Below are 144,179 nucleotides of genomic sequence, written 5' to 3' on the forward strand. Positions count from 1 at the left end.
TAAATGTATATATATATATATATATATATATATATATATATACACACACACACACACACACACACACTCATTCATTCAATGCATATATAGTCAACATCAGAGTAAAGTAAAGAGACATTTTAAAAGAAACATTTTTAAAGTTTACAGTAAACATTTTTTAACTAAAATTGTCCCTTAATTTCCTTAAAGAAGTTTGTTAAGTGCAGTCACTGTGTAACTTAATGTTCTTAATGGGACCATGTTTGGTATATATGTCTGGGCTGAAGATTAAAAAAAAAGATACTGTACTGAGACTGAGGATGGAAGATGATTACCCGCAATTCTACAGCGCGAGGGAGAAGAGCCATTGGCTCAGTTGTGATCACGTGACACTCGACGTCAAAACAAGAAGCGCATACTTCTCTTGGCATAGTCTTGCCACATGATACTCCACGATATTAGTTACTCGTATATCTAGACTCGCTCATTTATCAAGTCAAAATTTATAAAAAATTTTGCTCGTCTTGTGGAACGCTCACAAACTCACACTGCACAAATAAATAGAATCAAACTGAATTGAAAAGAGATGATGATATGACGCATGACCCAAGGATATTAAAAATAACAGTAAAGGCCACAAGCCCACAAAGACCACGTGGACCCCGAAATGAGACACACCCTCAGTCTCATCCAGGCTTCTGTAGATGTATGCATCATTACCTTCTTTTTCCTGTCACTGTGCTTTTTCTTTTGGGTAACATCTCCTCCACTTGTCTTTGACTCAGTTGCTCATTTTACAGTATATAATATTCGGTGCCTGTGCATTTAATTCCTATTGCCATACACAATACAAGTGGTGTCAGAGCACTTATAATAAGTCACACAATAAGTGGCAAAAGAAATGACGTACCATAATTTGGGCATGTTCGCTTCTTGTCTTTATAAGTCCTAACATTGCAGTCCAAATGTATTTCACGGCGGTCTCCACTCTCTCGAATAGTAAAACATGGGTCATCTTTGTAATAAAATGAGTAAAACAAATGTGGATTGTCGCGACAGTCTTGCACTAAGCACTCTCCATACTTCAACTTGATTAACACATAGTCCCAAAGGAAAAAATCAGTCTCAGTCAGTTTTTGGTGGGGTTCAACTGTGAACTAAACATACACAGAAACAGATATGAATTTTACACACACACACACACACACACACACATGAACAAATAATTATAAAAACAGAATTAAATATCAGTTTCCACATAATATAAATATATAAAATTTGTTCATTTCAATATTTGCATTACTTTTTGATGAGTATTGTAACGGTAACCAGAGATGCAGACGGTCCACTTGTATGGAGTTTGATTATCAACTGTTATAGTAGTCGGTTTTGCTCCCATTTTTAATCTGAAATTAAAAGGTTGAAAACAATAAGTAACATATAAGCCACCTGAAGTAGAGGGTCACTTAGTTTAAATCAGTCATGAACAGTTCTTCCTTCAACTGCTTTTTTGTCCCCTCTTTAACAGGACAAAAAGAGAAAATACACTTTGTCATGTTTCTTATCATTTTTCATGGTTTACTAAGAATAAACTCAACTGTTCTAAAGACTTAAGAACTCAAAACTCTGGCACTGATGACCAGGGACATAGCCATAAGGGTATATACTGTAGGTTAGACTTAATACCCCTATATTATGGTGGCACTTTAGGGTGGTGTGAAATGCATACATGCGTCCACTGAAAAAGACGGCATGTCTCCAGTTAACTGTACATTTCTGTGTTGTAACCTTTATTTTTTATTATTGTGTTCTCTCTCACTGGGCAGCATTACAGCTAGACACCTGAATAAACTTGTTGGCACCTTTCTAATAACGAAATAACGTTGGGCATTTTGAACATCGCGGACACAAACATTACCGTACAGAAGTGCTGACACATAATGATCACATTTCTTCCAGGTTTAATTATGTGATTTACGGTTATTAACTCTATCGTAGTAGTTTCAGCAATCTCTTTAGTTGTTTTGTTTGATGCAAGAAAAAATACTCTTCTGGATCAGAGTAACATCTTTGCTTGAACCACAGAATGTTTTCTGACATGGACTTGTAAGAGATGAGAAGCTCCTTACTGCACCATCAGAAAATGGTTCTGGCCTTGACTGGTGTTGGCAACTGTTTCTCTGGGGACTTGACAGTTCGATAGTTCAGGACTGGAACTTCTTACAAGTCTACCTGGGTCTTCAATAACTACCTGGACTCCATATTAACATCAATTAACATCAGCTATTATAGCTGAACTGCCTCCCACCCTACACACTGTATAAATGCAGATCATTTACTGCTTTCTGTTTCACCCAAATGAGGATGGGTTCCCTGTTGAGTCTGGTTCCTCTCAAGGTTTCTTCCTATTACCATCTCAGGGAGTTTTTCCTTGCCACTGTCGCCCTCGGCTTGCTCACCAGGGACAAACTGACCATTTTGATTCATACAAATTCACATTTCATACAAACTTAAATAATTCTTTTAACTATGTAAAGCTGCTTTGCGGCAATGAAAATTGCTAAAAGCGCTATACAAATAAAATTGAATTGAATTGAATTGAATTGCATGAGTTAGGGTTAAATAACTTATTGTAGCTAAACCATAAAGTTCCTGTCACAAACTCCATTTCCCAGAATCCCCCCAACCATGAACCTCTTGGACCCCATTCCCTACAATACACTACGAAGCACATGATCAGTCAGAGTCAGGGATGTTAACCTGCACACATACAGTAACCCATAATCACTATTTCTTCTGTACATAGAATCTGAATCGAAATAGAAGAATCTCCTATTTATTCTAGTAACTTTTTCATACGCTACCTTTCTGAAATATTCTCTCTATGTTTGTTTGGTACTTTAGACCCTCGTTTTTGTCTACTTTGCTTTGAAGCTCATCACCTGACCCTTTTAATCAAGAAACTATATCACACCCAACATAAGTAGTGATTGGCTCATGGTGTAAATAATTTGTACCAATATCAAATATAGAATCTTTTCTCATTTTTAAGGATTTAATTCTTGAGTAATTTCACATCCAATTTGCAATAAGTCGAACTCCCTTGAATTAAAACGATAAAGTGATTTAAGTGCATTGTGCAGATCACATTGAACTAAAAGTGTAGTAAATAAAAGATATGTTTTGTCTGTACATTGGGTCAGAACTCGCTCTGTCAATGATATATGTATGTTTCAGACATTGGAGGACCAGAAACCAGTTTCAGAAAATGTTCTGCCTGTACAGTAGCTACTCAATTGGAATGGGTTCTACCGCCGTGCTTACCGTCGCGACAAAACGACAGTGGCCAAAATAAATCAGTTGCATTTCAAAGTCATTCGTGAAATGACCGTCAGGTGGGGCAAAGTGACATTTTCACTCACTGCAGTTTTAAAATATAATTAAACTATTCAAAAAAATTTTATCAAAGAAATACAGTAGTGATGGTAATTTTGAGTACTTTATACAACAAACAAAATCTGAAACACAGCTATTAACATTTACTGTACAATAAGAAGTAAAAAAAAACATTGGTTAAATGTTGTTTAGATCAAGTTCACTAGCTGACAATTTGAGTTGTACAGAGTATAAACTGTTATATAGCGTATCTCTGTATCTGTGTATTGTTATTTAAGTTCTGGGTTATTTCGGGTACTTTAAACACATTGTTGTGTCGCTCATGTTGGGTCATATAAGATGTAGTGGGTCATTTACAAATAAACACCTGGTTGGGTTATTTTGACCCAACAACTGGTTACTCCAAATGGCAGCCTGCAAAACTTTCGAAATATTGTATATTGTGGTGTAGTTTTAAGAGTTGTTTAGGCAAGATTGCGTGTGTATACAGATCAAAACCTCCATCAGTTATTAAAGATAGTGCCTATTTAGGAAAAATGCCCCAGCGATTTCTGAGATTTGACCTTGAGGAAATCTCCCGGCGCTCTGCGTATAACACCGGGCCAACTCACAACGTTTTCTCAACGTGGGCTATTGTTTTTTACTTATAATATTTGTTAATTGAATTTAAATGAGATTTGGGCTCAGGATTTTGATTCGGCATCGTGATCCCCCTCTTTAATTTCCTACGTAGTCTAATTAGCGCTCAACCGCACGCATAAAGTTTTCCACAGCGCACCGGCAGAAGTAGACTAATGATTATGAAAGTGTCGGGAAAAACAGCAAGTAGACTGACTCTGACTATTTAAAAAATTTCTTTGATAAAATAGTGATTAAGTTATTGGACTATGGTTTGGAAGGTCTCAGGTTCAAACCCCACAACCACCAAGTTGCCACTGTTGGGCCCTTGAGCGTGGCCCTTAACCCTCAACTGCTCAGATGTGTAATAAGATAAAAATGTAAGTCGCTCTGGATAAGAGCGTCTGCTAAATGTAAATTATGTCTATTATCATTCCCTGAAACTGTACGTATTTTATAATACCATACATACAGTCTGTTCATCATCAACATGCTGAATCTAAAATGAAATAACTTAAGCCTGATATTGTTCATTACTATTATCATAACATTTAATTTATCATTGCTATTCTTATCAACATAAATAAAGTTACTTGCTTCCCTTTGCAGCAGTGGAGGAGAAATATCCTTGACTGGGAAGAGCGTTGGTTTTATTTTTACAGGAGTCTCTCCTCCTGCTCTTTAAAAAGCTTTCAACTCTGTCTTCTTCCGATCATATAAAGAAGAATTAAAGACATAATTTATTTCACCGAAGAGCCCATAACATGCTAAAATAATTCTAACTATATCAATGTTATTTTTAAATTAGGGTCACCTTACCTTCGTCTTCAGCAAACTCCACCAGATTAGTAGACCAAGATCTTGCTTCCTAGAAAAATATTTGTGAATGTTTTTATGTGTGCGCATTAAGGTTTCCACTAGCCTGTATAGACGTTTGTAGAAAATGCAGTCCGAACTCTTAAATACATCCTGGAGGACGGGCATAAAGTGACTCAGTGCTTAGCACTATTGATTTATTGATCCAAACCCATCCAACATTGTTGGGGCTTTCCATCCATTTAATATCTTTCTTTCTCTTTCTCTCTCTCTCTCTCTCTCTCTCTCTCTCTCATGGAATAGTTTTATCTTCTACTGTTAATGTCAGCTACTTTAGCACCAAAACATTAGCTGTATTTCAAATTATAATAGTATTAAAAAAGACTCAAGAATGAGTCAAGTAAATATGATCATACAACCCCAATACAATCATCCCTGCACTGACTACCAGTTCAGTTTAGAAATGATTACAAACTAGCACTACTTAGGTAAAAGGCCTTAAATGGTTTAGCTCCCACATATCTAACTGACACATTACAATCCACCACGTTCTTTAAAATCGCAAAACTCTGGATGTCTGGTAGTTCCCAGAATATCAAAATCTACAAAATGGGGTAAAGCGTTCTCACATTTAGCTCGTAAGCTTTGAAAGAGCCTTCTAGTCAGTTTTCGGGGCTCAGACAGTTTCCTAGTTTAAAAGTAGACTCAAGTAGACATGTAATTCATCACATAACCTCATAGTCCAGTACATCTAAATGCACACTCCTATCTAGTGCTGCTAATATCCTGAACAGAATTTACGCTAATTCTTTTCACCTGTTCTTTATTTTTCTACCCATCCCGAGGCATCTGGAGATTGTGCCAGCTCCAGTAGACAGGGGCCAACCCTATGAGGATCTTGAGGCATTCAGGGAAGGACCAGCTCCAGTTTGACTCTGCTTTATGATGGTTTGGATCTACACATGCTGCTCCTGAGAAAGACTCAGCGGTCAGTTGATCTGGATGAAGTAAACTGGATTTTTTTGCAGCAACATAGCCCAAGAGGGCCACCACAATGCTAGTTAAAGGATAGATAGATAGATAGATAGATAGATAGATAGATAGATAGATAGATAGATAGATAGATAGATAGATAGATAGATACATACATACATACATACATACATACATACATACATATGAATTGATCTTGAAGGAAATTCCATTTCAAATACACACTGCTTATATTCTGTTAACCAAAGAACGATGTTATTCACTGCATTTTGCAGATTAAACTGTATTTTGCATTTGCCATGAGTTTGTGTGGTGTTATCCTCTTTAAAAGATAACAAAGTGATACATAAAACCCCCTTCATGCCCTGCATCTCTATAGCTTCTCACACCACCACGTTTCACCCTGGAAAGCACTCACTGAGTAAGCTGCATTTTTTATCTGGCACAAGACCAATCTCTGCCCAGTGTGTTGCTCACCATGATCTTATGCGAGAAAGCACCTCGCATTCCTTAGCCTTTTATTTCATCTCATATGAGTTTAAATGATAAAATATGTTTAAAATAATGTGACCCAATAACATGCTTACACTCTCTCCCTACATCATTCAAGTTGAGTCACACAATACAAAACACACTTCATTTCATATACAGTAAAATGTACTCCTGAGTTGAATTATACTAATAATATAATATAATATAATATAATATAATATAATATAATATAATATAATATAACACACTGAATGAAAACCTCAAGGATGTAATTAGTAGAAATGATATATTTAATCCCAATTTTGTTGGTTTGTTGGTTTCATCTATCTCTTGCTTGGTTAAAGTGAACTAAAATTCAGTTTATTATATCGCTGGTTGTGCTGACAAAAGGATATGTCACTCTATACTGTACAATCCTGAGGTGTGTGTATATATACACTACCGTTCAAAAGTTTTAGAACACTTTCTAACTCCATGATGGTTCCTGATTTTTATTTCTTTCTACATTGTAAAGGAATGCTGAAGGCATCCAAAAAATGCATTATCTCCTTTGAACAGTTAATGGTGAGATGTTTCTGCTACTTCTGCTCTGTAAAGACTTCATAACGCCTCTAATCTGAGATGCTGTTAATTGGTCATTTTTCAGGCTGATAACTCTAAATGAACTTCTCGTCTGCAGCAGAGGTAGGTTTTGGTCTCCCCCTCCTGGGATGGCCTTCATGAGAGCCAGTTTCATTATGGTGCTTGACGGATTTTGCAAATGCACTTGACAATACTGTTCTTGCAAGAACTATTACAGAAAGACTGACCTCTGTGTCTTAAAATTCAATTCAATTCAATTTTATTTGTATAGTGCTTTTAACAATTACAAATTATAAAATATTTCAGTTTGTATGAAATGTGAATTTGTATGAATCAAAATGGTCAGTTTGTCCCTGGTGAGCAAGCCGAGGGCGACAGTGGCAAGGAAAAACTCCCTAAGATGGTAATAGGAAGAAACCTTGAGAGGAACCAGACTCAACAGGTAACCCATCCTCATTTGGGTGAAACAGAAAGCAGTAAATGATCTGCATTCATACTGTGTGTTAGCTGGCAGGCAGTTCAGCTATAATAGCTGATGTTAATTGATGTTAATATGGAGTCCAGGTAGTTATTGAAGACCCAGTTAGACTTGTAGGAAGTTCCAGTCCTGAACTATCGAACTGTCAAGTCCCCAGAGAAACAGTTGCCAACACCAGTCAAGGCCAGAACCATCTTCTAGGTAGAGAGAATCATCCCCAGACACCAGAAGCATTCCAGAGAGACACACGGGGCATCCATGTGACGAGATCTTCAACCAGAAGCTGGGCACCAGGATGGGTCAGACAGGTCCGGAGGGCAGAGGGAGTCTGAATCACTGGCAGCTCAGGAATGACATGTGTAGCTCGACAGAGAGAGAGAAAGAGTGAAAGGGGGAGACAGGGGGACAGAGGAAAGAAGGAAACACAAACATGGGGGCTTCCTGAGATGTAAAGCAAACAATTACCTTACCGTCAGCAAACCTGAGTGATCAATGAGAGTGAGGATGACAGCATCCAAACATACCAGTTCACCATAATACTCTACGTCCATGAGTCCCCCAGATCTGCTCCTTTACCTAAGGCAAATCTATTTATAAAAATGCTTGGCTAAATAAATAGGTTTTTAGCCTGGACTTAAACACTGAGACTGTGTTTGAGTCCCGAACACTATTTGGAAGACTATTCCATAATTTTGGGGCTTTGTAAGAAAAACCTCTGCCCCCAGCTGTATTTTTCATAATGGAGTGAAGATAAGATAGGGGTGATGTGCTCATATCTTCTGGTTCTGGTGAGGACTCTCGCTGCTGCATTCTGGACTAGCTGAAGCTTATTTATGCATCTAGCTGAACAACCAGACAGTAAGGCATTACAATAGTCCAACCTAGAGGTGATAAAAGCATGAACTAGTTTTTCTGCGTCGTTTAGCGACAATAAATTTCTTATTCTGGCAATATTTCCGAGGTGAAAGAATGCTATCCTGGTAATATTATCTACATGTGCTTCAAATGAAAGGCTGGAATCAATAATCACACCAAGGTCTTTCACTGTTGTATTTGATGGAACAGAAAGGCCATCTAAAGTTACTGTATGATCTAAAATTTTACTCCTGGCTGTATGCGGTCGTATGACTGGAACTTCTGTCTTATCCGGATTAAGCAGAAGGAAGTTAATTAGCATCCAATTTCTTATGTCCTGCACACATTGCTCAACTTTAGTAAGCTGTTTTTTTTTCATTGGGTTTTGCTGAGACATATAACTGTGTGTCGTCAGTATAACAATGAAAACTAATACCATGCTTACGGATTATGTTGCCCAGAGGAAGCATGTAAAGGGAAAAAAGCAGTGGACCTAAAACTGAACCCTGCGGAACGCCAAACTCCACTAGAGACCATGCAGAATAATCACCATTTAAGTCTACATACTGATAACGATGGGTCAGATAGGATCTGAGCCAGGAGAGGGCTGTACCCTTAATTCCTACTACATTTTCTAATCTGTGAAGAAGAATAGCGTGATCAATGGTGTCAAAAGCTACACTGAGGTCGAGTAATACAAGCATAGTTACACAACCCTGATCAGAGGCCAATAGGAGGTCATTTACTACTTTAACGAGTGCTGTCTCTGTACTGTGATGAGGCCTTAATCCTGACTGATACAGTTCATGTATGCCATTTCTATGTAGATATGAGCATAGCTGCTCCGCTACTATCTTTTCCAGAATCTTAGAGATAAAGGGGAGGTTTGAGACATTTTCTTAAACAGATAGTACCAGCAATAATAGAACCCCTGTTGAGAATAATTAATTCTTCACTCAGCATTGGATATGTTCCAAAATCTTTTAAATTAGCAGTTATCAAACCAATAATTAAGAAACCTGACCTCGACCCCTGTCAGCTGTCCAGTTACAGACCAATATCAAACCTCCCCTTTATCTCTAAGATTCTGGAAAAGATAGTAGCGGAGCAGCTATGCTCATATCTACATAGAAATGGCATACATGAACTGTATCAGTCAGGATTTAGGCCTCATCACAGTACAGAGACAGCGCTCGTTAAAGTAGTAAATGAAATTCTATTGGCCTCTGATCAGGGTTGTGTAACTATGCTTGTATTACTTGACCTCAGTGCAGCTTTTGACACTGTTGATCACGCTATTCTTCTTCACAGATTAGAAAATGTAGTGGGAATTAGGGTACAGCCCTCTCCTGGTTCAGATCCTATCTGACCCATCGTTATCAGTATGTAGACTTAAATGGTGATTATTCTGCATGTTCTCTAGTGGAGTTTGGCGTTCCGCAGGGTTCAGTTTTAGGTCCACTGCTTTTTTCCCTTTACATGCTTCCTCTGGGCAACATAATCCGTAAGCATGGTATTAGTTTTCATTGTTATGCTGACGATACACAGTTATATGTCTCAGCAAAACCTGATGAGAAAAAACATCTTACTAAAATTGAGCAATGTGTGCAGGACATAAGAAATTGGATGCTAATTAACTTCCTTCTGCTAAATCCGGATAAGACAGAAGTTCTAGTCATGGGACCGCATACAGCTAGGAGTAAAATTTTAGATCACACAGTAACTTTAGATGGCCTTTCTGTTCCATCAAATGCAACAGTGAAAGACCTTGGTGTGATTATTGATTCCAGCCTTTCATTTGAAGCACATATAGATAATATTACCAGGATAGCATTCTTTCACCTTAGAAATATTGCCAGAATAAGAAATTTATTGTCGCTAAACGACGCAGAAAAACTAGTTCATGCTTTTATCACCTCTAGGTTGGACTATTGTAATGCCTTACTGTCTGGTTGTTCAGCTAGATGCATAAATAAGCTTCAGCTACTCCAGAATGCAGCAGCGAGAGTCCTCACTAGAACCAGAAGATACGAGCACATCACCCCTATCTTATCTTCACTCCATTGGCTCCCTGTGAAATTTCGCATTGATTTTAAAATACTACTCTTGACATATAAAGCATTAAATGGTCTCGCGCCGCAGTACCTGAGCGAACTGCTAGTGTCTTACGATCCGCCACGCCTACTTCGATCAAAGGATGTAGGCTGCTTGTCAGTACCGCGTATTATGAAAAATACAGCTGGGGCAGAGCTTTTTCTTACAAAGCCCCAAAGTTATGGAATAGTCTTCCAAATAGTGTTCGGGACTCAGACACAGTCTCAGTGTTTAAGTCCAGGCTAAAAACCTATTTATTTAGCCAAGCATTTTTATAAATAGATTTGCCATAGGTAAAGGAGCAGATCTGGGGGACTCATGGACGTAGAGTATTATGGTGAACTGGTATGTTTGGATGCTGTCTTCCTCACTCTCATTGATCACTCAGGTTTGCTGACGGTAAGGTGATTGTTTGCTTTACATGTCAGGAAGCCCTCATGTTTGTGTTTCCTTCTGGCTCTCCCTTTTAGTTATGCTGTCATAGTTAGTCCTGCCGGAGTCTCTGCTTGCACTCTACAGTTAATATACATTCACATTATACATTGTGTGACTGTGACCATACCTAACTGCCATCTCTCCTCTTCTTCTCTTTCCCCCCCTCTTTCTTTTTCCTCTCTCCTCCTGTCCCCCCCTTTCACTCTTTCTCTCTCCCTCTGTCGAGCTACACATGTCGTTCCTGAGCTGCCAGTGATCCAGACTCCCTCTGCCCTCCGGACCTGTCTGACCCATCCTGGTGCCCCGCTTCTGGCTGAAGATCTCGTCACATGGATGCCCCGTGTGTCTCTCAGGGATGCGTCTGGTGTCTGGGAATGATTCTCTCTACCTAGAAAATGGTTCTGGCCTTGACTGGTGTTGGCAACTGTTTCTCTGGGGACTTGACAGTCCGATAGTTCATGACTGGAACTTCTTACAAGTCTACCTGGGTCTTCAATAACTACCTGGACTCCATATTAACATCAATTAACATCAGCTATTATAGCTGAACTGCCTTCCACCCTACACACTGTATAAATGCAGATCATTTACTGCTTTCTATTTCACCCAAATGAGGATGGGTTCCCTGTTGAGTCTGGTTCCTCTCAAGGTTTCTTCCTATTACCATCTCAGGGAGTTTTTCCTTGCCACTGTCGCCCTCGGCTTGCTCACCAGGGACAAACTGACCATTTTGATTCATACAAATTCACATTTCATACAAACTTAAATAATTCTTTTGACTATGTAAAGCTGCTTTGCGGCAATGAAAATTGCTAAAAGCGCTATACAAATAAAATTGAATTGAATTGAATTGAATTGATATTGGCCTGAACTGGACAGCTGACAGGGGTCGAGGTCAGGTTACTTAATTATTGGTTTGATAACTGCTAATTTAAAAGATTTTGGAACATAATCAATGCTGAGTGAAGAATTAATTATTCTCAACAGGGGTTCTATTATTACTGGTACTATCTGTTTAAGAAAATGTGTCGGTACAGCATCTAATATACAGGTTGATGAATTTGCAGAAGAGATGAGTGAAATTAGTTCATTCTCTTCAAGGGGAGTAAAGTATTCTAGGTTCTGATCTGACATGGCTAGATTAACATCTGCATCAATTACATTGTTCGGTTTCAAAGCCTCAATTTTATGCCTAATATTTACAATTTTATTATTAAAAAAGTTCATGAAGTCCTCACTATTGCATGATGTTGTTGTGGAGATTTCTGCAGTGGTCTTATTTCTGGTTAATTTGGCTACAGCATTAAATAAGAATCTAGGATTATTTTTATTTTCTATAAGAGTGGAGAGATCTGTTGATCTAGCTACACTAAGAGCTTTTCTATAGTTAAGTTCTATAGTTTCTATAGTTACTGCACTAGTTAAGATTGCAAACGACTTGTTTTTAGCTTCAGACCAAGGCTGCATCTCAATACTAGTCTTACTTGATCTAAGTGCTGCATTCGACACCATAGATCATAATATTCTCATAGACCGCCTACAAAATCATATAGGTATTCAGGGGCAGGCATTAAAATGGTTTAGATCATACCTGTCTGATCGATACCATTTTGTAGATCTAAATGGAGTACCCTCTGATGTAATGCCAGTGAAATATGGGGTCCCACAAGGGTCAGTTTTAGGACCTCTCCTGTTCTCAATTTACATGCTTCCCCTGGGAAACATCATTAGAAGGCATGGGATTAGTTTCCATTGTTATGCTGATGATACCCAATTATACATCTCAACAAAACCAGATGAAATACCCAAGTTGTCTAGATTAACAGAGTGTGTCCAGGACATAAAAGATTGGATGACCAATAACTTTCTTTTACTAAATTCAGATAAGACAGAGATATTGCTCATCGGCCCAAAAACCAGCACACAACAGCTTTCACAATTCAGCCTGCGTTTAGAAGGATGTACTGTTACTACTAGCTCAACAGTAAAAGACCTGGGCGTGATATTAGACAGTAACTTGTCTTTTGAAAATCATATTTCCAATATCACAAAAACAGCCTTTTTCCATCTTAGAAATATTGCCAAACTTAGGAGTATCCTATCCGTATCTGATGCAGAAAAGCTAGTTCATGCATTCATGACCTCCAGACTGGACTATTGTAATGCATTCTAGGTGGTTGTCCTGCATCCTCAATAAACAAGCTACAGTTAGTCCAAAATGCAGCCGCCAGGGTTCTCACTAGATCCAGAAAATATGATCATATAACACCTATATTATCATCCCTGCACTGGCTACCTGTTCAATTTAGAATTAATTACAAAATAGTACTACTTACATACAAGGCTTTAAATGGTTTAGCTCCCTCATACCTAACCAGTCTTTTGATACGCTATAATCCACCACGTCCCTTAAGATCACAAAACTCCGGACTTCTGGTAATTCCCAGAATTTTAAAATCTACAAAAGGGGGCAGGGCATTTTCATATTTGGCTCCAAAGCTTTGGAATAGCCTTCCAGACACTGTTCGGGGAGCAGACACGGTTTCCCAATTCAAAAGTAGACTCAAGACGCATCTCTTTAATCTGGCATACGCGTAACTCATCCCATAACCTCATACTCCAGTACACCTATCCTGAATGGCAACTACGCTAATTCTCTCCATCTTTTCTGTATTTTTCTACCCATCCTGAGACATCTGGAGATTGTGCCAGCTTCAGTAGACAAAGGCCAACCCTGCAAGGTTTCTAAGGCATCTTGAGAAGGACCTGCTCCAGCTAGATTCTGCTTTATGATGGCTGGAGCTACACATCCTGCTCCTGTGCTTCCAGTGATCTGACCCCATCTGCCCTCTGCACCTACTGCTGAACTGAATCTACACAACTTCTGATATATTGAACTTTCACCTGCACAACACACTTGATGTTATTTCTATCTGTTATCACCCAGATGAGGATGGGTTCCCTGTTGAGTCTGGTTCCTCTCAAGGTTTCTTCCTATTGCCATCTCAGGGAGTTTTTCCTTGCCACTGTCGCCGTCACCCTTGGCTTGCTCATCAGAGACATTTCATTCATCATTCATTCATTTAATTATTATCTAGACACATTTTTCTCACACATACACACTTCCAAATATTTTCTTTTCTTAAAAAAAAAAAAAATCTTTAATTTTTTTTTGTGAAGCTGCTTTGGGACAATGACCATTGTTAAAAGCGCTATATAAATAAAATTGAATTGAATTGAATATAGTTTAGGATGCTCTCCTTCCATGCTATTTGAAATACTAGTAATTTAGTTTGACGCCATTTACGTTCTAATTTCCGAGCGGTCTGTTTTAAAGTGTGCGTGTGATCGTTATACCAGGGAGTGAGTTTCTTATCTCTAATAATTTTTCTTTTAACTGGAGCTACATTATCTAAGGTATAATGGAACGTCGACTCTAAATATTCAGTCGCCTGATCGAGTTCTGTGGGGTCAGACGGTGATCTAATCGAAGTTGGGAACTCTGGGAGATTACTGATAAAACTCTGTTTGGTAGTTGATGTGAATGTACGTTTCATACGGTAGCGTGGCGCTGTGTGTACATTATTATTGTGACACACTTGAATTGAGACAAGATAGTGATCTGAGATAACTTCAGATAGTGGAATTGTGAATAAATTTCTTATACTTAATCCGAATAATATTATTAAATCTAAAGTGTGACCTGCTTTATGAGTGGGTCCTACTACACACTGATTTACTCCTACCGAGTCCAGTATGGACATAAATGCTGCTCTCAGAGGGTCTTCTGGATTTTCAAAATGAATATTAAAATCTCCAGCAATTAACACTTTGTCTACAGAAACGGCTAGGTTTGAGAGGAAATCTGCAAATTCACTAAGAAATTCAGAGTACGGCCCTGGAGGTCTGTAAATGACAATTAGCGGGATCGACTGAGCTGACTTAATATAGTTAAATACACTTATGTTACTATAAAGAATTTTAAATGAATTAAATTTGTGTCCGTGTTTTTGTACAGTAGTCAGATTATCATGTTGAAGAAGAATGATCAGCAGATCTTACAGTCTGGGAGCGACAATGATAAAGGGAAGAAATTTTACAAAAATGACTGATTAAATATATAAAAACAATCAGAGGCATAATTTAAAATAAAACCCTCCACCTTTCCTTAAAAAGTTTAAAATGGTCGCTGCCTTACTAAAATTTTGTGAAGCAAATCACCTCTGCTTTAACGATGATATTAGTACAAGCTCAAATTCAAATCAAATTCAAATTTTATTTGTCACATACACAGTCATACACAGTACTATATGCAGTGAAATGCTTATGACCGTCTGTGACCTTAAAAATTTAAAACAATTAACAAGAAATAAAAAAGAGAAATAAATAGCTAAAACTATATATATATATATATATATATATATATATATATATATAAGAAATATACAACTTATCTGTAGAAAAGACAAAAATAGCACATTTAAATGGAAAAAAAATGGAAATGAATGCAAACGTCCATGATTGTCCGGTCTACAGTGTACTGGGGTATGTGTGCATCTGTGCATATGAGTGAACAGATGAGTGATGAACAGTATGAAGATTAATGCTCATCTACATACACAATGTTTAGCATTAATGCATGTTTAGCAGTATAATCTGCACTTTATCACAGTTCTAATTGAATCCTAACATTACTTAATCACTTTAAACACTTCTAAATATTTGTGTTTATTTTAATGGATTTAATGCAGGGAAAAAAACGAGATTTTTCGGTGCATTGTGGGAGCTGTACTAGTCAGAGAATTAATGTCAATATAAGAAGGAAATTAAAAGTGTTTATAATGAATAAAAATATTATATTATTGTAAAAGTCTAATATTCTGGCTGAAGATCTAATATAAAATCCAATATTTTAAATAAATAATCAATAACAAACGGAGAAGTAAAACTTCTAACTGAATGCTGTGGTGTGGAAACATGATAACAGAGTGTAACAGCTACTGTTCATTCAGCCCTGAAATGTCATTTAGAGTGAATGTAAAAGATTATGTTGAATAAAAAGAATAAAGTTTGGAGATACATGACCCTCTGTAAGTAATGTTCAGTGTATCATTACTGTGACTGTAAAGTATGTAAAATTCTAAACTAATGTAGATAACTTCCTCTCCTGCCTGTCTTATACTTTAATCCACATCACTAAATCCCAGGTTTAGGAGATATTTGAGTAAAAACAGCATATAACATTCACGCTGGTTACTCTGCTTATACTCATGTGCATTAGGTTTACATTTAAATAAAATAAACATTTAAATAAATGTCCTAGTAGTGAATAATGTGTGTGAAAGAGGGAAGAAAACACATGTATATTTCAACACTATCATATATGTTTTGTGTGTTCAATGAATTTTAGCCAAAGTTAGCAGCTGATAAAAATATGATTAACCTACAGCTGTCTACTGTTGAATAAGTATCAAAAACACATTTAGATAATTACCTCAGTATTTCACCACACCAGTGAGAACACATGTGATGCGTGACCATAATAAAGTTGAGGACACATGGACACAACCTGAGAAACCCGTAAATTGTTGGTACTTGAAATCTGTGCACAACCACATGGAATTTGAAATGAAACACTCAAGATGTGAGTAAAGTCAAGACTTTCAGCTTTAATTTAAGGTGTTTGACAAAAGTCTGGCAATAACCATTCAGAAAGTACATGAACCTTCATGTAGGCCAATGTGGTAACACTTCTGTAAAATATGTCTAATAGCCTTTAACCCAACCAATAAACAATTATTTCCCTTCATTTTAATTTTATTTAACTTCTCTGACATTTTAAAACCAAGATTTTAAAAAATGATTCTAAGTTGTATTATGTAACGATATTCATAAGGTTGTGGAGAATTTTCATCTCATGAGCAAATTATGTTGTGTTTCTTGAATTAAAGATGAAATAATTCCACCAGTTTTATGTTAAACATCAGACACAGTATTCAATGTGTCTCATAGCACTTATTTATGAGTTATATATTTATGTTTTATTTCTTACTAGAAAGATGTTTTTGCATTTTATTATCACGAGAGTATAAAATGTTCACAAAGATTGTTTTATGTATACAGTACATATTATTAATGTATGTGCAAACACGATATGAATAAGGGTAAATAAATGTATTACAGACCAATAGGTACCAGTGTATGTGGAGGAGTTTACACAGTGCTGATGACTGATAACAGGGGTTATGACTAAACATGTTTGATCATGTCATATACAGTATTTAATGTATAGGTGTACATGTACAGTAAATATCACAAATATTACATGGTCTTTTATACTTAACGCAAAATGTCTTTAGAAACATTTATCATTCCAGAACATTTCTATATTAATGTATACATGTTCAGTGAACACAGAATTATACTTATTATTTATACTTAATACACAGAAACTTAGCTTAGTTACAGTAAGGATACATGTAATGTTTATCCATTATTAATATATAAGTTGTGTTGCATTCCTGGGTAAGTACATAAAAATAAGAATAACAATATGAATAAGAATTTAAAGAAAAGGAGCAGACAGAAGTTTAGGAATTAATCAGACAGAGCAGGGATATTAACAACACAGACATATTTTACATGTAAAGCGTTTTTTAATTTTCTTCGTCTGGTCTTGGCTGCTCTTCATATTTTTTACGATTGACTCCGTCTGGTCTTGGCTGCTCTTCATATTGTCTGCGATTGACTCCGTCTGGTATGGCTGCTCTCCATATTGTCTGCGATTTTCCTCTTCCTCTTTTTCATCACTTTCATTATTTTCTGTAATTCCATTTCCTGTAAAAATAAATTTTTACTCACCTCAATTAAATGCATGCATAAGAATACTTACTCACTCACTCATTTATTATCTATACCTCGTTATGCGGTATACGGGGTAATGGTGGCCTTAAGCCTAACCACTATGTTGCTACCAAGCTTCTGCATACAAGAATATGATTGCAAAAAATATATTTTACACTAATAACACATCAGACTGACTAAATAATTATTTTATAACATTTCCACAAGGCAACTATCAAGTGATACCGCAGTTTTCTGCCAGTTTTTTTGGTTTTATAAAACCAGCCAAAGCTTTAAAATGCATATATAGTCAACATCAGAGTAGTAAAGAGGCATTTTAAAAGAAACATTTTTAACATTTACAATGACCATTTTTTAAATAAAAATTGTTCCTTAATTTCCTTAATGAAGTTTGTTAAGTGTGTTAAGTCACTGAGTAATGTAATGCTCTCAATAGGGCCATGTTTTTTATATATGTCTGGGCAAAAGAAGAAAAAAAAAGATTAATAAATATCAGTGAAAGAAGCAAAAAAGTGTACTTTAGTTTAACCTGCTTGAATTAGTATTACTAGATTAGATATTCCATTTGTGTGTTCGTACATGAGTGTCATTAGATAGTGTGTGCCTTCTCCCACGGAATCTTTCTGAGAAATAGAAGGAAACTGGAAAAAATATTTTTTGCGCACACACATGTGGCCACAGTGTTGTAATAAACAGTTCACGTGCGCACGGATGTTAACTACTGTATAGGACTGTCTCAGTGTACTGAGACTGAGGATGGGAGACGAATTCCCACAATTCCACAGCACGAGAGAGAAGAACCATTGGCTCAGTTGTGATCACATGACACTCGGCGTCAAAACAAGAAGCACATGCATGCCATATTCCACAATATTTGGTACTCGTATATCACGACTCGCTCATTTATCAAGCCCAAAATTATATAAAAAATTTTGCTTGTCTTGCAGAACGCTCACAAACCAGGTTACTCGCAATCCGAGGTTTCACTGCACAAATAAATTTAATTGAACTGAATTGAAAAGAGACAATGGTGGACGCATGACCCAAGGTTATTAAAATTAACAGTAAGGACCACAAGCCCACAAAGACCACATAGACCCCAAAATGAGACACACCGTTGGTCTCACCCAGGCTTCTGTAGATGTATGCATCATTACCTGCTTTTCTTCTCAACTTTTCTTTAACTCTGACTCAGTTGCTAATTTTATATAATATTCTGTGCCTGTACATTTAATTCCTATTGCCATACACAATACAAGTGGTGTCAGAGCAATTATATTAAGTCACACAATAAGTGGCAAAAGAAATGACATACCATAATTTGGGCATTTTCGCTTCCTGTCTTTATAAGTCGTGACATTGCAGTCCAAATGTATTTCACGGCGGTCTCCACTCTCTTGAATAGTGAAACATGGGTCATCTTTGTAATAAAATGAGTAAAACAAATGTGGATTGTCGCGACAGTCTGACTCTAAGCACTCTCCATACTTCAACTTGATTAACACATAGTCCCAAAGGAATAAATCAGTGTCAGTCAGTTTTTGGTTGGGTTCAACTGTGAACTAAACATACACAGAAACAGATATGAATTTCATACACACACACACACACACACACACACATGAACAAATAATTATAAAAACAGAATTAAATATCAGTTTCCACATAATATAAATATATAAAATTTGGTCATTTCAATATTTGCATTACTTTTTGATGAGTATTGTAACGGTAACCAGAGATGCAGACGGTCCACTTGTATGGAGTTTGATTATCAACTGTTATAGTAGTCTGATGAGCTCCCATTCTTAATCTGAAATAAAAAGGTTGAAAACAATAAGTAACATGTAAGCCTGAAGTAACCTAAAAAAACCTAAAGTAGAGGGTCACTTAGTTTATATGAGTCATGAACTTCCTTCAACTGCCTTTTGTCCCCTCTTTAACAGGACAAAAAGAGAAAATACACTTTGTCGTGTTTCTTGAATTAGCTAGACCTTTAGGGGCGCCAGCGGCAGTGGTTAGGTGTATCCTGGGAGCCAGAGCACCGGACATAGCAGGTAATCTTAGGGCTCTAGGACAGAATAGGTTCTCAAAGATAGTGGTACATGCTGGAGCTAATGATATACAGCTTTGTCAGTCAGAGGTTAGTAAGGGTAACTTTACAGAGGTGTTTAAACTAGCAAAGGCATGTCCGATGAAGTAGTATGCTCTGGTCCCATCCCAATGCGACTTGGCGAAATAACTTATAGCAGGTTATGGTCGCTGAACCGCTGGATGTCCAGGTGGTGCTCCGAAAATAATGTGGGCTTCATAGATATTTGAAAGACCTTTGAGGGCAAGACTGGCCTGTTAGGGCAGGACGGTGTCCATCCCACTCGGGAAGGTGCTGCTCTCATTTTCTGGTGACAATCCAGAGCCCAGGCCAGGAAGCAGAAAGACAGGCTAAACCAACCGTCTGCTAGCTGCATAGAGTCGTCACTTAGGGTTCATCATATTGAGACTGTGTCTGTTCCCCGAGTTAAGCTAAAATGTAGAAAGACTCAGAAAGTCTGTTTTAGTAATTTAATTAACATAGATACCACAAACTCGGATCATACTGATTACATAGTCGGCATCTAAAGCAGTTAAAGTTAATGAAATTATCACAGATAATGATATACTCTGTTTAACTGAAACCTGTATTAAACAGGATGAGTATGTAGCTCTAAATGAAGCTAGTCCTCCTGGATACAGCTACTGTACATACAACTGTAAAGGAGGAGGCGTTGCAGTTATTTACAACAATAATCTGGCAAAAATCATACAAAAACACGGACACAAATTTAATTCATTTGAAGTTCTCTATAGTAACATAACAAGTGTAGCTACAAATATGAAGTCAGCTCAGTTGATTCCACTAATTGTCATTTACAGACCTCCAGGGCAGTACTCTGTAGACAAAGTAATAATTGCAGGAGATTTTAATATTCAATTTGAGAATCCAGAAGACCCTCTGAGAACAGCATTTATGTCCATACTGGACTCGGTAGGAGTAAATCAGTGTGTAGTAGGACTCACTCATAAAGCAGGTCACACTTTAGATTTAATAATGTTCTTCGGACTAAGTATAAGACATTTATTCTCAATTCCACTGTCTGAAGGTATTTCAGATCACTACCTTGTCTCAGTTAAAATGTGCTTTCAAAGGTAAAAAGGTGGTTTCAGGGGGCCCCCGGCCCTGCTATAGGAACTTTAGAGGGAAATGGGTGCATGGGAGCCTACTTTTAGAAGGCCCTCTTAGGCCATCCTATTATGGTCCTGGCTTCTGGCTACCAGGGGGTCCTAGGGTAGGGTGGGGTCTTTGGGGGCTTTTAGAGGGCCCTCTGATTATGAGGGCCCTATTAGGAGGCCCTAGGGAGGAGGTTGTAGTATACCTTTAGAGGTCCATCTGATTACAAGGGCCTGTACCATGGGGCCCCTGGCTTCTGGGGGGAAGGGAAGGAGGGGCATGTTAACAGCCTTACAGAAGGCCCACTGACCAGGGAGCGGTAGCATGGTGGGATGCGCAACATGTTTTCTTTTTGTTTCAATCTGTATTATAGTATGCCTGCCCTCCTAAATCTATATGGCATAAAGTAAAAGAACGAAAAGTAATGTAATAAAAGTAGATTAACAATCGCAAATTTAAACTGATAAAGACTTCCATGAGCCGGCAAGAAGACAAAAGAATCACACAGCTAATGACAACATTAACTGTAGCTGCGAAGTTTTAAGGTAGGACAATAGGTTTCATTTATCATTTGCCCGCCGTGGTCTAGTTGGTAAGAAATTCACAGCATATATTATTTTGACCGCATCATATTTCTTGTTGAGTCTATTTGTTGCACCTTATACCATCGTCAGATTTATACATGTCAACTTGCATCTGGCAAGCTAACGCCCGCCCACCTCTCAACTACATGAGCGTACTTCTCCACAACATTCTCACAACCCCTCTGTAAATCTGCTGTTTATCTAATTTATTGGTTTATTAAATATGACACGGGTGGGTAGTATTTGTGATTTCGCTTACTTTACCATTTCATTCTGTTGGTGTCCTTGAATTTATTTGTTCCTGGCCCTGCGCATGATATGACTGCCCCCTAGCTACGAGGATGTAATTGTCTTCTTTGGGAAAGCTGCAAAGCAACAATTGCAGATTATAACAGGTACATGGCATTTTGGTTCACTTTTATAGACATTTCCATTTCTATTTCGAACTAGCACATTCTGGATAATTCAAACAAATAATGTTTGTTATGGTACGATCTGGTTGTGCTACGCTGCTACCTGTCCCTATAAACAGAAATGGGTAACCTGGTGCTAACATTTACGTGAGGTAATGGCATTAGGCTCTACTGATTATAATTTGAGATCCAACTTACTGTATCAACTTAAGCCACCTTCTTTTCACTTTTTCCAAGGTAAAAAGCGGCAAAAGATAGTTTGTCAACATCATTCTGCTTTTACAACACGGTACGCATACGCCGCACTAGTGACGTACTAGGCATGATGACGTAGCAACTAGCCATCCCAGATCCCAGACAATGCTGGCATTTTTTTTTTTTTTAGGGGTGGGGGCCTTGCGAATGTTTTGCCCAGGGTCCCACACAACCCATAATCCGTTCCTGTCGATCAGGCGACTGAATATTTAGAGTCAACGTTTCATTATACCTTGGATAATGTAGCTCCAGTTAAAAGAAAAATTATTAGAGATAAGAAACTTGCTCCCTGATATTACGACCACACATGCACTTTAAAACAGACAGCTCGGAAATTAGATTGTAAATGGCATTAAACTAAATTGTTAGTATTTCAAATAGCATAGAAGGAGAGCATCCTGAACTATAGAAAAGCACTTAGTGTAGCTAGATCAATGTATCTCTCCACTCTTATAGAAAATAACACAACAAAAAAATTATTTAATACCATAGCCAAATTAACTAGAAATAAGACCACTTTAGAAATCTCCATAACAACTTTATGCAATAGTGAGGACTTTATGAACTTTTTTAATAATAAAATTGTAAATATCAGGCATAAAATATGGGGCTTTGAAACCGGACAATGCAATTGATAAGGATGTTGAACTATGTCAGATCGGAACCTAATAAAGAATACTTTACTCCCCTTAAAGAGAATGAACTAATTTCACTCATCTCTTCTGCAAATTCATCAACCTGTATATTAGATTCTAAACCAACACATTTTCTTAAACAGATAGTACCATCAATAACAGAACCCCTGTTGAGAATAATTAATTCCTCACTTAGCATTGGGTATGTTCCAAAATCTTTTATATTAGCAGTTATTAAACCGATTATAAAAAAAACCTGACCTCGACCCCTGCCAGCTGTCCAATTACAGGCCAATATCAAACCTCCCCTTTATCTCTAAGATTCTGGAAAAGATAGTAGCGGAGCAGCTATACTCATATCTGCATAGAAATAGCTTACATGAACTGTATCAGTCAGGAATTAGGCCTCATCACAGCACAGAAACAGCACTCGTTAAAGTAGTAAATGACCTCCTACTGGCCTCTGATCAGGGTTGTGTAACTATGCTTGTATTACTGGACCTCAGTGCAGCTTTTGACACTATTAATCACGCTATTCTCCTTCACAGATTAGAAAACGTGGTAGGAATTAAGGGTACAGCCCTCTCCTGGCTCAGATCCTATTTGATCGATCATTATCAGTATGTAGACATAAATGGTGATTATTCTGCATGCTCTCTAGTGGAGTTTGGTGTTCCACAAGGTTCAGTTTTAGGCCCAGTGTTTTTTTCCTTTTACATGTGTAAGGGCCATATTTTATTCTTGTGATTTGTTGTTGTGTTTATTTTATTTCAGTCTTTTAGTTACGCATTAAGTATCATACTCATAGTTTGTATTGTGACATCATTTCATGAGTTGTTCTGTGACATCATCTCAGAGTTATGTAGCTGCATGTCTATCACGCACGTTAGTTGTTCAGTTGTTGTTAAGACACGGAAGGATACAGAAAGGTGTGGAGAACACAAGCCTTTGACCATGAGACAGTAAGCTAAAAGGATACAGTAAAATGAGTTGTTGTAACTGTAATCTATCGAAGCTACAGAACACAGCAAATGACTTGTCGTGACTACAGTGGATTTATGCAAGAAACTGTAACAACCGTTGTACTTTAATGTTGAAAATAAAGCAAGAGACAAAGAAATCAACGAAACGTCTGGAGTCGTGAGTGACACTGTGTAACAAAAAGACGCATCAGAACTTGTAAATAACATGCACGTACAACATGCTTCCTCTGGACAACATAGTCCGTAAACATGGTATTAGTTTTTATTGTTATGCTGACGACACACAGTTATATGTCTCAGCAAAACCTGATGAGATAAACCAGGTTACTAAAGTTGAGCAATGTGTGCAGGACATAAGAGATTGGATGCTAATTAACTTCCTTCTGCTTAATCCCGATAAGACAGAAGTTCTAGTCATAGGACCGCATACAGCTAGAAGTAAAATTTAAGATCACACTGTAACTTTAAATGGCATTTCTGTTCCATTAAGTGAAACAGTAAAAGACCTCAGTGTGATTATAGATTCCAGCCTTTCATTTGAAGCTCATGTAGATAATATTACCAGGATAGCATTCTTTCACCTCAGAAATATTGCCAAGATAAGAAATATATTGTGGCTAAATGATGTAGAAAAACTAGTTAATGCTTTTATCACCTCTAGGTTGGACTATTGTAATGCCTTACTGTCTGGTTGTTCAACTAGGTGCATAAACAGAATGCAGTAGCAAGAGTCCTCACTAGAACCAGAAGATACAAGCACATCACCCCTATCTTATCTTCACTCCATTGGCTCCCTGTGAAATTTCGCATTGATTTTAAAAAACTACTCTTGACATATAAAGCATTAAATGGTCTCGCGCCGCAATATCTGAGTGAACTGCTAGTGTCTTACAATCCGCCACGCCTACTTCGATCAAAGGATGCAGGCTGCTTGTCAGTACCACGTATTATGAAAACTACAGCTGGGGGCAGAGCTTTTTCTTACAGAGCCCCAAAATTATGGAATAGTTTTCCAAATAGTGTTCAGGACTCAGACACAGTCTCAGTGTTTAGGTCCAGGCTAAAAACCTATTTATTTAATCAAACATTTTTATGAATAGATTTTATAAATAGTCTTGGGTAAAGGAGCAGATCTGGGGGACTCATGGACATAAAGTATTGGGTGAACTGGTATGTTTAGATGCTGTCTTCCCCACTCTTATTTATCACTCAGGTCTGCTGATGGTGAGGTGATTGGTTGCTTTACATCTCAGGGAGTCCTCATGTCTGTGTTTCCTTCTGGCTCTCCCTTTTGTTTATGCTGTTATAGTTATTCCTGCCAGGGTCCCTGCTTGCACTCTACACTAAATATACATTCATATTATACATTATGTGACTGCGACCATGCCTAACTCTTATCTCTCCTCTTCTGCTCTCCCCTCTCCTCTTCTCTCTCTTCTCCTTTTTCTCTTCCCTCTCTTCCCCTCTCCCTCTTCCCTCTCTCTGTTGAGCTACACATGTCGTTCCTGAGCTGCCAAGGATTCTGGTCGGAGATCTCATCGCGTGGATGCCCCATGTGTCTCTTTAGGATGCGTCTGTTGTCTGGGGATGGTTTTACTCTACCATGAAGACGGTTCTAGCCTCGGCTGCTGTTGACAGCTGTTTCTCTGAGAGCTTGACTTGGCTGCAGTTGCTCGATAGTTCAGGACTGGAATTTCCTACAAGTCTACCTGAGCCTCCAATAACTACATGGACTCCATATTAACATTAATTAACATCAACTGTTATAGCTGAACTGGCTGCCACCTAACACACAGTATGAATGCAGATCAATTTCTGTTTTATGTTTTACCCAGATGAGGATGGGTTCCCTGTTGAGTCTGGTTCCCCTCAAGGTTTCTTTCTATTACCATCTCAGGGAGTTTTTCCTTGCCACTGTCATGCTCGGCTTGCTCACCAGGGACTATCTGACCATTTTGATTCATACACATTCACATTCCATACAAACTTAAATAATTCTTTTGATTGTGTAAAGCTGCTTTGGGACAATGACAATTGTTAAAAGCGCTATACAAATAAAATTGAATTGAATTTCTTATAATTTTTCATGGTTTACAAAGAATAAACTCAACTGTTCTGAAGATTTTAGAGAACTCAAAACTCTGACACTGATGACCAGGGACATAGCCATAAGGGTATATACTGTAGGTTAGACTTAATACCCCTATATTGTGGTGGCACTTTAGGATGGTGTAAAATACATACATGCGTCCACTGAAAAGGACAGCATGTCTCCAGTTAAGTGACCTCAATATGATCCTAACTGTACATAAAAGGGGCACAGCTGAGCAACATTTCTGTGTTGTAACCTTTATTCTTTATTCTTGTGTTTTCTCTCGCTGAGCATCATTACAGATACACACATGAATAAATTTGTTGGCACACTTCCATTAAAGAAAGAACATTGGGCATTTTAAACATCGTGGACATATACATTACCATACAGAATTGCTGACACATGATGAAGCTCTATGTGATACTGAAGTGTAGATTTTCTTAATTATTATGATTTGATTTGATAAAGTGTTTAAGTGATCTCCTATCATATTAATTTAGGGTGTTTTTCCTACCACATTTTTTCCTTGAAAATGATGGATCACATTTCTTCCAGGTTTAATTGTGTGTTTTACGGTTCTTAACTCTATCGTAGTAGTTTCAGCAATCTCTTAACAATAGTTGTTTTGTTTGATGCAGGACGAAAATACTCTTCTGAATCAGAGTAACATCTTTGCCAGAACCACACAATGTTTTCTGACATGGACTTGTAAGAGATGAGAAGCTCCTCACTGCATCAGTTGGGGTTAAATAACTTATTGTAGCTTAACCATAAAGTTCCTGTCACAAACTCCATTTACCAAATATATGTTTTGTCTGTACATTGGGTCAGAACTCGCTCTGTCAATGACATATGTATGTTTCAGACATTGGAGGACCAGAAACCAGTCTCAGAAAATGTTCTGCCTGTATGTCTGTATGTTTGTCCAGCAGATTTCATCACAGCAAAACTAGCTGGACAGAATTTAATGAAAGTTAAATCTGCACCAAAAATTAAATCAAAATGTTGAGTAGAATGGATATTTTGAGCAATTTTGTGCCAGATGACCTCACAGCAGCAAGTGCTTTTTTTTATATATATAAATACAGCGCTTTTGCCCTCAAAGTGGGCGTGGCTATACATGTAACTCAACAGAGCCGATGCTATATCCAATAGTTTATAGCAAATACATGGAGAATGCAGAACACACAGAAATGCCCCTACAAAGTGCCCAAATTCTCATGAAACACAAACAAATGCACCTTTTGTTTGTCTGAATGTGATGCGCCTCTATGAGATAAAACATGGATTGTTAGAGAAAACATACTGTATCCGCAGCAGTCTGAAGGTGAGGGCGTGTAGAATACCTGAACTGAGAGTGTTATACACTCGAATCAAAATGTTGAATAAAGGCGATGTTATGAAGAGTCATGTGATGTATTTAATAATCTACTTTAAACAGGGACGACTGTTTATTTGGCTGATGACAAAAGTAGTACAACTTAGTGTAAACAAGATATTCAACCTTAGAGAATGTGATTTCTTTGTATTAATAAGTTAGACAGAGATTTCTGTCGTACAGAAAGACAGACATGAGGATGGGCTTCAAACTGAAATAATAATAATATCACTGATCACATTAAAGTTGGTCGGATTATTATTTCTAAAACCTCTTTACACATCAATGACAAGTACTAACACAAATTTTTAAATAAAAATGCAATTAATCAAGATAAGGGGCCAGAGTCCTTGTGTAAATGAAATAAAATATTAAATAATTCATTTTCTTAACAGCAGCAACAACAATTATGCTTTACCACTTTGTTGAATTGATATTGCTTAAACATTTTGCTGCTCTGTCTTATGTGCATTTTGTGGGTACAGTATTTACTTCCTGCTCACATTGCATCTACAAATTCACTCTACATTCGACACCATCAAATGATCTAACATCAAATCAAACACCTCTCTATCAAAAGTTAAGAACTAGCTCGTATGCCAAAAATGCTTCGCGCGGCAACGAAAATTACTTGCAAAATTTCAGTTCTTGAGGCGGGGCATTCGTATGCCGAAGTACCACTATATGTAAATTAAATAAGACAGTCAGTTATGACCACTGGGATGTTTAACTATATGTATCACGAGTGAGTGCAGGAGCGGCATTTTGCCTTAATAAAATCTTGTTTGTGGTGACGCCTGTGGTTGAACACCGTTACAATATACCGTACATACTGTATTCACATTTTATCTACTGTACTGTAGCAAACTAGAAAAATATTGCAGCAACAACAATCTATTTTCACATTACAATATTTAGTATGGATAAGTTACGAGGCATTGTAAAAATGGCATTTGAAATTATTATAAAACTAACAACAAGACCATAATATTAAAAGTTAAAAAGAAAGGAAGGAATTATAGATAATTGATAATATTGACAGAAATATTATTCACAGAAACATTGGGAGATAAGAGATCTGGTTCTTTATGTCTATTATCGTTCCCTGTTACTGTATGTATTTTAAAATACTGTACATACAGTCTGTTCATCATCAACATGCTGAATCTAAAATGAAAATAACTTTAGCCTGATATTGTTCATTACTATTATCATAACATTTAATTTATCATTGCTATTCTTATCAACATAAATAAAGTTACTTACTTCCCTTTGCAGCAGTGGAGGAGAAATATCCTTGACTGGGAAGAGCGTTGGTTCTATTTTTACAGGAGTCTCTCCTCCTGCACTTCAAAAAGCTTTCAAGTCTTCTTCCGATCATATAAAGAAAAATTAAAGACATAATTTATTTCACCGAAGAGCCCATAACATGCTAAAAAATTCAAACTATTTCAATGTTATTTTTAAAATTAGGGTCACCTTACCTTCGTCTTCAGCAAACTCCACCAGATTAATAGACCAAGATCTTTCTTCCTAGAAAAATATTTGTGAATGTTTTTATGTGTGCGCATTAAGGTTTCCACTAGCCTGTATGGACGTTTGTAGAAAATGCAGTCCGAACTCTTAAATACATCCTGGAGGACGGGCATAGTGTGACTCAGTGCTTAGCACTATTGATTTATTGATCCAAACCCATCCAACATTGTTGGGGCTTTCCATCCATTTAATATCTTTCTTTCTCTTTCTCTCTCTTATGGGATAGTTTTATCTTCTACTGTTAATGTCAGCTACTTTAGCACCAAAACATTAGCTGTATTTCAAATTATAATAATATTAAAAAAAGACTCAAGAATGAGTCAAGTAAATATGATCATATAACCCCAATACAATCATCCCTGCACTGACTACCAGTTCAGTTTAGAAATGATTACAAACTAGCACTACTTACGTACAAGGCCTTAAATGGTTTAGCTCCCACATATCTAACTGACACATTACAATCCATCACGCTCCTTAAAATCGCAAAACTACGGACTTCTGGTAGTTCCCAGAATATCAAAGTCTACAAAAGGGGTAGAGCGTTTTCATATTTAACTCCTAAGCTTTGAAAGACCCTTCTAGTCAGTGTTCAGGGCTCAGACACAGTTTCCCAGTTTAAAAGTAGACTCAAGATGCATCTCTTTAATCTGGCATGGACGTAATTCATCCCATAACCTCGTACTGCAGTATATCAAAATGCACACTCCTATCTTGTGCATCTGGAGATTGTGTCAGCTCCAGTAGACAGAGGCCAACCCTGTGAGGATCTTGAGGCATCCAGGGAAGGACCAGCTCCAGCTTGACCCTGCTTCATGATGGTTTGGATCTACACATGCTGCTCCTGAGAAAGACTCAGCGGTCAGTTGATCTGGATGAAGTAAGCTGGATTTTATTGCAGCAACAAAGCCCAAGAGAGCCACCACAATGCTAGTTGATAGATAGATAGATTCAGATACATACATACATTTGGGCATTTGGCAGACGCTCTTATCCAGAGCGACTTACATTCTTATCTCATTACACATCTGAGCAGTTGAGGGTTAAGGGCCGTGCTCAAGGGCCCAACAGTGGCAACTTGGTGGTTGTGGGGTTTGAACCTGGGATCTTCCGAACCGTAGTCCAATGCCTTAACCACTGAGCTACCCCTGACCCATGTATGTACTGTATGTACATACGTAAATTGATCCTAAAGGAAATTCCAGAACAAAGTGTAGACTGAAATTAATTCCAATATACACTGCTTATATTCTGGTAACCAAAGAACGATGTTATTCACTGCATTTTGCAGATTAAACTGTATTTTGCATTTGCCATGAGTTTGTGTAGCGTTATCCTCTTTATAATAAAATATTACAAAGTGCTACATGAAACCCCCTTCATGCCCTGCATCTCTATCCTCTCACACCACCACATTTCACCCTGGAAAGCACTCACTGAGTAAGCTGCATTTTTAATCTGGCACAAGACCAATCTCTGCCCAGTGTGTTGCTCACCATGATCTCATGCGAGAAAGCACCTCACATTCCTTAGCCTTTCATTTCATCTTATATAAGTTAAAAAATTTTAATAGCAAACCTTAATTTATAGGTTTAAGCAATGTGAGTATATTTGTTATATACGATGAAATATGTTTAAAATAATGTGACCCAATAACATGCTTACACTCTCTCCTTACGTCATTCAAGTTGAGTAACACAATACAAAACACACTTCATTTCATATACAGTAAAATGTACTCCTGAGTTGAATTCTAATAATAATATAATATAATATAATATAATATAATATAATATAATATAATATAATATAATATAACAAGGTAAGTAACAAAAGGTTAAAAAATAAACAAACTGAATAAAAATCTCAAGGATGTAATTAGTAGAAATAATATATTTAATTATGGTGCAATTGGTTTAATCCCTATTTGGTTGGTTTATTGGTTTGGTCTATCTGTTGCTTGGTTAAAGTGAACTAAAATTCAGTTTATTATATCGCTGGTTGTGCTGACAAAAGGATATGTCACTCTATACTGTACAATCCTGAGGTGTATATATACTGTACAGCCTGTACTTGTATTACGGTAATTCCAACTATATGAGAGCTGTAAGTGACCCAATCACCTTTCTCAGTGGACTTTCCATTTAATATCTCTCTCTCTCGCTCTCTCTCCATCAATCCAAATGAGTCAGCTTAATGAATAAGTTATAAACACTCACATATACAGCAAAAATGTTCTTCTGCGTATAATAGCAGGGAATATAATGGCAGTTTTGTTCATTGCATGTTTTTATTGCCCATGGTGTGCTTAAAAGTCATGCTAATGGGAATTTAACTCTCAATTGTTCCTTAGTGTTTAATAGCGAACATTAAATGGACTAGTTGGCTAGCTGTCAATAAGTGGTGCTGGGGCGACGCCCCCTTAAACTTAGTCATTTAGTCACAATATTCGCTGTATTTCTTAATATAATTTATTTACAATAAAATAAAATTTATTGCGGGGCGCCAGACAAATAAGTGTCTATGTAGACACATACATTTTTGAAAAACATGTGATTTGAGGCTGAGCTCTAATTGAATTTTTACAAATCATTCTTGGGGTGGAGCTCTGTGCAGCCCTGAACCCTCCCACTTTTGTTCTTAGCGAATCAATATTGTTTTTAAATATTTGGGCTCATGCGATTGGACCATTTTCAACGAGTCTTATTAATACTCAGCAGATTGTTAGTTAACGTATTGAATAGTGATTGACATGGAAGCAGCTAAATATGAGAGGAAATTCTGTAATTTCTTTACTAAAATACCCCTTCGCAAGGCGATCGGACGAAGAAAGAAAAAATGGTCAAGATCGATCTGATCTTCTAATTAAGCAGCAGTCACGTGATCGCGGCGGAGCTTACACTCTCTCCTTCAGCACTTCTAATGGCTATTTACAGGCGTTTATTAAAAGTTTAATTTTAATTTTGTTTGCGCCCCCCAAAAGAAATTGCACCAGTCGTCACTGGCTACTAGTCTGTATTGAGGCCCTGTGTGATGTCATCAGATTTCCTGTATTCCTGGTTGAAGTTCTATCAGAATATACAGGGTATGTGGTATGTATACCCTGTACCCCATAAGTTAAAAGATAAGTCAAATTACATAACAACCTACGACACAACATGACTTATGGCTGGTCCTGGCCTACCTCCGTCCCCTGGTTAGAACAGCACTTGACCCTTTGCAGTTTGCATATCCCGACCATATAGGAGTGAATGATGCTGTGATTTACCTGTTACATACTAGGACAAACAGAGCAACATGGTAATGATCATATTGCTTTTAACACCATTCAACCAAGCCTGCTGGGGGACAGTATGCACAATATTTGCCTTTGCCTTCTCTAAACATACTACCTCCCCACATTTAGAAACCCAGTGTTATAAAAGTGACAAGTAAGGCTATTCTTGCATAAAGTTCACATTAAAAAGGGCCGGTAGTATCACACACTGTCAATTCTGCTGCTTGTCTTCAGGAAGTTAGGATCATTATTAATTTAACATGAACCACAGAAATACAGATTCTGAAGAACAAGAGGTCCTTCACGGTTACATTTAGGCATTTGGCAGACACTCTTATCCAGAGCGACTTACAAAAAGTGCTTTGGCGTTTCTATGGGATAGATACTTACACTGGGTTACTAGGTTACCATCAGTCAAATACAGTTGGTAAGGGCATTAGTCCACACACTGTGACAAAATACAGCTGATGCCATAGTGACCCTAATAGTAAATTTGTTTATACGATTATTATCCAGGTTTGATTGTTCTGGTGACAATAACAAATCAAATTAGACATTAAATACATGATCAGACATGGATTAGACAGCAGCAGGCAGGATGCCAAATTAAAGATCAACCAGTTCAGATAGGATTTTGGTCTGAAAAGCAGGAAAGGGGAGAATGTGAGTTAGAGAGAGAGACAGAATGAGAAAGATAGATACAGATAAAAATACATGAAATAATAAAGGGAAATATAGTTGCATTTAATGATGTTCAGACTATACACATTTATATTAAATATATTTATAATTTCTGGATATGTTTAAATTATATTAAAAGAAGAAGGGGAGATACCTTCATCTAGTGGACATGGTTTAGTACTGCAGGAGTCTGGCCAAAACCAGGTCTAACCAATGGGCTGATAAATGTAAAAATTTGTTGTGAGCCGTTTAAGCTTCACAAAATCAAAAAAGCAAACTGACTCACAACTAGTTGTTCTCACTCACTCATCTTCTATACGGCTTTATCCTGTATTCAGGGTCGCGGGGACCTGGAGCCTATCCCAGGAGGCTTAGGGCAAGAGGCAGGGTACAACCTGGACAGGGTGCCAATCCATTGCAGGGCACACACACACTCACACACCCATTCACACACTCCGGGCAATTTGGGAACGCCAATTAGCCTAACCTACATATCTTTGGACTGTGGGAGGAAACCCACCAAGCACGGGGAGAACATACAAACTCCATGCACACAGAGACGGGAATCGAACCCGGACCCTGCAGGTGCAAGACGACAGTGCTAACCGCTACACCACCATCCAGTTGTTCTTTTTATTTAAAACGTTTTGAAACAGTAGGCCTTTCCACTCTTAAGATATAAAACATTAATGTTCTTTTCTTATGTCCTTAATTTAAATCCTCACCAAATCAACACAATTCAACACATTAAAAACCCTGAAGTTCCATGTACATGACTTAATGCACACAGATTCTTGTTCCTTTTTTATTCTGCATGATTTTATGCATCACCATGGCTGAATCATTTGAGATATCAAAAATCCTTTCGCAATTCTGCATCGTCAATGTGTGCACACAATCGAACATGTTGTTGCAGTTAAGTTGGTATGTATTTTTATTGGGAAAACTCACTCTTCTCTGTCAATCACTCTTCTCACACACACACACACACACACACACACACACAGGAAGTCCAGAGTCTGTGTAGGTGATAAAGATACTGTTTATTGACACACATCCATCAGTGCGGCCTCCAAACCTAATTAAACATGCAGTTTTTTATCCAAGTAGATAACCACCATAGTTCCAGTGCTTCATTTAACTGAACACATTTAACCTAAAAGACGCAGCGAATAACTCCGGAGGTATTCATGATCTCTGCTTTGTTGGGCGACGAGTGAGGGACAAAATAAAACACAAACAAAAAAACAAAAACAAAATGAGGCTTTGTCCAGGTAAAGCGGGGGAGGGATTACAAGTTTACTGAGATGACGGAGATCGAACGAGTTTGTCTCTCTTTACACTGTTCAGAGGCATCCCGAGGTAAACGCGATCAACCAATCAGAAACAGGATCGTGTGACATCATCACAAACACTTTTCTGCTTTGCTGGTTTTGACATTACGTTAGTATCAATGCAATAGCTGAGAAATTTACCTTGCAGCTTAAGAGCAACGTTAACATTTATGGTAACCTTAGCTAACTACCGCAGTTAAGCATTAAGTTAGCTAGCTAGCTATGCATTTATATATATTTACATATATGCGTTGTACCTGTTCATTTTATTCTATGCACTAGATTGCGCTTAGGAAGTGAATACGGAGGAACAAAAGTATAGTGGTGATGTCATACGATGTGTATGACTGGGATTGACTTAAGCTCCGCCTCTGTGAACTCATGTCAATCTCTCAATGAACTGCTAGCAAAGGAAAATGCTAATCTGTGTACAACATCAGGTTCTTTAAATTGGAAAATAAAAACTGTGGTCCCAGTTTGAGCCTCTGTAAGGAGAGGGGGAAAAAAAACAAACACAAAACAGTGCCTTTGTAGCAACCGCAGGAACGTGACAGTAAATCGGTTATATGTTACATATACATGTTTATATTGCTAGTATTTAAGCTTTGGAGTCGTCAATATAATACTTGGAGTCAACGAAGCTCTCTGCAGGTGGGATGAATGTCCTAAGAGTAATGAATAAATACCAATATTAAGTTTATAAAAGATTAATATCGGCACAAGTGTACTCCCGACGTCGCCTCCACCCAAGAGCGCAGCCTCGAAAACCGCTAAACCTGGAGCTTCTACTGAACAGCGCATTCGATATGCGACAGCCCATCCTGATAAAACCACAAGGTGGATGATATACACGTCTTATATTTCTCCTTAAAAAAAAAAAACAACGGTTAGGATTTCCATGTGGAAGCAGAACACAAACAGATATGGCAGTAAAAATGGGTCTGGAAAGTCGCTAAGGCACTCGGTGGGCTGAACGTTACACCTGTTTTAGTCTTCTACAAATAACTTACAATTCAAACAGTGCAGTTTTACATTTGTTAACTTAATGTTTTTATCTCTTTTTTTTTCCTTTTTTTTTTTGTTGGTGCCCAACCATTCATCTAGGAATCAAATGTAAGGCAATACATTACCAAAAAAAAATATAAAACATTACAGAGAAAACATTTCAGAAATAAATGTACCCAAAAAACAAATAAACAAGGTCGATGGAAACGCTTAAAACGCTTCATCCTTCAGCCATCCCGCTGGAATTCCTGCGGCGCCAAGGACTTGATAACAACCAGAATGATAATTATTAGAATAGTAATAATAACAATATGCATAGATTGTTGATGATCTTGCATGCTCCTCAAAAAAAAAAAGAAAAAAAAAAAGACTAATACTCAGTACCCAGTACTCCGTCTAGATTATTGCCCCATGTTAATTTATTGCCGTTCCTGGCAGGAACAGTAAGGCCACAAAAGTCCACCAGGCCAAGGTTTCAATCATCGCCAATTTACAGTCGACTCTTCTTCCCGCCCCCCCCAACCCCCTACACATAAAGAACCTTTTATTACGGATCCTGTTTAAAGTTCCTCAAAGCTGTGAAGATGAGCTCCATCAGGATCCTGGTGGACGAGCCATTTCTCCCACCAGCTTCTCCATCCCGGTGTGAAACGCTGATTTAGATGGAATTCCTTTATTTAGCTTTAAATGCTCTTGTTTAAAGTTTTACTTATTCATTAATCAATTTATTTGTTAATCGGTGATCTACAAAGTCCCAATTGAGGAGTCCCAATGTTTCAGAGAGAAGATTCAGGTGGTTAGCTGGAGAGGAGAGAAAAAGAAAAGCAGAAGAGAAGGATTTGCAGTTTTGTTGAAGAAAGGATCACATTCTTTAGTAATTGTTTCAGTAAGGCAGGTGACGATAATCGATAAGATTGTGATATTTAGATATCATTACATAAAAACATTGAACCCTGCGTTCACACCAGCCAGCATGTTAAACGTTGTAGCTTGTCTCTTGTCCGTATCGAAGTATGATAAATGTATCACTGGCTCATTTACACGTGTTCAATAGGGCGGGATCACCAAGGGCTTACCCAATAAAACATTATCTCGATCCTAAAGTCACGATTCAATTTATATTGCAATTCTCTTTGATATATTGACAAATAATTCGCTTCCTATCAAACAGGATGCTGTGCCGTTTGTCAGTATGTAACAGTTTAGAGCAGGCCACTTGTAGGATTATAATGGAACTGCAACATATTACCATCTCAAATGCAAATATAGTTGCAAGCAACGATGAGCGCGCCCAAGCACCCTGCACCTTTGCCACCTGGGTGCACCAGAAAGACAGTGGGCACATGCATTTTAAGGGGAAAATACCATTATGACAGTTTTATAATAGGAGGAATTTATGTTTAGATCTCCAAAAAAGCCCCAGAGTCTAAAAAAGCATCACTCGATATAATTTCAGGCAGAAGGTTATTAACCACTTTTCAGCACAAGTTTAAGGTGTCGTCATGGCTGACCTGTTTAAGATATCAAAAATCCCTCCGCAATTTTGTATCTTCAATGTCTTTAGATCACATCGGCCCAGTTTGTTGGCGATCGTATGAATCCCCTAGGAGGAGTATATCAAAATCCATTGGGTGCGTTTTGGCAAATGACCCCAAATAACTGACTCCCTGTTGGGCCTATGACATGCAATGCGAAAGTTGTTCAGCTTAACGAGCTCTAAATGTGTGGATGAGCTATTCAGCAAAATCTTGTGTGAGATCCCCGGGCGTGGCTCTCAGGTGTCCTAATGGCAGCAGATGTCAACCTGTCTGCCAATTTTCATGACTTTTTGAGCATGTTAAGGCACCCAAAAAGCCTCATATGCTGAAAAAAAAAGCCTTAAAAGAAGTAGAGGGCCCACACACACTAAGGCTGATGTCATAGTGCTTGGGCCATAAGTTTTTGCCACCAAAGAAGGGACAACTAACTAACATGTTTTGGGGCAACTACTTTTTCACATAGGGGCAGGCAGGTTTGGACAATTTATTTCCCTTTGTAAATGAAATAATTATTTAAAACTGCAATACCTATTTGTTTGGTGATCTCAAATCATTTAATATGACAAATATGCAAAAAAAAAAGGCAGGACTACCTTCCTCCTTCTGATTTCCTTTATAACAGGATATGATGAAACCACCGAGGTTTTTCATTCAATCCAATAATTTTAATGTGTCGTGTTATCATGTGATTCCTAATCGTACAAAATTATTACTGTCTCTTCTCTGGTTCTGCTGCCCCTTAATATCTATACAAGAATGCTGGCTAGATACTAACCCTAGTGTGAACGCAGGATAAATGTCTCTTGCTTAGACCAAAGAAAAAGTGGTCAGTTCATCATGACATGATATTTTGATATCGTCACTTGCCTACATCGCTTATTACTTTATTGTATAATAACAACAATTGACTATTTTCTCTTTTTCATATAAAACATGTGAAACATAAGCAAGCAAACACATATTGGTGTTAGAATGAGCCTTTGTGCTTAGTGAAGTGAAGGCGACACACCACGTACGATCCCCGCTCCTTCTGACGGACCTGACGGACACCTTGGTTCCTCAACACCCTTATAGACGTTCCCACTGAGCCATAACACATAAGCCCTCTCTCCTCAACAGTTCCTCAAAAGGTTTTTAAGGCAGCTGCAGTTAATCAGCTCTCAATTTAAGTGAACAATGTGCTCATCATCACTAGGTGGCGATAGAGGATTTTCCTATGACACAGTTAGTTAGGATGACTTACAAGTTTTGGGGCAAATTTGCCATGCAGCCTTAAAAAACTTTTGTTTTTGTGCTGGGATTTTTCTGTAAAGCATTAGGAAGGCTTTAAAAAAAAAAAAAAAAAAAAGGTCACAACTAAAACCCCAGGGTGAACCCAAAGAGGAATGGGGCAGTAAGGAGTGGTAAATACAGAGGGTAACTGACGAATGATAGGCTACGCTGAGCTCTCCTGGCGGTGTTGATGTCAGCAGGAGCTGGACGATGTGTCCGCAGCGTGGAGGTTGGATTGTGCCCTGCTATGACACAAACAGCCAGTCATGAACTTTAGCTGCCCCTACTGCAACCTGGTATTCAATAACTTGCCGTTTTGCTGTAAGTATTCTAAATTCCAAATGCAAAAGCAAACATTTTCCCACATTCGTAGTACCGGTACCATTCTAGTTAGTCTGCTTAAAAACAAATCTCCTAATCCCTTCTCCACGACACCCTGAGAACTCACCTGTAATCATACTAATGGCGAGTGCACTCTTTAACACTCCTGTTTACTGGTACCGTCACTATTTCTAGCCCCACCGTTTTCAATATCCGTTCATTTACCAACAATCCATCATTATGACTGAAACCAAGACTGCCTATGATCCCATTCCTGATACCTCCTAAACTATAAACCCCGCATACAGTGCTCTTAAACCCATCTCCCACTGTTGTTACCCAGACATTAACCATTTTCCAACAAACCCTTCACTGGAACCTTAAAAAACCATCCTGTAATACTGGTACCCCCTTATGGCCTTAATACCCTCAACAAAACCAACACCTTCCCAATGATGCTTCCTCTACAACCCATCCTATTATCACTGATCCAGGTGTTCTTACCACAAAAAACAACCTGTTATCCCAATCCCTCTCCCTAAAACCAACCAACCCTTAAGTCCCAAACCACTACTACCATCCCTAAAACCATCCCATCACCGATAATTCAAAATCCATTGCTCCTCACAAGGCTCTAAAAAGCGAAACCAGAAATTCTAACTCTTATTATTGCTAACCTAACAATTATAATTTATCCCCCTTATTCCACCACTAGCACCAGTTACATCCATCCTTCACATCAATCCAGCACTAGTACCCCTAAAACCAACGTTTTTACCCCCTCACTCCTAACCCTACTACTTTTCCCTTTAGAACCAATCTGTTGTCTTTGATTCCAACCATAGTACTTGGAATTAAGTTGGAATTAAACCTGTTGCCAGTACTCTTGGAACCAACCTGTTAGCTTAGCACCCTGATCTATTCTGATCTCATTACTACTGCCCTAAATCTTGTTAAACTTATTCCAAAAACTAGATTAGCTCCAAACCTCCAATCTCTTTTCCTGAGACCTCTTGACCCCTAAACCACTTCTAACCCTCCTACCATACGACCCAACAAACCCCTCGTCCTACACTCTCTCCCTCCCCCCATGTCCAGCCTTTACTAAATCACCCCAAACTTTCAACATGAAAAGAACTCGAGGACATTTGTTTTTTACCTGGGCTTTCCAGTGTTTTTAGGGTTTCTGCGGAACGACTGATTAACCCCTGAGCGAGTGCTCACGTTGCGAGGGGAAGCCCGAGAGAAGGTAGAAGGAGGTGTTTTGGGAATCTTCTTGCCAAGATGGCCGATCCATTTCTTCTGCTCATCCTGGGTAAGCGCTAGCAGGAGCATGTCGCGTGCCGATGTCACATCGTAGTTCACTGTGGGATGGGGCGGGGAAGGAGTTTATCACGATGAAACTTGCATTTAAAAGTAGCAGTGCATCATCTACCAGACTAGATAAGCGTCGAATAGATACCTTTGCATGGCGCGATGACGTCCTCCTTTCTGTCCAGGTGGTCTTTGTGGCATTTGACGTGGCATCTACGGCACTCGAGTGCAGGCGGTGGTTTGAAAACGTGCCACAGTGGCTTGGAGCAGGCCTCGCAGTTTGAGGGGAAGTGGTAGAGTGTTGGGATGAACTCGTGCCCTTTGTGAGGCAGGCAGTTTGCTTTTTCGCCTTGAGGAATGGCCTCCATGTCCACTTCTTTCCGGCATTCGCCCTCGTTAGCGTACAGTATCTGTGAGACAAACACATTCAGTCTTTGTTTGAAAGGGAAACGTTATTAACGTTGTACTATAATTACTGTAACATCTAGTGTTAATGCTGTTTAACTAAAATACACAATAACTATTTCCATGGGACTTTCTAATATTAATAGGGTGATTCTTTTTTAATTTTTTTATTATATTTATTATGGTTTAGTGACCTGAAATATTCTGGGGATTTCTTCTGACTCCGCACGATAAACATCACCCTGGGTTACCGGGCGCACATGGAAGAGTTTGCTAAAGAAAAAAAAAAATATGTTTGATGTAATATACACAAGAAATATAAAGCATTTCTATAATTGAACTTAATACAAACATGAATTCATTTAAAACAACAGATACATATTTCATATTCCTTTGGAAAATGAGACTTACTCGATGTCTAGCACCATGGAGGGATTGGACTGCTCTTTATCCAACTCGTCATTATAGAACAGGATCTTCTTACTGCTCACTACAACATACTAAGAGAGAAAACACAAAATTTTAATCACATAAAAAAATGCCCGAGCAGTTTTGTAGTCCTTTAAAGTATGAAATCTTTACCTGCTTCTTCCACCCGTATCGTTTGATATTGGCTCTGTTTGGAATGGAGAGCCACCCTTCCAATCTTGATTCTGCAGATATAGCAAGAAAGAAACGTCAATTAAATCCCAGCACACAGGCACTTCCTTTTGCTACGTCGGTGAACATGCAGTGAATGCAAATTTCTCACAGGTCATAAATCAAGCCTCAAATAACAAAATAACAAAACAACAAATCACAATCATCATCACTCCCAACAGCTACATGCCCTCAAGAAGTCTAAAGATTCTGAGTGTTATAGTGCAAAACTAAACAATCAAGTGCAATCATGTTAGAAGCCACCAAACAAGTAGATTAGATAAATATAAATGTGGCATTCCAGGTGAGCCAATATGATGGTCAACCACTTTAATGAAGTCGTATCTATTGTGTTAGTTGGTGTTACTGAAATGATGATAGGTTAAACAAAGACAGACAATCGACACATTTTACACTTTTCTCAGACCCAACCAACATAACACATTACCCCGCAAACACCTAGATTTTTAGTTTAGCGGCTCAACTAACTCTTGGCCAAACCACTGGTATTTTGTTTAAATTATATTATATTGTTGTTCTTAGGCTGCCCCCATAAAGGGGTCACCACAGCACACCATCCAATGTGGCATAGATGCCCTACGTAATGCACCCTCCCATTCAATCTGGACTGGCATTAAGTGGTTGGGTTTTGCTATTCTGGCAAACCTACCACTGACACATATACCACTGAGATATTGATCAAACCAGACTATAACCCGCTGAGCCATTGATCAAACCCAACTATAACCCGCTAAGTCATTGGTCAAACCCAACTATAACCCGCTGAGCCATTGATCAAACCCAACTATAACCCGCTAAGTCATTGATCAAACCCAACTATAACCCGCTGAGCCATTGATCAAACCCAACAATGCCCCGCTGATACTCTGTCCAAACCTGACCATATCCCACTACTTATCCGTCCAAACTCGACTATATCCCAATGATATTCTGTTCAAACACGTGTATACCCCAATGATATTCTGTTCAAACCAAACTACATTCAAACTGGACTATACCTTCGTAGAACTCTGCGCAAACTAAACCATAGCCCAGTGTAATTATGTCCAAAATGCACTCCACTCCACTGTCATTCTGTTCCAGTAAACTTCTGTACAGAAAGAACTACTGTATGTCCCCTTGAAACATTATCCAAACCGGACTTCACACATGGAGAATTCTGTCACAACAAGACTATAATCCAGTGGAAATCAGTTCAAATGGGACTTTAAAAAATCGCCAAAATATCAACTATACTCCAGTTAAATTCTGTCCAAACGCCATTCTATCACCTTAAAATCCATTAAAACCGAATAATATCCCAGTGGAATTTTGTCCAAACTCTATTAGACCACCTTACACATCTGTCCAAAATTAACTATTCCCCGGTGGAATTCTGTCTAATTACTCTATCCATCAGCCCACCTGAAAATTTGAATTGAATTGAAAAGTCTGTTCAAACCTATTTCTCAGTAGAATTCTATCCAAACTCCAATAGACCGCCTTAAAATCTTCTCAAACCTGACCACATCACAGTGGAATTCTGTTCGAACCAGATTAAAGCCCAGTGGAATTTTGTCCAAACTCGGGTATACTCCAGTGGAATTATGGACCTGTTTAGTCCAAAAATTCAGTAGAAAAATAAATAAAGTCCCATCCTAAGCGTTGAATAGGGTGATCCGTACGCTCTGGTCTGTACAGCAGTTGGGAGGATGTCATAATGCGTAACAAATAAAACATGCAAGTGACACATTTTTGTGTGGTGAAGTGAGTGCTGCTTTTCCACTAGTGTCGTATTTTTTTATTTCACGCTGACTTTTTCTGATCTGTTCAAACCATCAACACATCGTAAAGTTTTTTTTCCCCTCCCCATGATTATGGCTTGCCATGATTGCAACCCGGCTAGTGGAAAAAAGAGCACCAAAATAATCAGATGTGAGATTAAAAACAGGTGCTGTAAACAGGATTAGGAGGCTGCAAGACAGGGTGCTTCATCGAAATAAATAATCCTGCTACTAACTACAGGATAAAACCGAGAAGATCTCACAGTCTTTTTAACAGGGATTCTTTCAGCGATGTTTCAAGATGCTTTTCTCACACAAGCCAAAAAAATTTAACAAAAACTTGAGAAAAAGCGCATAACTTCAGCAAAGAAATACAAAAGGGATTCCCAGAGCATGATGCTGTAAGGTTACTCACAGAGGAAAAACGACAGAGGACATAAAGAGGAGGAGGAGGAGAGAGCAGACTGGACACACAGAGGGGGAGAAAATATGAGAAATAACTTTTTTTTTTTTTTTAAGAAACTACCACCACCATCATCACACACACAGTTTAAGACGACGTCACAACACTTTTAAATGAAAGCCATACTATGCAGTATATCGTCACTTTCTTAGCGACAAAAATGACCCATAACGCATTGCAGATGTAACATACGAGACGTTTATCTGTTCCGACTCCGCGGAAACCAGAACGTGGACTATGGTAAGAACACACGTTATTACTCTTACCGAATGTGAAATGACACAAGATCAGTGACTTACCTGAGCCCTGAGGTAGGTGTGTGTGTGTGTGTGTGTCTGCGCATGTACCTGCAGTGTTGCTGTCGGTCTCGTCCGTCTGCAGACTCGTCACGCTGGTGTTCTCCATGCGCAGCTGCAGGTCGTTCAGTTTCTCTCGGAGCTGCTCGATGTCGCTTTCTTTACTGTCCAGCTGCATCTGCAGCTCGTTGCGGTACGTGCTCTCCTCCACTAGTTGCTACACACACACACACACAAAAATCATCACCCGTTACAAGCATATAACATGCGGCGACGCCTCACACCGTGACCTCGACATAAGAAATTTAATCCATTCCAGAGGCGGGAAAAGTGAAATTTTGTATTGTGAAACACATTGTCCCATAGGAAATAATGTAAATAGAGATAATCCATTACAGACACCTGAAAATATTACCAATATTACCGATTTCTAACACTATAATCAAATTTTTGAATATAAAAAAATAAAAAATAGAAAAAGTATTTTGGGTTGAATGTCCCCAGTAAGACTCAAGGGCCACTAGTGTCACTAGGTGGCAGTAGAGCGTTCACCTACTAAGAATCACCTTAAACTGACCACTTGTATTCAAACGTGTTGAAGTTGAACTGACCTATATCACATCTCGAGTTATTTCCAAACTTTATTTCACCTTACAATCGATCAAACAGCACCACCTAGTGGCTAGTCAAGACCTGTCAGCTTGACCAGCTACTTTTTCTTTATTCATTTAGACCACTATAATCTGTCTCACACACTTACTGCCTAAGACGTCTACGTCAAGCATAATTGCATAATACACAAAAATAATAACTTTTCCTCAACATATTTCACACTTTCCCTGCGATCGCGCCTCGCATTAGCCTCGAGCGACTTTCCCGTTTCATCGCTTCGTGCTAACACCCACCGCCTGCATCTCGCTGAGCTCCTTCTGGTATTTGATGGCCATGCTGTTGAACTTCTCCTTCTCCTGGTTGAGCTCCAGCTGCAGTTTGCGGTTCTCCTTCTCCTTCTTGCGCAGGTCCGTGGTGCTGCCGCGCTTCTTCTGGTCCAGCTTCATGTCCTTGCGGTTCATGATCTCCGCCAGTTTGTTTACCGCCTGCGGAGACACACGGGCATCACTCGTATCTGCGCGTGTGTGTGTGTGTGTGTGTGTGCGTCCGTGGATTTGTGTTACAGCTCTATTTACTCTCTCACACACTCACCTGCGTCTTGAGTGTCCGTTCCGTGTAGAGGATCTTCTCGTAGTTGGCCTTGATGGCGTTTGAAATTTCTTCTCTCTGGGATTCAAACACTACAACACACACACACACACACACATTCCGTTAACGATACTCGATTGCAGCTAATGACATTGCGTGTGTGTGTGTGTGTGTGTGTGTGTGTGTCTGTGAGACGAACCATCCTGCTGAGATTGGAGCTTATCGCCAAGCTCGGATTTTTCCCTGCTGAGGTTCTCCACATCTTTGGTCAGAGTTTTGTTGGATTCCTCAAGCTGAGTTTTAAAAAAACAAAAACAAAGGTTTATTAGAAGGCCTTGAGAGAGAGAGTGTGTGTGTGTGTGTGTGTGTGTGTGTGTTACAGACCCGCGCTATAGTCGATTCCCTCTCCATCAGCTCCTGTTTGTGTTGTGTTAACCTCTTCTTGCTCTCCTGGCTCAGCTCAAAGTACTGCTCCTCCTGCAGCACTCTCGCCAGCTGCTCCGACTCAGCCTTCGTCACCGTCAGGTCCAGCTGAGCCATCAGAGATTCCCTACACACACACACACACACACACACACGTTGTTGACGTGCTGCCTTTGAAACAGAAGTTCAGGACTGAAGTCATCCGGCTCACGCCTCACCTTTCACTGTGCATCTCCTGCACCTTTCTCTGGACCTCCTGGACCAGCCGGTTCCTCTCCTCCAGTTCCTCCTTCAGCTCCTTCACCTGAGTCTTATAGAGTGTCTAAACACACACACACACGTACACACACACACAGATTAATCGTGCACATTCGTTCAGTCACACTAACCCATGAGAGCTGTGATCCTTACAGAGAAGTACTGCTCGGCCTCCAGCTGGTCCTGCAGCTCCCTCATCTGACCCTCATTCCCTCTATACTGCCTGCAAACACATGACATATAACTGTTAATACATAAAAAGAACAGAAAATTGGGTGCATGTTGTCACGGTAAAGTGATCAACATCAGGGTGGTTACAGTAACTGGTCACAGCCCCAGGGTGGTCACAGCCCCAACCACCGTCTCTCGGTATTTAACTGCAACAGAACATCTCACACACAGGCTCATTCCAACACACACGCAGTCAACGTCGTCCAAATCCCGACCGCATCCCAGGGGAATTCCATCCATTCTCAACTAAACCTTCTGGGAATTCTGTTAAATCCTGACAATAATCCAATGGAATTCTGTTGAGTTGTGATTACACCATAATGGATTTCTGTCTAATCCTGACTACACTGTAATGGAATTCATTCCAATTTCAACTATACGCGAGTGGAATTCTGTCCAGTCCCAACTATGCCTGAGTGGAATTCTGTCCAGTCCCAACTATATCCGAGTGGAATTCTGTCTAATCTCGACTATACCTCAGTAGAATTTTGTCCAGTCCCAACTAGACCTGAGTCCAGTCCCCACTATATCTCAGTGGAATTCTGTCAAATCTCGACTATACCTCAGTAGAATTTTGTCCAGTCCCAACTAGACCTGAGTCCAGTCCCCACTATATCTCAGTGGAATTCTGTCAAATCTCGACTATACCTCAGTAGAATTTTGTCCAGTCCCAACTAGACCTGAGTCCAGTCCCCACTATATCTGAGTGGAATTCTGTCTAATCTCGACTATACCTCAGTAGAATTTTGTCCAGTCCCAACTAGACCTGAGTCCAGTCCCCACTATATCTTAGTGGAATTCTGTCCAATGCCGACTATACCTCAGTGGAATTCTGTCCAATCTCGACTATATCCGAGCGGAATTCTGTCCAGTCCCAACTAGACCCGAGTCCAGTCCCCACTATATCTAAGTGAAATTTTGTCCAATGCCGACTATACCTCAGTGGAATTCTGTTTAATCTCGACTATAACTCAGTAAAATTCTGTCCAAACTCGACTATACCTCTCATTTGTACATTTATGTATCCACTACGTCAAAAAGTGAGTGCTGAGGAGAGTCATACTTGCTGAGTTGAGCAAGCTGGAACTCGAGGGAGCGTTTGGTCTCCAACGCTGCATTGATCTCCTGCTTCAGCTGCTTCTCCGTTCCTCTCAGCCTTTCAGCTTCACCGCTCCAATTCTTCAACTCGTTCTGAACCATCGCCCGCTTTCCACATTCCTGCTCCAGCTGAACACGCAGAGACTTCACCTGTCGTACACAAACATACACACACACACACACATCACAGCATGAAGTGTTGGGACATGAAGTTGAATGGATAAACAAAATAATGTTATAGTGTCCACACCTCATCCTCCAGCCTGTCCTTTTGCTTCATGAGCTGCTCCATCTTCTGGACGGACTGCTTGAGGTCAAACTCCAGCATGGAGCACTGCTTCTCCACCTCCACCACTCGACTCTCTGCCCGCAGGCGGAGCACGCCCTCCTCCGACATCTTCTGCTCCATCGCTGCAGAGAACAAACCTCGTTTAATACACGATTGCTTTCGTTTTAGTTTAGAGCAATAAGCACACACACACAGATACACTCGTACCGTGCATGCCGGCAGATTTGGCCTCCTCAATGGACTCATATTTATCAGCGAGCTGAGCTCGGGTGCTTCTGTGCTCAGTTATCTCCTGATCCAAGCGCTGCTGCAGGATCTTCAGCTTATAGTTTAGGTCGATTTCCATACTGTTTCTCTCCTACACACACAAACAAACACATATATACACACCAGAGTTAACTCACTGATATGTGAATATGCATAAACAGTGCTGGTTCCGGGCTTACCTTTTCCAAAACGTTGTTTCTCTCCTGTGCCTGCTTTCTTTCCGTCTCCATCTTGGAAATACTCTGCTTCAGGTTCTTGTTGTCCTCCTGAAGCCCCATAATGCGAGCTAAAAAAGCAGAAGATTAGAAGATTCACCGCATGCACTACCTTTCCAGTACCTTCATTCCCCTTGACTTTGCACTTGCCATCATCTAACGTTGCCCTTATGCCTTGAATATTAAGTACTTCTTGCAATATAATAACTTCAGTTGATATTTCACTTTAAGTACCTTTAGACTTTTTGTATGTATGGTATACTGAAGCAGATCTGCCTAGACCCCAACCCCTCCCCCCCCCCCCACACACACACACACGTCCTCCCCGGTACATACCCTCTAGTTGACGGATCTCCTCAGATCCCTGGCTGCACGTCCGTCTCTCAGTGTCCAGCTTGTTCTGCAGCTGCAGCAGTTCTCTCTCTAGCTGTCTCCTGCCGTCGTCAGCCGCCCTGCACTTCTCCTGCAACTCTCCGTTCTGGGACTCCAGCTGACTCATGGCCTTCGCAATCTCCGTCTGACTTTTCCTTAGTCGAGCCGCCGTGTCCGACTCAGCCCGCAGCAGGTCGTTGGCCTCTTCGAGCTGTCAATCAAACCCAATAACCAATCAGACCTGATGGCTAATAAGAACCAGTCGAAGATTAACAAGAAAACCCAGTGGCTAATCAGACCTGATAGTCATTGAGGCCAAATTGATGTGAAATTTAATGACACGTAACCAATTCATCCTGCTGGCCAAAAAGACTCAAGAACCAAGTAGACCCAGTGGTCAATAGGACAAAGAGACAAATTCTGACCTGATAGACAATTAGATCCTGTGACAAATCAGAACCCATAAAAAGACTCAAGAGCCAATGGGAGCCAAGAATCAATGAATCCGAAGGGCCAAATGGAACCCAAAAGGCAGTTTGAGCCAAAGATCAGTGAGACCCAAAGGCCAAATTGGGAACCAAAGCTCAATAGACTGAAAAACCAACAAGATCCGAATGGCAAAGCAAAACAAAGGCCAATGATAAGGCCAATGGAAACTGAGGGCTGAGACACAGAGACCACTGAGACCCAGCTCACAAAAACCAATTCAGCCGATATCCAATCAGACCTTGTGACAAATCAAAGCTAAAGGCCTAATAAACTAAAAAGGCTTAATAGAGACAAAGATCAAAGAGATCCAATATCTTGGGCAGTGGTGTCTCAGTCGGTTAAGGCTGTGGGTTACTGGGTTACTGATCGGAAGGTCGGGGGTTCGAACCTAAGCATCGCCAAGCTGCCACTGTTGAGCCCTTGAGCAAGGCCCTTAACCCTATCTGCTCCAGGGGCGCTGCAAGCTGGCCGATCCTGCCCTCTGACCCCAGCTTCCTAATATGTGGAAAATAAGCAATTTCCCTCTGGGGTTAATAGAGTTCTAAAAAAAATAATAAATAAATAAAAATGTCTCAACAGAAAATGTTGAATAAAACAAAATGGTGATTAAGACCTAATAATTCAATTCAATTTTATTTGTATATTGCTTTTAACAATTGCCAGTGTCGCAAAGCTGTGAACGTGTATGAATCAAAATGCTCAGATTGTCCCAATGAGCAAGCTGAGAACGACAGTGGCAAGGAAAAACTCCCTGAGATGGTAATAGGAAGAAAGCTTGAGAGGAACCAGACTCAACAGGGAACCCATCCTCATCTGGGTGATATAAAATAATGAAAAACAAACAGACTTAAATGGCCAATGAGTGGTTAATCCAATCTTATATCTCTGATTATTCCAATAAAAATGCATTCAACCAAATAAATGCAAAGTAAATTAGTAAGAAAATAGGAACTCTCTATATAAATACATTAAGCAATCACACTTGCTTTAACCTGGTATCAAAAAGACCAGAACATACTGATTATGACAATATAACTGAACCAAATGTGTGAGATCAGTACCTGGTGTTGCAGCTGGGTGATCTTATCACTGGAAGCCTGTGTGTTCTGGCTGAGCTTCTTCATGTTCTCCAGTTGCTCTTTTAAAGAGGAAACTGAACAAGATAAATAAAAGGAATACTGTTACAACAGCACAAGTTACTGCTTCATTACTATCAGTGTTCGAGTATTGTAGAATATGAAAGAGAAGAAGAAAAGAGTGGAAGATGAAAAAAATAAGAAGATGATGAGGAGCAGGGAGGGAGAGGAGTGAATGTCGAAGGAAGTGAATGGAGGACAACCAAGAAGATAGAGATAAAAGTAGCAAGAATAGAAAAAGAAGAATACGATAAATAAACAATAAAAAGAGAACCAAAAATACAAGAGGGAGACGAGGATGAACAAACCCTCGTTCTCGAGATTGCGTCTCTTCTCTCCCTCCTGTTCTGCTTTCCTCTGGTACTCGGTGTTTCTGTGCTGCATCATCAGCTTGTCCTTCTCCAGCAGGGACACACTGGCCTCTGCACTTTTCCTCCCAGTACGCTGAGCACAGGAGGAGGGCAAAAAGAAATCTCATTACAAACTCGAAAATAAAAAAAAAAATAAGGCTTAAAATTGTTTAAAAACAAAACAAAAAAAAAAACACCTCACCTCTTCTTCTAGCTCTTTTGTGATTTTGTCTAGTCTGGTGTTGGAGGTCCTGCAGTAAACATACAGAGTGAACACTTTATTCATGTTAAAAAATTCTTTATGTTTTTTTGTGCAGTGACTTCGTTCGTGCTCAAGAAGGATGGTCACCCGCATGTGAGCGTGGACTACAGCCACCGTACCTGCACTTCTGCTCGATCTCGTCCTTGAGCTGCATCTCTGCATGAAGCTGCTCCTCCAGCTGGTGGATTTTCTTCATCAGATTCTCCAGCTGGACAAGAAAGCAGGATTAGCATTAGCAGATACGGAGATGATTCACCACTACGCTCTGCTCTAGAGTTCTGCAGGTTCTTACCTGGCTCTTGTCCTCTTTAGCATTGCTTTCGCACTTGTTGCTGGTTTTTGTGCTCATTCCTTGAGAGAACCTGATCAAAAGAACGTCCATTAACACCAGATGACACATTTATACAATTATGTGTCGCACAGAGGAAGTTGAGTGAGTGAGAAACTGAAGAAACCACAGACCACAGGATCGGTCCAAGAATTGTTCGAGCCAATCGGATTAGATTTATAGCTTTGGCACTTTGACTTCCACTGCTGTTGGAGTCGTGGCGCAATCTGTGAGCGCCACTGTCTCCCTACAGAAAGTCACATGACTTTTTGGGAGCTCGGGTATCCTGTTGCACATGATGGTTTGGTTACCAAGTAACCACACGGGCGTGTTCTGCTAACAGACTTGCCGCAAACTTCCTGCGGAAATTAACTACTGGGATGAAGACCAAATTTTGTTGGTTCAAGTGTAAAGCAGTGCATTATGGGTACAATCGTGTGTGTGTACTTACTTGCGACCGCTGTAGTAGGTGAAGCCCACAAATGGAAGCTGATTCCCTACAAAGGCTTTGGGAATGGGGAAGGTCTCCTCGTCTCCCCGGTCCTCCTCGATGTCGTCAAAATTACTCGTATCAATATCGCTGCTTAACTCCGGCACCACCGGGGCAGCCGCTACACGCGCAAAAAAACAGAGCGAGAGAGAGGGAGAGAGAGAGAGAGACGGAAATTAATCAAGTGTAACGATGATAGCAACGATTCAGGTTCACGTCCAGGGCTTCACTCACTGTCGCGGATGCTGTCGAAGGTCCACTGGTCGTTCTTGAAGAAAGCATGCCGCTTGATCTCGTCCACTCCGTTGCGCCCTAACCGCACGTCCCTAGAGAGGGAACAACGAGATCGAGCCAAGGTTAGACAGAACCCAGAATCAGATTTAGAACAGTATGTGTTGGATTATGAGATAATTAAAAAAAGAAACAGGAAGTCCAGACAGAATAAACAAACACACACCTGTCTGTGAGGAAGGCGCAGATGAGGCTTTTGGCGTCTTTAGAGATGTCACTGTCGTCAGGGAACGTCAGGGCATTCTTATGGTTCATGATTTTGCTGTAGGTTCCCACCAGAGAGTCGGCGTAAAATGGCGTGTCCCCTGAACATCAAGGTTTGAACCGTTACAACTTTTAAAGAAAAAATTATTTATATGTTTTTAGTACTTAGCAGCCCGTCTTTCATTTTCCAGCTCTCGCTGTCCTTATGTCCATCTAATTTCCTGTCTTTGCTAAGCATCTTTTAACCTGCGTGTCTTGAGATATTTTTGTCTTTATGTCTATCCACTCATCTATAAGGACATTTTAGGACATGCCTTTATTATTATTTTTTGTTATTTTTTTGGGCGGATTGGATTTGCAGGTTATTACCATCATTCACGTTCATAATTGCATGAGACATTTATCTGACTCTTACGCGGATACGCCTGTCCTCTGAAACAGCACGCTTGCCTGCATCGATATTACTTTGCCAAGTCGCATGAGCGTTCTCACTCAGGTCACATGATCACGCATCGGATATATACATCCGATCAGTAGTACATATGTTTCACTGTTCTCCAGTTGGTAAGTGACTCGGATCTGACCTGTCATTAAATCAGTTATAAAAAAAAATGAGATAAGGGTTAAAAATAAATAAAGTCTCTTCAAGCTGGTGATGTAAACGTAGCCTTATTGTCTGTCTGCCTATCTATTTGTCCCTCACTATAAGTTAAACATCCACCAACGCTGATAACTCGTGTGGCTCGCTCTCGCCACCTGCTGATATAAAACCCACAGACAGGTATAAATCGGACCTCTGGTTCATGGAGACGCTTTACTCACCAACGAGCATCTCGTAGAGGAAAACCCCCACAGACCACCAGTCACACTCTCGGCCGTAGTAGCCGTCTCCACCCTGAGACTTCAGTACCTCTGGAGAAATGTAGTCTGGAGTTCCCACCGCCGTGTCACATCGTACCATGCCGTCCTTAAGAAAACAAAAGAAGGTAATTAGGATTCAACTTTAAACACATGATACACCTTAGTGTTTCTAGCCATAACCACAGGTATGAAATAAATAATGAAAAATTTAGAGAATTAAACTCTCGAATAAACCTTGTTCATTTTCATGCAGGTGCCAAAATCTGCCAGCTTTAAGTGGCCCGTTTTGTCCAGCAACATGTTGTCAGGCTTTACGTCCCTGTAAAGAAAAAAACACCCACGTCAATCAGGATCAAACCAAAAAAAAAAATATGCAGCAAATAAATCAATAAAATCTCCAGATTAATTTATGTGGGAGTGTGTGTTGCCAATTTTTTAACATTCAACTTCTTTTACTGAGAATTTTGGATCGTTCTGCTAGTCACCAATCTAGTTGTTTTATTATTATTATTATTATTATTATTATTATTATTATATTTTTTTATTATTATTCACCATTAAAGATAAATAACATTTTAGCTTTCACTAGAAATTTAAAATTTAAATTATAATATTTATATCAATATTTATAATATTCATATCTTAAACTTTAGTGTAAAGTAATGTTTACATATAATCCTAACATAGAAATCATAATCACATTTTAAACTTTTAAAAAATATTTAAAATTACTTTTCTGCAAAATTTACAAATCTTTTAAAAGTACAATAAACAAGTGGAAATTTTAGATTTACATTTTCTAAAAAAGTCCAAGTTCTCAGTTTGAAAAATATAAATAAGTAAATTGATATTATAATTGTTAAGCAGTATAAATATACAGTACAAAATTAGAAAGTTAGGTTAGACAATTACAAATATGCAACTTTTTTTTTACCTACAAAAACAAAATATATGTACTTTTTAAAACTTTATTAAATCTACAAATAAATAATCAAAGGTTAATGGTTACACACTAAAAACTCTCGTTAAAGTTCAGATTTTTAAACTTCAATATACAAGTTTAAAAACCTGTACAATATAAATTCACAAAACGCTAAAATTAGAAACTAGAAACATAAAAGTTTAGGGTTTTAAACTAATTTAAAAGTTACAATTCACTAGAAATAAAAATGGTATGATTTTTTAAGTAATAATACAAAAGCTAAGAGTAATGCAATAAAAATACACAAGTTGTTAGTATGTGTACAGTAATAATGTACTGTAGAAGCTAGGCGATATAAACTAGAAATATACAAGTTAAGATCAATTAAAATGAATTAAAAATACTAAAGCTAAGAATTAAAAATAGTCTGCAGGTTATATAGTTAAAATACACAAGATGTCTAGGCTAGAAATAACAATGCCAAAAAAAAAAAAAACGCTATAAATAAAAAACAGTTGTACATTTTTACTATAGATATGTACTAAGAGTAACAAGAGATTTTAAGATTTTTAAACAGAAAATATATCAGAAAACTAATCCTAAAAGTTATGCTAAAAGTTATATTAAACAAGAAATATAAAGGTTCTGAGTTAGACACTAAAAATACTAAAAAAAATCTTTTTTATTTTTAACCAGACATATGAAAGTCAAAACTGCCGATTGCCCGCCAACATTCTGTGAAGTTCTGCAAGGTCCTGCAAGGTAAAAGTTCTATAGCGGAAGAAGCTAAGATTTTTAACTAGAAATATAGTAGCTCCGAGTTGTACACTAGCAATATAGTGAAGATTTTTTTTTTTAACTAGCTGTATTGGTTCTTCTTTATAGCGATACTGTACAATCATTATAATTCTTTTTTTTTTTTAACATTTTTAAAAATACAAATATAAAAGTACAAGTAAGGGATTTTTCAAACTATGGTTAATGGCCAAAGGGAGGTATTTCAGGTTGTAGTAATACAGTACATGTTTAAAAAAAGAAATCAATGTAAAAACAGAGAAATTCTAGCAGGAGAAAGCACATGAGATGGATTTCACTTATAAATGCTGAAACTGTTTAATAAACAGAGATTACTGTGACAGGTCATTATGGAAAAGTACAATCCGTCACGCTGGTCTTCTCCTGCCGCCCGGTTCCTTCAGAGTTTATTCTGTGGAGCTGAACACTTTCGCCACGTTTAACTTACTGTCACTGACGCAGAAACATTCGTGCTTTTAAGGCGCTCCGTTTACTTAAGCTATTTCAGTTGAATCATATCTAAAACCGCTCCACTTTTATATAAGAGAGAGAGAGAAAGGAAGTGGACGTGACCTGTGGATGAAGCCCATGGAGTGGATGCCGTCGAGCGCCAGCACCACCTCGGCGGTGTAGAAGCGAGCCCACTTCTCGGGGACGTCGTAATTGCTCATCAGGTTGACCAGGTCTCCTCCAGGCATGTACTCCATCACCATGTAGAGGTACCGGTCGTCTTGGAAGGCGTAGAACAGCTGCAGAGCCGAAAGAAGAGGGGAAGGGGGGTAGAACGGGTCGGAACGGGTCAGAACACGCTCCTCTAACATCAGCAGGTTGTGAATAAATGATGGGAAGCAGGTAAAGTGTGTGCATACATGTGTGTGTGTGAGAGTGTTATGTTTACGCCATACCTGTACAACCCAGTTGCTGTTGGCGAAGGCCATGATGTCTCTCTCCTCCCAGAAAAACGCAGAGTCAGAGCGCTTTATCATCTCAAACTTACTGAGAAGCTTCATAGCGTACACTTTACTGCTGGCCTTGTGTCTCACCTGCACACACACACACGCACTAGTCAGTGTTGTCCAAGCACTCCCTAGTCCATTATTTTCTCTAATCCTCTACTACCTAGGTTTGTGTAGTCCTGTAGTTATCCTAATGACCTGTTGTCCCAGTACTTCTAGTCCCCTAGCTCATCCTAGTTCCCCATCATGAAAACTTCCCTACACCCCTATTGTCTAAAGGTTCCTTGACCGTTAGCTGTCACAGGTTTGAAGCTTTCTGAGATTGCAAATTTTCAAGTTTTCCCTGGTACCTTATTTTTCACATATACTTAAAATGAAATGAATGACATGCCTTAGATGTCCAAGTTCCATATTGTCTCAACTTCCATAGTCCCCTACCTGTCCTGGTTAAATATTGTCGAAGTTCCCCAAATAGTTCATAGTTCCCTAATGTCATAGTACCTCACTATGCTTTTACCTGTAATAGTTCCAAATTGTCCAAGTATCCATAGTCTCGTATCTCCCTTTGATCGGAATTGTTCAAGCATACCTAGTCCCGTAGCTGTCCATGTTGTTTATTGGTTCAGTTTCCCCATTTCCCTATTGACCAAGCTTGCCTAGTCCCATATTTATTAAAAAAGTTTAAAAAATACATCCAATCTTCCCTAGTGCCCCTTGATGTCCTGGTTCCAGTCTCTCTAACCTTCCCCTGTCCCCTAGCTGTCCTAGTTATCTATTCCTGAAGCATCCCTGGGTCTCTACTGTCCATAGATTCAAACTGTCCAACCTTCCATAGTCCCCTAGCTGCACATTGTCCAAGTTTCTCTAGTCAATACTTCCATATTGTCCAATTATTCCCTTTGCTGTCCTAGTTCTATACTGACCAATCTAGACTAGTCCTTAGCTGTACTAGTTTCATACTATTTAATCTTCCCTAGTTCTTAGCTGTCCTACTTCCATACAGTCCAATCTTCCCTAGTCCTCAGCTGTTCTACTTCCATACTGTCCAATCTTCCCTAGTCCTTAGCCGTCCTAGTTCCATACTGTCCAATCTCCCCCAGTGCCCTAGCTGTCCTAGTTTCATACTATTCAATCTTTCCTAGATCCACACTGTCCAATCTTAAATAGTCCACTAGCTCTCCTAGTTCCCAAATGTCCAATCATACATAGTCCCTTAGATGTCCATATTCTGTAGTCCCCTATCGTCCATATCAACATTCTGTACTTCGAAGCAAAAAAGTGTAACAGGTGGAGGTGATGAAGAAATTAGAACAAAGATCTTACGAGCTGCACTTCTCCAAACGCTCCTCTGCCGATCACCTTCACCACCTCGTAGTCATCAGCTTTCATCCGCAGATCCCGGATCTTACTGATCGTGTCCTTATCTACACACACACACACACACACACACACACACACACACACACACACACACACACACACACACAGAGAGACAGAGAGAGACAGGGAGATGGGGAGCAGTAAGTCCATGTAAAGGTCTGTTTTATATTCTGCAATACGAGGACGTAACTGACTAATAATCTGACAGGTGAATCGCGCACATTCCGTTATCATGGCAACACAGATCCTAAACGGCATACACACACACACAGTTTTTTGGCTAGTTTCTGTTTTCTAGGAGAGTTAGCATTAAAATGTGACTTTTTCACAGAGAATATAAAATGCCCGTAGTTTTGTTTCTTCTAACCACTGGAGCAGACGAGTAACAAAGCCAAACCCCCAGCACAGGTCTGACTCTCCTCACGTAACGAGTGGCAGAAGAATTATCAGGAAGTAAGCGGTGGAGAAGGCAAACAGACTCCAGAGCTCAGCAGATCTAAAAATAAACACCCCATTAAAGCCCATTATACAGTTACAATGAGGAGGAGAGTCAATTCCAGCTGTTCTGTAGAGCCGCGGCACGGAGGAAACACCTGGACGCATACCGCGTTCACTTTAAAACCTCTATCAGTGAGTGACCTTTAAACTTTATCGTCTGTAACGTCAGTCTGCGGTTTATCTGGTTATCAGCAACAACAATGGCGATGTTGTGTTAAACACATTACTCACATCTGCTTAAGAAGTTGTCGATGCTCTTGTTCTTCCTTAGGGCAGGAAAATCAAGGTCGTAGACCAGCGCGTCCAAACCGTCCTACAAAAAACATAACAACAAACACACACATACGTTAAACCAGGTTACGTAATAAAAAAATTATTTCAGTCAAAATGAACATTTATTATTATTATTAAGTCTTGCCCACTGCGCACATGGTTCGGTTCCAGCTTACAATGTTCCTGTAGCCAATCAAATCACAGTTCAGTTCCCGCCCACAGTGTCCCTGTAGCTAACGAGACCTCGGTTCACTTCCCACCCACGATGTCCACAGTGTAGTTCCACACTGTCCAATCTTCCCTAGTCCCCTATCTTTCCTAGTTCCACACCATCCAACCTTCCCTAGTCCCCTAGCTGTCCTAGTTCCACACTGTCCAACCTTCCCTAGTCCCCTAGCTGTCCAAGTTCTACACTGGTCAGTCTTCCCTAGTCCCCTAGCTGTCCTAGTTCCACACTGTCCAACCTTCCCTAGTCCCCTAGCTGTTCTAGTTCCACACTGTCCAACCTTCCCTAGTCCCCTAGCTGTCCTAGTTCCACACTGTCCAACCTTCCCTAGTCCCCTAGCTGTCCTAGTTCCACACTGTCCAACCTTCCCTAGTCCCCTAGCTGTCCAAGTTTCACACTGGTCAGTCTTCCCTAGTCCCCTAGCTGTCCTAGTTCTACAGTGTCCAACCTTCCCTAGTCTCCTAGCTGTCCAAGTTCCACAATCTCCAATCTTCCTTAGTCCCCTCGCTATCTAAATTCCACACTGTCCAACCTTCTCTAATCCAGTAAGTGACCTTTAAGCGTTATCTCTGAAATTACAGCTACATTTTTGGAGAGATTAAAAAAAAAATAATAATTTTTTATAAAAGTTTATTTACAGATTGTTGGTGTCATAAGAAATCATGGTGGCTACAAGTATGTGATAAAGAATTGGCACCCACGTCCATATAAACACACAACCATCTGTCCTGCACTGAGCAACGTGTTTTTGACTGATAACCTACTGTAATACTGCAGCTGTCTTACTGACATAATACTCGGTTGGTGGGGCAGCAGGAAACCACACACACACACACACACACACACACACACACAGAGTGTTATTGCAATCAATGTTCTCAATATGAATATTCAATACCAAATCTCAGACAGACACGTTATTATACAGACAGACAAGAAACATAAATATTTAGACTGGCAGATCAGTAGACAGGCTGACAGACAGACAGGGTAATAAACAGAAAGACAGACTGGAAGACGAAAAGGGCAACATACAGACAGACAGCTGACAGACAGACAGACCAATACATAGACAAATGTGTAAATAGAGGGCTGAGAGACAAAGACAGACCCATCAAAATATAGATCGTCTGATAGATAAACAGAATGAGACAAACAGGGAACTATTTAGATTGTCAGATTAATAGACAAACAGACAGACAAGTCAATACACAGGCAAATCGGTAAGTCATTAATACCAGACTGACAGACAGACTGACAGATGGGTCGATATAAAGCGAGCCAGAGATAGCCAGACAAGTCCACATACAGGTCAGATCCATATAACAGAGACAGAGACACAGAGTTAGAGAGACAGGCAAGTAAATAGTGAGACAGGGACAAATTGGCAGAAATTTGGGTAGATAAAAAGAGAGAGACAGACAGTTCACTAAACTGACAGCCTGGCAAGTACATAGACAGACAGGTCAATATACACGGACAGACAGGCAGACAGAGGCCAGAGACAGACAGGCAGACAGACAGGTCAATATACAGAGAGCCAGACACGGACACACAGACAGTTAGTTCAACATACAGAGAGCCAGAGACAGACAGGGAGACAGACAGGTCAATATACGGAGAACCAGAGACAGACAGGCAGACAGGCAGACAGACAGGTCAATATGCCCAGAGCCTGATAGAGAGAGAGAGGTCACACAGATAAGTAGAGAGACGTATAAGTAGTTAAAGAGACACAGACAGACTGACGGACACGCAGACAGAATATAATTATTCATCCTCACAGACAGACGAACAAATAAACTAAACCACAGACTGTAACAAGGTTTATGTATTAGTCAGTTTAACTGTCCAACAAACTGTTTGTCTGTAGTGTGAGAGAGACCCTAGTTCAGCACTTTGACATGTGTGTGTGTGTGTGTGTGTAGCCTCGACGAATCAGGCGAACCGTTGTTGGCCTGACATCCTGTCTCTTCACATTCCAGTGCAGGACACTGCACGTCAGAGAGATATTTTAAGAATGTGGCTGAACGCGCTCGTGTGTTTGTGTGTGTGTGTGTGTGAGTGCAGCAGGGAGGAAGAAAATGAGGGGAGAGGACCAGGACACTTATTCCCAAAATCGAGCCTCAACACTCACAAGCTTGCGTCTCTTTCAACTCGCTCTTCTTTACTTTACCTTTACCTCAGTCTTTATTACCTCACTCACCCTCACCTCTCATTTACCTCACCTCTACCTCGCTCTCCTTTACCTCATTCTCGCTCCCCTTCATCTCAATATCAATCAGCTCCCGTTTACCTCACTCTGCTTCAACCCCTTCTTTACCTCGCTCTCGTGCTCCGTCACATCTCTATTTCCTCACTCTCCTGTGCCTGGCTCTTCATCACCTCACTCTCCTTCTCTTCTGTTTATCCTTACTCCCCTTCAGCTCTACTTTACATCACGCCCCTTTAGCTCTCCATTACCTCACTCCCCTTCAGCTCAACCTTTACCTCACTCTCCATCAGATCTCCTTTACCTCATGCCCTTCTTTATCTCTGACACATTGATCATCAGAACAACAGAGAGGAAGAAAGAAAAACTCTTTTCGGTTAAGGCCCACTCTGGGTCTGTATTAAGACACAAACACAGGTCTAGCCCTATTCTATATAAGAATGAAGAGGGGAAGGTGGAGGAGGTGGAGAAGATAAACAAAGGGGGGGACATGCAGGAGGAGACTGATGTTGAGAAGAAGGTGGTGGAGATGAAGGAGGGGTGGAAGGCTATAGTAAGAAAGTGCAGAAGGAAGAGATGAGATGAGGGATGAGAAGAAGGGAGATGAGATGGGATGAAGAGGTGAGAAGTAAAAAAGAGAAAGTAGAAGAGGAGGAGAAGAGACAAGAAGAAAGATGAGAGAGCAACTGGAGGATAGGGAGGAAAACGTGGTGGCGACAGAGGAGGAGAAGGAAATGAGGGAGATGTGGGATACAGAGAAGAAGAATGACTATGAGGGGCGAAGAGTATGAGGAAGAGGAGAAGGTAGAGAAGATGAAATAAAAAAAAGGGTGTGGAGAAGAAGAAGAAGAAGTTAAGCTTAAAGATGATGGGAGGAGGAAGAGGCAGTGGAGACGAGGAATGAGAAGTCGGTTGAAAATACAAAGGTGAAGGATGAGGGAGGAAAAGGTGATGGAGGAAGAGGAGGAGGCTGTGGAAAAGATGAATGTGAAGGTTGAGGGGGTGATGGAGAAAAAGGAGGCTGTGAAGATGGAGGATGAAGAGTTGGGGGAGAAGAACAGGAATGGGGAAAATGTGGAATTAAAGGAGATAGGTAGAGCGTAAGGAGGAGGAGGTGGAGGAGAAATCCACACGAGCAGTTTTCCAGTGAGTGTTTAATTTTCCGTGTGCTACTCGACCGCAGAGCCGCGCTCCAGCGCAGACCGAACCTAACCGCTAGTGTGGCTGAGTCATGTGCTGAGGCCTCGAACCGTCCCTGCTGGCACAAAGGAGCTCATTCTTCCCTCTATGTGTGTGTGTGTGTGTGTGTGTGTGTGTGTGTGTGTGTGTGTGTGTGTGTGTGTGTGAGAGAGAGAGAGAGAGAGAGAGAGAGAGAGAGAGAGAGAAAGAGCAAGAGATACATGACCAAAATGCTTCCCTTTAACACACACGCACACATAGACGCACAAGCACACACTGACGTCTGAAGACAGCACTGTTCACTACACATCCACGAGAACACACACACAATATTAAAAATTATTACAAATATATTTTTAAAGAGAATCAAATAAGTGGAAAAAAACGAATGCAAAAGGAATTTGCAGAAAAGCAATAGAAAGAAATAAACAAATAAAAAAAGTTCATCTAGAGAGTAATAGTAAGGGGGGAAAAAAGACACACACACACACACACACACACACACGCCTGGAGGAGCCACAACAGTGCAAATACAAATCAGTGCTGCAGCTTTTTTTGTTGTGTGCGTGTGTGTGTGAGACAGGTAGACAGAGAAGCCTGTGTGTGATCGAACAAGATGTAAGCAAAGTGAACTTAAATGCGCTCAAGTATAAACATTACAGGTATCGTTATTCAACTCTGCCGCCATTCAACCCGCCAACTGCTGCTGATGACATCATCAAAACACGCCACGCGGTCCACACTCATTCATTTCGCCTCTCCTCTTTCCAACCACAGTTTTCTCGTTTGCGCCTCAGGTCAGAGAGGTGTGATGTCTAACCGTCGGCTGTTTCGGTCGCAGGTTTTAATCAGAGAAGTGAGACTGCGGACTAAAACGTCTCACTCGGCTGTGGACAACGTGTTCAGCCTGTTATGGCCAAAAACAAAAGAGAGTAACCTTCTTCACTTTGTCTCTGGTCAGGAACGACGTTCCTGATAGCCATGACTTGATCATGAACCGAAATATACAACACATATTCAACAGCTACCTTATTCATTCAAATCATCTGGAGTTACCCACAATGCAGCTAACTGAACACAAGACTGTCTATACATGGATTCTAAAGAATCGTACACGTACACACGTACACACACACACACACATATACACACCCATCAGACAAGAGCCTGTTTGATTTGTGTGGAATTAAGCGGTGGGTGGGGTGGCAAAAAAAAAAAATGGCCTCCATTCATGCGGACTTCTGAGAAGAAAACAGTGTGTGTGTGTGTGTGTGTGTGTGTGTGTGTGTGTGTATGTGTGAGGTTAGAGCTATTTCCCAGCTGCTTCCAGCTGATGTTCTGGATTGGTCAGTAAGCGCTAATTAATTTTCTATTATGTAGTTCAGCTACAAATCACAGGGTTATATTAACACACCTGTATAAGGGCAGGGAATTACAGAATTCTATTCTGTATGTATGCATCACTTTTATAAATATCCTGCTTTCATATAACTTTTTTTTCAGAACGCAGGATTAAATGCTCAAATGCAAATGTATAAATTAAGAATTCATATTTTAAAAAATTATAATTTTGGAGACAGTGTGACAGTACATGAATTGCCCCCACGCTTAACTAATATAAATATTTCTAAACCAACAGTTGCATTTAGGAAGTATCAGCTTCATCTTAATATAACCTTACTGACATCAGCCACAGCTCAAGTTTACCTCGGTAACATCAGCCAAAGTCCAATTTTACCTTAGCATCATTAGCCATGGCTTAATTTTACTTTAGTTACATCAAAAACAGGTCTAATTTACCTCAGTAACATCAGCAACAGCTTAGTTCTACCTCAGTAGCATCAGCCAAAGGTCAGATTTACCTCAATACCAGCTTATATTTAAGTTAGTAACATCATTAACATCAGTAACATCTCAATTTTACCCCAGTCACATCAGTAGCAGTTTAACGTTACCTCAGTAAACATCAACCACAGCCAAATTTTATTTTAGCAACATCAGCCAAAGCTTTTACCTCAGTAACAGTGATGATATCAGCAATGGGGTCAATTTCACCAAAGCAATATCAAATACATGTCAAATTTATTTTACTATCATCAGCCAGTTTTTGTTTATTCAAGGGGTTATGATCCATGTTTAGTATAAACAACTCTTATCTTCACTTATTTACAATCTAAGTAAGGCTATTATCACTGTTAGACAAAGGTGTATCTTTGTTAACAAAAAAAGAAAAAAGCTGGGCTAAACAGTTCCGCTTCAAAAAGCTTTACCTCTCATAGCATTTGTAATGGATGGATATGTTATTGTTACTGTTATAATTTTTATTATCGTTATTGTTATTATAATAGTAAAAATTATATAATCTGATTTTGGCAATATTCTCTTGTCATAATTTATTTCTGATGCAAGATTTGTACATTAGCATGAATGTACATGGAAACAGTGTTATGTTTTGATGAAAGTTTGAAAATTTTGTAACATTGTAACAAATTTTGTTACCTCAGTAACATCAGGGCCGACTCAATTTTACCTCAGTAACATCAGGCATAGCTCAATTTTACCTCAGTAACATCAGGCATAGCTCAATTTTACCCAGTACCATAATCCCAGCTCAATTTTACCCAAGGACTCTTAATAACAGCTCAATTTTACCTCAGTACCATCAGCCCCAGCTTAAATTAACCTCAGAAACATCACCCACAGCTCAAGTTTACCTCAGTACCATCATCCACAGCTCAAGTTTACCTCAGTACCATTATCCCAGCTCAATTTTACCCAAGGACTCTTAATAACAGCTCAATTTTACCTCAGTACCATCAGCCCCAGCTTAAATTTACCTCAACAACATCAGGCCTGACTCAATTTACCTCAGTAACATCAGGCCCGACTTAAATTTACCTCAGTAACATCAGGCATAGCTCAATTTTACCTCAGTAACATCAGGAATAGCTCAATTTTACCTCAGTACCATCAGCCCCAGCTCAATTCTACCCAAGTACTGTCAATAATAGCTCAATTTTACCTCAGTAACATCAGGGCCGACTCAATTATACCCCAGTTACATTAGGAATAGCTCAGTTTTACCTCAGTAACATCAGGCATAGCTTAATTTTACCTCAGTAACATCAGGGCCGACTCAATTTTACCTTAGTAACATCAGGCATAGCTCAATTTTACCTCAGTAACATCAGGGCCGACTCAATTTTACCTCAGTAACATTAGGCATAGCTCAATTTTACCTCAGTAACATCAGGCATAGCTCAATTTTACCCAGTACCATAATCCCAGCTCAATTTTACCCAAGGACTCTCAATAACAGCTCAATTTTACCTCAGTACCATCAGCCCCAGCTTAAATTTACCTCAGAAACATCACCCACAGCTCAAGTTTACCTCAGTACCATCATCCACAGCTCAAGTTTACCTCAGTACCATTATCCCAGCTCAATTTTACCCAAGGACTCTTAATAACAGCTCAATTTTACCTCAGTACCATCAGCCCCAGCTTAAATTTACCTCAGTAACATCAGGCCCGACTTAAATTTACCTCAGTAACATCAGGCATAGCTCAATTTTACCTCAGTAACATCAGGAATAGCTCAATTTTACCTCAGTACCATCAGCCCCAGCTCAATTCTACCCCAGGACTGTCAATAATAGCTCAATTTTACCTCAGTAACATCAGGGCCGACTCAATTATACCCCAGTTACATTAGGAATAGCTCAGTTTTACCTCAGTAACATCAGGCATAGCTTAATTTTACCTCAGTACCATCAGCCCCAGCTTAAATTTACCTCAGCAACATCAGGCCTGGCTTAATTTACCTCAGTAACATCAGGCCCAACTTAAATTTACCTCAGTAACATCAGGCATAGCTCACTTTTACCTCAGTAACATCAGGCATAGCTCAATTTTACCTCAGTAACATCAGCCCCAGCTTAATTTTACCTTAGTAACATCAGGCAAAGCTCAAATTTACCTCAGTAAAATCAGGCAAAGCTCAATTTTACCATAGCCACATCAGGCCTGGCTCAATTTACCTCAGTAACATCAGGCATAGCTCAATTTTACCTCAGTATTATCAGGCATAGCTCAATTTTACCTCAGTACCATCAGCCCTAGCTTAAATTTACCTCAGCAACATCAGGCCTGGCTCAATTTACCTCAGTAACATCAGGCCCAACTTAAATTTACCTCAGTAACATCAGGCATAGCTCAATTTTACCTCAGTAACATCAGGCATAGCTCAATTTTACCTCAGTAACATCAGCCCCAGCTTAAGTTTACCTCAGTACCATTATCCCCAGCTCAATTTTACGCAAGTACTCTCAATAACAGCTCAATTTTACCGAAGTATCATCAGCCGCAGCTCAATTTTACCTCAGTAAAATCAGGCATAGCTCAATTTTACCTTAGCTACATCAGACCTGACTCAAATTTACCTCAGTAACATCACCCTCAGTAACATCACCCACAGCTCAATTTTACTTGTACCATCAGCCCCAGCTCAAATTTACCTCAGTAACATCAGGCCTGACTCAAATTTACCTCAGTAACATCAGGCATAGCTCAATTTTACCATAGCCACATCAGGCCTGGCTCAATTTACCTCAGTAACATCAGGCATAGGTCAATTTTATCTTAGCAACATCAGGCACGACTCAAGTTTACCTCTGTAACATTTCGCAACAGCTCAAGTTTACCTCATTATCATCACTCACATCAGCCAGAGCTCAATTTCAAGAGCTCCCTGGCTATATTTTACTTCAGTAACATCAGCCACAGGTCAATTATACCTCAACGACCTTAGTTACATGTATCCAGAACATCCGATTGCCTTGGTGAACTCAATTTGATCTGCCTAAGGTGATGCAGATTTACTGGCAGGTGCGAGTAAGGCAGGCCATAACAAGACCCAGAGAAACGAGCAACATCAGATGAACAAACCCAAATCTGACTCCACTTCCCCCGCACACATGACCAAACACACACCTTATTCACCAGGCTGCCAGGAGAGATGACGCTCTGTGAATTATAATTCTGCTCTGCACCCTGACATCAGCAGACAGAGAACTTGCTTAAGAAAAATACAAAAGCAAGACTTGGCCACTTCCTTATTCATGCCAAGAGACAACATGCAGCACAGGAACAAAATAAAAACCATGTGACCTTTTCATACTTAATAAAAAAAAAAAAAAGTGGCCGGATAAGTGACTTTATAGATCTAGACAAATTCAGGTTTCTCAGTTTTCTCGGCACAATGCTGAGGTAGATTCTCATTGAGGTGTTTTCTAGAAACTTAAAACAGAAAAAAAGGGGAAGTGAGCTAGGAAAAGGAAACAGAAAAGCGTGTGACCATCAGAATACCACAAATGCATGGTAAAAAAAACACCCAAATACAAGTATATTACCTGTCATAACACACACTCCAACAAGGTATACCTGCGTCTACAATCCCAGTACAACTTTTCTTATGTAGTTTAACGTAGCCATGATATGTACGCAGCTCTTATACGCCACTATACTACAATTTGCATAATAGTATAGCTGTACATACAGTATGATCTGCTTACATATGAGGTTATGACTTTATTAAGTCTGACATATATTAAGTCTTAATCTAACATTTATTGCTATAGCCTTTAACAGCAACTTTATAAACCTATATAATATAATGTAATTTAATTCAATTTAATTTTATTTAAAATAGCACTTTTAACAATTGTCATTGTCGCAAAGCAGCTTTACACAATCAAAAGAATAATTAAAGTTTGGTAAATGTAGCAAAATCAAATGTGTAAAACAACACCTGCAAACTTGTTAAATCAAACCTGATATGACTTGAATGGTGTGCGCCGTATTAGCCCAATGTCCAGAGAAGGATTTGGCCCAAACACGAGACCTAATAGTTTTGTAGGAACTCCTTCTTGCTGCTAACCTTAGGAGCTAGTAGGATACTATGCTAGTGTATTGTCTCATGAATATATCCTGTACCTTTGATTAATTGAACAATAAAATGCTTGATGCTCACTGATCACCCACTGAAAAATGCTGACCAGATGTTCCTAGGTGTGGGGTAAGAGTGACGGATTCTGAAGGGTGACAATGAAAGAGGGTGGAAACATCACAAACGAGTTTAAACCAACAACATAAAAGCGTTCTCTCAATAGCCTGGAGCCTGCGAGTTCGACGCCTGCTACATCCACCTGTAGCCAGGGGTCCAGGGAGCACAAGAGCCGTCCTCAGGGGGAGTGAAGACAGGCGTACTTGGACTCTCAAATCAAATGACACAAGTGACACTGCTAACCCAGACAGTGCCTTCCACCTGTGCCGCTTTGTTTGTTTCGAGATTTGTTTAGGTGACAAAAAGTCCCGTACCGTTGTGCGGTTTGGGAAAAAATGTAAATGCAATGTAAAAGCATAAGAGTGACTTTTCCCTTAAAACCGCACAAGTCATAAGAATCATACAAATAGGCATCATTCAAATCAAGGCCGAGATATAGTCTAAAAAAATAAATTAAAAAAGTATAAATATGAAGCATACTTATGGTGTATGTAATATGTAAAGTGTGGGACTATAGTCTAATAATATATAGTATATACTGTTAAATACTGTGAAAAACAGGTTTATCATAACTGTATATACCAGAGTCTGACTCCCATCCATAATAAGTCTTAAAACTATCCTGTTAAATATTGTATCTTTGCAGGTTTTTGGTTAAAACATGTGACATGTACACAAAATTAAACACCACCACATACTTCAGTCGCTCTCTAGCAAGTGCACAGTTAGCATAAAGTGATCTGTTTATGTTTATAACACAGAGATTAAAAACAATGTTGAAGCATGCGATACAGGAAATGAAATCAGGCTCCTCGACAACAGCCTGAAAACAACACCACGGTTTCCATGGCACCCAGGACAGAGAAATGATGCTGCAGTTAACACATAAGCTTTCAAAGTTATAAACCTGTATAAAGACTTAATTAATGCATAATATGACAAGCATTACAAACCTATAAACACACACTGCTACACTACGGAACTCGTTAAAAGCAAACATTACACAAGTACAACTTTAACAAACATTACAGGTATAACTAAGTTTTAGTCAGCCTTATAACAGCTAAAACATTAACCCGTCTTATATCTTTATAATGAAAGATTAGCTGCATACGAATTGTCATAAAGGTTACATAACCTCGTAATGCCAATATAACATATGTAACACCTGTTGTACCCATTAAACCACTAATGGAACAGTCATAAAGGTTAGGATAACTATATATTTTCGTGATGATGTTATTCTAACTGCTATAAATCATGTACCAATAGCTGTTATCAATTTATAAGCTACTTTTCTGAAATAGGTGAACTTTATAAGAGCTCACAAAGAAAACTTGTATAAATATATGGTAAAATGCTATAAACTGTGCTAAAACAAAACAAAGTAGCTTAGGATTAATGAAATGCCATGAAGGTCTAGAGTGCAGTTATAAAGTTTAAGTAGCTTAAGTTAAGTATTTAAACACTATTTAGCTGTAAGCAGCTAAAAAGATTAGGTAATTGTATAAAGTAGCTTAACGGTTAATGAGATCTTATGAACGTGTAAAGAGCGGTTATAAAGCTTGAGAACCTGTATAAAAAGGTTTAAAGATTTTAAAAATGCAATGAAACTGTAAAGAGTGGTTATAAAGCTAGGGAGTCATTATCAAGTGGTTTAAGACTAATTTAAACACTGTTAGGACCAGTTATAAAGAGAACTTTAAGGCTTATGAAAAGTGAAGGTGAAAGTGTAAGGACAGGTTATAAAGCCTGGGTATTTAAATAAAGTGGTTTTAAGCTTATTAAAAGCGTTTTAATGAAGGTGTAAAGTAAAGTTATAAAGATTGGGTATTGGTAAGTATATAAGTGTGGGCACCTGCATAAAGTGGCTTAAAGCTAATGAAAACACTACCAAGCTTTTAAGACGAGTAATATAAAAAAACTCAAAGTCTTATGAAAAACGCTATAAAGGTGCAAAGAGCAATTATAAATTTTGGGTATTAATAAAAAAGTAATTTAAAGCTTATTAAAATTCTATAGAACCGCTATAAAGAATAAAAATACCATGAAGGCATAAAGTGCAGTTATAAAGCTTAGGCATTTGTATATAGCAGTTTAAAGCTTATGGAAAAATGCTATGAAGGTTAAAAAAGCAGTTATGAAGTGTCGGTGTCTGTATAAAGTGGCTTAAGGCTAATTAAAACACTACAGAACTAAAGAACTTTAAGGCTTAAAAAACGTGTCTGTCTAAAGTAGTTTAAAGTTTATTAAATTCAGTAACGGTCTAATTTAAGGTTATAATGCTATGGGATCTATATAAAGCAATTTAAAGCTCATCGAAATGATATAAAGGTATAATGTATGGTGGTTTAAAGTGTGGGGATCTCTATAAAGTAGTTTAAAACTTGTGAAAATGCTATAAAGTTGTCAAGAGCAGTTATAAAGCTTGGGGATCTGTATAAAGTAGTTCAAAGTTATTAAAACACTAGGAAGGTGTAAAGAGCAGTTTTAAAGTGTGGGTACCTGGATAACGTGGCTTATTAAAACAATATAAAACAATATTAATTAAGGCACTATAGAACTGTCAAGAAGACTTATAAAAAAAGCTATAAAGGTGTGAAGAGTGGTTATGAGGTTTAGGCATCTGTAAAAAGTAGATTAAGGCTTATGAAAAATGCTATGAGGGTGACAAGAGAAGCTATGGAGCTTGTGTGTTTGTATAAATTTGTTAAAATGACGAGAAAGTGTAAAGAAAGGTTATAATGCTTTAGTGCCTCTATAAAGTAGTATAAAGCTTACTGAAACGCTACAAATGTGCACAGCGCTTATTAAAGTTTATTTAAACGCTATGAATATGTAAAGAGCGGTTTAAATGCTTGGCTATCTGTATAAAGTAGCTTAGGAAAACGCTATGAAGGTGTACAGAGCGGTGATAAAGTGTGGGCACCGGTCTAAAGAGGCTTAAGGCAAATTAAAGTACTACAGAGCTGCCAAGGCCAGTTTTAAAAACTCTAAAGGTTATTAAAGCACTATGAAGGTATAAAGAGTGGCTATAAAGCTTAGATACCTGTATAAAGTAGTTCAAAGCTTAAGAAAACACTTTGACAATGTAAAGAGCGGTTATAAAGTGTGGGTATCCGTATAAAATGGCTTAAGGCTAATTATTACACTACAGAAATGTCTGGACAAGATATAAAGAACTTTAAGGGTTATAGAAATGGTTTGAACAATGGTTTATATGGTTAGCTTGGGTCCATGTACAGTATAAAAGTAGTATAAATCTTATTAAAACACTATGAAGGTGTAACAAGTGGTTATAAACTTAGGTGTTTGTATAAAGTAGTTTAAAGCTTACTGAAATGTTTATAAGGTTCAAAGAGCGGTTATAAAGTGTGGGTACCCGTATAAGGTGGTTTAAGGCTAATTATGACACTATAGAACTGTCAAGACAAGTTGTGAAGAACTTTAAAGCTTATTAAAACCCTATAAAGTTCTTAGGAGTGGTTATAGAGCTTAAGTGTCAATATAACGTAGTTTAAAACTTATTCAAACACTATGAAGGTGTTAAGAGCAGTTATAAGGCCTAAGTGTCTGTATAAAGTAGTTTAAGACATAATTAATGCACTATGAAGGTGTACAGAGCGGTTATAAAGCTTGGTTGTCTTTATAAAGTTGTTTAAGATTTATTAAAGGACTACAAACTTGTTAAGAGCGGTAATAAATTTTAAGTGTCTGTATAAAGTAGAGATGGGCCCGATCCGATATGATATCGGTATCGGGTCCGATATAGCCGTAAGTCCGTCATCGGGTATCGGTCGGACAGGCCCGATCTATATATTCCAGTTCTCAGCTTGCACTGGACCTTAAACTCGACGCAATGCACCGCTCCTTATTCCATACCATGAACCTGCAGCAACTTCGATCTGAGCAAGCGAATAACATTAGCCAATGTTGTGAACAAAATGTCGCTCGTTTGGAGATACTTTAGTTTGGAAATGCGGAAAAGCAAGACGGCTACTTGCAATGTGTGTAAAGCCAGCGTGCCGAGGGGTGGAAGTACGGTTGCGTCGTACAATACAACTAATTTAATCGAGCACCTGCAGAGATTTCACGCGAAAAAGTAACAGGAGTTTATGCTAGCAAACAGGGCAAACCAGGCAGCATATTTTTTGCTTTTCTAACAAGTGCTTAATAGTTTATTTATTCTGTGATGTAACCTTGCAAACAGCACAATTTTAAGAAAAATAATGCTAATATTAACATAAAAAGATGTATTATATCGGAATCTGTATCGGTATCGACAGTCGTGTATCGGAATCGGATCGGAACTGAAAAATCGTGGATTGGCCTATCACTAGTATAAAGTAGTTTAAAAGCTTATTGAAGCACTATGAAGGTGTACAGAGCAGTTATAAAGCTTGGTCTGTATAAAGTAGTTTAAAAGCTTGTTGAAGCACTATGAAGGTGTACAGAGCGGTTATAAAGCTTGGCTGTCTGTATAAAGTAGTTTAAAAGCTTATTGAAGCACTATGAAGGTGTACAGAGCGGTTATAAAGCTTGGTCTGTATAAAGTAGTTTAAAAGCTTATTGAAGCACTGAGAAGGTGTACAGAGCGGTTATAAAGCTTGGTCTGTATAAAGTAGTTTAAAGGCTTATTGAAGCACTGTGAAGGTGTACAGAGCGGTTATAAAGCTTGGCTGTCTGAATAAAGTTGTTTAAACGCTTATTGAAGCACTATAAAAGTGTACAGAGCGGTTATAAAGCTTGGTCTGTATAAAGTAGTTTAAAAGCTTATTGAAGCACTATGAAGGTGTACAGAGCGGTTATAAAGCTTGGTCTGTGTAAAGTAGTTTAAAAGCTTATTGAAGCACTATGAAGGTGTACAGAGCGGTTATAAAGCTTGGCTGTCTGGATAAAGTAGTTTAAAAGCTTATTGAAGCACTATGAAGGTGTACAGAGCGGTTATAAAGCTTGGTCTGTCTGTATAAAGTAGTTTAAAAGCTTATTGAAGCACTATGAAGGTGTACAGAGCGGTTATAAAGCTTGGCTGTCTGTATAAAGTAGTTTAAAAGCTTATTGAAGCACTATAAAGGTGTACGGAGCGGTTATAAGGCTTGGCTGTCTGGATAAAGTAGTTTAAAAGCTTACTGAAGCACTATGAAGGTGTACAGAGCGGTTATAAAGCTTGGTCTGTCTGTATAAAGTAGTTTAAAAGCTTATTGAAGCACTATGAAGGTGTACAGAGCGGTTATAAAGCTTGGCTGTCTGTATAAAGTAGTTTAAAAGCTTATTGAAGCACTTTGAAGGTGTACAGAGCAGTTATAAAGCTTGGCTGTCTGTATAAAGTAGTTTAAAAGCTTATTGAAGCACTATGAAGGTGTACAGAGCGGTTATAAAGCTTGGCTGTCTGTATAAAGTAGTTTAAAAGCTTATTGAAGCACTATGAAGGTGTACAGAGCGGTTATAAAGCTTGGTCTGTGTAAAGTAGTTTAAAAGCTTATTGAAGCACTATGAAGGTGTACAGAGCGGTTATAAAGCTTGGCTGTCTGGATAAAGTAGTTTAAAAGCTTATTGAAGCACTGTGAAGGTGTACAGAGCAGTTATAAAGCTTGGTCTGTGTAAAGTAGTTTAAAAGCTTATTGAAGCACTATGAAGGTGTACAGAGCGGTTATAAAGCTTGGCTGTCTGTATAAAGTAGTTTAAAAGCTTATTGAAGCACTATGAAGGTGTACAGAGCGGTTATAAAGCTTGGTCTGTCTGTATAAAGTAGTTTAAAAGCTTATTGAAGCACTATGAAGGTGTACAGAGCGGTTATAAAGCTTGGTCTGTCTGTATAAAGTAGTTTAAAAGCTTATTGAAGCACTGTGAAGGTGTACAGAGCAGTTATAAAGCTTGGCTGTCTGTATAAAGTAGTTTAAAAGCTTATTGGAGCACTATGAAGGTGTACAGAGCGGTTATAAAGCTTGGTCTGTCTGTATAAAGTAGTTTAAAAGCTTATTGAAGCACTATGAAGGTGTACAGAGCGGTTATAAAGCTTGGTCTGTATAAAGTAGTTTAAAAGCTTATTGAAGCACTGTGAAGGTGTACAGAGCGGTTATAAAGCTTGGCTGTCTGGATAAAGTTGTTTAAACGCTTATTGAAGCACTGTGAAGGTGTACAGAGCGGTTATAAAGCTTGGCTGTCTGGATAAAGTAGTTTAAAAGCTTATTGAAGCACTATGAAGGTGTACAGAGCGGTTATAAAGCTTGGCTGTCTGTATAAAGTAGTTTAAAAGCTTATTGAAGCACTGTGAAGGTGTACAGAGCAGTTATAAAGCTTGGTCTGTGTAAAGTAGTTTAAAAGCTTATTGAAGCACTATGAAGGTGTACAGAGCGGTTATAAAGCTTGGCTGTCTGGATAAAGTAGTTTAAAAGCTCATTGAAGCACTATGAAGGTGTACAGAGCGGTTATAAAGCTTGGTCTGTCTGTATAAAGTAGTTTAAAAGCTTACTGAAGCACTATGAAGGTGTACAGAGCGGTTATAAAGCTTGGCTGTCTGTATAAAGTAGTTTAAAAGCTTATTGAAGCACTGTGAAGGTGTACAGAGCAGTTATAAAGCTTGGCTGTCTGTATAAAGTAGTTTAAAAGCTTATTGAAGCACTATGAAGGTGTACAGAGCGGTTATAAAGCTTGGTCTGTCTGTATAAAGTAGTTTAAAAGCTTATTGAAGCACTATGAAGGTGTACAGAGCGGTTATAAAGTTGGCTGTCTGTATAAAGTAGTTTAAAAGCTTATTGAAGCACTATGAAGGTGTACAGAGCGGTTATAAAGCTTGGTCTGTCTGTATAAAGTAGTTTAAAAGCTTATTGAAGCACTATGAAGGTGTACAGAGCGGTTATAAAGCTTGGCTGTCTGTATAAAGTAGTTTAAAAGCTTATTGAAGCACTGAGAAGGTGTACAGAGCGGTTATAAAGCTTGGCTGTCTGGATAAAGTAGTTTAAAAGCTTATTGAAGCACTGTGAAGGTGTACAGAGCAGTTACAAAGCTTGGTCTGTGTAAAGTAGTTTAAAAGCTTATTGAAGCACTATGAAGGTGTACAGAGCGGTTATAAAGCTTGGTCTGTATAAAGTAGTTTAAAAGCTTATTGAAGCACTATGAAGGTGTACAGAGCGGTTATAAAGCTTGGCTGTCTGGATAAAGTAGTTTAAAAGCTTATTGAAGCACTGTGAAGGTGTACAGAGCAGTTACAAAGCTTGGTCTGTGTAAAGTAGTTTAAAAGCTTATTGAAGCACTATGAAGGTGTACAGAGCGGTTATAAAGCTTGGCTGTCTGGATAAAGTTGTTTAAACGCTTATTGAAGCACTATAAAGGTGTACAGAGCGGTTATAAAGCTTGGTCTGTATAAAGTAGTTTAAAAGCTTATTGAAGCACTATGAAGGTGTACAGAGCGGTTGTAAAGCTTGGCTGTCTGGATAAAGTAGTTTAAAAGCTTATTGAAGCACTGTGAAGGTGTACAGAGCAGTTACAAAGCTTGGTCTGTGTAAAGTAGTTTAAAAGCTTATTGAAGCACTATGAAGGTGTACAGAGCGGTTATAAAGCTTGGCTGTCTGGATAAAGTAGTTTAAAAGCTTATTGAAGCACTATGAAGGTGTACAGAGCGGTTATAAAGCTTGGTCTGTGTAAAGTAGTTTAAAAGCTTATTGAAGCACTATGAAGGTGTACAGAGCGGTTATAAAGCTTGGTCTGTCTGTATAAAGTAGTTTAAAAGCTTATTGAAGCACTGTGAAGGTGTACAGAGCAGTTATAAAGCTTGGCTGTCTGTATAAAGTAGTTTAAAAGCTTATTGAAGCACTATGAAGGTGTACAGAGCGGTTATAAAGCTTGGTCTGTCTGTATAAATTAGTTTAAAAGCTTATTGAAGCACTGTGAAGGTGTACAGAGCGGTTATAAAGCTTGGCTGTCTGTATAAAGTAGTTTAAAAGCTTATTGAAGCACTATGAAGGTGTACAGAGCGGTTATAAAGCTTGGTCTGTCTGTATAAAGTAGTTTAAAAGCTTATTGAAGCACTGTGAAGGTGTACAGAGCAGTTATAAAGCTTGGTCTGTCTGTATAAAGTAGTTTAAAAGCTTATTGAAGCACTATGAAGGTGTACAGAGCGGTTATAAAGCTTGGCTGTCTGTATAAAGTAGTTTAAAAGCTTATTGAAGCACTATGAAGGTGTACAGAGCGGTTATAAAGCTTGGTCTGTCTGTATAAAGTAGTTTAAAAGCTTATTGAAGCACTGTGAAAGTGTACAGAGCAGTTATAAAGCTTGGCTGTCTGTATAAAGTAGTTTAAAAGCTTATTGAAGCACTATGAAGGTGTACAGAGCGGTTATAAAGCTTGGTCTGTATAAAGTAGTTTAAAAGCTTATTGAAGCACTATGAAGGTGTACAGAGCGGTTATAAAGCTTGGTCTGTATAAAGTAGTTTAAAAGCTTATTGAAGCACTATGAAGGTGTACAGAGCGGTTATAAAGCTTGGTCTGTCTGTATAAAGTAGTTTAAAAGCTTATTCAAGCACTATGAATGTGTACAGAGCGGTTATAAAGCTTGGTCTGTCTGTATAAAGTAGTTTAAAGGCTTTTTGAAGCACTATGAAGGTGTACAGAGCGGTTATAAAGCTTGGTTGTCTGTATAAAGTAGTTTAAAAGCTTATTGAAGCACTATGAAGGTGTACAGAGCGGTTATAAAGCTTGGTTGTCTGTATAAAGTAGTTTAAAAGCTTATTCAAGCACTATGAAGGTGTACAGAGCGGTTATAAAGCTTGGTCTGTCTATAAAGTAGTTTAAAGGCTTTTTGAAGCACTATGAAGGTGTACAGAGCGGTTATAAAGCTTGGTTGTCTGTATAAAGTAGTTTAAAAGCTTATTGAAGCACTGTGAAGGTGTACAGAGCAGTTATAAAGCTTGGTCTGTGTAAAGTAGTTTAAAAGCTTATTGAAGCACTATGAAGGTGTACAGAGCGGTTACAAAGCTTGGTCTGTCTGTATAAAGTAGTTTAAAAGCTTATTGAAGCACTATGAAGGTGTACAGAGCGGTTATAAAGCTTGGCTGTCTGTATAAAGTAGTTTAAAGGCTTTTTGAAGCACTATGAAGGTGTACAGAGCGGTTATAAAGCTTGGCTGTCTGTATAATGTAGTTTAAAAGCTTATTGAAGCACTATGAAGGTGTACAGAGCAGTTATAAAGCTTGGTTGTCTGTATAAAGTAGTTTAAAAGCTTATTGAAGCACTATGAAGGTGTACAGAGCGGTTATAAAGCTTGGTTGTCTGTATAAAGTAGTTTAAAAGCTTATTGAAGCACTATGAAGGTGTACAGAGCGGTTATAAAGCTTGGTTGTCTGTATAAAGTAGTTTAAAAGCTTATTGAAGCACTATGAAGGTGTACAGAGCGGTTATAAAGCTTGGTTGTCTGTATAAAGTAGTTTCAAAGCTTATTGAAGCACTATGAAGGTGTACAGAGCGGTTATAAAGCTTGGTCTGTCTGTATAAAGTAGTTTAAAAGCTTATTGAAGCACTATGAAGGTGTACAGAGCGGTTATAAAGCTTGGTTGTCTGTATAAAGTAGTTTAAAAGCTTATTCAAGCACTATGAAGGTGTACAGAGCGGTTATAAAGCTTGGTCTGTCTATAAAGTAGTTTAAAGGCTTTTTGAAGCACTATGAAGGTGTACAGAGCGGTTATAAAGCTTGGTTGTCTGTATAAAGTAGTTTAAAAGCTTATTGAAGCACTATGAAGGTGTACAGAGCGGTTATAAAGCTTGGCTGTCTGTATAAAGTAGTTTAAAAGCTTATTGAAGCACTGTGAAGGTGTACAGAGCAGTTATAAAGCTTGGTCTGTGTAAAGTAGTTTAAAAGCTTATTGAAGCACTATGAAGGTGTACAGAGCGGTTACAAAGCTTGGTCTGTCTGTATAAAGTAGTTTAAAAGCTTATTGAAGCACTATGAAGGTGTACAGAGCGGTTATAAAGCTTGGTCTGTCTGTATAAAGTAGTTTAAAAGCTTATTGAAGCACTATGAAGGTGTACAGAGCGGTTATAAAGCTTGGTCTGTCTGTATAAAGTAGTTTAAAAGCTTATTGAAGCACTATGAAGGTGTACAGAGCGGTTATAAAGCTTGGTTGTCTGTATAAAGTAGTTTAAAAGCTTATTGAAGCACTATGAAGGTGTACAGAGCGGTTATAAAGCTTGGCTACTATAAAGTAGTTTAAAAGCTTATTGAAGCACTATGAAGGTGTACAGAGCGGTTATAAAGCTTGGCTGTCTGTGTAAAGTAGTTTAAAAGCTTATTGAAGCACTATGAAGGTGTACAGAGCGGTTATAAAGCTTGGCTGTCTGTATAATGTAGTTTAAAAGCTTATTGAAGCACTATGAAGGTGTACAGAGCAGTTATAAAGCTTGGTTGTCTGTATAAAGTAGTTTAAAAGCTTATTGAAGCACTATGAAGGTGTACAGAGCGGTTATAAAGCTTGGTTGTCTGTATAAAGTAGTTTAAAAGCTTATTGAAGCACTATGAAGGTGTACAGAGCGGTTATAAAGCTTGGTCTGTCTGTATAAAGTAGTTTAAAAGCTTATTGAAGCACTATGAAGGTGTACAGAGCGGTTATAAAGCTTGGTCTGTCTGTATAAAGTAGTTTAAAAGCTTATTGAAGCACTATGAAGGTGTACAGAGCGGTTATAAAGCTTGGTCTGTCTGTATAAAGTAGTTTAAAAGCTTATTGAAGCACTATGAAGGTGTACAGAGCGGTTATAAAGCTTGGTTGTCTGTATAAAGTAGTTTAAAAGCTTATTGAAGCACTATGAAGGTGTACAGAGCGGTTATAAAGCTCACCCCCCCTCACCGTTACAGAGTGTCCCGATGCTAACAGACTTAAAGGGCTACGCGCGCGTGCTAACTCACCAGCAGACAGTCGGTGTTGATCTCGGACTTGGGGTCCCTCAGCATGGCGTCGATCTTGTCGAACCGCGCCGATAGTTTCTCCCCGGCAGACATGTTTGTCCCTCTAGGTAAAGTCGAGTCCAGAGACAGATTGGAATGACAGACAGCGGGTGATTTAATCCGTTGCTAATGAGTTTAGCCTGCTAGCGCGGCGGTCGGCGCTAGCTCACTTCCTCCAGGGTGAGATCAGAGGAGCGGAGTGTCCTGTCTCTCCGGCGTCTCAGTCTCAGCGCTGCGTGGAACCGACACGAACACGGCACAAACCCGCATCTTCAGCAAACACACACCGCTTTAAACTCCCGGGGTAGAGTCTGTGACAGGCGGGAGAAGAAAACAAACTAACTAATAAACAAATAAACAGGAGGAGAAAAGTTCCAGCCTCGCTCCAGGCTCAGATCAGCGCCCTGGACTACAACTCTCTACTTATAATTCTTTAAAATCTCTCTCACACACACACACACACAGAGAGACAGATGGCGGAGAGGTGAGTATAATAAGAATCCCGTGTAGAGTTTTAAACTCGTGCTGATCCCAGGCCTGGTCACTCTGACAGCTGCACACAAGCGGCGGAAAAAGAAAAAAAAAAAACTTCGCCTTTACAAATTCAAACAGTTTAAAAATATCACCGATCCCGTGTTGTTGTTTTTTTTTTTTAAAGAACAAAGTGTCCCCCGTGGGTGTGTCCCCGGTGCTGGGTGTCCCCGAGGGGTGCAGTGGTCCGCTGATCCGCGCTCGCGCTGATATATAAACTCAGACTTTGATCGACGCTGTTTGTTTCAGAGACGAGAGATTCTCCCGGAGCGCGAGAGCAACATGTCCGCCTTCCTGTTCAAACCGCTCGCAGGCTCGCTGCGCACCGCGCATGCGCGGCAGCGGCGGCGGCGATCCAGCCACGGGGGACGCAGCAGAATGCGCATGCGCAAAGATTGAAAATCTTTTTTTAAAATATATATATAAAATAAAAAAGGAGCTTCGCCGATGAGAACATGCAGATGCGTACTGCACATGCGTCAGGGAAGGGGTTCTCGAGCTGATAATACTGCTATTAGTAATAGTAAGGATAATAATAATAATAATAATAAGTCACGGACTTAACGAACTTAAAAAATAACAATCATTTACGTTTATTATTATTATTATTACAGTAGTGGTAGTGGTAGTATTTTATTTTTATTGTCTTCAAAAGTTTTAAATTTTTAAATTTCAGAATGTCAGGAACAGAATTTAATAATATCTTATACTATTTAAAGCTATATACTACTACTACTACTACTACTACTGCAATTAATAATAACAACAAATTAACAATGCATGGAAATGTAAAAAATAAAAATAATTTGAAATTCATTTGTTATATATTTTATGTTATACTTTTTTAATATCACACTACAAAAACATAAAATATGTTTCATAAAGTTAGGCAAAAAAATCAGAAATTATAAAAGAATGAACTTTTCTAAGAAATCTGTCTGTTTTAGTACATAATATTGTATTTAAATAAGGGAAAGAGAAAAAAAAAGTTTTTGTACTTCATTCTTGCATACGCCTCATTTCCGCCCCCTAGTGACGTAAATGTTAATTACAAATTAAACAGGAACTAGGCGTCGGTTTGGCAGACCGTTGGTGTACAGAGCGCATGCGCGGATTGGTTCGGCGGTGACCTGCACACGTCACTGAGCGCGCTCCTCATCCAACTGAAATACCTCAGTGACGAAATACCTCAGTTAAACTGTCGGGTCTCAGTCCAGACCTCATGAAATATTTAAATTAAACATGGCTTTGATGTATGAATGTGTTTTAGGGACAAGGCAACAAACCTCCTGATTATTTTATTTTATATATATTGTTTTATATTCCTTCTGTCTTTCTACAGAGGGGGGGGCATCTGGCTGTCTACACTTCTGCCTAACTTTCTACCTGTCTGTCTTACATCTGTCTACCTATCCGTAAATTTTTTTTCTCCCTATATCTGTCTACCCTGTCTGTCTGTCTGTTTACCTTCTATTTGGCTGTCTTGGTACTCTTCTGTCTGCCTTTCTGCCTGTCTGTCCTTTTGTCTACATTCCAACATTCTATCAAATGTAATTGTATTAAAATTTGCCTCTATATCTGTCTGTCTCTCTGTTAGGCTGTCTTTCTCCATATATGCCCTTCTTTCGGTCTGTCTACTCCTCTGTCCACTTGTCTATCTGTCTGCCTGCCTCTCTGCCTGTTTGTCTCTGGTGGCCTAATAACACTTCCACTACAAATAACTACAGCTGAGGGTCTGAATCAGAGAATCTCCTGCTTCCTTAACTGGAGTGGAAATAAAAAATGAATCATGAATACCAAAAATGGAGTTCAAGGATTGTTTGTTTACTTTAGGGCTTAATTTAATATATTAAAGTAAACAAAATGTTTTTTTTCTTTCTTTATTTCTTTATTTCTTTCTTTGTGTTTAATCTATCTGTTGATCATTACTTTCTTTTTGTCTAATCTGTTACTATGATTTCTTTCTTCTTTCTTTACATCTAATCTATCTCTTTTCTTTTTGTTACAGCTGTCCACTCTTTTATCATTGTCTAATCTATCTGCCAATCCTTTTGTTCTTTCAGTCTAATCTATTATTACCTTCTGTCTAATCTATCTCTTTTCTGTTTCTGATTAAACTGTCTATCATTTTTTGTCTAATTTCTCTGCTTATTGTTTCTTTATTTATTTATTTATTTTGTCAGTTAAACATATATATATATATTCTTTTCTTTCTGCCTATCCATTCTTTCTGTCTAATCTATCTTAATAATTTTTTCTGTTTGTCTTTGAAGTTCAAGTTCAATTTATTTGTATAGCACATTTACAACAGCCTCCAGGCTGACCAAAGTGCTTCACAGAAAGCATGATCGTAAAACATACCCCAAAAACAATAAACATAAAAGTAACACAACCTGTTAACACAACTATATAACAAAATTAATACACTACAGAAAAAAAATAGGTTTTGAGCAAGGACTTAAAAGAAGACAGAGAAGGTGCCATTCTAATCTCTAAAGGCAAAGTATTCCAAAGTTGAGGCCCTGATACCGCAAATACCCGTGCCCCTCTACGCTTGAGCCTCACATGTGGGACTACTAATAGAGCCTGATCACAAGATCTTAGTGTTCTAGAAGGAGAGTAAAGATGAAGAAGTTCAGAGAGGTAAACTGGTGCTAGGTTATGTAGAGATTTATACACAAAGAGGAGAATTTTAAAATTAATTCTCTGAGAGACTTGAAACCAGTGCAGATCTTTCAGAATCGGAGTGATGTGTTCATGTTTATGACATTTATGAAGAAATCTTGCTGCTGCATTTTGTACAAGCTGTAGGCGAGCAATTTGAGATTTGGAAATACTGCAGTATAATGAATTGCAGTAATCTAGACGAGACGTAACGAATGCATGAACCGCTGTTTCTAGAGTTTTGGGGGTGAGAAAGTGTTTTACTTTAGCGAGTAGTCGAAGCTGATAGAAGCTGGATCCAATAACGGAGGCGATATGTTTATCAAATTTTAAATGCTGGTCAATGAGAACACCAAGGTTACGCACCTGCGATGACCTGAAGACAGATAAACTGTCCAGATCAGGGCTAAAATGCTGAGAGTTCTCATTAGGACCAAAAACAATTACCTCTGTCTTTTAGAAAGAGAAAGTTTTAAGCTAGCCATGATTTAACCTCCTCTAGACACTGCGAAAGATTAGTGGTAGCAGTAGCGTTGTTTCTTTTGATGGGAAGATAAATTTGATTATCATCTGCATAGAAATGAAAAGATACACCATGTTTCCGTAAAATAGAACCCAGAGGTAGCATATAGAGAGAGAACAGAGATGGAGCTAAAATAGAGCCTTGTGGAAGGCCACAGGTCAGAGGTGCCAGGGAAGAAGTGAAATTACCCATCTTTAGTAAGAACTTTCTGTCAGACAAATATGACTGAAACCATTTCAGAACATTCGCTTTTAGACCCACCCAAGACTCTAATCTAGATAGTAGTATAGAGTGATCGACAGTATCAAAGGCCGCCGATAGATCCAGGAGAAGAAGAATCACAGAATCTCCTGAGACATAAATATCATTTAACACACTCAAAAGGGCGGACTCTGTGCTGTGAGCAGACCTAAAACCAGATTGAAAAACCTCGTGAATACCCATATTAGTCACAAACCATTGAAGTTGGTCCAGCACAATTTTCTCCAAAACCTTAGAAACGAAAGGTAAGACAGAAATTGGCCGAAAATTCTTTAGGACAGAGGAATCCAATGAAGGCTTCTTGAGCAAAGGAGTGACAGTAGCCACCTTAAGATTGGCCGGAACACAGCCCGTTTGGAGACACTTATCAATGAAAGATACCAAGCCTGGCCCAATCGAATCCAGAATTAAACTTAGGAATCTTGGATGGATGATATCATTTGAGCAAGAAGAGGGTTTAAGCTTGTCAATCACCTGCTTCAAAAACTGGACATTGATAGGTTCAAAAACCTCCCAAAAAGTAAAGACAGAAGGCATGGTAGGTGAGTCATTTAATGTTAAGGTGGGGCAAATGCCAAGTCTTAGGGTAGTAATTTTATCACTGAAGAATCTCAAGAAGCCTTCACAGACAGCATCAGAAGCGACCGGCAAAGTGTTAACAAAAGGATTTACAACAGACTGAATAATTGAAAACAAAACCTTAGGTTTAGAGTGATTAGTTCCAATTATATAAGAAAAATATACAGCTTTTGCAGACTTAGCAGCAGACTGGTAAGATGTAAGAGAATCTTTAAATAATTGAAAGGAAATATGCAACCTGTCCTTTTTCCATTTTCGACTTTCCACCTGTCCTTTTTTTCTTTCAGTTTAATTTATTTTCCTTTCTTTGTGTTCAACCTATCTATCTATCTGTCTATCTTTTTTTTTGTTTGTTTATGCTTTCTTCCTTAGTGCTGCCACTAAGTGATGCGTAGTGAGTTTTATTATTATTAAATATATATATATATATATATATATATATATATATATATACAGCCACTCACAAAATGAGTACACCCCTCTAATTTAGGCAAACATTTTATTATATCTTCTCAAAGGACAATACTATGGAAATGAAACTTGGATATATTTTGGAGTAGTCCGTGTGCAGCTTGTATAACAGTGTACACTTACTGTAGAAATAAATCAACATACAGCCATTATTGTCAAAATAGTTGGCAACAAAAGTGAGTACACCCTTAGTGATATCAGCTGTAAATGTTTAACCATGCAAAGTCACATGACCATGTTCATGTGTTTGTCAGTGGCAGAGTATGTCTCCAGACCTAAACCCTATTGAGCACCTTGTAGGCGTCCTCAAGCGGAAGGTGGTGAAACACCGTGTGTCTAACATCCAGCAGCTCCATGATATCATTATGGAGAAGTGGAAGAGGATCCCAGCAACAACTCCAGGCCCAGGAGGATTAAGGCTGTGCTAGATAACAATGGTCAAACAAAACATTGACACTTTGGACACAGTTTTGGCGGCACGATGGTGTAGTGGTTAGCACTGTTGCCTTTCACCTCCTGGATCTGGGTTCGATTTCCGGCCAGGTTCGATTCCCATCTCTGTGTACATGGAGTTTGCTTGTTCCTCATGTGCTTGGTGGGTTTCCTCCAGGTATTCTGGTTCACTCCCACGGTCCAAAGACATGCAAATTAGACTAATTGGCATTCCCAAATTGTCTGTGTGTATGTGTGCCCAGCGATGGATGGAATGGCACCATGTCCAGGGTGTACCCCCCTTGTGCCCTAACTCTTCTGAGATAGGCTCCAGGCCCCCCGTGACCCTGAATACAGGATAAAGTGAGTGGACACAATTTTGACATGTTCACTTAGGGTGTACTCATTTTTGTGATATACATATACTGTATATGTTTTCTTTTTTAGTAATGTTCACAAGTCACTTAATTTTTGTCTTTAACTGTCTTAACACAGCTAATGTGAAGGGAACGCTACACAGATTCAACCCACATAAAGCTGCTGGACCAGACAACATCCATTGCAGAGTGCTGAGAATGTGCTGAACAGCTGGTAGATGTTCTCAATGACATCTTCAACATCTTCTGAGCAGCACCATTATTCCCAAGTGCTTTAAGATCACCACCATTTTCCCCGAGCCAAGAAAGTCTTCTGTGTTCTGTCTCAATGACTACTGACCTGTTCGAGCGGCTTGTCATGAGACACATCAAGACCCTGCTGTCCCCTCACTGGACCCACTGCAGTTTGCGTATCGTCCTAAATTATCTCCACAACATTTCTCACAGGACATTTATATTTAAATGCATTTCATAGATTTCAGCTCAACATTTAATACTTATTAATCATTCCCCAACACCTGACCAAAAAGCTGACCCAGTTAGGCCTGAACACCTTCCCCTGTAACTGGATTCTGGACTTTCTGAACGGAAGGCCTCAGTCAGTGCAGATCGGGGACAGCACCTCCAGCACCACCACACTGAGTACTGCGGCCCCCAGGGGTGTGTGCTCAGTCCCCTGTTGTTTACATTGCTGACTCACGACTGTGTAGCGACACACAGATCAAACACCATTCTTTGCTGAACATCAACAGCTCCTCTGTGGAGATTGTCAACAGCACCAAATTCCTGGGTGTCCACCTAGAGAAGAACCTCACTAGGTCCCTCAACACCCGTTTCTTGCACAAGAAAGCCCAACAATGTCTTTTCTTTCTAAGAAGGCTGAGGATTGAGCATTGTGGCTGATTAGATACACCCCTCTCACTCACTCTTCACCCTCCTGCCATCTGGAAAAATGTACCAAAGCATTCGGGCACTCACATCCAGACTGTGTAACAGCTTCTTCCCACACGATATCCTTCTCCTTAACAAGAAAGGACTGGACTGATACACACAAACACACCACACACAATATTTTGGCACAATATTTATATTGTTAGCTGCTATTTGCACAAGATCTCTTTCGTGTTTTTGCTGCTACTTACAAAAAACGTTTACCGTTTTTTAATCCATCATGTCATTTACTTGCACTACCTCAACTCCCTATTACTGTATATTACATTGTGACGTGTTGTGTTTCTGCTCTTTTTGTTTTCTTTTGTATAGTAGTTAGAACAGTAAATTTTTAGGTTAATAGTTGGTAATTTATGGTGTAAATTAAGTGTCTTAGTTAGCTACTGTGGTAAGTTAGTGTTTGTTTATGTTGTTTGGTTTGTATGTAGCACCTCGGTCTTGGAGGAACGCTGTTTAATTTCACTGTGTACTGAACTGTATATGGTTAAAATGATATTAAAAGCCGACTTCACTTAACTTGTGACTTGGTTTTAAGCTTTGGCGATACGAATGTAAATATTTGTCATGCCAATAAAGCACTTCTGAATCTTGAATGAGAGAATACGAGAATAATTTCGTTCTGCCTCATGAATTCATCTTGATCTATATGATGTTTATGCTCTTTTATGCCGATTAATTGAATTATTTCATTTTCCTTCCTGTTTTGTAAGACTTTTAGATATATTCTAGGTAATATGAGATACTATAATATGTGATAATCATATATAATATAATAATATAAGTTAAAATGGATGTAGAACTGGTTTATTGATAACTTTAATTAACTTTAACGCGTTTCCATTGAGCCCACCCTAACCCTGAGGTAATCCTGGATCAGACATCACTAGTCGCTGGGTGATCGTGTGTAGGAGAGAGAGAGAGAGAGAGTGTGTGCTCAGGCTGTGTAGTCGATCCCCGCTCGGCTCGATGCGCTCGGCAGCGCGTGCAGATGCAGCGTCATTCCGCTCTGATGTTTGAATGAGAGTCGGTGCTTAACGGTCCGAGCGCGCGCTGCTTCACTCCGGGAATTATCTGGGTCTCTGCTCACGCGGACACGGGCACGCGCCATGCCGCTCTACACCGGTACACGCGGGTTTGGGTTTATACACACTAATGCAGAACCGAGGGGACTTTCTCTCTCTCTCTGTGTGTGTGTGTGTGTGTGTGTGTGAGAGAGAGAGAGACCGGAAGTTAGCATTAGAGCTAACCGCTCTAACTGTCTTTTAGCCTAGCTCTGTGAGAAGTGTTTGATGTTACAGGTTTAACTGTGTGTTATAGTGTTTCTCACGGTGTGTACAAAGCTCACACACACACACACACACACACACACACACTTCTCTCTCTCTCTCACACACACACCGAGACGCGGAAGTCACCCGCTGCTGCAGGAGCGCGCGCCCCCGAGCTCGTGCATGACTCAGGATGCTAGCTAGCTGTGCTAAGCTAACTGTAGTTAGAAAGCTGTACAGATGTACTTTGTTTGTTAATCCTACACGGTTGGTTTGTGTTCATCCTGAGGTGTTGATGGTGATAAGTCTATTAACAGTGTGTTTAATAAAGTAACCCGAGCGGTTTGGGTTCACGCCGAGCTAACTGAACTAGCCTGTTAGCTTCCCCCTTAGCCTCGGGTTTACACACACACATACACACAGAGGAGAGAGAGAAAGTGTAAATACAATGAGTGAGAGTGTGTTTTATGTAACACACACAGTGCAGTGTTTGAGAGTTAGCTAGCTGTGCTACATTAGCATCAGATGGAAATCTGACACTGTAGAGAATATTAATTGAATCAATTGGTGTGTGTGTGTGTGTGTGAGAGAGAGAGAGAGACCAGTTGAGTTCAGGATCAAATCTACATTTGTGTTCTTTCTTTACATCCCTCTGTTTCACATCTGTGTCTCATCAGGTCTCTCTCTCTCTTTGTCCTCTATAGGTGCCTCCTTTCTGTCTAATCTGTACCTCTGTACCTTCTTTCTTTTGGTCTACACTGTTTTTCTTTCTGTCTAATCTGTATCGTTTCTTACCGTCTAATCTATCTGTCTATTCAGTCAATCTCTTGATTCTTTCCATGTAATCTTTCTATCCTTTGCTAATTCTACGCTACCTTTCTTTCTCATCTCTCCACTAGTTTTTTCCCCTTTGTTGTCTGTCTTTCTATCTGTCTTTGTTCCCCTTTCTATCCTGTTATTTTTCTTTTTCACCTGTCTATTCTTTCTTGTTGTCTGTTTCTTATTCATTCTTTGTTTATATGCATCTTTTTGGTATTTTGTTCTGTCTATATATTGTTTTAGATATTTATTAGTTTTTCCTCTTTTGTCATCTTTTCCTGTGTTTGTGTTTAGATTGTTTATGTTTAATGAAGTTTAAGCACCAGCTCTGTGTGTGTGTGTATACAGTGAATGTGAAGTGGGGTAAGGAGAAGTTTGAGGCGGTGGAGCTGAACACCGAGGAGCCGCCGATGGTGTTTAAAGCCCAGCTGTTCGCTCTGACTGGAGTTCAGCCTGATCGGCAGAAGGTCATGATCAAGGGTGGAACGCTGAAGGTACTGCCCAAACAGACTCAAACACTCTCTCTCTAACACCTTCATGAAGCTGTCACACTGCTGTTTTAACACCTCTTTCTCTCTCTCTGTCCCAGGATGAGGAGTGGGGGAACATCAAGATAAAAAATGTGAGTACGGCTGCAGCACACCTCTGAGGAGAGAGTTCAGAGACTCACAGTGAAAAACGAACTCAACTCTGTGTGTGTGTGTGTAGGGAATGACGTTCCTGATGATGGGTTCAGCGGAAGCGCTGCCCGAGGAACCATCTGTTCGTCCGATGTTCGTAGAGGACATGACAGAGGAGCAACTCGCTTCAGCCGTGAGACACTTTATCTTTATTTGTAATTATATTATTCATCTATTATTGTTCTTTCAGATATTTCCCAACGTACTCTATAATATACCACTATTGTGTGTGTAGATGGAGTTACCATGTGGACTGACGAATTTGGGGAACACGTGCTACATGAACGCCACGGTGCAGTGTCTCCGCTCAGTGCCTGAACTCAGAGCTTCTCTCAAAAAGTGTGTGCTGAAGAACGCCTACACAACCCTGATACTGTAGTGTGTGTGTGTGTGTGTGTGTGGAGGATCCTGAGATGCTTATTTACCTGTGTGTGTCTGCAGGTATTCTGGTGCGTTGAGATCCTCTGGAGCAAACGCCCCGTCTGAGTACATCACAGCAGGTCAGTGTGGTGTTCATCATGGTGGGAAATGTGGGTGGAGCCACATGCAGTGCTGATCACTGATTGGTCAAGAAGAGTGGTGACCTGATGGAGCATCCTTTTTGTGTGTGTGTGTAGCTCTGCGTGACCTGTACGAGTCCATGGATAAAACTTCCTCCAGTATTCCTCCCATCATCCTGCTGCAGTTCCTGCACATGGCCTTCCCCCAGTTTGCCGAGAAAGGAGAGCAGGGACAGTACCTGCAGCAGGTGAGTACACTACGCCCTGACCCCTTATGCCCTGACCCCTTACCCCTTATCCCTGCTCGGTGATCCCTGACACTTTACGCCCTGCTCCATGATCCCTGACCCCTTACTGCATGACCCCTACTCCTTACGCCGTGATCCATTCTCTATGATCCCTACCTTTTACGTTCCTAATCCCTAACGGTAATCCCTCCACCCTAACCCCTATGTCCTAATTCCCACCTGTTACACCCCTATCCTTAGATTCTGGTCCCTTCCCTTTTACATCTCGAAGCCTATTGCCTATACTTTAATCTCCACACCTTAATGTTTACTCCCTCCCTGAGCCCTACATATGTAACACACTTATCTTTAGATGTTAAACCTACATTCCCGACACCATCATACCTATCCTTTAGACCCTGATACTTACACCCCAAATTTAAACCTACCTTTCACACCATAATTCCTGCGCCGGTGTCCTGAATAACCCTCAGCATATCTGTGTGTGCGCGTATTCAGGATGCCAACGAGTGCTGGGTCCAGATGATGCGAGTCCTCCAGCAGAAATTAGAACCTGAAGAGACCGAAACCCCCATGGAGGTGGGACACATCATTCACACACCGAAGTGATTTTACACATGAAGTTAGACTGAAAAAGTAACGGGCTTAAAATAAGTAAATTAATAAATAAATCGATGTTCCTGGTGTTCAGACAGGTGACGGCATCGGAGGAGCCGCAGCATCCCCCAAAAAGAAGAACTTCATCGACCAGTTTTTCGGCGTGGAGTTTAACACTACGTATCCTTTTACGGTCTTTAATTGAGATCGGCAGCGGTGGTGAGGTTCAGTTATCTGTTTCACATACTCTACACAGGGTGCACGCGTGTTTGGCTCTTTAACTCCTCCTCGCGCAGAATGAAGTGCACCGAGTCGGAGGATGAGGAACCCGTTAAAGGGACCGAGAGCCAGCTGCAGCTTAGCTGCTTCATCAACCAGGAGGTCAAATATCTGGCAACCGGCATCCGATTGGTAAGTGAGATAAGGGGATTGTGGTTGATTAGTTTCCTGTAACAGCAGCTCGGACAGTAATGCGGGTTGTTGTTTCCGTGGTAACGGCTCATGAACAGGGTCTTAGGGGGGTTTGTCCAAGTCTTCATGTCTTTGTTTCCTGTTTTAAACCAGAGACTACAAGAGGAGCTGACGAAACATTCTCCGTCACTAGGGAGAGACGCACTCTATACGAAAACGGTACGACACGACATAACGCGACTTGGTTTGTTTGTTTGTTTATTTGTTTGTGCAGGGCATCTTGCAATAAATATTTGTCTATTTCAGTCTAAAATCAGTCGCCTCCCAGCGTACCTCACGGTTCAGATGGTGCGCTTTTTCTACAAGGAGAAGGAATCTGTTAACGCCAAAGTCCTCAAGGTAATCCTCATTTGTGTACGGTACATAACCTCAGGTAGGCTGACCAAACATCCAGGCGCGGTGGGGTAGTCCAACCTGTTTCTGTTTTTTCTATGAACTAGTAAAACCCCTGGGTGTGTTTGTGTTGTGTGGAACCTCCTGTGTTGGGTTTAGACCTACAGGGGATGTTTGATGAGGTCTGGCACCACCCTCAGTACTTTCAGTGGAGTGTGTGTGTGTGTGTGTGTGTGTGTGTGTGTGTGTGTGTGTGTGTGTAGGACGTGAAATTCCCCCTCATGCTAGACGTTTACGAGCTGTGCACTCCTGAGCTGCAGGAAAAAATGGTGTCCATCAGGTCCAAGTTCAAGGACATGGAGGACAGGAAGCTAGAGCAGCAGCAGCAGAAAGTAAGATTTCTCACGCACACACTTAAACCTCACCAAACACTTGTGTTAATGATGTCACACCAGTTAACTGACACGGTCGCTCATTTCTGCTTGACAGACCAATAAGAAGCTCGAGGCTCCAAGAGAAGTGAAACGCGAGCCCTTCTCGTTTCCTGACGGTGTGTATACGTGCACTTTTCTTTGAGAGTTTCTGAGAACATGCTAAATGTTGAGATAACCGAGATTAATTGCAATTGCTGCGCAGATCTGGGCTCCAACAATAGTGGTTATTACGACCTGCAGGCTGTCCTGACGCACCAGGGACGCTCCAGTTCCTCTGGTCATTACGTCGGCTGGGTCAAGAGAAAAGAAGGTGAGGAGGGTGTTTACACTGTTAATACATCTCTACAGAAATAAAAATACAAATGCTTTTAGTGGCTTTTAACTTACCACAGACAGTTCCTTGTAACCCAGACTGCAGTTCCTCCCCAAAATGTCCTCCCAGCCAACCAGACCGCAGTTACCCCTCCCAAAAATGCCTCAGTAACCAATCAGATCACATTTCTCGTTCAAAATAAGACCCTTTGCAGAGTGTATTTGGGTAGAAAAAACACGACTGCAGTTTCCACTAAAAATTTCCTCCCAACAGACCACAGTTCCCGCCCAAAATGTCCTCACAATCAACTAGAACGCAGATCCCACCAAACATGTTCTCCCAACCAATAAGATGGTAGTTCCCGCCCAAAATGTCCTTACAACCAATTAGACTATAGTTCCCGCCCAAAAATGTCCTCACTACCTGGGCTCAATTAGACCACAGTCCCTGCCCAAAATGTCCTTTCAACCAACCAGAACATAGTTTCCACTCTAAATGTTCTCACAATTAACTAGAACACAGTTTTCGCCCAAATTGTCCACCCCACCAACCTGACTGCAGTTCTGAAAATTTGACACGATTCACCCCCAATTTCATGCATATTTGTGACGCATCAGTAGTAATTTTTTTCTGTCTAGTAGAACAAAAAATTGAGGCTTATTATAAAATAAACTTAATTTTTAAGTATTTCGAGTTATTCAGTTTCATAGAGAGAATGAAAGAACAGGCCACGCCCACTAAACTCACCACTCTTAATCTGTACCTTTGCATGTTCCTGCAGACGAGTGGGTGAAGTTTGATGATGATAAGGTGAGCCTGGTCACGCCAGAGGACATCCTGAAGCTGTCGGGGGGAGGAGACTGGCACATCGCCTACGTGCTGGTTTACGGGCCGCGACGTCTTGAAGTCATGGAAGAACAGAAACAATAACTCGCGTACACACACGCACGCGTATAGAAGATCACGCGTTCTTTACCGCCGTCTCAGCACTGTCTGCGCAAGATGTGCAATAAACCCTGGTGTCTTTCAAACCCCACCTCACATTTACGTCAGCGTGGTCTCTGTGCAGGCTCCGCCTCCAACTACCGGGGCAGCCGTCATGCGTATACGTGTTATTGATTTTGGATTTTTTGTTTGTTTGTTTTTTCAACGTGTCCATCTTATTCGGATTTAAGCGGAATTCTGGTCTTATGGAAAGAAGAGTTGAGATTAAAAAAGGGAAAAGGTTATGTTTTATACGCATGTTTTATTTTATATATAAAAAAAGATGTGAATAAAACAGTCATCAAATAGAGTGAAAAATGGATTGAATGGTGGCAAAACGTACCTAGCGCAAGTGACAAGCTAGCAAACCACAGATGAAACTCGACTCTGGTCGAATGCCGTGTGTTTGCTAGCTCACCAAAGTAAAACTAGCTACGGAGTTATATTTGTGCCACATTAATCAGTTTGTAATTAAAGTATTCGTCTAGATTTGCATTCTGTCAAACCTTTAAACAATCCTATTCAACTCATTGTCGCAGTGTGTCACGCCATGGAAATCGGATACAATTTTACAAACGCTAGTGGCACAAACGTCACATTCCATGCTAGCTCACGTGACAGGATTAAGAACGCATAAAAAAATGCTGCTTTAAAAATATATAATTACAATCTGTAGAGATGCCTTCTGACTGAAACGTTATTCTACCCGACAGGTAAGGTGACGTCATGTCCGGGTATTTGCACAGGATTAAACACATCCATCTCATAGCCCAGGTGTACTCTGGAGCAGGTATGAGGTGATCACTCTTAAAAATATATAGTACGGTTTACATTTTCATATAAATAAAAAAAGACGCAGACTTGTTTTTCCAGATGTACTCAAATTTGTCCAAAATCGCGGACATAAGTTGCTAAGTGGGGACTGGTTATAAATCACCACAGTTTTTTTTTTCTCTGCGATTGTAACAGCAAATTTTTCAGATTATTTAGCAGCTCTTTCATAGACATGAAAAGTGCAAACAATTTCATCTGACAAAAAAATAAATAAAAAGGTTTCGGCCGGCTTTAAAAGATTGCTTTTTTTCACGCAAGTATTTTCTACGTTCTAAACTCGGGGAGTTCCATTTACTAAATCTCAGATTTCGACTAACCTGTCCTCCATGTAGAGGGTGCCATTACTTTTGCTATAATTGTTAAAATGTATGGAGTTTTTGGAAACACTTTGAGGTTTCTGGATTTTTACCAACTGCCAGAAAAAATAAACAAAAACAAACATGCTTCTCACACACACACGTACTTCAGCCTGAATGGATTCCTTGCTCATGATCTCCAGATCATTCGTTTGTACGCCTTAAAGAATCATTTCAACCAAAAGTAACCGTGCTCTTGGACTACATTTCAGGGAATCCCGTACGAGACAAACTCAAGCATCCCAGACTGATTTAAGAGTACAGGGTGTGCTATTACTTTGTGCTTGATTTTAACACATCTCTGTTTAAATTATTGACTGCTGGCTTTTTTCATGATAAAAAAAAATTAATAACCCATCATCTCTGTATGACCTGAACACAATAAAGTGACGCCGATGGTATTGAACCGTGCGAATGCAACACGACTGATGTTTATTTGCAAATACACCACATATGTACAGACTTTAAAACAACGGGGTTGTACAGGATGACTTCGACTGCAGTCCTTCATCATCAGTGAGCAGCGCAGTCGCCTCTGATCCAGGACTAATCACCCCCCACCCCTTGAGAACACACTCTGCTACGATAAACGCTCAAGTTTCACTAAAGGCCTGCGCGATGCTTGCGAAGCCGGCGGTGTTAAGGGCGCTGACCAGGCTCTCCATGGTGGCCTGTGTATCTTCACGGTCCTGCCACGACACCAGCATCATCTTGGCCTGCAGTTCCACGTCGTCGCTGTCCGCTTCGATTTCGCGAATCTCGGCCTCCTTCACGTCCAGGTGAGGGGCGAGCGTCTTCCACTGCGCCCCGAGCTTCTTGGCGATTTCGTCCATCTGACTGTTCGTCACCTGTTTGCTCTGAATGCTCGGACCTGACGCAGAAAAAGAAAACGGCAGAGTCAGTGTTATACATTTAAATAGGCAGAAAAAAAATTACACATAACTTTGCCTGGGAAAAGATAAAATAGTAAAAAAAATATATATATATATATATATATATATATATATATATATATATATATATATATATATATATATATAAACTAATTTAAATAATTTGTTAATAAAAAAAGGTTTTTAAGAAAATAAGTTTGGTCAAAAATCGCCTGTTTATTTTAAACAATGTTTTATAAATATTTACAAGCAATTACTTTTTTCATTTTATTTTGACCAAAAAGCAATATTTATTTCAGAATTTCTGAATTAGAATTTTTAAGCCAGAATTAAACAGTAAAAATAAATTAATAAATATCACAAATTTGACAAAACACTTTCATAAATGTCTATTTTTACATTTTATAAAGAATAGTAAAAAAAAGATGTATCCACAACTAATATAGAATTTTATTTAAAAAAATAATATAGTTTCAAGCAGCAATGAGCGGGCCCAAGCACCCTACGGCATCGCCACCTGGGCACACGGATTTAAAAGGAAAAATACCAATACCATTATGACATCATTTCATTCTTATTATAGAAAATTTTATGTCTAGACCGCCAAAAAACCCGGATGCTGGGGGGTTGACGTCAATTTTCTGACGTTGTCACGGCTGACCAGTTTGAACTGTAGCAAGTGTATATTAAAATCCATTGCAAACTGACTTTGTTATGACCTCGTCTTTCCTGACTTCAAAAGTTATCCGGCACAGTAAGCTCTAAATGTGGACCAGGTTTCGTGTGTAAGTGTGCAAGTCAGCAAAATCTCATGCCCGTGGCCCAGACTCTCAGGTGCCTGATGACTTTCATGCGTTTCTAAGCATGTTAAAACCCCAAAAAGGTGGGGAAAAAATCCTTAATCACACACTATGATCACACATGTCATAGTGCTTGAGACACCACCAGTTGTATTCTGTACAACTGTGCTGTGGAGAAGTGGGCAGGGCCATCAGGGACAAGACCACGCCCATCCAAGAATAAAGAGGGCGGGGCAGGAGATGTTTTCAGTGGGATGAGTGGATGCGTTTTCCTTCGTCACACAACTAATATTTATTTAGATTTCCGTAAGGGCTAGGTGAAGCTTAAACTGTGTGTGTGTGTATGCTTACTGTCATTGCTCTCTTTAAGCAGATTATCTCCATTCTCATCCTCGTCCTCTCCTGTCTTTATCTCCTCAGACGGTATGTCCTTCTGTTATTATTAAAAACAACAAAATACAGAAACTGAGAAAAGGAAAAACATAAAGAGTAGATTAAATTGCGTGTGTTTGAGTGAGAGACACAGACGGGCAGCTCCTTGGCCAGTTTGATGACCATGTTCTCCAGATATTCCTCCAGACTCTTAAACTGCTGGTTGGTCGGCTGGAAGAAGTGCGGACTTCGGCGGGAGAGGAGGCGGAGAGCTCGCCATCCATAATTCGAGTTCCTCACCACCCTGAACACACAGGAGTATGTTAACAGAATGATGACATCACCTTCTGTGAGAAACTCACCTGATCTAAAAATAGACAGGGCAAAGGCAGGTAGGGGGAAGGAAAGAGAGATGAACGAGTGTGTGTACTTGTACTGATCCTCCACCATGTTGGCCGGGTCGGCCTGTTCGATGGCCTCCTCAAAGAAATCCTCCAGCGACGGCATGAACTCCCTTCAGTCACACACACACACAAATGTATTTATGAGCAGCAGATTATAGGCAGTTACTGGACACTAAGCATGAACACACAGACTCACCTGCTATCGGACTTGCAGGCCTCCATGTTGTCAGGGTTGAGGTTCCACAGTCGTGTGAGCTCATCACTGAGACGGAAAGAACAGGTAGGTAAAAACAACAAGCTTTTAATTAAAAAACCTGAGCACAACCAGGAAGTGTTTATTATCTCAGAAAAGATTAAAGAGAAAGGTTAAATCTCTAAATAAAGAAAAGACCAGCGGGATGGATCAGAAGCGTTATTCTTACTTTCCCATGAAGATTTTGCGCTCTGGCCCTTTACCCAGAAAGTCCTCGGGCGCCGCTCGCTTCCTGCTGGGCCGCTGAGGTTTGGTCTCTGTGGGTCTGAGAGAGACGAAGATGCGTTACCTACACACATGCATCCTGATCATGAACAGCACCTAACATCATCTCCCTCCTTTCTGATACCTTTCTTTGACGAAGCTCGGACATCCCTCGTTCTTCCAGGCGTTCCAGTTCTCCTCAGTGTTCAGGATGTGCTGCAGGTCGATTCGTTACAACGTTCAGTCAGTGCTCAACTCCGGAGAGTGTGAGAGTGTGTGTGTATATTACAGAGTGTGAGAGTGTGTGTGTATATTACAGAGTGTGAGCGGCGTGAGATCTTACCTCCACCATGGTAGCGAACTTCTCACCATGGGGTGGGGTTTCTCTGAGCAGCTGAGCAACACGACAAATAAAACACGTTAGGACCGAGTACCAGGACCTGGAGCTGTGACACCAACTATAACACGGGGGGGGTGGGGGTGGGGGGGGGCCTAAAAATCAGTTAAACTAAAAGAGAGAAGGGGAGAGAGAAATGAAGAAACTGGCAGGAACAGGGGGAGAAAGATGATTTGAAAGAGGGAAAGAGAGACAATAAGAAAAATAGAGACAGACAGGATCTGGGAGAGAGACTGACAAAAAGGGGGAGACAGAGAGAATGGAGAATAGAGAGACAGGAAAATGGGACACAGGAAGGTAAAAAGGTGAGAGACATAAAAAGAGAGACAGGAACAGGGAGAGAAAGAGCGTCAGATAGGGAGAGAGTGAGGAAGAGGACGAGAGTGAGATGGAGCAAAAAGAGAAACTGGAAGGGAGAGTGGGAGTGAGGGAGGAAGGGGTGGGAAGGTGGTCCCTACAGTGGGTAATGAACTGTTACAGTGGTGACTGTAGGACTCTCACCTGATACACAAGTTTGGTCGTCTCCTCCATCCAGGACGTCTGGTCATCATTGAGGACACAGTTAGAGCTGAGAGACAGAGGGAGAGAGTGTGTATTAGCCAAGTTTAGCCCGAACACTCTGGGTCAGTGAGCGTGGCGCCCGTTAGCGCACTCTCCTCTTCTCACCTCTTGAACTTAACCTGACCCTTGAGGTACTGGAAGAGGATGAGGTACTGCAGCAGGATGTGACGTCTGAAGTTACTGTCACTGAGCTGCAGGTCCATTAGCTGCGCACACACACACACACACACACACACACACACACACACACTTAATCATCGTTACTACCTGTTAATAATCCCCACTCTGTATAAAACCACACACACCTTCTCGCTGGTAAGGAACTTTGCGAAATAAACGTGCTCCCCTCCGGCTGTGTGCATCTCCTCCCGCTTCCTCCTGGAGGCCTGGGTGTCGTCCAGTTTAAAGCTCTTGAACACCGCCAGCGTCTCGTCCGAGTACTTAATGAAGGTGATCCAGGAAAACTTGTCGTAGCACTGCACCGGGTTCCTGAAGTAGTCCTGCAGCGTCCAGAACTTCCTGTACAGGTTGTAGTCTATAGGAATGGCACTAAATACAAACACACACACACACACACACACACACACACACACGATTTAGTCAGGATGAACTCTAGGACGAGGTGGACACCATACTGTTGAGATGCTGTCATGATTTCTCACCACGGAGCAGGCGTCTCTTCGTCTCCCATCTCTCCTTCCTCCATGCCATCCTCTTTAACTTCTGAGCTCTGGGAGAAGATCAACAGAAGCTCTCAATCTCTATCCTCCTCATCTAGAACTTTCAAAGTAGAACACTAAAGCTGCACGGTTTTAAAAATCGAGCGTGTACCTGCTGTCCGAGCGTACTCTCCTGTTCATTCTTGTTAAACACGGTGATGTTCTCCAGGTTAAACTGACTCTGAAGATTCAGACCTGAAGACATGAAGAGCCAGGTGCAAAGTGTAAATAAAAGCAGTAGGAGATTTATTTCTGTTTCTATGCTAACACTGGTGCTAATGCCAGGAGAAATGGAAAAAGCCAAGCCAGTCTGGAAGGAGAAGGTTGAAGAGGAGCGAGACGTTCTCAGCAGCGTTTTTGTTGGCAGATGAAGCTCTGTGTAGATTAATTGATCATTAATCGATTGACTGCCATTAACACTTTAACTAAATTAAAAAAAAAAAAAATGTATTAAGCATTAATGTTTGTTTTGGATAATAATACTCTGTAGCTCATATATCTATTAACTTGTACACAGATCAAAATTGAAAGCAAGAAGGTTCTGGAAAAGAAACAGTTTAACTTGTAAGGCGTCATAAGGCAAAGTGGGCATTGTTGCCAGATTGAGCATTTTTATGATATTTGATCTTTTTATCATTTTCGGTTGGGAAACTCCCCATGCAACTTTCACTCCCTGAAACTATTTTCCCCGAACTCTGAACAATCTGTCTCCGGGATGGACTGTTCCTGTGAATGACTTTGCTCCGTACATTTTTTTGTCTCAATGACTCCCATCTCCAACTTCTCATTTACTTTACTTCTGACTAACCCGACTCCCCTCGCATTAAGTGTTTAAAAAACGCAGATGCTTCTATGAGAAAGTGGTCAGGTCTGATACTGATAAAGTATTTTCAAAATAACAAACCGTTTGGTGTTATATCGGGTCCCACACCCTGGTCCGAGATTGTGGGTGAATACTTATGCACAACACAGCAACATCGAAGTGAGAAGGAAAGAAGACGGTACGTTTCGTCTCTGCGCTGGAACCCGAGGCGTTACCTGATTTCTCAGACAGGGGGAAGAGCCGAGCGAGGAAAAGCTGAATCCTCCCACAGAAGACCGTGTTCTGGGATTTGGACAGTCTGCGCAGGAGATCTGTACACACACGCGCAAACACACACACAGAGAAAGAGAGAGAGCTCAGACCGAGAGCCCTGACAATCAGACGGCACATCAGAGTCAGAGTCTAGCGGTTTGTTCTGTGCTCAGCTCTTACCGTTACACATCCTCAACAAGTAGTTCTTCCCGGCTGAGTAGAAGGAGCTCTGCACACAAAGCACACGTTAAGGATGAGATATCACACGTTACACACACATGGATCAGTGGGAGGACAGACTCACGGATTTCCACGTGGAGACATTCTCCTCGACGAACGAGAAGATCTGGTCACACTGGTCCAGAGGGAGGCAGTCGAGAACGTCGCCGAGCAACAGGAATGGAGTGCTGGCCGAGCAGATCCCTACACATGCGTATATGATAAGTCATCATAACAAACTTGCTGTTTCTCCATTTCTATACATAGTGTGCAAAAGTTTGTACACCCCTAGTCTTTTTAAACAATCATTTTATTGCTTTACACCCCCTCAGTTTCAGTCTGTTCTAACCGCTCTGTGATGCTCGTGTTAAACCTCGGGCTTGCTCTTTAACTTTAATCAAGTCATTAAGACATTGTATGTTTTTTCTGAAGCTGCTCTAGTCACGGCTAAAACTCGAGACTCCTTCCTTACTGAAAGATCAGCTAGTGAGGTTTAGATTTATGGCATCCGCAGTCTCTATATGAATCAGACACCTCCTGGCCAGGACTAGAGTAATTCGGTGTTCTTTCTTACCCTCGGTAACGGTGCTGATGCTGATGGAAATGAGACCGAGGTGATCGTCCACGTCTGCATGTTTCACCTGAAGAAGAAGAAGAAGTGGATAAAGTACTCAACCAGATAACGGTTTCGTCCCATGCCCTGCTGCATCGATAAAAATAAATCAAATGACATTATACGGAACGTACGATTTGTTCCTCCAGGACGCAGCGCAGCGACTGGTCCAGGGTGCTCTTCTTTTCCGCCTCACTGCAGGGCGGCAGGGAAAAAACATAAAGAAATATGTATCCATAGTTCATATCCAAAGCATAAAAAATACTGTGAAACCTCAACATACAAATGTCCACCTTTACGAATTTTCACCTCAGATTAAATTTTGAAAGAATTTTGCATCGGCATACACATGAACGAACCGAACATCACTAGTGAACACTAGTTTGTGTCAATGGAAAGCCAAGCGAAGAGTTTATGGAGTGCTAGGTGCTTTTCCGTGACTTTTTTTTTTTTTTTGTAGTAATATCTGTAATATTTTAGGTGGCTGGAACAGATTATGTTGGCGTCAATGGAATCCGTCCCCAAGGTGAGTTCTTAAGGTGAAATGTCCTACTGTGAAACACATTGTCCCAAAGAAAATAATGTAAATGCAGATAATCAGCTCCAGCCACACAAAAATATTCTGATATAAAAACAAACGTACACGTACGCGGGACTTTCAGTTCTTAAGGTAACAAATTCATGAGGCGGGGAGTTTGTATACAGAGATTTATTTATTTCTCTCGTTCCTAAACAAACCGCAGGTTGTTGTTTTTTAAGGTGTAAAGTTTTGACATTTATGATGACGTACTTTCCAGGGAAATGGTTAAACACACTGAGGAGCGGCTTGCAGCTCCGCGTCTCCAGAGCATTCCTCGTGGACTCCTGCAGACAGACAGAGAGACAGAAAGAGGACAATTACAAGAAATATATACTTATTTATTCATTTAGTTATTTACCTGATCAGAGCAGACTAGACATTTGCAAGATAACTGAATCAGCTCAAATTGTGCATATTAGATATTAATAACAGGTGTGTGTGTGTGTGTGTGTGTGTGTGTGTGTGTGAAAACTACAGAAACAATTCTACTAAATGTTAAATGCATGAGGATTAGAAAGATTCAATCAAACCTAATAAACATTAACTGTCTATAAGGTAAAGCTAACTCTTTTCCGTTTGTTTAACTCATCAACACTTTCGAAGCAAACACAATATTTAATGAAATCACTTAAAACAATAATAATGACTCCGTTACCGTAAATTTATCCCTCGCGTCTATTAAATTAAACACAACCGACGCCATCTTTCTTTTCTCTCCCTCTCCGCCAAAGCGCCTCCCGCTGTTTAACATCCGGGTGCGTACATTCCACTTCCGGGTCGTTTTCGCCACGGGGTATAAATAGACGGTGGAAAAGAAAATGGCGCCGAGAGTCCAGCAGAGGCTGATGTGGAGCCGCGTGAACGTCGCCCGCGTGAACCTCCCCGCGTGACTTCGCTAAACACTTCCAGTCATTAAAATGTGTAGATTAGATGAGTGGAATAGACAGAAAATTATAATCTCACATTCATAAATCCATGCTTTCTTAATGTCTTATTTTATTTATATTTTAATGGTGCTTTGAGTGTTATTCCTGATGTATATTTTATTTCGTATTGTTGGTCGCTTACTGTGGTGTTTTTGTCTTGTGTTCTCTTGTTTAGTCAAATAATAAAAGGAAACCTCACCATCACTTTCCAACACATTTAAATCTTAATTTCTGTTTTTACATCTATAAAGATATCTTATATAACTAGGGTAAGTACCCATGGTTTACGGTAGACTGGACACTTATGGACACATTCATGCACACTTACACTTTACATATTTATATTTTCATTTCTGGACCCTTAAATAAGACACTTTTTATGCATATTTTAAAAAATAATGTCATTTTTACTTAATTTCTTTCTTTATTTACACTAAATTTTAATTTTTTTCTATCATTTTCTATATTTTGTTTTATTGTCTAATGTCCTTATTTGTACAGAATATTATGATATCTAGTTAAATTTATTTTCTATTGTATTTCTTTTAATTCATATTTATTTCTTATATACACTTACCTAAAGGATTATTAGGAACACCATACTAATACTGTGTTTGACCCCCTTTCACCTTCAGAACTGCCTTAATTCTACGTGGCATTGATTCAACAAGGTGCTGAAAGCATTCTTTAGAAATGTTGGCCCATATTGATAGGATAGCATCTTGCAGTTGATGGAGATTTGTGGGATGCACATCCAGGGCACGAAGCTCCCGTTCCACCACATCCCAAAGATGCTCTATTGGGTTGAGATCTGGTGGCTGTGGGGGCCATTTTAGTACAGTGAACTCATTGTCATGTTCAAGAAACCAATTTGAAATGATTGGAGCTTTGTGACATGGTGCATTATCCTGCTGGAAGTAGCCATCAGAGGATGGGTACATGGTGGTCATAAAGGGATGGACATGGTCAGAAACAATGTTCAGGTAGCCCGTGGCATTTAAACGATGCCCAATTGGCACTAAGGGGCCTAAAGTGTACCAAGAAAACATCCCCCACACCATTACACCACCACCAGCAGCCTGCACAGTGGTAACAAGGCATGATGGATCCATGTTCTCATTCTGTTTACGCCAAATTCTGACTCTACCATTTGAACGTCTCAACAGAAATCGAGACTCATCAGACCAGGCAACATTTTTTCAGTCTTCAACTGTCCAATTTTGGTGAGCTCGTGCAAATTGTAGCCTCTTTTTCCTATTTGTAGTGGAGATGAGTGGTGACAAATAAAATTTAAATTTGAAATTTGAATTTGTGTTTGTGAAACGTGTTTGTAGAAATAGTTTAAAGATTAAATCTAATAATAATCTGATCTGATCTTTAATGTAATAAGTGATATTATTATTATTATTATTATTATTATTATTATTTGAGGTTGAAGCCCACGTCCATGTCTGTGTGTCTCTCTGTACAGCAGAACTCTCTGTCTAACTTATTAATACAAAGAAATCCCATTCTGTAAGGTTGAGTATCTTACGCCTTGTTTACACTAAGTTGTCCTTCTTTGGTGCTCAGACAAATACACTCCCTGTTCGGTAATCGGAGAGTGAATCACAGATGAGTCCAGCGGTCAAGTTAAGACACACCCACAGGTTAACACTACTTGAACTTGAACTTGAATACATACTTAGTACACGCGGATAGGACTGCTAAAGGTTTATTAATTTTTTTTCAGGAGGTTTTACGTTATGCTGTGACAAAATCTGGGTGGACAGACACATACAGACAGATGGACAGATTTCTTTCTGAGACTGGGGTTGTCCAATGTATGATACCCAAATAAATCATTGAAAAATGGGTTCTGACCAATGTACAGACAAAACATTTATTTTATTTATATAGATCGTTAAATTATTAAAACAGTTTTAATGTTTCTACTTTAATTCTACTGTAATTTGAAACTTTATGTGTATGTTTGTTTTTGGTTTCATCTTTTAAAGCCTGAGAAATTGCATAAAAAATTAAAACAAATAATGAAAAAGAAACAAACTCTGAGCATCTTTTCAGATCTATACTATTTTACATCTTTGACCTCATAAAAACAGAGGAACAGATACTTGATACTTTAAAAGTGTCTATTAAAATGTAATAAAGCATAAAAGATTTCTCTCTCTCTCTCGCTGTCTGTCTCTCTCTCTATGAAACACACACAAAGAAATGTCCAAGATGTTTTTAGGTTTCTGATCAATACAGAGCTTGACTCTCATAGCATGAGTCATTTAAGGATGTTAAGGTTTAAGGTTTCTTTCAATAAACCTACCACTGGAAATTAGTGGCTCAGTTTCTTGCCAACTATACAGAAGGCCCAGGTTCAATTCCCACTCAATACCCAAACAACAATGGACGCAATGCCATCCCATCCCAAGCCCGGATCAAATAGGAGGGTTATATCAAGGGCATCCAGCATAAACATGTGTCAAGTTGTGGCGCGATCAGAGATCGTTCTATCTCACTATACATCCGCATCAACTGCACTGAGCCAACCCTTTTATTAATGTGGTACAGCGGAACCGTGGCATACGAGTGTGTATTGCGATACAAATGAGAAATAGCGTAAATGCAGAGAATCAGTTCCAGCCACCCAAAAATATAAACAAATATAATGATAAAACACACGGAAAAAAAATCACAGAGCTTTTAAACGCATGCTGAAGGCAATGTTGGTGTCGTGGGTTGACTCTTTAGAAAACAGCTTTCGCTGACTCAAAAAATCACAAAATTAATAACTACCTTTGCTTGGCTTTCCACTAATGCAAACACGTTTTGAAAGGAGTTCATATGCTGAAAATGCTTACAAGTTTCTTATAAATAATTTTTACATTATTTTTAAATTATTTCAAATTCAAATTCAAATTTTATTTGTCACATACACAGTCATACACAGTACGATATGCAGTGAAATGCTTATACGACCACCTGTGACCTTAAAAAGAAAATAAAAACTATATATAAGGAATAAATGTTAATGAAAAGAAATACGAAAGAAAATAAATTTAACTAGTAAAATAAACAAACTGTACAAATAAGGGCATAATAAAAATATTACTAAATATAGAAATATAGGAATATGAGGTATTTTTGACCTACAACATTATTTCTAAATACGATATTTATTCTCCTGATGAATTCTGTTGTGTTTCGTGTAATTTCTCTGTTTCTGTTTACCTGATAGCTCTTGAACTTGGCACGAAACAGACAACATTTGGCAAAGGAGTAATACAACTGCTTTATTGTTGGATTTAATTGTCCTGCTGGGTTATGCTGGATCTGGACTTGTGCTTGGTTTGTCAATTAGGTCAAACATTCAAGATGATTTTGAACATGTTTAAAAAAAACTCTAACACTGACAGGGGCTGTAAATAAGCTTGTAGCCATAGACGCCCCATTTGAGGAACTCTGAGTACTTCTGTGTGTGTGTGTGTGTGTGTGTGTGTGTGTGTGTGTGTGTTAATGATTTAATGGCTGATACTCCATGTTTAAAAACAGGATGGTAAGATTGTACCAAACCTATAGTCAGAAAGTGTTAATGTACACCCTATCTAGTGCACTTCTGTAAGTGTAATAATCCAGGGCTCCTCAGATTAGACATTTAGGGCACGAGCTCAGTGTTTCAGGATCCAGATCGAGGGTTTTATTCATTCATTCATTATTACTTTATTTAGATTTTTTTTAAATTTATTTATGAGCAAAGAGAAAACGAGAAACACAAAGACGCACACGCACACACACACACACACACACACACACACACACACACACACACACACACACACAAAAGCATGTGATGATGAGTTGCCAAATTTCCATTTAGAAAGGGAGAGAACACAGTGTGTGTGTGTGTGTGTGTGTGTGTGTGGGTGTGTGTGTGTGTGTGTGTGTGTGTGAAGGCTAAGCAGGAATCTGTCCTCGTTTCTCCACTTCAGTGCACTGCACACTAATAAACTTTGACACACACACATTATTCACCAGTGTGTGCAGTGTGTCATCCAGTAATTCACAGTACACACGCACGCACACACACACACACACACACACACACACACAGTCAGAGACTTTCAATGAGACACAAACTGAAGTCTGATCTTTGTCATTCCTATAAAGAAAAAAATCAACCCTGAACATATTGAATATTATCTTCATAAATTAAAATATAATCTTTATTTAACAATGTACAGGCCTTACTTTATAACAAAAAGTGTCACACTTTAAAGTTTCCTACATTACCCACAATGCCATTCGCCGGCCTTCTGATCGCGATGCGGGAGGATTTTGCTCGGGATACAATGACTGATGCAGCGGTGCTTTTTTAAATTACTTCCGCCTAACGTTTGAGGTTAATTGGACGTTATTTTGAATTAAAGAATGAATAAAGAGTTTCTGTCGAAAGCTGAACCGTTTACTGTGTGTTTATTAAAAACATTGTTCCAGTCTCTTAGGCACATAAGCAAGAGATAGACTATCCTTTCAACTCACACTCACACACACACACACACACACACACACACTTCGGTTAGACACTTATTCTGCAAAACTGCGGTCAGGGAGAGCTGAAACAGCATTGCAAACCTACAAGAGCACACCACCATGACCGTCTCTACTACAACTACTACTACTAATTATTGTTATTATTATTATTATTATTATTATTGTTGTTGTTGTAAATTATGAATATAATATGCAATATTATTATGCAATTCCATTATAAGTAATTAGAGCAGTAAGCTTCATGTTGTCTTGGCACAAGCTTTACGCAAACAACAACAACAACAACAACAACAACAACAGAGTCGTAAGCTTCATCAGGGGTTAGTTTCATATACTGTACCTTCTGTGGGTGGGGCCTTAGGAATAAAAAATGGGTGGGGCCTAGCATATGACATCACCTTCCACTGACTTCACCTTTAAATACAATTATGTCTTTACAATTTCTGTCTTGACTTTTAAAACATTTCTACTAAATTAAGGCATACAAGTGACTGCACACACACAAACACACACGGTAATGAAACTCTTCGTCGCAGTAAAACATGTGAATGGTGCAAAAATTTTTAAAGAATGCTGTACGTCCGTGAATGACCATCGGAATCGAAATGGTGACGAACCTTCAGCGAGTGGAACGCCTGATCCTTAAAAAAACGACATCGCCGACTCGCAGAAGAGACGGATCTGTCTGTGTGAACTGTACACAAGTATTCACCAGCATCGATTGTATGTTACGGGAACTCGGCTGGGGGTTATTGCCACATGCCCTGTACAGTCCTGACCTCGCTCCAAGACATTTCTATCAAGGGAGTTCCTGGAGGCCAGTGTTGAATGAATCACGGCTCCTGTGTACTGAGAAAACTTTCGTCCCTTGATGGTGTCCAAGCACTAGTGAGACACTGGGATAAGTGCATTAGTGTATCAGGGGATTATATAGAGACATAAAGGGAGTGATTCTGTTATTCTGTACTATTATCAAAAGTCACTGTTTTGATTTAAATGCATATAAAATATCCACTTAAACAACCTACTGAGTCAGAGTTGTTAATCCTAAGGTGATGTCACTAATTTTGTAACTCTCACATCACTTCTTAATAGCATGTACTACTCAGTAATTGACGTTACATTATTACGAAACGTTATAGAGCACAGAAGTGTCGTGTGGAGCGGTCCGAACCACTTCGTTTTGTTTCGTTTAAACAGGGAAGCTGACAGTAAATACGTCTATCCTCAGTGTCTATGACATGTCTACATGTGTGTGTGTGTGTGTGTGTGTGTGTGTGTGTGTGTGTGTGTGTGTTATGCAGCATCAGCATGAATCCGAGGAAAGTGAGCGTTTTGGGTGTTGCTGAGTGTGACGCTTACACAAGCAGAATCGTGTGACATGCTTCTTACATCCTTCCTCATGCAACATGACAGAAAGTCAGACAGACAGACAGACAGACAGACAAGTATAAACATATAAAGACTGACAGAAAGAGAGAGACAGAGAGGCAGACTGGGAGACCGACAGACAGAGAGAGAGAGAGAGAGAGAGAGAAAGACAGAGACAGACAGACAGACAGACAGGCAGAGAGACAGACAGGCAGGCAGAGAGACAGTTATTGCAGTTAACAGTAAGACATATCTCTCGACCCTGGGTTTGCTCTCTCCACACACACACACTATGCACCACACACTTATCCACACGCACCCCCCCATAAACTGTTTTCTTCTCAGGGAACAGGAAGGTGGACAATAGGACACTCCACACACACACACACACACACACACACACACACACACACACACACACACACACAGTTAATGTAATGAAGTTAAAAGAAAAATTATTAGATATAAGAAACCCGCTTTCTGGTATAACGACCACACATGTACTTTTAAACAGACCGCTCGGAAATTAGAACGTAAATGGCGTCAAACTAAATTGTTAGTATTTCAAATAGCATGAAAGGCATAAATATTAGGCAAAAAAAATAGGCTTTGAAACCTTGAAAGATGTTAATCTAGCCATGTCAGATCGGAACCTAGAATACTTTACTCCCCTTGAAGAGAATGAACTAATTTCACTCATCTCTTCTGCAAATTCATCAACCTGTATATTAGATCCTGTACCAACACATTTTCTTAAACAGATAGAACCAGTAATAACAGAACCCCTGTTGAGAATAATTAATTCTTCACTCAGCATTGGATATGTTCCAAAATCTTTTAAATTAGCAGTTATCAAACCAATAATTAAGAAACCTGACCTCGACCCCTGTCAGCTGTCCAGTTACAGGCCAATATCAAACTTCCCCTTTATCTCTAAGATTCTGGAAAAGATAGTAGCGGAGCAGCTATGCTCATATCTACATAGAAATGGCATACATGAACTGTATCAGTCAGGACTTAGGCCTCATCACAGTACAGAGACAGCACTCATTAAAGTAGTAAATGACCTCCTAGTGGCCTCTGATCAGGGTTGTGTAACTATGCTTTTATTACTTGACCTCAGTGCAGCTTTTGACACCATTGATCACGCTATTCTTCTTCACAGATTAGAAAATGTAGTAGGAATTAAGGGTACAGCCCTCTCCTGGCTCAGATCCTATCTGACCCATTGTTATCAGTATGTAGACTTAAATGGTGATTATTCTGCATGTTCTCTAGTGGAGTTTGGTGTTCCACAAGGTTCGGTTTTAGGCCCACTGCTTTTTTCCCTATACATGCTTCCTTTAGGCAACATAATCCGTAAACATGGTATTAGTATTCATTGTTATGCTGACGACACACAGTTATATGTCTCAGCAAAACCTGATGAGAAAAAACAGCTTACTAAAGTTGAGCAATGTGTGCAGGACATAAGAAATTGGATGTTAATTAACTTCCTTCTGCTTAACCCTGATAAGACAGAAGTTCTAGTCATAGGACCACATTCAGCTAGAAGTAAGATTTTAGGTCACACTGTAACTTTAGATGGCCTTTCTGTTGCATCAAGTGCAACAGTAAAAGACCTTGGTGTGATTATAGATTCCAGCTTTTCATTTGAAGCTCATGTAGATAATATTACCAGGATAGCATTCTTTCACCTTGGAAATATTGCCAAGATAAGAAATACACTGTCGCTAAACGATGCAGAAAAACTAGTTGATGCTTTTATCACCTCTAGGTTGGACTATTGTAATGCCCTACTGTCTGGTTGTTCAACTAGGTGCATAAACAAGCTTCAGCTAGTCCAGAATGCAGCAGCGAGAATCCTTACTAGAACCAGAAGATACGAGCACATCACCCCTATCTTATCTTCACTCCATTGGCTCCCTGTGAAATTTCACATCAATTTTAAAATACTACTTTTGACATATAAAGCATTACATGGGCTTGCGCCGCAGTATCTAAGCGAACTGCTAGTGTCATACGATCCGCCACGCCTACTTCGATCAAAGGATGCAGGCTGCTTGTCAGTACCGCGTATTATGAAAACTACATCTGGGGGCAGAGCTTTTTTTTACAAAGCCCCAAAATTAAGGAATTGTCTTTCAAATAGTGTTCGGGACTCAGACACAGTCTCAGTGTTTAAGTCCAGGCTAAAAACCTATTTATTTAGCCAAGCATTTTTATAAATAGATTAGCCTTAGGTAAAGAAGCAGATCTGGGGGACTCATGGACGTAGAGTATTATGGTGAACTGGTATGTTTAGATGCTGTCCTCCTCACTCTCTTTGATCACTCAGGTTTGTTGACGGTAAGGTGATTGTTTGCTTTACATCTCAGTTCCCCCTCATGTCTGTGTTTCCTTCTTGCTCTCCCTTTTAGTTATGCTGTCATAGTTAGTCCTACTGGAGTCTCTGCTTGCACTCTACAGTAAATATACATTCACATTACACATTATGTGACTGCAACCAGACCTAACTGTTATCTCTCCTCTTCTGTTCTAATGATCAGATTGTCCCTGATAGGCAAGCCGAGGGCGACGGTGCTGAGGAAAAAATACCCTAAGATGGTAATAAGAAGAAACCTTGAACGGAACCAGACTCAACAGGGAACCCATCCTCATCTGTGTGATAACTTTACACACTTGACACTTAGCTCAACTCTCCTCTTCCTCCCCCAGTTAGTGTGTATATTTGAGGTTTATTTTCTTGGCCAAGTATGAGCGCCTCTTCAAAAGCATTCAGGTTTTTGTTTTATTTATTTATTCATTCATTCATTTTAATTTAAACAAGTGTTAATGTCTGTGGGTGGGTCATTTGATATGAAGGCTAAAATACACAAAATACACAGATGGTAAAAAAATGTGTGGAGTCTTTAATATAAGAAATTACCCTTGTAACCCATGTTCTTTGGTTGCCGGTGTTAGGTGGTGAATGTTACTGTTTAATGTTTTTTGTGGTAAATGTTAAAGTTTGATGGTGTTTGGTGGCGAGTGTTGATGTTTGTTGGAGAATATTAGTGTCTGATGATGCTTTGGTATGGAATATTGATGTTTGATAGATAATATTAATGCTAATAGAATTTGGTGATGACTGTTGATGTTTTAAAAGAATATCTTGGTTTGATGGTGTTTGGTGGCGAATGTTGATGTTAAGAAGACAATGGTAGGGTTTTCATGTCAAGTCAAAGTGGACTTATTGTCATTTCAACCATCTACAGTAGTACAACACTCTTCCAGGACTATAGAGTGGTACTTTTGTGCTCTTCTCAAGTCAACAACCATCACTTTATTTTTATTCACATTAAGTGATCAGTTGTTTTATCTGTACCAGTATGTTTGTCCACCACACCTTCTCTGTGTATGCTAAGATCCACCATGGTCGTGTCACTAGAGACTGTCTGTCACTGCACAGTTGTGAGTCAGCAGAGTGAACGACAGTGGACTAAGCACACGCCCTGTGGTGCTCCATGCTCAGTGTGGTGGTGCTGGAGGTCTGGACTGTTGCCTAGATCCAGCAGGCTCAGCCGCTTAAACAGCCGCTGAGGGATTATTGTGTTAAATGCTAGACTTAAGTCTATGAACACCATTCATACATAGATGTCAAGAATGTTTATGTGCAATGATGTTTGATGAAAAATGTCAGTGTTTGATGGTGTTTGGCATGAATGCTGGTGATTTGTTGATGGTTAAAAGTGTTCTAAAAGCTTTGTAGACAGACAAATCCCAAACCTGATGCCTGTTTTGTCCTTGATTTGTTCCACCAGAGAATTTCTTAAGCAGTCTGCCACCACATCAGATAACATGGAATATATTAAAGCTCCAGAAAAAAAAATCTAACCCACACTAAATTTCTGACTTTATCACATTCAGGAACAGCATGCTAGACCATCCCGATCCTGATTATAAACCGAGCACATGGGCGTGAGACGCTTTTAGTGATTAAAAATGCGGAAATCAGGCTCTAGCCATACATTATACCTGACCTCAGATCATTTGTCATATATGATTAATTTCTCATCCCCTGATATAACCATCCTGATGATTTCCTGGGTATGTTGTTTTGTACTGCTCGTAAAGAACAGTGCGTACGGGTGTGTATGGATCCGATGCTGAAAAACAGGATATAAAATCCTTCCTGGACACCATTTTGTTTTTCAAAGGGGTTTGATATCTTTTGCAGAAGCGCTTGTATCTTAAAGCTGGATACCGACCATCTTTGTTAAACGGGGTGTGACCGCACCATGAGGCTTTGTGGCCTTGAAGTGACAAACGAGCGAGCAATCAGCACGAAGAAGCAAAACAAAATGAGGAAGACGCCTCGGCTGTGTGAAAGCTAAAAGCTCAAACTAGCATGTTTTTTTTTTTTTTTTTACTTGCCAACACTGAAATGTCTGTTAAGTTAAACAATGAACTTGAACCTTGGGTGAACTGGAGAGACTGTAAGGATAAGGTGAGGAGACAAGACTGTAAAGAAAGGAGTTAAAAAAAAGTTTAGCTTTAAAAAAAACATTTTAATAATAGCAATTTTTTACGTAAAAAAATGGTGTTAATAGGATATTTATTTGTGACAAATATGATGAGATATGACATAAATGCATAATGTAAATGCATATGGTCTTAAACTAAAATTAAGCTCAACAGAAAAAAATAACTCTTTTCTTTTATCTCTTATATATAAATAATGGCCCCTGTCTCTACAAACAAATAAATAAACTACACTAAATTAAAGAAAACATGGGAAAGATTTAGATTGTTTCTTGAAATTTAGTAAAAAAGAATGAATATAAATTTCAATTATGAATTTTCAGATACATAAGCACACAGTTAACACACAGTGCTAACAGCACAAGGCTATTACACATGTTCGAAACCTGGACCTATATTATTTTTTTGTTTAAACGAATAAATTATTTCAGTCTCTAATGTGTGTAATGGGCTGCTTTTCTAGCAAGAGAAAATAAACAGCAAAATGAACAGAAAAAACATTTTTCTTTTTTTCTTATTAAGATCTTTAGAAAATAATAATAACGCAAGTTCCCGTTCGACACCTAATTTGTGTTTTATGTTCACAGTAATATGGTTTCAAGTGAAAAGACCTAAAATTTTCTTTAATATCATCCTAATGGGCAACTTGAGTAGCTGAAATACTTTATTCATTAACATTTGAAGTTATTTATCTGAAACATATACAATCAATGTAAAAGGAACAACACATCAACTGTGGCGTCACCTGAAAACCTCACACACACACAAACACACACACACACACACACACACACACACACACACACAGTATGACATATTGGTAGAACAAACGCTTTGTTAAGGTGTTAGCGTATTTCCGTGACATTACAGTTGCAGTGTTTAGCGTCTGGGCCACAGTGGCTCGCCCTCGCCACTGCCGGATGCCACGGCTGTTTCTGCCTCCGATCCTCCTCGAACAGCTTTAAGGCGTTTGGTGAAGGGCTCGCTGTGAGGCTGCAGTATGAAATCATAGAGGAGAGCAGCTGATACTCCAGCCAACATTGGCGCCACCCAATACACCTGCAGACAGACAGACAGATGGACAGATGGACAGATGAATAGACCATGAAGATTTGTTTCTGGGACATTTCATAACATCAATGAGAATGCTGATGTTTTTATGTGTCTGTTAGGGAATGCTGCTGCTTGCTGGATTCCGATGGAGAATGCTGATGTTTGATGGTTTTTGATCGAGAATGCCAATGTTTAATGGAATCTAGTGAAGAAGGCTGATGTTTGATGGTGTGGTTAACTAAAAATGCTTAGATTTGATGGAGTCAGTTGGGTTGGAGATGGCTGATGTTTGAGTCTGGTAGAAAATGCTGATGTTTTATTGTGTCTGATGAAAATACTGTGGTTTACTAGATTCTAATGAGGAGAATGCTGATGTTTGATAGTGTCTGATGAACAATGCTTAGGTTTGATAAAATTTGCTGGAGAATGCTAATGTTTAATGGTGTCTGATGGAAAATGCTGATGTTTGATGCTGTGGTTGATGAAGTCTGATGTTAAATGTTAATATTTGGTGCTGTGGTTGTGTTTGATGCTGTGGTTGATGCTGTGGTTGATGGAGTCTGATGTTAAATGTTAATATTTGGTGCTGTGGTTGATGGAGTCTGATGAAGAATGCTGATGTTTGGTGGAGAATGCTGCTGTTTTTTTAGTATTTGTTGGAAAATGCTAATGTTTGATAGTGTTTGGTGGAAAATGCTGATATTTGATGGTATTTGGTGTGGAATGCTTGATGATGCCTTGTGGAAAATGCTGATGTTTGATGGTTTTTGATCGAGAATGCAAATGTTTGATGGAATCTAGTGAAGAAGGCTGATGTTTGATGCTGTGGTTAACTAAAAATGCTTAGATTTGATGGAGTCAGTTGGGTTGGAGATGTTTGATGCTGTGGTTAATGGAGTCTGGTGGGAAATGCTGATGTTTGATTGTGTCTGCTGAAAAAACTGTGGTTTACTAGATTCTGATGAGGAGAATGCTGATGTTTGATGGTGTCTGATGAACAATGCTTAGGTTTGATAAAATTTGCTGGAGAATGCTAATGGTGTCTGATGGAAAATGATGAAGTTTTTATGGTGTGGTTGATGAAGTCTGATGTTAAATGTTAATATTTGGTGCTGTGGTTGATAGAGTCTGATGGAGAATGCTGATGTTTGGTGGAGAATGCTGATATTTGATGGTATTTGGTGTGGAATGCTTGATGATGCCTTGTGGAAAATGCTGATGTTTGATCTTGATGGGGTTTGGTGGAGAATGTTGATGTTGGAGAGTGCTGTTATGGGAAGCTTTTTTTTCTTTGTTGATGAATAATTTCTGATGTTTGTTAAAGGACCTTGATGTTTGAGAGTTTGGTGTTTGTTATATGTTTTATTTATTGGTGAATATTAATGTTTGATGTGCTAGGTGGAGGATTCCGTATGTTTAGCAATGTTCTGTGAAGAATGTTGGTGTCTAATAAAGAATGTCATAGTTATAGTATTATTGTTGTGGAGAGTTTAATGATGGTTTAAGGAAAATGTCTGCTTTTGGTGATGTTTTGTAGAAATTTGTTATGTTGATGATGATGTTTGGCAAAGGATCGTAATAGAATCCTGAGGGTCTTTCTTGAGGTTTGATTTAAAATGCTATTTTAATGATGAACCATGAATGTTGTTATGGGTTAACTGTCTTTAGTCATGCTTAATGCTGATTTAATAGTGGATGGTAGATACTTGTTTAAAGATTGAAGGTGTTTTAATGACTTAAATAAGACTACTTAGGCATAAAGAGAGAAGACAGGACTCACCCAGTGGTCCTTAAAGTACTTTTCGATGACAGCAGGTCCAAATGTGCGGGCAGGATTGATCCCACAGCCCGTGTAGCTGATCTACAGAGTGCGAAATTTAAGAGTAAAAAAAAAAAACAAAAACATATCCAGAAGCAGCAGGTTGACTGTTTGAGGTGGAATCAGTAACATTCTCTCATTAAAAACAAATAAATAAAAGAAATTGTAATGTTCTTACCGCCACAAAGTGTCCCAAACCCACAGAAAGTCCAATGGCGAGCGGTGCCGATCCCTTCACGTCATTCCGGCGGCTGTCTGTCGCAGCTAAGACGCACAACACCAACTGAAAGGTGGCCAGGAACTCCACGCCGAAAGCCTTACCCGGAGTCATATTTTCAGCAAGCTGAGAATGACACACGATTCATCTAACTATTTTAAAGTTGGAACAGAGTCAGCAATCTGACAACCAGAGTCAAGAAAAGTTTGTTCTAGATGACTAGATGTTTTTAGGGTTTAAAATAATAAATATCACAAAAGGCTCTTATATCTCATTGTTTGTCATCATTTCATCTTAACTTTTCAAGGTTAAAATTTAAGAACAATCTTGAAAGACCCAGATGGGTATCAGTGACTGAAAGAAGGTTATCATTAAAGGATTTCTCAAGTGTTCGTGTTGCAAAAATTCTCAGAAAGTGAATATACCATGCATACAGTTAAAATGATCAATATCAATATACAATTTCTTAAAATAAGATTACAAGTTTATTATTTTTTAAAGAATTTATTTCTAATCAAATTAAGAAAATAATTTTGCTAATTTAAGGAACTCATTTCTTGAAAAAAATTCTCTGCAAACAGAACAAGAAATTTTCGCTTACAATTTTGACCACTAATAAGTTTATTAATCTTATATTCGGTTTGCTGTAAAAAAAACTTTTAAGAAATTATAGAAAGATTCTATATTGTTTCACTTGCTAAGATGTTAGATTTCTAAGATTTTTTGCAGTGTGTTACAAATTATAAATATCTAAATTGTTCAAATTTTATTCATGCACATTTTTTTTATCACATTTTATGAGAACAGAATTCCAGTGTACATGTCTTAATGAGAAAACGTTCTGAAGAAAAGCTTGACTTGAACTTCCAGATCAACTCATGCTTTTTAAATATTTGATTAAAATTTATGAATTTCATATTTTAGCATGTAAAAACAGCAAAATTACTCAAACATCTACTTTCAATTTTCATTTCAAAATGCAGTCCGCATTAAGAAACCCAGGCTTGTGTTAATTATGGATGTAAAACAAGTTTTCAACTTTTTTCTCCTTTATACCTCATGAGACATAACCATCAGTGTATGTCAATGTGGAAAACTACAGTTTTGATTTAGGGATTGTTGGTTGTGAATAGTGTGCGCTGTGTGGTCCCTTACCTTATTGAGCCCCAGCTCTTTTTCACCTTTAGGACGAATACCATAGACAATGCCGCTGCCTATGACCGCTCCCAACATTTGGGCTAAAATGTACAAGGCTGCGCGAATAGCGCTGATCTGGCAGCTGACCAGCAGGCCCAGGGTGATTGCCGGGTTGAGATGCGCTCCACTGACATGGCCTATACTCTGAGCCAGGGTGGCGATGGCCAGCCCAAATGCTAGTGCTGTATGTACCTCGGATTCTCCCCCAATAGCAGACGCTATCCCCATAAAAACAAAAAATGTCATCCCGACCAACTCGGCGAATACGGCTCGCCAAAGGGCACCGGTCCTGAGCTCGCTAGCCATGATGAGTTTACTTGTCTGTTACTGACACACTGCTAGCTAAGCAGACACTTATAAACCACGGGAGGGTGGTGGCAAGAGTGAGGAAGATAGTTTTAACAGCCACAGGAGTGGAGAGAACTAGTTAGAGCTGTTGAGCAAAGAAAATTGACAGAATGGCTGATTGTTTTTATGAAATTTACGGGGTTTAAAATGCCGTACAACCATGACATCTTTTCCGGAAGTTATCACATGCAGGACAGGTTGCAGTGACGGCCATTCACCAGACACTCACCAGATGATCACTAAATACATCACACAATCAATCCATATACCAAGTACAGGATTAGTTCTTTGGACATGTGTTTGTCTGGACCAGTGTTGGGTGTAAGCCTTTACAAAGTACTTGGATTACTTTTTTTTTTTTTTTTAAAGCCACTTGGATTACTTTTTTGATATAAAGAGTAATTTAATGCGTTAGGTCTACAATTTAAGTACTCAGTTATTTAGTTATTTTTAAAAATGTAATCCGTTACTCATCCAATTTATGTAATCCGTGAGCCAGACAGCAGTAATTCCGTGTGTGTGTGTGTGTGTGAAAGTCGTCCTACAAGCCCCGCCCCCGATAATCTGCCCCACTCTGTTATTCCTGCTGTTAGCAGTTAACAGATTATGGGCCAAACTTCACTGAGTGATGATGGTAGAATAATTATAAAGATCTTGACTAAAACAACATGCATGAGGAATCACACAGGAGTTTTCATTTTCTGCAATGGAAACATACTCTAACAAGTTACTTTTATCAGAAAATAACACTGTGATGTAACTGATTACTTTTTAATGACCATAATTTTGTAATGTAATTAGTTACTTCAAGAAGTAACGTCTCCCATCACTGGTCTGGACTGGAATAAACATTCTATACAACATTCTATACAAAAGAGTGAAGTACTAATCACTTCCTGGATACTGCACACATCTCATTTAGAGGCATACATTTCCAGATTTAAATGTTTCTTATAGTTGCACTTGATCATTAGCATGTGTCATTTCAGTGCTCAAAGCGATAACATTTGATGGGGATTGATTGAAATGTTGAGGAGGCCCCATATCCAGAGGTTCATTTAACCCAAAGGTGTTCAGTGGAAGTTTTGTGCAGAATACTTGAACTCCAAAACACTGTTATGTCTTCATGACGCTGGCTTTGTAGGTTTCAGAGTAGCATCATCATGCTGGATAAGAGTTTGGGGCTAGTAGTTCGGTTAAGGAAATGACACTACAGCACACTTTATACAATTGTGACTTTGTAGAAAAATCACATATGGGCAAGAAGGGCATGTGTTTATATACTTTGGCACCAGGTTAAAAAAAATACTTTGGGTTCCTGTTCAGCAAGGTATGAAGAACAAGGCCTGATTGTTTAGAAAAAAGAAAATAGCTGACACTGCTTCTGACTAACAAGCAATTTCTTACATCCATTATGACCAATGTGTAGGCAGCCACAGCCAATAGGAAGCACAGTGACATAGTGGTTAACACTGTTGCTCCACATGTATGTGGAGTTTTCATGTGCTTGGTGGGTTTTCTCCAGCATCACTGTTTAAATAGCAGGTGTAGTAATGAGAAAAAAAAAAAAAAAAAAAAACCTAACCCAATACCTTTGTATAGTGTGTGTCCAAAATGAGGTTGCTAAAAGCTCCTGTAAAAGGTTTACACTCACTGACCTCACCACATCATGAGGGTTTCTCTGCACCAAGTTTTCTGGAAATTTAAACAGCAGCATCACATCCTTTGGTCACATCCATCATGAATATTAAATTAGGAACACTTTATAGGAGAGTACCTATGAGGAAGCTCAAACTTGGTGTTTCTCTTCATGTAAAAAGACAACCTCCTACTTCCACTAACCGACCTGGAAACATTATACTTTAAAAGTTTATCAACTTGCTTGGCTTTTCTCCAAACATAATAGCACATTGATTAACATCATAGCTACAATTTCTTGTTTTGCAAATGCCTTTCGAGTTGTAAAGGCATCTGAGAAGCTAATTACTATCAGATTTTATTGGCTTTTGGGGGGGGATTGTATATGGTTTACCTTGGAAAATTCCACAGAATATAGCTTAGCTAAACCCAGGACAGCTGACTGATCATCCCTTTAGTAAAACCTTTACAAATGAAAGGGTGTTTTAGCATACCACATTTTGAAACATCACAGAACATCAGGGTCAAAAAAAAATTACAGGTTTATTTTCCAATCAGCATGCCAAAACAAACTTTTGAAACAGTTCACATTTATGCTTTCTCCCACTGAACATCAGAAGCACCACCTTCAAGCAAGGGTTCAGTCTCTGCATCTGAAGCCTCAGCACCATGGCATAAAACCTTGAGCCGACCAAAGAAGTCTGAGCCTCTAGGGAACAAGACAAAGTCATAGAGGAGGGCAGCTACTACACTGCCGCACAGTGGCCCCGCCCAGTACACCTGGAAATGGGGGAGAAAGAACACATTAAGGGCTGGGATAGAAAATGTTTTTATTCTGCCTTAAACTTAATAGTTAATGTCTAGGGGGGCATCTTTGGGTAGGGGGCGACAAATACTGATTGGTCAGAATTATGTCCCAAATTAACTTCTGATAGCAGCAGAGGATTATTTTTATGCAATCTAGTATGTAATTTCATAAGTAACAGCTCATGGACATGTAGAGCAGAAGATAACTTTCAACCATCTCTCATGGACAGTGAATACAGTCACAAGGTTTATACAAGCAATGCTGCTCACCCAGTGGTTTTCAAAGTCCATGGACACCAGAGCTGGACCAAAAGATCGAGCAGGGTTGATACCACATCCAGTATAACTCAACTGTGTACAGAAGACAGGAACTGAATTAATGTTAAGCCATGTTCAAATGTATGGCCTGTTCACTTGGGATGCTTCTAAAATTTGCATTTTGTAAGAAGGAAAAAATAAAAATAAAAAAAAATAGATTACTCCAGCAAGGTGACCCAAAGCCACGGAGAGCCCAATTGCAAATGGAGCTGCACCAGCGATATTCTGTCTTTTGTCCATGGTTGCTAGGATGCACAGCACCAACTGGAGTGTGAGGAGAAACTCAATTCCAAAGCCTTGTCCTGGGCTGACACCATTCAGCTGCAGAACAAATGAAGGCAACAGGTTTAGCATTTTAAACCAATGTTAGGATTTTGGAAGTCCCAAAATATCTTTCAACAACATGTTTGGCTACAGGGAATGCTTCTGTTCATGTTCGAATAAATCTTAAAGTGCTGGTCAGCCACAAGTATGGTTACGAATGTTAAAGCCATTTAAAAAAAAAAAAAAAAAAAAAAAAAAAAAAGGATCACAAAGGCTAGATGACTAAATACTAGTGTGGGGCACTTTCAAGAACACCAACTACCATTAGAGTTTGAAGCCAGGTGTGGCCACAAGGGAATGGGGAACAGACTTCCAGTATGTTGACCCATCAAGTAATGGTCCATCAGGCCCATGCTGCCACACCTGGGTTGTCCAGTTTGTCTCTACATCTGTTTACAGAGAGAGACTGAAAAGTTTAGGTAGTGAACTAACTGAACCATACTTAATTAGGGCCACCACAAAAACATCAAAAATAAACTTTCGAAAAACTATGTAGTACTATTCATGAAGGTGCAATGTTTAACTTGGTTTAGATAAGGACTGATCATTGGGTTGAAAAGCAAACTACGTTTAGGGGTAGAGGTTGGGCTTCTACCTGCTAAATTACCTTAAGCTTAAACAGAAACTGATTGAAGATGGCCACTGTGTAAAAGCACAGATTAGGCCACGGTTTCAATCGCATCACCTCTTCATTGCTTTCAGTAGTATGGAATTTCATAATCACCATCTCCTTCTGTTTCTTTTGGCCGAAGCACTTTTCCTGTTGTACAGAGATTTATTCATACCAGACTTACTCACCTTGTTCAGCCCAAGTGACTCCACCACCAATGGCCTCACTCCCAGAACAATGCTGCTAGCAATCACAGCCCCAGTCACCTGAGCCACAATGTACCACAGTGCCCTGCACAAGCTAACCTGGCAGCTAACCAGCATTGCCAGCGTGACTGCTGGATTCAAATGGGCTCCACTTACATGGCTCAAACTCTGAGACAAGATAGCAATAGCTAACCCAAATGCTAGTGCTACCTTGACTTCATGGTCTGGGTAGCTGCTGTTCCCATTCCCAATTATTGCACAAACACCATAAAAGACAAACATGATTGTGCCTATTAGCTCAGCAAAGACAGCCCTCCAAAAGCGTAAAGTCTTTAGTTCCTTCATCATGAGCTAAACAAGCAACCAGGGCATCAGCTGTCCTACATTAGCTAAGCTGCCATGCTAATATTGAACTTTCTGTTATTTAAATGTCTTCCCTGTAGGCGACGGGACTGATTATTAATTGGTCTCTCAATCTGATTGGCTAAATAATTTGTCACTCTCTCAACTTACTTAATTTGTTTAAAAAACACCATGACCCCTTTTTTTTTTAAACTTACTATGTATATATGGTAAGCAAATAATTACCATTTAATGGATATTTAAAGGTATGGAGGTAAATAAACAAAACTTAACCAAATGCAAATAATTATATAGATCATGCTAATTCATTTAAACATTAATTTAATGGTGTCTTTAAAGACTTATGCATTTATTTATTCTATTTAGCTTTAATCCTGTACAGGGTCACAGACGGCTTTCAGCTGACTAACACAGTATGTAAGCAAAAAATAAAAAATAAATAAATCCTACTATCTGTTATAATCCAAATGAGGATGGGTTCCCTGTTGGGTCTGGTTCCTCTCGAGGTTTTTTCCTATTGCCATCTCAGGGAGTTTTTTCTTGATACCATCGCCGTCGCCCTTGGCTTGGTCATCAGGGACAATCTAATCATTATGATCTAGTATACACATTTTTACTTGCTCCTACACATTTCCATAATATTTATCATTTTGTGAAGCTGCTTGAGACAATGATTATTGTTAAAAGTGCTATATAAATAAAATTGAATTGAATTGAATAACATGGCCCTGCTATTACTCCTTAAATAGGGTGCCAATCCATCTCAGGTCACACACATGCTGTTGGAAACTTGACAAGGTCACAGTGCTAACCACTATGGCACCATGCCTTTTAATATAATAGTATATAATGTTTATACTTGTTGGACATGCTAGTTAGGACTAAAAATATGTAGAGACCTACATAGATCCCTAAATTCCATAACTATGGTAACCTCTGGTCAAATATTACTTGCTCCCCCATAATAATTAGCACATTTTTGGAAAATCCTCAAGCCCTGTTTAGTTTCTATACTCAACCGTACACCTAAATGTCTTTGCCTCTTAAGCTAACCTATAAATAATTGCTTTGAGACGATATTTCCCTAATAATGTTAATCCAGATTTTCATAGAACATTGGACAAATTAGCTTTGAACCATCTCTAGTAATATCTAGTTAGGTGCTTTTGTGTCCTTTAACAGGTTTTAAGGGTTTACTGGTCTCAGGAATCCTTCCAGATCAAATCTTCAGTTTTTAAATCTATAACACAATGTTTACATGCAAAAAAAGGTAGAAGAAACTTTCTCAGAAACTCCACCGATATACCACCCATAGCAGATCAGTTGCTAGGACATTATAACATCACATTACCTGTGTAGCAGATGGAAACCTCACCATAAACTTACCATACTTCAGCAATAAACCTTCTGTCGTCATTTATAAGACGACTGAACATGGTAAACATGGCTCTGACTATAATTTGGAGCACCTTGGGTCAAAAACACAATGCTGACCTCTGTGTTTCATCACCACACTCAGTGTTTCCCCATCATCAGCTTCTCGTCAAGACTCACATGTGTGTCATCTGCATACGACTTAACTGACTAAACATTACTGGGGATTTACATACTCGGGAATCACGTGACTAATGAGCCCTATTTAAACAGAATTCTTGTATCAGCATGAACTTAAAGACCCATGATTGAACCATTGAATCATTACTACACCATTGCAATGACCTAAGACTCAGCTCAGGGCCGCAAAGTTATGTTTAACCATATAATCTTTCTTTTGTATTATTAGGTAATCCAGTTTGCACTTGGTTGGTCCCCCCACCAGCAAATAGTTAGAACCTTAAATCCAAAATGTTTTTGTAAGGAACACAGGATTTACACAATAATGACTCAAACGTAAAGTTGTGTTTTTTCCATTGCATTCAGAGATTGTTCTTGGAAAGCTACTGTACTTTTTAAAAATGCAAGTCCATAATGCATGTACCCCTTAACTTGGCCCGTAATCTAAGGACTAAAAGTTAAAAAACAGATCCAGGGCTGAATGTTTTTTTCAGGAAATGTTTGTGCCATATTAAACTCATCGGCTAAAACTAAAGCTGAACTGTTTACCCTGGGCGATGGCTGCAGATGCTGGATTGTTAAATTATGCTGGGTTAATGATCAGAATTCCATCCATGTCCTTTGGTTACTGCAATTTCCACTTCATCTGAGTAATAGTCAACATTTGGAGTTATCCATGATGCCAACATTTCCAGTGTTTCCTAAAAAGGTGAGTATGGGTGATGGGGTGGAACTCTAAGTGAGTCTCTAAATGCTTTTGGCTCTGTTCTTTGTCCAGATCATTTGTGAGAAGTGCAAAACAAAACCCACTGACCTGCTTATGCACTCCTAGAAAACTGGGTTCTTCAAAAGTGTGTAACTAAAGCTTCTACCGGGTATCCCTTGTAATAGATGTTTATGTAGAACCTTTCTGTTCCCGTCTGGACAAGAATGCTTGAATCTCAGAAAATCCAAATTAGCGCTTCCTCAGGGACCAACCACTCTTTGCTTCAAACCTCACCTCTGAAATCATCAAATCCATTTAAAATCTTCTGAGATAATGGAATCTAATTATAGACGAAGAGAAATAAAGCAGATGGAAATGTCAGGCAGGATGACTAGATAACCAACGCTCAAACAGGATGAAGTACAAGTACAAGGGCTACTTGAGGCGATCTTTGCGCTTCCTGTTTAAATTCTCCTCATACAGGAGCATGAGGAGATGTACTTTACTTAAATGCCAAGTGTTTACTGTATAAGTGCTTTAATGTTTTCCACAAGTGTGTGCGGGTGTGTGTGGGGGGGGGACATTTGAAAATGTTGTTTCAAGCCCTGCAGGATATGTCTGACTATAATGAACATAAAGGAAGGAAACCGGCAATAAATCTTTTTCTTGTTGAGGAAAATGACTGAGATTTGTCGCAAGGTTACTTTCTATTCAACAAGCATTCTCACTTTTCTTATTATTTGACACTTGTTTTTGTTTGAAATTGGCAAAATACTTACATTATAACATTATAAAACTTCACTCTGCATTATAAAGACACCCTCCTAGAACCTGCCAGCTAAGTACTATGGATAATTTATACACAGCTGGCCAATAAAAAAAGTACTACTAATATTTCACTCAATAGCCTTTTGCTTTGATAATGGCTGTGGCATGGTTCGATAAGCTTATGCAACATCACAACATGTATTTCTGTCCAGTGTCGTGTTAATTTCTCTCCAAGATCTTGTATTGATGAAGGAGAGTCGCACCACTGCGTAAAGTCTTCTCCGGCACATCCCAAAGATTTTCAATGGGGTTAAGGTCTGGACTCGTTGGAAGACAATCATTGTGTGAAAATTATGCCTTATACTCTTTGAATCACTTTTTCACAATTTGATCATAATAACTCCTGGTATTGTTATTTTGAAATACGGCCGTGACATCAGGGGGGGAAAGATCCATAGATGTGATAACCTGGTCATTCAGTACAATCAGGTCATTAAGGTGACTTACGTTTTTATGTACAGTACATAATGTTACTGAGCCTAGACCTGACCAAAACAAGCAACCTCAGATCATAAAGGCAAGATGGGTGCAACACTTTATATGCCTGTTTCCTTACCCTGATGCACCATCATTTTGGAAAAGTTAAATAATCACTGCATTAATTTTTCAATAGGAAGGTCTTAACTATTCCCTTGATTGAATCTAGACAGTGACTTTGGAAGTGTATAATCTTCTTTATTGCTTATTGGATCACTATTAAACTCATAATTGGTTTGTTTTATCCACATGAAAGGTGTATTAATGAGATGAGATATCGAACCAAGCATGACACATTTGTAATTTTTTTGTTGTTGCCATTTTATTTATTTACATACGAAAAGTGAAGGAACGGAAATCCGTAGTGCTCGTGTTACTCAAGTACAAAATGTAAAACAATACAATCATTTACATAGAAAAAAAAATACTGTTTACAGAATAAATGAAGGACTAGTGGGTAAAATTATATGTCCACTTTTTTGAGAGAAAAACCCCCCAAACATTTCTTGACAAAGAAAGCAAACTAAAATACACTATAAAATATAAAATTACATTTTGCAGCAACAAACTGTGCATTTATATAGGAAACTATTTTAATAACTATTTTAATATTTGTAAAAAAAAAAAAAAAAAGAAAGAAACAAAAATATATATTTATTTACAAGTGATTTAAGGCTTTGAGTGGACCGGAAACCCCGGAAATGGATAGTTTAGTCTGCTAACAAAGTGCTTGTTGATCTGACATGATTTAAACACAACCATATGGACGTATTTCAAGTCTATAAAAACTCCAGGTCATTATGTATTGTCTCCAGTTTTGTTCGCATACTAGTTCTCTTAACTTTGTTAACCAATATGTTCACTTTTATTGTTCCTGTTTTTTTTTTTTTTTCATTTGGAATAAAAATTGCATCACTTCACAGGAAAGCTTTATAAGGAAGTCTAAAAAAAAAAAAGGATGTTGACTTAAAATCATCATTTAATAAAACCCATATCTGTATCAGAGTTTCAACCACAGGAAAAGGGAAAGTCAATTAAGACACTTTGAGATGCACTGTGCAGATTTTTATCGCTTGATTCAGGACTTGGGAATGTTTTCGAGTTTCTACTGCAGGTCCAAAGGATGGACGGAAACGATAAGGACTGGCTCGATTGTTTTTGCACCATTTTATCGTCACTTTGACGACATCTCCACGTCTCGTCCGTTGACGGAGTAATCAGTCGGAGGTCCAGACACAAGAACTCGCATCCGGTCAGGAAAATCATCCGTCTTTGGGTAAAGCAGGAAGTCGTAGGTGAATGCCGCAGCCACGCCCCCGCACATCGGACCCACCCAGTAAACCTACGAAAAGAAAAAAATTATATCATAAATATGCGAACCCATTAATAAAAAACTTGGTAGCATTCGTTTGATACAAGGTTCTCTGCTTGGCGGTAATCAGCATTGATGATGAACTAAGGAGACATTCCAGGTGGATTTAACATTAATTAACAATAGTTAGGATTGTGTAATGCTAAGCTAGCTAATATTAGGTGAATAAATCGATTAGCTACTTTAACCTCATTCCTCAGACATGAAACTAAAGACTAAAGCATGTCTCGGCCGACCCGAAAACCTCATGTACATTTTTTATTTTTTTGTACTTTATCCTGGACATAAATCGATGGCTCTGTTCGACAGTCTGTGCTTCACGACAACAATTCAATGCTTATTGAATAACTTTGTACATTTCTGTGTTTCTTTTTTCTGTCAAATCCTGGATGGTTTATAATTAACACGTGCAGATAGTCAGTATGTGAGACGTTCGATGCGGGTCACGTGTCTCATGCTTCGTGTTCATCCGTAAATAATTGACTTTAGCAGGTTTATGTCTGATTTTCAATATTTACAATTCACACACACACACACACACACACACACACACACACACACACAATTGGTTTTAGTTATACTTTCTGATGGTTATTTCATATTTGTATGCTGTGTATTCTGACATGAATTTAGCATCATATGTGGATTTATGTAGCACGCTAATTTCATATGCTAACATGTAATTACGGTATCTGATTAGTTAAATTCACTATAATACTAATGCATCATTTTTAAATAAAAGGTGTGACAATAAAAATAAATACATAAAAAAAACACGATTAAAAGCCAAACGGCTAAAAATTCATAAAATAGTAAATATAATTTAAAATAAAATGGTGAGAGTGGAAATGTCATTTAAAATTTAATTCAAATTGAAATTTTATTAGTAAATGATCTAATAAAAAACTACATTGCGGAAATTAAACTTTAAGAATTCAGAACGCAAAAACTTTAATATTAAATAACTAAAATGCTGAAAGTAGGTACAAAAAATTTCAAAGTTTTTCAAAGCTGCTTGTTTAAAATGCAATTTTTTTATTTTTATAATGTACAAAATGTCAAAATAAAATGTGAAATTAGCACATGGTACTAAAATTAGATCCGGCTCAATAAAAATGTTAATTGTTCCTAAAAACAAACAAAACAAACATCTGAGGAGATTTTCCTGTAACATGACGCCTTATCTGTGACGAGCTAGCTGAAGTTAAAACTAGCTACAGCTACCCAGTCATGTCCAAATGCGTGTGTGTGTGTGTGTGTGTGAATATAAACATATAAAGGAAGATGATGTTTATATTAGATGAAGATATTTGAAACAGTTTTTTTTTTACCCAGTGATCTTCGAACTTGTTCATGATGAGCGCAGGACCAAAGGACCGAGCCGGGTTAATGCCACATCCCGTGAAGCTGATCTGTGGGACAAAGAGAGAGGGACGGATGATGGATGAGTGTGAGTTCAGGCCAAGAAACTCAGTGTGGAAAAGAAAAAACAAAATGCTTTTTTCATTTAACGGATTTATTTCTGCAACAAAAATGTTCTAGGTGTGGTTCAGGAACAAAGACAAAAAAACTACACTTTGATGTGCTGTTACAAAAAATATCATTTTTATCTTTAGCACAGTTTGCTTAAACTCCACCCCTTTTAGCCACACCCATAAAGTTTAAAATTAAACATTTTTATTATTTCAGAAACACTTTATTTAGTATTGTTTGGTAAACGTTTTGTCAATCTGTTTTTTTCCCCATAAGCACAATTTAGTGTAGCCCCTCCTTCTTTGGCCACGCCTCCAAAATTACATTGAACTCTATTGTAAGTCCGCCCCCATAGCCAGAGCAACCCGTAGCTTGCAACTTGAGATTTAATTTGTAAATATTTGGAAATTATGCCTGTAAAAAGGTTTTTTTAAGCTACAAACCATCGTAACTCTAGTGATAAATGAATTTTTTTTTTTACGTCAAAAATTTCTTAGAATTTAATGTTTAAATGCCACTAATTTTAAGAATATATATAAAAAAACCTGTTTAAGGTTTAAATGTATCATATTTACAGATGAATACTTGTAATGTATATATAATCAATGCAATCTTTACTTATATTAATATGCAATTTCTTTTATCAAGTGACTGCGCATATTATTAAATATTTACTTGAATTAAATAAACAGTGTATGGAAAAAAACGATGATAAAGAAAAAAATAAAACAAATGAATTGAATTTTAATAATTGAATAATTTTTCATTTAATAATGTTGATGGTGTTTTTGTTGATAAGTGTTGTGTACTCACGGCGGTGAGGTGACCCAGAGCCACGGACAGGCCGATGGCGAGAGGAACCGAACCTGCGACGTCACGCCGACGTTTATCGGTAGCGGCTAACACGCACAGCACGAGCTGGAACGTGGCCAACATCTCCACACCGAACCCCTGTATCGGTTTGATGTTGTTTAGCTATAAAGAGAAACAGAGACAGAGAGAGATTGGTTGACTGCATTATTATTTTATATTTTATATAATCGCGTATTGGTTCTTAGCCAAATTTAATTACCTAATTCAGGATTAAGAATTGTACAATGAATCAGATTTATTCTCTATCTATAATAAAAAAGGACTGATGTGTTCAAGCCGAACCGGAACTTGTGATGGCATTTCTGCTGAATGAACATTAAAATCATCATTTAATAAAACCCATATCTGTATCAGAGTTTCAACCACAGGACAAGGGAAAGTCAATTAAGACACTTTGAGATGCACTGCACTGACATGTGCATTAGTGTATCAGGGGATTATATAGAGAAATAAAGAGTGAGAGCTTTTACTCTCAGAACAGTTTTCTGTTATTCTGTACGATCATTCTCAGCGTGAACAGAGCGAACAGAGTAAAGCGTGTGAAGTGTGAGGTAAGGGCTGCTCCTGACAGACGAAGATAAATTTATCACAACTCAGACAGGAAACACTCTGTCCTGTCAAGACCCTGAGCAGGAGAGACACTCGTCCTCACACTCACCGTCTCATTTGTTTATGACTGAGTCCAACACTGTAGAGAGGACATTATGATTTCTCCAATTATTTGTTTAAATATATGAATAAAAATTTAAGCAGATTATTATTATTATTATTATAGCAGATTATTATTAAAACTATATATAATAAGTATAAAAAACTGAATCCATAAATATGTTAAATGTACACACACGAAATATTACAAATTATTCAGTTAAATTTGTTTATTAATTATTTTTTTTTACTTGTTTGTCTGATTATTTCTTTATTAAAACAAAAAAATTGAATTATGAAATTAGAATTAATTAGCTTTTTAAATTAACTAATTATTTATAAATATGTTTTGGATTAAATTAATAAATAAGAAATGTAATAGAGAAAATAATTATTTAATAGACAGTCATTTAAAAGAAAAAAAAACTAATTGAATAATCAAATGCACAAATATTTAAACTAATAATCTAAATGATTTAGTTTAAAATATATTTGTTTAGATTTTATTTCCCTCCTAGTGACCTCTGAAGATCAGCAGTCTCACCTACCAATAGATTTATGTTCAAAACACCTCTCTGTCATTTCGATCCTTGTGTAGAGACCACGCCCTCCAGCCACGCCCCATCGCATATGCGTGGAAAACTCACTCTGAACTTCATTTACAGGCTGGATGTTTGTGCTGGAGATAGACCAGAGGTTCTTCTAACATCACTTTAATACATTTCTGCATTTGGACAGAGAAGAGTTTGGGCCATGATGCACATCGCTGATGTTTGGGCCGACGGTTCTGTTGTCCGTGATGTGTTCTGCAGAAGTGGCCTGAGCTACATGATGAAGAGCCCAGAGTGTGTTTCAGTTAGAGTTACACAGTAGAGAAGGATTGTGCATAGATCCAGAGACATTTGATTGCACGAGCCCAGGGGGGTCGGGCCAGAACTTATATCGTACCTGTGTGTGTTGCTGGACGGGATGAGCTATTAGATAAATGTCCATAATTGAAGCCCATATAAAGGTGCGTCTTAAATCATGGGTTTTAACAGAGACGTTATTAGACAATGAAAGCCTACTTACTGCGTTGACCCCGAGTGAGGTGTTGTTGACGGGCCGGACGCTGTACAGGATGCCACTCGCCACGGAGGAGCCCAACATTTGGGCCAGGATGTAGAAGGCGGCGCGGACCAGGCTGATCTGACAGCTGACCAGCATGCCCAGGGTGACGGCCGGGTTCAGGTGCGCCCCGCTGATGTGACCCAGACTCTGAGCCAGCGTGGCGATGGACAGCCCGAACGCCAGCGACACCTTCACCTCCTGGTCCGGGTTTTCGTTGTTCCCGTTCCCGATGGCGGCGGCGATGCTGAGGAAGATGAAGAGGGTCATGCCCACCAGCTCGCCCAGCACGGCTCTCCAGAACGACTTGCTCTTCAGCTCAGTCATGGCTTTCTGATCCTCTCTCTATCTCTGTGTGTGAGAACAAGTGGTGGTCTCGGATAGAGGCCGGTGTGTGTGTGTGTGTGTGTGAGAGAGAGTGTGTGTGTGAATCAAGCCCTCCAGAAAGCCTCCATTTATAAAGGAGCCACTGGTTCAGATAATGAAGCAGGAGGCGGGGTTTGAGTGCGTGTGTGTGCGTGTGAGTGCGTGTGAGTGTGTGTGTGTAACAGAAGTGTGTGCATGTTTTTGAGAGAGTTATAAAGAATGTGAGAAACTCGACTCTAGAAGTTGGTTAATGATTTGTATTGATTGATTTCATGCAGAGAGATAAAGGAGAGAGACGAGAAATAAACAGAGAGAAAGTGAAGGAGATCAGATCCTCCAGGACAACTGTCGTTACTCTACACACTCTTTCCTCTGATAGTTTTGATTTGATTCTTTTCCATTTTTCTTTTTTTTTCTTTTTGACTTCTTTTTTAATTTTTTTTTCATTTTCCTTATTTGTTTTTTTTTGTTGTTGTTTGCTTTCCTTTGTTTTATTTCTAAAATTTTTTTTTCTTTTTATCATATTTAGCTTTCTTAGTTTTGGTTTATTTTATTTTTTATTGTTTCAATAATTTGTATTCTTTCTATTTTCTCACACTTTTCATTTATTATTGCAGTTTGATTTTGGTTTTGATATGTTTTCATTTCTTTTATCTTTTACTTTACCTTCTTTATTATTTTTATTTACAATTCTATCAATCCTTTCTTTTTTTAATTTTTTTCTTTAATTATTTTTTTCTTTTCTTTCCTTTGTGTTATTTCTTGGTTTTGATTTGTATAATGTGAATTTATTTAAATAATCTAGTTGAATGTGTATTTTAAATATTTGTTCTTTCTTATTTTTCTTTTCTGCTCTATTCTTTCCCATTTTTTCCTGTTGGTCCCCCCCCCGCCGCCATCCAACACACACACACACACACACACACACACACACACACACACACACTATGTGTTGTTTATTTTATCATTGTCCAATTTTCAGGAAGTGTGTGTGTGTGTGTGTGTGTGTGTGTGTGGAGTAAGGGCTGGACCTGACGCCCCGGCACCCAGCGCAGAACTATTACTTAATCATTATGTTGTGACAAATAATCTTTACACAAATAACGTAATCAATAATAATAATAATAATAATAATAATAATAATAATAATAATAATAGTAGTAATAATATAAAGCTTTTTACAGATACAGAAACTAAACCCACAGCTGACAATCTAAAGACACTTCACATGAGTATGGCTGATTATCTTGAACTTTCCATAACTTACCCTTCCAAAGAACCACCCCCCCCACCACACACACACCCTATGACCATGAGACAGAATGCATTTTAACCCTGTTTCGTAACCTCTCTCTCTCTCCCACACACACACACACACACACACACACACACACACACACACACTGGTAGTGAATAAGCTGTTACTATAGAAACAATATAATACAATATAATATTAGAACAAATCACCCCCCCCACCCCCCCTCCATCTTTTCTTCTCAGTTTGGTCTGCAGTGATCTTTTGGCTTTTTTGGAGTAAATGATTGACAGTTTTTCCATCTCCAGGTTTGTCTCTCCCCTGACACGGCTGTCGCTCGGGACTGAAGCCGGAGCTGCAGGTGGAGGCAGTTTATCATGTTCAGGGGGAGAGAAAGGAGTAGACCGAGCTCTAATTCAAACTGAGCCAAGACATCATACGAGAGGCTGGAAATGAAATCCTGAGCTTTCACTCGTCCCCTGACCCCGCCCACTCTGATCTACATCTGGATTCATGGCCCTGCCTGGACTGAGGTGCACTGCAACAGGAGGGGGGGGGGTCGTGTAATGAATGTTACTGTTCATGGTAATGTAACACTGCTGGAGCATTATTCTGTAAAAATCAGCATTCTATTCTCTTTGGTACTAAGTACACTTTAAGATTAAGTACACTTTATTATCAAGTACACTTTACTGGTAAGTACACTCCAGTATTCTGAACAATTGACAGCAATTTATTATTAAGGACACTCCAGTATTGATCACAATTTGCAATTATGACCTTGTCAGTATTATGTACACTCCAGGGTTCTGACCCTTGACGTGGGGTTTGAGGACGAATGTAGTGAACGTTGTGTGTGTGGTTTGGGACATGTCCACTGCAGCCTGCACTCATCCATTGCTTTTATGGGCTATGAGATTTGAGTTTCAGAAAGCTGGACCCACTCCTGATCCCACGACCCCACCAGGAGCCTCACAGTTTCCCAACACAGTGTTGATTGTTAACGTGCCCCGTGTGGATCCTCACCTGTATACGGGCCACACATGTACACTCTCCCACTCTGTACACTTAAAAGATCCACCAAACACACGCTCTCCACTGGAATTCTAGGAATGCAGATAGGGGCAGATGTATAGGATCCATCAAGGACATGACAGACGATGTCCAAGGGGTTCGAACCTTCATCTGGTGTCTTTGAAGATTTCGGTTAGGCCAGTGTGAAGGCCAGTGTCCCACCTGCCGTTGAGAGGAGACATCCCGGGGTGATGGGACGAGAAGTTAAGTGGTTAGGGAAGCAGAAATCAGACAGGCAGGTAGGAGTGTAGGGATTTTAGTAGAATTCCCACATTCCAGCTGGAGGGACAGAGAGACGATAAACAGATGAGGAGTGAGTGGAGATAAGCAACAGTCAGCATCAGGATCGTGTAATGGAGTTTGGGAATTGTGTTGGATTTCCAGTGTGTTGGTAGAAGAACTGACAAAGCAAGATACAACAAATTTTGCTTTCAGAGCTCCAGACCTTCTAGTGGACGTCCTGAAGGACTTTTTTGCCTCTTATTTTCAGTCCAGTTCTTTTACCTGGACAGTTTCAGAGGAATGTTTTTTTTGTTTGTTTGTTACATCACCCAGTGAGAAACAAGTGCAGATGATGACAGATGATCAGGCCGGTGATTAGTATACTGCTGATGCTGAGTGGTTGGAACAGACGAGAGTGGGAATAAGGTTGCTGCTAAGGATGTTATTTAATATAAAGAAATTAATGACTGTTACTGCATTAATAAATTCTGCATTACTTCTGCACAATTTAATTAATTATACTGATGAACAAAAGAAAATTATAAATCACATATTTGGACTCATGTCAGAGAAATCTGTGTAAATTCAGAAGATTTATCTCCAACAAATAACTTATTAATGAACAAACCGAACCAAACGACAAACATGTAAACAACCAAACTAACAAACCAATGATGGAATAAATAATGAGGAAATAGACAAACCCCCAAATAACTAAAATACAGTATATACTATATGTAAATGTGTATAAAAAAATCACATGACCAAGAGAAAACAAACCAAAAAATATCAAAAACAAGCAAATAAATACAGAGATAACCAAATAAACAATGAACAATCAAATGAATAAATGACATGTTTACACTGTCGGCTCATTAGTAGAAAAAGCTTGTGTTTTAGTGTGTGTGTGTGTGTGTGTGCGCGTGTGTGTGTGCTTGTGAGTGTGTGTTTTCAATGCATGAAACTCAGTTTGACAACAAATTTCATTATGATTCATAACAATCACTTAATCAGGCTCTAATTATGGGCATGAGACTCACAGAGAGAGAGAGAGAGAGAGAGAGATACTTTAAAACTTTTTCTTTTACACAAGGCATACTATACAATAAAATCAAGATGACTAAATGAATAAACAAACAAACAAATACTGTATCTTAAAATAATATACTTTTTTTGCTCTCATTAATATATATATATATATATATATATATATATATATATATATATTTTTTTTTTTTATTCACTGCCTAATCCTGTACTGGGTCGTGGGGGGCCTGGAGGCCTATTCCAGGGGACAGGGGCATTAGATGGACAGGGGGCCAATCCATCCCAGGGCACACAAAAGGCACACACTACAGGGAATTTGGAAACAGCTATAAAACAAATCATTTCGTCCTGACTCAAGATAAAATAATCAACTGTCACTTGAACCTTTGGCTCTATGTGTATTTAAAAACCAAAGACAAAAATCAAAAGAGTAAAATCTACATGAAATAACTTTAAGATGCTCTGCAAAGAACGCGCACAGAAAAAAAAATCATGAAAGTTGATTCCAGAAACTTTCTTAGTTTACAGTGTCCTCCACTTAGTCATGACATTGTGCTTCGTAGCGAGAGCAGGGAACAGGTGGAAGAAAATTTGGAGAGGTGGAGGTATGCTCTAAAAAGCAGGGGAATAAAGGTTAGCTGCAGTAAAACAGGATACATGTGTGTGGATGAGAGGAACCCAAGAGGAACGGTGAGGATACAGGGAGCAGAGGTAAAGAAGGTGCAGGACTTTAAGTACTTAGGGTCAACGGTCCAGAGCAACGGAGAGTGTGGAAAGGAGGTGAAGAGGTGGGTACAGGCAGGTTGGAATGGGTGGAGAAAAGTTTCAGGTGTGTTGTGCGATAAAAGAGTATCAGCGAGAATGAAAGGAAAGGTGTACAGGACAGTGGTGAGACCAGCGATGCTCTACGGCTTAGAGACAGTGGCATTGAAGAAAAGACAGGAGGCAGAGTTGGAGGTAGCAGAGCTGATGATGTTGAGGTTCTCTTTGGGAGTGACAAGGATGGATAGGATCAAGAATGAGTTCATTAGAGGGACAACCTTATGTTAGATGTTTTGGAGATAAAGTCAAAGAGGCCAGATTAAGGTGGTTTGGACACGTTCAGAGGAGAGATGGTGAATATATATATAGTTGGTGTGAGAAAAGAGGATGCAGAGGATAGGGTTAGATGGAGGCAGATGATTCGCTGTGGCGACCCCTGAAAGGGAGCAGCCGAAAGACAAAGAAGAAGAAGTGTCCTCCACTTCGTCATGGGGTGTCCATCCTCACATTCGGTCTTTACTTATTTAAGACTTTCACACTGGCACATCTGTACAGCAGCTTACTTGACCTTGTTGCGATGTTCTTTCAGTCTAACAGATGGCCCTGACGTCTGCGGTGATGTCCTCTCTGCCGACCAGGTGCAGAGTACATCAGGCAGTGAGACTAGACACCTTGGAATTTGTGGAACAGCGTGGCAATGGTTTGCTTCTTACCTTAAAGATAGGTCATATGAGGTAACATGGAGGGGATCTACATCTGCCCCACGTAGACTCTCTACTGGTGTCCTGCAGGGCTCAGTACTTGGTCCTCTTCTGTTCTCCCTCTATACCCGGTCTCTTGGTAAGGTCATATCATCGCATGGATTCTCATACCACTGTTATGCAGACGACACCCAACTTGTCCTCTCCTTTCCTCCCTCTGACACTCAGGTTTCCACCCGGATCTCAGCATGTCTGGCAGACATCTCATTTTGGATGGCTGCTCATCAGCTGAAGCTCAATCTCAGTAAAACCGAACTGTTGTTTATCCCTTGTGACTCATCTCCAGGTCAAGACCTTGTGATATCCATGGACAACAACCAAATCACTCCCTCAACCACCGCCCGCAATCTTGGGGTAACCGTGGACAATCATCTGTCATTTTCCCCACACATCGCTAACCTTACTCGCTCTTGTCGATTTCTTCTTTACAATATCAGAAGAATTCGCCCATTTCTTTCTTCACAGGCTACTCAGGTGCTTGTTCAGTCCCTTGTTATTTCAAGACTGGACTACTGCAACTCACTCCTGGCAGGCCTGCCTCTGTCCACGATTCGTCCTCTGCAACTGATCCAGAATGCAGCAGCACGACTCGTTTTTAACCTTCCCAAGTTCTCCCACACCACCCCACTCCTCCGCTCCCTGCACTGGCTTCCTGTAGCTGCCCGCATCAAATTCAAAACACTGATGCTTGCCTACAAAGCCAAAAATGGCCCAGCACCCACTTACCTCTCTGCGCTAATTACACCACGCACTGCACCACGTTGCCTCCGATCCTCCAGCACTGCTCGCCTCATCCCACCATCTCTCAGGGATCGAGGGCGGCATTCATCCAGGCTCTTTTCTGTTCTGGCACCTAGATGGTGGAATGAACTTCCTCTAGATGTCCGTACATCAGAGACTTTGACTATCTTTAAACGACGACTCAAGACGCATCTGTTTCTCCAGTACTTGGACTAACCCCCCTCCCCCCGAAAAAAAAAAAAAAAAAAAAAACTCAGTTGTGTTGGACTAATGGTACTTAGTTATTAACCTAGTTAACCCAGTGTAAGTATGTATCCAATGTTGTAAACATTAAAGCACTTTTTGTAAGTCGCTCTGGATAAGAGCGTCTGCCAAATGCCTAAATGTAAATGTAAATGTAAATGTAGACACCAGTCCTTCAGGTATATCAAGTCTCCCTTTTTCACCAGCAGGGTCAGGACGTTCCTCCTGTAGCTCCTTCACACATTCTTGTAGGACTTTTAAAACATTCTGACCTATTGCTGCATGAAAGGCCTTATGGAGACCATGTATGCCTGGCACCCATCCATTCTTCATACCTTGAAGAGTCTCCTGAAGCTCTCTTAAAGGGTCGGCTTTATTTCTCATTCCTTGGAAATATGCTCTGGGAGCTCCACTGCACCTCTCATTGCTAAAGAGTGTTGAGTAGAATCTCACTAACATTTTGTTTAAGTCCAAAGAAGAACCTACAAAGAGCATCCATCTCAGTGTAGTGTGAGCGGACCAGTGCCCCCTTTTCTGGGATGCCCAACAGGTCATTCATTACAGCTTTCTTGCTTTTGTGGATTTCAATATGCTCATGATCTAATGGTCTCCAACACTGTAAAGAGTTGAAAGCCACCTTATCTAGTTTAAGAACATTACAGAAATAAATAAAAAACTCTCTAAAATTACTTTTCGGTGTACATCACTTCTACTGATCACGTATACTGTAGCACTGTGTTGTGATCAGAAACACCCACTGGAATGGAATTAGTCTTGCCATACGGAGTGTGTAATCTATACATTGGGCTTGTGTGTATACTGTCTCTGTTTTTCATTTTACACTCTCCATATATCTCTTAGTTCACGTGCCTCTATCATCTCCCACAGACGTTTACGTGAGGCCACAAAACGTTCTGCGTGGCCATGTTATCAGTTTGTAATTAAAACCCCCACCCAGAATTAGTGTGTCAGTGCTACTGGAGTTAGCGATTACACTGCTCAGCTTATCAAAAAACAAAAAACAAAAAAACAAAAAACACAGTGCATTTTCTCCACAGCACTGGTGGGAGTATACACACAGATAAAAGCAAAAGTGTAAAAAGCTCCTTGTTTAAATCCTATTGGACCTAGGATCATCGTAACATCAGTATTCTTCTGCTTCACTACTCCGTACAGCTTTATTCTCTTACATTGGTTCTTGCCCTGTTAATTTTCAGACTCACAACATTAATACTACGCAATAAAAATAGAGCGTAGATAAAATTAATGAGTCATGAAATCTGTTCCAGGACAAGACGTGTCAAACACGCTGTAGCTCATCGTTAGTGGTTTCTTTATTTGCACCAGTAATCATCTATTTTAGATTTTTATAAACTTTTCCTCTTCCAAAGTGTTTAACACTTGCTTGTGGTTGCTTGTTGTTGAACATTTCGCTTTTGTTTGATGAGCTTTTTGATGCTTTCTGCAGTGTGTACACCAGCAAGCTGTTCTTCTTTTAAGCTGAAATTGGACACAGAATCCAACAAATAGATTTGTACTTCTGTACTTTAAACGTCCCATATCTTGATAAGTGATGTCTCCTGGTCCCCAGTCTTAAGCCAGTACCTTACTCCACCAGCGCAGGTAGCTCCAGAACCGCACCAGAATCCACTGTGGATTTTTGTTTTACAGTCAAGCAGAACATCTTCTGTTTCTGTTCGGCTGGACAGGGACTTTCCATAACTGGTTGGGCTGAGCATCTCTGGTTCGCCTTAAATATATAGACCATGGGTTTTTTCGGAAAAGTAATTTTAACCCTTAACTGTGGGAGCTCTGGTCGGCGCCATCTTAGCTGGAACTGAGTCCTTCTAAACCTCCAGTTAGTCATAAATGGGCAAAGTAGAGCACTTGGCTACTTGTTGCCTCCTTATCTTAGTTACTTCAACCTACATGTAGCTAGTTTATCTGTAGTTTATATAAAATGCTACAGTTTAAATGCTATCGTGTACTTTTTATTTATAAAGTTACATTGCATTTGATTGAACTCCATCATCCGTACCCTAAACCTTGTCCTTTAAAGTGGCCACACCCCTAATTATGCATTCTTTTCTGGCTTAATATAATTGGAACTGATGATTTAAATTAATTCAAACGTACAGTTGTTATAAAGGGGAAATCTAGCTACTGAGACCAAAACTGTTTTTGTACCAGGATGTAAACATGTTTATTTCTGTTATAAATTTTAACATTTTAACATGTGGCTTTATGGGTTGTTGAATCACTTTTGAAGCCAGCTCCTAGTGGCATTTTGAGAAACTGCATGTTTTGGCACTTATGCATTGAACATTTTTCAGAACTGGAGATTGGACCTTGATTAAATGCCGAAAAAATTGCCAGCCCACCAATCACTCTCACGGGCCTCACATGCTACACTCACTCTTCTGTTGTGGATGTGTGGAAAGCTGGAGACAGAAAGAGAGTCATACAGAGAAAACTAATGTTAAAGGAAGAGACAGGGTGTTTTGTTAGAGATGTTCATGTTGATGTTGATTGGATGTGGAAATCTCACCCACTCAGTGGTGGTTAACGCAGCAGCTGTCCACACCTTTACACTAAAAACTCCTCCCACTACAGGACACTATCACCAAAACTCCTCCCACTACATTATGTTAAAACCTGTTCTCACACCTGAGCCGGATGGCGACCTCCCTAAAGCAGTTTCTTCATGATCAGCTTTTGCGATTACTGCTCGAGTCACGGGGCAGATCGAGGGGTAACTTGGGTCATGACTTCTTTCACCTGTATTCCACTCTTGGTCGACTGACGAGGTTTTATTTTGCTGCTTTGTTCATTCAACACACACCTGACGCCATGGCGGGGAGACGCTGTCTGAGCCAGCCTCAGACGCCATGACGTCTCACTCTCTCTCATTGTCTGACGATAAAATCGCTATCAACTAAAAAGCAGCTGTCTGAAGAGTTAGAGAGAGAGAGAGAGAGACACACAGACAGAAAGACAGAAAGGAACAGATAGACACAGAGAGAGAGAGAGTGAGAGAGTAGAAAAAACTTGTTCGGTCTGTCAAGAATGTGAGAACTGAGAAGAGCTGAAGTGGACAGAGGGACCCAAAAAAGTGATAAGACATGCTGAGAGACAGAAGACAAGGCCCTATGACCCTACTGTAGTGTAGTCACACACACACACACACACACACACACACATGCTCTGATGTCCAAAGCGATGTTTGTTTTTCTTTACTAATGAAGTTCCTCTTGGCTCACTGTGATGCTGACCCCTCCATCAACCCTATTACACAACTCTGGGCCAGGGGTAGCTCAGTGGTTAAGGCATTGGACTACGGTTCAGAAGATCCCAGGTTCAAACCCCACAACCAACAAGTTGCCACTATTGGGCCCTTGAGCAAGGCCCTTACCCCTCAACTGCTCAGATGTGTAGTGAGATAAAAAAAAAATGTAAGTCGCTCTGGATAAGAGCATCTGCCAAATGTCTGCCAAATGCCTAAATGTAACTTATCTCACACACACACACACACATCATTAAACTCAATATACTGGTTAATTGCAGTGGGAGGGGTTTCGTTTACAATGTAATGTAGTGGGAGGTTAATTTATTCGGATGGGATTTGGTTACAATGTAATTTAGTAGGAGGGGTTTTGGTTAAAGTAGTGGGAGGGGTTTTGGTTACAGTGTCATGTAGTGGGAGGGGCTTTGGTTAAAGTAGTGGGAGGAGATTTGGTTACAGTGTCATGTAGTAGGATGGGTTTTGGTTAAAGTAGTGGGAGGGGTTTTGGTTACAGTGTCATGTAGTGGGAGGGGCTTTGGTTAAAGTAGTGGGAGGAGATTTGGTTACAGTGTCATGTAGTAGGATGGGTTTTGGTTAAAGTAGTGGGAGGGGTTTTGGTTACAGTGTCATGTAGTAGGATGGGTTTTGGTTAAAGTAGTGGGAGGGGTTTTGGTTAAAGTAGTGGGAGGGGTTTTGGTTAAAGCAGTGGGAGGGGTTTTGGTTAAAGTAGTGGGAGGGGTTTTGATTAAAGTAGTGGGAGGGGTTTTAGTTAAAGTAATGGGAGGGGTTTTGGTTACAGTGTCATGTAGTAGGAGGGGTTTTGGTTAAAGTAGTGGGAGGGGTTTTGGTTACAGTGTCATGTAGTGGGAGGGGCTTTGGTTAAAGTAGTGGGAGGGGTTTTGGTTACAGTGTCATGTAGTAGGATGGGTTTTGGTTAAAGTAGTGGGAGGGGTTTTGGTTACAGTGTCATGTAGTAGGATGGGTTTTGGTTAAAGTAGTGGGAGGGGTTTTGGTTAAAGCAGTGGGAGGGGTTTTGGTTAAAGTAGTGGGAGGGGTTTTGATTAAAGTAGTGGGAGGGGTTTTAGTTAAAGTAATGGGAGGGGTTTTGGTTACAGTGTCATGTAGTGGGAGGGGCTTTGGTTAAAGTAGTGGGAGGAGATTTGGTTACAGTGTCATGTAGTAGGATGGGTTTTGGTTAAAGTAGTGGGAGGGGTTTTGGTTACAGTGTCATGTAGTAGGATGGGTTTTGGTTAAAGTAGTGGGGGGGGTTTTGGTTAAAGTAGTGGGAGGGGTTTTGGTTAAAGCAGTGGCAGGGGTTTTGGTTAAAGTAGTGGGAGGGGTTTTGATTAAAGTAGTGGGAGGGGTTTTAGTTAAAGTAATGGGAGGGGTTTTGATTAAAGTAGTGGGAGGGGTTTTGGTTAAAGTAGTGGGAGGAGATTTGGTTACAGTGTCATGTAGTAGGATGGGTTTTGGTTAAAGTAGTGGGAGGGGTTTTGGTTACAGTGTCATGTAGTAGGATGGGTTTTGGTTAAAGTAGTGGGAGGGGTTTTGGTTAAAGTAGTGGGAGGGGTTTTGGTTACAGTGTCATGTAGTGGGAGGGGTTTTGGTTACAGTGTCATGTAGTGGGAGGGGTTTTGGTTACAGTGTCATGTAGTGGGAGGGGTTTTGGTTAATGTAATGGGAGGGGTTTTGGTTACAGTGTCATGTAGTGGGAGGGGTTTTGGTTAAAGTAGTGGGAGGAGATTTGGTTACAGTGTCATGTAGTGGGAGGGGTTTTGGTTAAAGTAGTGGGAGGGGTTTTGGTTACAGTGTAGGGAGGAGTTTTGGTTACAGTGTCATGTAGTGGGAGGGGTTTTGATTACAGTGTCATGTAGTGGGAGGGGTTTTGGTTACAGTGTCATGTAGTGGGAGGGGTTTTGGTTACAGTGTCATGTAGTGGGAGGGGTTTTGGTTACAGTGTCATGTAGTGGGAGGGGTTTTGGTTACAGTGTCATGTAGTGGGAGGGGTTTTGGTTACAGTGTCATGTAGTGGGAGGGGTTTTGGTTACAGTGTCATGTAGTGGGAGGGGTTTTGATTACAGTGTCATGTAGTGGGAGGGGTTTTGGTTACAGTGTCATGTAGTGGGAGGGGTTTTGGTTACAGTGTCATGTAGTGGGAGGGGTTTTGGTTACAGTGTCATGTAGTGGGAGGGGTTTTGGTTACAGTATCATGTACAGTAGCACCATTATGCTTCTGTCTTCTGCACACAGGCTTTATCGTAAATAGCATGCAGAGTTTCTTTAATAAACCTTCTAATTGGCCAAAAAAAAACATGCTACATCATGTTCTACATCCTGACAGAGATAAATGTTGTATATATAGATGTATGCTGTACATTTACCTTCTAAGACAGGAAACCATAACAAAATAATGCTTTTTTAAACTACGGAATGCTTATCTGACTTCCCTTAATGCTCAGTCAATTAGTGCAGCATCGTGTGACTTGATTATTTCGCCCTAATCATGCGAGTAGGATATCCTATGTGAAAGACATTCAAGGCTGAGGTAAAAATATCAGCACTGATTAAAAGACTGCACTGGGGTTCAGGGCTAATTTTAACTCCAAACTTCCGAACAAGTCTACTGAGATCTGCTGCCAGATTTCTTACACCTTCATATCAATACAGCCACATGCTAGTTATTTCTACTGTCCCATTAGCTTTCTGCTACCATTCTAGCAAATATTAACAAGAAACTATGTGAACTTGGCTAACAATTTTGTCACATTTCTCTTGTCAGGTTTGTTGACAACAAACAAACAACATAAATAGCATAATACACACATAATAGCACTGATAGCATCTACATTACAAACAGATAAGATCATTTCAATTTTAATTTTAATTTATAATCTATTATCCTGTCCAGTTATAGGCAAGATTCATTTTTCTTGTTTAGTGAATTTGTGTTTCAATAAGTGATAACAAAGATTTTAGTCATAACAATTCTTTTTTATTATTTTTCAGACTCTTTTATTCAGTAGATCAGTGTTTGAATCAATGAATCATTTAAACATGACTCCGAATCACTCCACTCTTATTCAGTAAATCAGTATTAAAATTACTGACCCTTTTATTCTTAACTGTTTTATTTTTACACTTATTTAATGGACACATTAAAGCATTTGATCATGACTCATTCAGTGGACCAGTGTTTGAATCACTGAATCTCTTAGTTATAACTGAGATCAATTATTCTTTATCTCAGCGTTTGAATCTAATGATCGAGTCTCATTCCTCTCACATTCTACTGGCCAGAATGTTTAGAGCATTGAATCCTCGATTTGTTCCTGCCTTATTCAGTGGATCAGGGTCTGCATCAGTAAGTTCATTTGTCATAAACGACATTCATTCAGTGAACCATTATTTGAATCAGTGAATCATTTAGTAATATTTTTTTCCCCTTATTTGGCGAGTCAGGATCTAAAGAAATTTCTATAGAAATTCATTTGTAACTTATTCAGTGGCTTGGTGTTTGAATCAGCAAGTCATATGAGGTGGTCATGACCGAGACTGTCCAAAGGAATTTGACTCAACGCTGATTTATTTTACCTGATTCCCACCATTTCAGTGCATGCAGCTGTAGTGTGTACTGGGCTGGGTGTGATAATTACCCTGTAACCTTATCACAAAATAATACAAAACTGCAACAAGTGAGTATTTTACACAGTTTAAGCCCTAGTTTAAGCATGTCTAAATGCCACCATGATTATGTTAAAAAGAATATGGCTAAACCACTGAAATTAATGAATTTGAATAAATCATTTACTTAAATTAACTTAAATGACTCAAGGCTAATCCAAATATCTAGCGATTTGCATTTGTGCTGATTTAGCAGATTCCTGCACCATTCTTATATGTTAAGTGCACTCAATTCTTTACGGTGGCCCTGAAGTGCAAAACAAATTAACAAAAGTGAAAAGAAAATAACAAAACCCAAAACAAAATAACAAATTCAAAAACAAATTAACAAAACGGGAAACAAAATAACTCATATCTGACTGACCAAGAAGTGCAATACAAATTAACAAAACGGAAAACAAAAAAAATAAGTTTTGTTGTTTTGTCTTTGTTATTTTGTTTTCGGATTTGTTAATTTGGTTTTGAACTTGTTAATTTGTTTTCCATTTTGTTAATTTGTATTGCAGTTCTCGGCCAGTCCGATACAAACTGGAAAAGGTAGGTATAGTTTGCGAATAAAAATCCTTACCGCTGATTGGAAGAGACATCTGTCACTCAAGATATACAGGAAGTACTGTAGTAGTGGTATATTTGTGTGTGTATGAATTTTAAAACATTATTGTGGTTTCAAATATGGCGTACTTACGGTGGCCCTGAAGTCAGTTTTGTTAATTTGTTTTGCACTTCACGGCCATCATAGTTTAAAGTGAAGCAGAACACACAAGAAACAAAGATAAAGAAACAAGTTCCTACTTCCTGTATATTTTGAGTGACAGATGTCTCGTCCAATCAGTGGTAAGCATTTCATTCGCTAACTATACCTACCTTTTCCGGTTTGTATCGGACTGGCCGAGAAGTGCAATACAAATTAACAAAAAACGGAAAACAAATTAATAAATTCAAAACCAAATTAACAAATCCGAAAACAAAAAAACTCCCCCCCCCCCCCCCCCCCAAAAAAAAAATAGTTTTGGGTTTTGTTATTTGGTTTTAAATTTGTTTTCCGTTTTGTTAATTTGTATTGCACTTCTCGGCCAGTCAGATATCAGTTATTTTGTTTTCCGTTTTGTTAATTTGTTTTTGAATTTGTTATTTTGTTTTGGGTTTTGTTATTTTGTTTTCAGTTTTGTTCATTTGTTTTGAACTTCAGGGCCACCGTAATTCTTTCATGTGTGCAAATTGAATCATTTGAACTTTAAATTAAGCTGATTCTTTTAAGAATCATGTGCTGTAATTTTTCATCCTACCATTAAGTATTCAAATATACAAAAAATCTCTTTGTGTGTGTGTGTGTGTGTGTCTGCTGCTGCTCTATACACATGCTTGTGTAATCCATTAGCATTAAGCCACGCTGCATTCCTGCACCATGAACCAACAGCGTATGACTTAATGACCTGCTGAGAGCTGAGGCTGACAGAGAGACAAGCCTAGCACGCAGATCATCTTGACAGCGCTGTTCTTTAAGGGTTCCCAATATATTTTTCCTCTCCTTGATTATTTTCTACCACACTCCATACATCAGTGTAATCTGGTTAATGGGTGGAGATGCTGGGAAGATATTTGTATCATCAGTGATAAGTGGTGATGAGCTACAGCAGGAGATCTGGCACCTCATCCTGGTCCTTAACTTAAAGGGTCTTTTTCTGATGTCTTATCTATTCTAGGTTCCCGAACAGCACAGAGATTTACTCTAGAGCAGGTTTGTGGGTGTGATGAAGCAGTTACTGATTCCACCTTTAGGTTTCCCAGTCATAAAATGTTAGATAAAGTAATCTGTATGATGGATGTAAGAAAGAAAAATGTCTATGATTGAAGACATGTGAAACTGTGAAGTGTTCTGTTTCACTGAGGGTTCAGCCAGGTTTATCTTTTACGTTCCATCAGAAATCTTCAGCATGAACTTAAAATTCTTGTTGAATACCTTTTCAGTAACATGCACACTTATTCCTTCTGTGACTTGATAATTTATATATTTTTTACATATACAGTATATTTATATATATATATATATATATATATATATATATATTTTTTTTTTTTTTTTTTTTTTTACAAAAAGAAGAACTCTCTTTTGTCTTTCATGATGAATGTTTTAGAGGAACACAAAAACAATCTAGCAACAATCTTAAAAATGCCACAAAATATTTTGTGGTGAGGGTGTATCAGGTTAGTGTTTCTGGAACAGAGATGCCTCATTGTTCCTGTTGAGTGGTGGAGCTTCCTTTGGACGAGTTCTCATTGGCCTGCTTGGGGAAAGCTGCTGCCCTTTTCCATCTTTATCAGTTTCCCAAAGCAGTGAGTCATCTGTTCCTTATATGTTCCTCGATGAAGTACTGCATGTTCCCTTTTAATCTCATGAAAATTAAACCTTTTTTTTTGTACTTTTAGCCTACTTTCAGACAATCTGAGAGAAAGTATATCGTATATTGTAGTTTTACATCTTAGAAGTGACAATTTGCTTAACAAAA

The 144,179-nt window shown here is 39.3% G+C and overlaps 6 protein-coding genes across 6 annotated transcripts; 1 reads left to right on the forward strand and 5 right to left on the reverse strand.

Annotated features, from left to right (window-relative positions):
• Nucleotides 1-33,671: 33,671 nt before the first annotated feature.
• On the reverse strand, nucleotides 33,672-77,522 carry rock1 (Rho-associated, coiled-coil containing protein kinase 1). Its single transcript, XM_053492449.1, has 33 exons — nucleotides 77,182-77,522; nucleotides 56,565-56,646; nucleotides 55,779-55,879; nucleotides 54,405-54,542; nucleotides 54,073-54,248; nucleotides 52,017-52,101; nucleotides 51,744-51,888; nucleotides 50,884-51,022; nucleotides 50,661-50,752; nucleotides 50,388-50,547; nucleotides 49,901-49,970; nucleotides 49,728-49,816; nucleotides 49,549-49,597; nucleotides 49,305-49,440; nucleotides 48,922-49,013; nucleotides 47,336-47,582; nucleotides 46,964-47,070; nucleotides 46,725-46,875; nucleotides 46,479-46,639; nucleotides 46,194-46,378; nucleotides 45,053-45,122; nucleotides 44,860-44,963; nucleotides 44,603-44,768; nucleotides 44,418-44,511; nucleotides 44,222-44,310; nucleotides 43,924-44,115; nucleotides 43,070-43,235; nucleotides 40,419-40,489; nucleotides 40,248-40,336; nucleotides 40,031-40,109; nucleotides 39,580-39,841; nucleotides 39,277-39,481; nucleotides 33,672-35,787 (listed from the first exon to the last, which is right to left on the reverse strand). The coding sequence occupies exons 1-33, from the start codon at nucleotides 77,272-77,274 to the stop codon at nucleotides 35,784-35,786; spliced, it is 4,089 nt and encodes a 1,362-aa protein (XP_053348424.1). The 5' UTR covers nucleotides 77,275-77,522; the 3' UTR covers nucleotides 33,672-35,783.
• Nucleotides 77,523-84,963: 7,441 nt separating this feature from the next.
• On the forward strand, nucleotides 84,964-92,266 carry usp14 (ubiquitin specific peptidase 14 (tRNA-guanine transglycosylase)). Its single transcript, XM_053497726.1, has 16 exons — nucleotides 84,964-85,131; nucleotides 86,445-86,590; nucleotides 86,686-86,718; nucleotides 86,805-86,909; nucleotides 87,012-87,115; nucleotides 87,218-87,276; nucleotides 87,394-87,524; nucleotides 88,023-88,103; nucleotides 88,216-88,301; nucleotides 88,418-88,532; nucleotides 88,686-88,751; nucleotides 88,839-88,931; nucleotides 89,189-89,317; nucleotides 89,415-89,475; nucleotides 89,562-89,669; nucleotides 90,454-92,266. The coding sequence occupies exons 1-16, from the start codon at nucleotides 85,116-85,118 to the stop codon at nucleotides 90,600-90,602; spliced, it is 1,482 nt and encodes a 493-aa protein (XP_053353701.1). The 5' UTR covers nucleotides 84,964-85,115; the 3' UTR covers nucleotides 90,603-92,266.
• thoc1 (THO complex 1) lies at nucleotides 92,246-99,675 on the reverse strand. Its single transcript, XM_053497715.1, has 20 exons — nucleotides 99,592-99,675; nucleotides 99,147-99,220; nucleotides 98,491-98,551; nucleotides 98,318-98,384; nucleotides 97,829-97,947; nucleotides 97,705-97,753; nucleotides 97,488-97,583; nucleotides 96,562-96,644; nucleotides 96,393-96,460; nucleotides 96,036-96,279; nucleotides 95,836-95,936; nucleotides 95,671-95,737; nucleotides 95,116-95,166; nucleotides 94,918-94,988; nucleotides 94,738-94,833; nucleotides 94,512-94,577; nucleotides 94,342-94,425; nucleotides 94,068-94,215; nucleotides 93,891-93,972; nucleotides 92,246-92,717 (listed from the first exon to the last, which is right to left on the reverse strand). The coding sequence occupies exons 1-20, from the start codon at nucleotides 99,637-99,639 to the stop codon at nucleotides 92,440-92,442; spliced, it is 1,953 nt and encodes a 650-aa protein (XP_053353690.1). The 5' UTR covers nucleotides 99,640-99,675; the 3' UTR covers nucleotides 92,246-92,439.
• Nucleotides 99,676-110,310: 10,635 nt separating this feature from the next.
• On the reverse strand, nucleotides 110,311-114,925 carry LOC128530442 (aquaporin-1-like). Its single transcript, XM_053504399.1, has 4 exons — nucleotides 114,544-114,925; nucleotides 113,350-113,514; nucleotides 113,133-113,213; nucleotides 110,311-111,358 (listed from the first exon to the last, which is right to left on the reverse strand). The coding sequence occupies exons 1-4, from the start codon at nucleotides 114,889-114,891 to the stop codon at nucleotides 111,179-111,181; spliced, it is 774 nt and encodes a 257-aa protein (XP_053360374.1). The 5' UTR covers nucleotides 114,892-114,925; the 3' UTR covers nucleotides 110,311-111,178.
• Nucleotides 114,926-117,095: 2,170 nt separating this feature from the next.
• Nucleotides 117,096-119,221, reverse strand: LOC128524117 (aquaporin-1-like). The gene is made up of 4 exons (XM_053496473.1): nucleotides 118,819-119,221; nucleotides 117,859-118,017; nucleotides 117,649-117,729; nucleotides 117,096-117,351 (listed from the first exon to the last, which is right to left on the reverse strand). Exons 1-4 carry the CDS (start codon nucleotides 119,182-119,184, stop codon nucleotides 117,163-117,165), a joined length of 795 nt encoding a protein of 264 aa, XP_053352448.1. The 5' UTR covers nucleotides 119,185-119,221; the 3' UTR covers nucleotides 117,096-117,162.
• Nucleotides 119,222-123,627: 4,406 nt separating this feature from the next.
• LOC128524480 (aquaporin FA-CHIP-like) lies at nucleotides 123,628-128,673 on the reverse strand. The gene is made up of 4 exons (XM_053497059.1): nucleotides 128,202-128,673; nucleotides 126,423-126,584; nucleotides 125,468-125,548; nucleotides 123,628-124,106 (listed from the first exon to the last, which is right to left on the reverse strand). Exons 1-4 carry the CDS (start codon nucleotides 128,562-128,564, stop codon nucleotides 123,939-123,941), a joined length of 774 nt encoding a protein of 257 aa, XP_053353034.1. The 5' UTR covers nucleotides 128,565-128,673; the 3' UTR covers nucleotides 123,628-123,938.
• Nucleotides 128,674-144,179: the final 15,506 nt, after the last annotated feature.

The sequence above is a fragment of the Clarias gariepinus genome, chromosome 1, assembly GCF_024256425.1.
Source record: "Clarias gariepinus isolate MV-2021 ecotype Netherlands chromosome 1, CGAR_prim_01v2, whole genome shotgun sequence".
Lineage (NCBI taxonomy): Eukaryota > Metazoa > Chordata > Actinopteri > Siluriformes > Clariidae > Clarias > Clarias gariepinus.

What these genes read in the sequence shown, in the direction of transcription:
- LOC128530442 (XM_053504399.1), bottom strand. Translation starts at nt 114,891, where the DNA reads ATGGCTAGCGAGCTCAGGACCGGTGCCCTTTGGCGAGCCGTATTCGCC. An exon ending in AAGAGCTGGGGCTCAATAAG is followed by an intron (nt 113,515 to 114,543) that starts GTAAGGGACCAC and finishes TGTCATTCTCAG; the next exon opens with CTTGCTGAAAATATGACTCC. An exon ending in AGTACTTTAAGGACCACTGG is followed by an intron (nt 111,359 to 113,132) that starts GTGAGTCCTGTC and finishes GTCTGTCTGCAG; the next exon opens with GTGTATTGGGTGGCGCCAAT.
- rock1 (XM_053492449.1), bottom strand. Translation starts at nt 77,274, where the DNA reads ATGTCTGCCGGGGAGAAACTATCGGCGCGGTTCGACAAGATCGACGCC. An exon ending in GGAGATCCGTCAACTAGAGG is followed by an intron (nt 47,071 to 47,335) that starts GTATGTACCGGG and finishes CTGCTTTTTTAG; the next exon opens with CTCGCATTATGGGGCTTCAG. An exon ending in GCTCCAATCTCAGCAGGATG is followed by an intron (nt 44,311 to 44,417) that starts GTTCGTCTCACA and finishes TGTGTGTTGTAG; the next exon opens with TGTTTGAATCCCAGAGAGAA.
- usp14 (XM_053497726.1), top strand. An exon ending in AGACCGAAACCCCCATGGAG is followed by an intron (nt 88,104 to 88,215) that starts GTGGGACACATC and finishes CCTGGTGTTCAG; the next exon opens with ACAGGTGACGGCATCGGAGG. An exon ending in ACGCACTCTATACGAAAACG is followed by an intron (nt 88,752 to 88,838) that starts GTACGACACGAC and finishes TGTCTATTTCAG; the next exon opens with TCTAAAATCAGTCGCCTCCC.
- thoc1 (XM_053497715.1), bottom strand. Translation starts at nt 99,639, where the DNA reads ATGGCGTCGGTTGTGTTTAATTTAATAGACGCGAGGGATAAATTTACG. An exon ending in CCCCCTGTCTGAGAAATCAG is followed by an intron (nt 96,645 to 97,487) that starts GTAACGCCTCGG and finishes TCATGTCTTCAG; the next exon opens with GTCTGAATCTTCAGAGTCAG. An exon ending in AGTTCGCTACCATGGTGGAG is followed by an intron (nt 94,989 to 95,115) that starts GTAAGATCTCAC and finishes ATCGACCTGCAG; the next exon opens with CACATCCTGAACACTGAGGA.
- LOC128524480 (XM_053497059.1), bottom strand. Translation starts at nt 128,564, where the DNA reads ATGACTGAGCTGAAGAGCAAGTCGTTCTGGAGAGCCGTGCTGGGCGAG. An exon ending in CCTCACTCGGGGTCAACGCA is followed by an intron (nt 126,585 to 128,201) that starts GTAAGTAGGCTT and finishes TTCTCTTTATAG; the next exon opens with CTAAACAACATCAAACCGAT. An exon ending in ACAAGTTCGAAGATCACTGG is followed by an intron (nt 124,107 to 125,467) that starts GTAAAAAAAAAA and finishes TTCTTTTCGTAG; the next exon opens with GTTTACTGGGTGGGTCCGAT.
- LOC128524117 (XM_053496473.1), bottom strand. Translation starts at nt 119,184, where the DNA reads ATGATGAAGGAACTAAAGACTTTACGCTTTTGGAGGGCTGTCTTTGCT. An exon ending in CTTTGGGTCACCTTGCTGGA is followed by an intron (nt 117,730 to 117,858) that starts GTAATCTATTTT and finishes TTCTGTACACAG; the next exon opens with TTGAGTTATACTGGATGTGG. An exon ending in TGGACTTTGAAAACCACTGG is followed by an intron (nt 117,352 to 117,648) that starts GTGAGCAGCATT and finishes CCCCATTTCCAG; the next exon opens with GTGTACTGGGCGGGGCCACT.